At 53.2% G+C, this 140,852-nt stretch overlaps 1 protein-coding gene across 1 annotated transcript; it reads left to right on the top strand.

The window, feature by feature from the left end:
• Positions 1–70,141: 70,141 nt before the first annotated feature.
• On the top strand, positions 70,142–139,410 carry ZNF469 (zinc finger protein 469). The gene is made up of 5 exons (XM_054840825.1): positions 70,142–70,459; positions 89,398–89,446; positions 105,673–105,857; positions 120,400–120,469; positions 124,819–139,410. Exon 5 carries the CDS (start codon positions 125,008–125,010, stop codon positions 137,794–137,796), a length of 12,789 nt encoding a protein of 4,262 aa, XP_054696800.1. The 5' UTR covers positions 70,142–70,459; positions 89,398–89,446; positions 105,673–105,857; positions 120,400–120,469; positions 124,819–125,007; the 3' UTR covers positions 137,797–139,410.
• The last annotated feature ends 1,442 nt before the right edge of the window (positions 139,411–140,852 follow it).

Genomic DNA, 140,852 nt, shown 5'->3' with positions numbered 1-140,852 from the left:
TTGGTCCCGGGGAGCGTGGCGAAGGTGAGGATGCAGGGTTCCCACCCACTCCAGTCCTCAGAAGAAGTCTCTGATGCTGCTGACTCTCAGGGGTCTGCTTCTTCCTTCTCTTACCTTGCTCCCCCTCCCCTTCGCAGCGGACGAGTTGCCTGTTTGCTCGTCAGAGGCAAGCCCTGGCTTTCCACATCTGCTACTGTCAAGCAGTAAAGTAAGTTTTTTCCTTTAAGGATATTCTGGGAACCGACCATCTTATAGGAGTAAAGCATCCATAAATTTTACTTTTTCCTTTTTTTTTTTCCTCTGTTGACATCATGCAGTATCCCTGTATGCGTTCACGAATTCAAATTTGCTCGAGGAGCCTTCGCAAAGGCTCTGCGTTGGGTGTCCTGCAAAGCAGCAGCAATGTTATCAGCTGTGTTGCAATGCTTGTGGAAAACAAACCCAAAAATGCTGAGAACAGCCAAAGATGAAATTGGGCTTGGGAGGAATGACTTGGCAGGGTCAGGGTGCTGATGACCACTGTGTGCGTGTTGGAGAGCCATACCCCAGCTGCATACCGTGGGCTACAGAGATCCCACCATCACTGCACAGCATTTTCCATGGCTTCCTCTGTGCCAGAGCCTTGCAAACAACAAACTCAGGATGTTTAATTGCTGGTAATGGTAGCTGGCCTTCACGAGGGAGATCATCCCTTGTTTTAGCAGAGTGGCTTTTTAGATTTAGGGGGATCCAAGTCCATTTTCTGTTTTGGCCCATGTTTCCCCAGCGATTTTCCTCCTTTTCCTCTGCCTCTGCTGTGAAATGGAGACGCCAGCTCTGCCCTCCCTCCCACAGCTGAATGCATTCAAAGTTGTGAAGCTGTCAAACGCTTTGCCAGTGGGGCCATAAAAAACATAGGAGGAGGAGGAGAAGAAATAAAATGACCTGCTAGAGGTGCACTGGCAGGTCTAATTACGTGCAGGCGGTCAGCAGAGGCGGTCAGCTTCCTACCAGATCCTGCGGACGGATTAAGGATGTGCAAACCCTTTGGGGGAGCTATTGCCCCACATACCACCTCTGCGTCCAGCCCCCAACCCGCTGTTCTTCCCCCAAAACCCGATCTCAGGAGAAACCAAAGGGGTGCTGAGCGCCGCTATCAGGATGGTCCAGTTATGCCCTTCGCAGAGAGGGATGCAGCGGTGGGATCTGGCAGGAAGGATGGAAGAGGTTTTTCTGCAAAGCTCGACTTTCTGGCCGATGGTTGTGCACGGAACGGGAAACGTGTCGGACGTTGCTCAAGGCGGAATGGGCGGCGATGCTGGTCCCGTGTGTCCCTGCAGAAATCCAGGCTTGCTGTAAGCTCTCCTTTCTTTTGGGTTTCTCAAACCAAGCTAAAGGAAAGCAGGTCCAATTCACCAGTCTCCTCCTTCGCTCCGCTCATCTCAGGTTGCGATGGAGTTTTCTGTGCGCTTTTGTGAGTTCGTAAAACATACGAAATATCACTAATCCCTCGTTTCTGCTGCGGGTAGGTGAAGTGTAGCTTCCTCAGCAATACCTGCAACGGGATGTTTCCTCAAGGCTTGCCACCATCCGGGACCAGATGCACAAAGCGGGATGCAAACACCTAACCTCGTGTTGATGACGTTCAGCTCGCAGAGGTGCTGCAGCTCCTCCCTGGCAGCGCTCGCGGGCTCTCCCGGACGGCAATTCCTGTGCCCTGGAACAGCTGCAGGATATGTGATGGGGCAGGTCACTGGAGATATGAGGCTCGTGTCCGCCTCCAAAAGTGCTTAATATTTCCTCCTGTTCTGAGCGACTGATCCAACTGTGTGAGCTTGTGTGTGTGTGTTTGTGTGGGCTGGCGAGGGAGTTTCCTCTCCATATCCCCAGCTAAAGACCTCCAGTGTGTTCTCAGTAGTGGCATGTTTGTTTTCTCTTCTCCTCAAGTTTGAAATGGAGCGTGTGCTTGCCAGTGTCCAAATAGCATTTGGAAGTTACTGTCTTTAAAGCTCAGTTCCATTGAGGGTTTTTTTTTTCTTTTCTTTGGACTTGCAATTAGCCTCCTAGCCCAACAGCAATAAGGCATGTTTTGGATGGAAGCTCGCTGTGGCCAAGTTCTCAATATAGATTCTCCAGAAATGTATTTGTCCTACCACCTACGTTTTGGAGGACTCTGTTCCCAAAGGAAACTGTTACCTGGATGCTTTTCTGCTGTTCTCTCTTTTTTTTTTTCCTTTTTTTTTCCCTTTTCTCTCTTTTTTTTTTTTTTTTTTTTTGAAAGAGGAAAAAAGCCTCTTTCATCCTTCGGAGGCAGTTGAATTACAGGCACCCTCTAAACGCCCATCCGTCCTACAAAAGGTGCCAGAGGCAATTTCATCTTGGAAACAGCTTTTTCACTCAAAGGCTTGCAGCCGGCACCCTCCTCATGGCCCAGAAGATGCATCGCAGATGGGTTTGACACCATCTCCTGCTGTGTGCTCTTGTTGCTTCACCCAACACGCGCCTCCCAGACGCAGGGCGCTGGGTGAAGCCGTCACATCTCCCCCAGCACAGCTGGCTTTCCTCTTCTGCCTTCCTTCCTTTTTCTTTTCATTTGTTTTTGCCAGACCTATAAGCCAGGCCTGTTCCTTGGTGGGATAAGGGCACGTTGCTGTTTTAGGTTTCACCCCAGGGGTACCGTTATGGTCCTTGCCCTGAGATGTCAGCGTGCTTCCGTAGCTCTTCTTCCCTGTGCGCAAGAGGAACTGAGTATTCCTCTAATCCTATACGTGTGTTTCTGGCAATGTGGGAAACCTCCTTAGGTAGTAAAGCAGTTCCCCGAAAGCCTTCGGTCTGGAGAGCCTAAGGGAGATGATGCATAAAGCCTGCAGAGAGCTGCACAACGGGCACCTGATTTCCCCTTCCTCGCTTTGCTGCCTTTGTATTTGTCTTTCTGGTGCTGAGAACAAAGGCTGAGGTTTTCTGTTCGCACGTGTTATACCTGTTGGTTGGGGTTGGGGTTTATTTTTTGGTTTTTCTTTCCTTTTTTCTTGCTGTGAGCTAACTCTGGGATCTGAGCTGACCCAGTATCCCATGAAATACCATTGTGGAGCGCCAGTGCGCTGCTGGTTGGATGCAAGTCCAGCAGTTCCCTTCTGTTGGATCATGCTGGCTGCAGGGTGACGCTTGAGGACACGGCAAACTAGTGCACTATAAAAAGCAATTGCACCTTCATGTAAATCTTTTCTTTCAATGCACCCATGTAAAGCCGTGCGTCTTGGGCAGTCGGTGGCTGTAAGTGGGCTCTTGCTGTGCAAGAATCTGTGATTAAACCAGGAAATGTGTGTGTCTCGTTGCTCGTAGCTGCGGGCCATGCTTCTGTGAGCTTCGGTGTGGTGTGAGGGAGTTGAGTCCGAAAGGCTTGTCATGGGCATCAGGTGGGAAAGGTGGAACAAGGAGCAGAAAAGAACGGGAAGATTTTTGGGCTGAACAATTTCTACCTGTTGACAGCCAGGCAAAAGGAATTTGTGCTTTGAAAGACTCCTCTCAAGACCTGTGATCCTCTGTGGGAGGGATGGAGTGAAACTGTGTGCGAGGAGGAAGGTGGGAAGCAAAGGCAGGAGCAGGCAGGGAGAGCTGGAGTCCTGCGGGCAGTGCAGGCTGTGCAAAGGCAGCGTCCTGCTCCACGGGGAGCACACCAGGATGGAGGGCTGGGAAGGGAGGTGTCCTCTCCAGCTGGTCGTCTTCTGGAAGCGTCACTGTGTTTACAAAGCTTTTGAAAACATGCATGCGCCCGCGGCTTTGTAAAAAGCTGGATTTGAGTGCGTCGTTGAAAGATAAATGATACGGGACATGCAGTGTCAATAGGATAATTCAGCATTTTGCAATGTTTAGGAAGCGTATCAGGATCTGTCTTTCCTCGGGCCACAGTGCTGGTCCTGCTCCGCTCAGCTGTCTGCCTGCTTCCACGAAAAGAAATCAGTCCTGGCGTTTGCAAGCAGCTGCACTCTTCCTTGCTATTTTTACTTTGGATTAGGATTGTTTGCTTCAGAGGGAAGAGGTTTTGCATAAGGAACTCAGGATGTTCCCAGCTGTCTTCTTGCTTTGGAGCTCTCCTCTCATCCCTAGCCACGAGGAGAGCAGTACCATGAGGACAGGGCAAGGACCAAGGACTGTCTCTGATTCGCAGTGTAGGCGAGTGGTGGAGTTGTCTTAGGTACTTTAGCGTTCAAAACCTCTGTTAGGAGTTTTGGTACCACATTTTATTACAGGGAGATTTTTCTTAATGTCTAACACAGCTTCCCCAACAGAGCAGCAGGAATTCTCCTGCTCCAGCCGTTGAAAACTGAATTAGATACTTCACCGTGAACACACCTGCACTTGCAGCAATTAAAAATAAGGCAGTCTCTTCCATCCCAAAGGCTTTTGTTGCCTTCATCCTCCTCTTTAATGTCATTTAATCCAGTGATGGAAGACTGCAGAAAGTTGGAGGTAGGTGTGTACGGCACCTAAGCCTGACTCCACGATCCTGCTCCAAACCCTGTGGCTCGGGGCTGCCGGTGGATGGGCAGCTGAAGGCAACAACCTGCTTCAGCTGTAAGTTCGCGTCCACGTCCCGTGTTTCTCGCTGAATAAGGAGGAAAATGAGCATTTGACTCTACCCCAGGATTTTGGTGTGGTCCTCTTCCTAGAGTGAAAATGCTGCAGAAAATACGGGCAGCGTGTCATTCTGCTGTCAATACTGGGGGAGGGACCTCTCCAATGTGCATGACCGGTGGGGTCTGGAATGCTGGCGTGCTCCTCCTGCTAGTATAAGACCCTGCTTTTACATATATATGAGATACGTAAATAAAAAAGAGAGTCTGTCTCTTTTCACTCCATCTAACGCAACAGCCAAAGAAAGGAAAACTGAAAAGAAAACAGCTCTCAGCAGCATGGGCTGGAGCCCAGTCGGTTGTCAGACATTCTCCCTGCCAGAAAGATTTGGAGATCTCTGTACGAGAAAATGGTCTTTTAATTTTACACCAATATCTGCAGAGTACGGGATATGGAATTACAATTTCTGGTTGGGATGGTGTTACTAAAATAACAGCAATGTGGAAAGTGGGCTAATAAATTGAAAAAAAGAGCGTGAATGAATGCTGGTATTTGCATATCAGCAGAGGAGCAGTAGCCATAAGGACGGATGAAATTTGTCTCTGTGGCATACTTTGCTCCTAGAGCCGGGAAATAAATAGGCACGAATAGCCAAGGAAATGCATGCTTTTCTCGTGTGATTTTTAAAGCATATGCTACTGGAAGATGTGTAAAAAGGCTTTTACTCTAGCTGGAACTTCTCACATGGCTGTTTAGGGCCCTAAAATATTCTCGTCTGGAAATGGAAAAGTTTTTTGTTGGATTTATTATTATTTTTTTTTATTTTGTTGAAGATTTAATTAAAAGTCGGAGGGTTTTTTTCCTCCCTCCTCGAACAGCTCGGTCCTGGCTTCTCTGATGCTTTGCTTTACAATATCCCCCTCCGACTTCTCCTGACTTATTCCTGGTACTCTGGGTCTCTGACTCTGCCTATGTTTTCTGCATGTTTCAGAACCATAAACATGATTGATCACGTTTTTTAGCAAGCTGTTGAATTATTTATGGATCTGCTGGGATGCTTGAACTGCCAGCTACAGGCACGCAGCCAGCAGGGAAGGGGGCCAAATTGTGAAAGGGAAAGCCTTCGCGCACACCGAAATGAACTCTGAGAACGTAGGATGTGTGGTGCTTGGGTTAACGTCCTCCAAAAGGTCTCGAGCATCCCTCAAGAGCAGCGTCCCGCTCAGAAGCGTTCCTGTAATGCCGTGGAAATGCCAGCGGTGGAAGGGTCTGGCCTCGCGTCGTGGCGAAATGCCACGCGCCGTGCAATAAGATGGATTTAGTTCCTGACCTTTTAAATTCTAGAAAATGGTTCGTTGTCTGGGCTGAAGTGTTTTACAGCTGTTCTTTGTCCGCTGGGTGCCGCAGGTCAAGGCTGAGATGTCTGCTTAGGAGCCGAAACTTCAAATGTCAGGGTGACACGCAGAGGAGCGCGCGTTGGGCTGGAGGACAGCTGGGTCAGGGCTTGCGCATACGGGGGAACGTGGGGCTGGAAGAGGAGAGAACGCGGTGGGTGAGGCTGGAGGAAACCACACGTGGCCGGGTGGCTGGATGTGGGAGGTCTGGGCTTTGCCGAGAATCGGGCAGCGTGGACGGGAGCCTCTGGGCTGGAGGAACGTGAGGATGATGAAGGATCTGGACCACGTTGCTCCGGCAGGGCGGTGTGGGACACCCGGCAGAGCAGCTGGTCCTCCTCAGCCTGCCTCTCCCTTGCACGGTCAGCTCTTTGCTCTGAGTACGCTAACTTCACGTGCAGAAAGGAGAGGAATAGTAACGAAAGCTGTTAGCGATTAGCATAGTCGGTGGCCGGGCTTTCCAGAGCTGTTAAAAAGCCTTTAATTGTCCCTTTTTCTACTTCTGTTCCTCTTAGGACTCTCTGGCCTGGGGAGGAATAGCGTTAAAAAAATAAAAGCTTCTCATAAAACAAGAGGGAAATGGCTGTGTGATCTCAGCCTTGTGTGTGGAAGAGGAGGAGGAGGATGGCTAAGGGGAAATGGTGGTGGTGCTTTAGGAGGAGCAGACCGTTTGATTGCCGGTGAGGCTTTTTCCTTGGGTTCCCTCCCTCCGAATGAAAGATGCTTGGGTGGGTTTGAAGCTTCTGGATCTCCTGCCCTAATTAAGATTTATTAAGAGCAATTGCAAAAGAGATTAGGGCTGTCACTGGGCAGGATGCTTGACTAAAACAGAAAATGTTTGTTTTACTTGAAAATAATTTCTGGGTTTTTAAAAAAAAACACGTTTGAAGCATGTAAAATATATCTTGTTATTGGAGCTGAGTGTAGGGGGGGTTTTTTGGTTTTGGTTTTTTTTTTTTTTTTTCCTGGACTGAAGCAGTGTCCCCAGAGTAGGCACCTTAACAAAAAGGGAAAAAGCTCCCAGCAGCAACCTCTGCCTTGGCGGGGGCGGTGGGTCATCACTGTGGCTCGCTTGTTTTTTGCATCGTTGCCGTACCGGCCCCTGAATCGAGGCGTGTTGTCTGCACTCTCCTTTAGTTTCACCTGCTGCCTTAGATTTACCAGAGTTAACCTTTCGGCTAAGACTGTAAATGTCTGTAGTTTATGGGGAGAGTTATTAGGAACACGTGTCTTGTGTTTTCGTCGTGACAGTGTGACAAATTGGCCAGCGGGAATCAACCACTGCCCTCTGCTGCCGTCAGCCAGCTCCGCTCCCGTCGGCTCCAGGAGCTCGGGGCTGCAGCAGCCTAAAAGGGCTTCTGGAGCAGAACGGTATTCCTTCCTAATTTAATATTACAACAAATCCAAAGTTCCTTTTGCATGCAGCAAAATAACGGCAGGGAGAGGTGAGGCGTTCACAAATTAGTGTGGCTTTGCCCATGGAAGTCGATGCTGTTGCCTTCCGAAGGGGTGATGCGTTTAATAAGTGACGGTAGCCATCACACCTGACCAAGGATGGACAGGTTCTCACCATGGTGGAGTTTGAAAACACATGGCACCGTTGTCGGGTTGCTAATGTGGTCTCTTTAACGTGACAACCGATGGAGAGCGTGGGTATGTACTTTTCTTACACGCTTCACCACGTGAACCGCAGCAGTAGATGTCTGCTCTTACATGAGTAAACGTACAACGGAGGTGTTACTGGAGTTACCCCATTCTTCCCCACCTAGTTGTACCTTTAGTCGTTCTGATGCCGTTATCCACTTTGGAGTAGCTGCGTAGTTGTTAACGCTTGATTTTATTGCAGATGTACCCAGGAGTTGTGGTTGAGCCACCAGAGTTTTAAATATTGAACCAGAGAAAAGGGGGAGGGAGGATGACAGAGCCCCAAAAATGGAACGTATTCAGGTGCGCGTTGACCATTTGGGAGTAAGTGTTGTGCTGTGACAACCACAGCCTTTCCCGCTGTGGTGCGGAGGCCACCTCTGCCTCCTTGGCACCATCTCCTACACGTGGGCTTTTGCCGTCCTTCAGAAAGGGACCCAGCTATGCTGGTGGTACCTTCCTGGCTTCTGCTCTTGCCACGTGGTGTGGAGAGACACCACCATCTCCCTGCAAGGGAGAGCACAAAGTGGGGTAAGCGGACGTGCGACGATGTCCCTTCTCAGATGCAATGATGTTCCTTCTCAGACCGTGGCCCTTTGGAGAGGCAGTAATTCCAGGCTCTTTGCAAAGTCTTGCTCCATTTTCTCTGTCGTAATTACTTTAGAAAGTGAATCGAGCTCTCTCTGATGTTTCCAACGAGGGTGGAAGTTTGCAGCAGGATCCTCCTCCTGCCATGGGTGGGTGGGTGGATGGAGAACTGTGGAGATGGGCTGTTAATGAGTGGCCTTTTTTATGGGGGTTCAGTAAAATAGGTGCAGGTAGAGAACAGAAGATAAAGGCTCCTGGCATGTGAGCAGTTGTCACAGTGTGACACGTTCAGGAATATGATGTGGTGTGTTCCTCAGGACAAACAAAGCTGGAAAATTTTGTAAGATGGAAAGCAGAGAGAACTTATTTGGCTTATTTATATTTTGTAACTTCCATGTGCCTAATAAATGGAGGCCAGTTTTCCAAAAGCCTTACAGCAGATGTGTGTTCTAATCCTGAATCTCTGGGACTTGTCTGTTCTGCTTATAGGTGTGTAAGCTTGGTATTACAGGGCTGATTAAAATATTGTGCACATTTCTGAAAGAGTTGCAGCAGGTTTGCATTTTGAGAGCTTTGCCCACGGTTAGAATGATGTATTGTGCTGTCGTTAGGAATCCGACGGAAAAAGGATCATTATCTTCGGGGAAAAAAACAACCCTAAGCATTGAGGCATGGTCCTACAAATGCTAAGCAGATGTTTAACGAGGCCTAACCTGACTAATACTAAACTCATCGGGCCACTTTCGCAAGCGCGGTTACGCTGTGCCTCAAAGCTACGCGTGGTTACGGGATTTGGAAGCCCAGCAGAGAACTTGCCCCATATGGACCTCGGCAGGAGTTGGAGCCAAGGGCTAATAACTACAAAGATAAAGTACCTGGCATGGTGCGTCTCGGTGATGCGAAAAAGCTGGAGGCTGATAGAGTATGATGGGGGAGTATCACTCTATGCTTCTGGGTTTTATACTCTTCCCATGGCTCTTCGCCACCGTTGGACACAAATCCTGCGTTGAATGGGTCTTGGGTCCTGCTATGGCCACTCTGGTGCTCGGTCCGTAGAGCTTGCGTCACCCTTCTGCCTGTCTGCAACGCTGCGGGAGAGCTTCTCAAAGTCCCTAGCATCTGTCTTAGGAGGGAGGAGAGGCTTTTGATGCTGAAAAAGAGATTATTTTTTTTTTTTTTAATTTTTTTTCCCATTCTCCTCTCTTGTTTAAGGCAGCCTGACCGGCTTTGAGGGGGCTGTTTCCAGCTCTCTGCGTGCCCCTGGCCAGTGGAGCCCTGCTTCGGTAGGACTGGATGAAGTGGTTTAAGACTTGGCCCATTGTTTTCCCTGGGAATTCTGCCTGAGCAGTTTGTGAGTAAGGATGTAGGCATTTGTCCACAGGATGGCTGTAACCAACCAAGCAAACATCTTTTAAAAGTTAAAGGAAAATTCAGAGGTGACGTGCAAGGAGAGAATATTCTTGCTTTTTTTTTCCCCCCTTTCATTTTATGATGTAGGAAGGGTGGAAGTAGTTATTTTAGCTCTTCTTTCTTCTTCTTTCTTCTTTTCTCTTCTCTTTTCTCTTCTCTTTTCTCTTCTCTTTTCTCTTCTCTTTTCTCTTCTCTTTTTTCTTCTCTTTTCTCTTCTCTTTTCTCTTCTCTTTTCTCTTCTCTTTTCTCTTCTCTTTTCTCTTCTCTTTTCTCTTCTCTTTTCTCTTCTCTTTTCTCTTCTCTTTTCTCTTCTCTTTTCTCTTCTCTTTTCTCTTCTCTTTTCTCTTCTCTTTTCTCTAGTCTCTTTTCTCTAGTCTCTTCTCTTTTCTCTAGTTTCTTCTCTTTTCTCTTCTCTTTTCTCTTCTCTAGTTTCTTCTCTTTTTTCTTCTCTTTTTTCTTCTCTTTTTTCTTCTCTTTTTTCTTCTCTTTTTTCTTCTCTTTTTTCTTCTCTTTTTTCTTCTCTTTTTTCTTCTCTTTTTTCTTCTCTTTTTTTTATAGCAGAAATACCACTATTGGTTGTTGGTTTTGTTGGAGGTCATGTTGAAAAACTAGTAAACTTTAGGGAGAGCAGCTTTTTTCAATTCTCAGGTGGAGGTCAGTAGACATTTTGGAATTTGCTCCCAGATACGCTCTAAGGGACGGTGCCGAATGGGTGTTGAGAGAGTTATAAAACTCCTGCCTGCGCTGAACTCTTGCAGCGAGTCCATAGTCATCTGCAGAGTTCTGAGTTAGACCAAACCTGGGTAAAATGAGAATACGCAGAGGTGCGACCGGGCTCTAATATACTACACGAAGGGTGGGCACCAGTGGGGTTTGCAAGGGTAATTTTCGAGCAAAGCTCAGAGCCAGGAGCAAACGGACTCTGAGAATAACCTTAAAAAAATGAGTCTGAGAATGAAATCTTTAGGTACGGCTGCATTCCGGATATATTACAGCGATAAAAGTGCATTTTTTAGCTGAGCTCGCAAGCTGCCAACTGACATGATGCCAGTTCTAGATGCCTGCCATTAACCTTAAAACAGTCTCACATTGTTGGATTAATGAGTCACCCTTGTATCAACACAGAGACAAGCCAAGCATATTATTTCTTCTGAGGGAAATTACTGGAAAAGACAATTCCTCCTTTTTTAAATTCCCACTTTACCTCCAGGTTTGGCATCCAGTAGCCAGCTTTGACTTTCCTCTGCAGCAAGCTGTGGGGTTGGGCTGGGGTTGCGCGAGGGAAAGGGAACGAGACCAAACCTGGGTTGGGGACAAAATTTGCCTTCCTAAAATATCCTCTGATGTCACGGCTCCTGGGTGTGGAGCACAATCGGGTTTTTGGAAGAGGAAGAGGACAGACTGGGACTTCTGCTGGGAAGAAAATAAACAGAGAGGAGAAGTCTTCCATTGATTGGGTCTCCCGAGGAATTAGACAGGAATTTGCTTCATGTCCCTGCATATTTTTCTCCTTACCTCTAATAAGGTTGAGTTAGGAATTTTAAGCCTCTGGTTGCTTACCAAAAATCAGCCCTTTTTTTTTTTTTTTTTTTTTTTTTTGAGAAGCACAAGGACTAACCAGACTGAGGGCAGCAGTCCTAACAGGCGGTTGCCTATTGGAAACTCTGGGCAGCTTTAAAATCTGAGGACAGGTTTGGGGGAAAAAAAAAAAAAAAGAAAAAAAAATTCAAACCCGATGCTAGTTGGGGGCTGGCAGTGGTGACAGGGTAGGAAAACGTTGCACGTGCCCTGATTCACCTCTGCCACAGGACCGACCGCGGGTCCTGAGAGCAATAACCCCTTCCTCTTGCCCGAGGGAGCATCTACGGGACATCTTTTTGCTGGGAGAAAAGGATGGATGGATGGATGGATGGATGGAGGAAGGATGAAGTTTCCTTGCTGGGAGCGCGGTGCGAAGGGAAGGTTGTAGGATGTTCAGGGAAAGTTCCTCTTTCTCCTTCCTTTAGACCGCATTAAGTTTGTTTGTGTTCAGCCCGGTCTCTGCAACTCCCAGCATCTCGTTCCTAGAGGGTGTAATCACCTCTGTGCAATTCCGGGCGTCCTCCTGTGCGGTCCCACCGGTGCCTCTGGGTCTGTCTGCTCCCGGGTGCTTTAGGGGAACACGGAAACCCTCCACAACACACCTACTTGTACAGCTGTATCCTACGGGACGCATTTCTTCCTGCCCGCAGCTGGTGCATCTGTACGCTGCGCGCAAACGTCATCTTGATCTAATATTTGTTTGGAAAAAGCGTGTGTTTCTCTGTACTTCCAATAATGAACTCAGAGTGACTTCCCTCATGCATTCACCTTCGAAATATGCTCTCAACTTGAGCGCACGCTTCCCACCCATGTCTCTGCGAAGCAAAAGCAGTGCATTGCCCGTGAAACAAATGCAAACGGAAACCCCTTCCCACATGTCCGGAGCTGCCTGCGAGCACTCCGTCGTTAAGGCGCGCGTTGCGTGCGGTGAGGATTGCAGCTTCCTCCCTCTCATTTTTGAAGCAAAGATCACGGTGTATTCAGAGGAGGGTTGCAGAGGTTTCTGCGGTGAGATGTGCCCAGCCGGCATGCAGGTTCTGCCCCGCTGCGGCTTGGGGAGCCCATTTAGAGGCTGTCAGCGCTAGGTGACACCTTCACCGCTCAAAATCACGTGTAGCACATCACCGCTCCGGGTCCGGAAATGCCCTGGGCCGAGCACGCCTGCCCTGTGGGTCTCCTCAGGGTGCTCGCTGTGCTCTGGAGCAACCTCGGCTCCGACTCATGCATGGGGGCATCCACGTAGCAAAAACCAGTCCTGCTGGGAAACATCATCAGATGGTGCCAAAAGGGCCGACGACTCATTTCTCAGCCAAGGGTGGCCCCACAAAACCAGGGTGAGGAGGTGCTGGCAGGACGCCGTCTGCTTTGGCAGCATCCCTGCCCGAGGAGCATCTGTCCTGTGGGTTAGGAGAACGTCCTCTTCAGGGATGTGACCTGAGCGCTCGAACGCAAGCCTGCTGTCCGGGAAAGAAAACAGGGGAGGACGTTTCAGGGAAGCTGCTGCCTTGCTGGAACTGAGCTGGCTTGCCTGGTGTTCGGGCTGCTGGGTGTCTGAGCTAGGAGGGAAGCCGGGCTCGGCTGCTCATCTGTGCCAAGGGAGGGCGGGGAGCTGTACTGTATGTTAAAGCTATGTTAGTATTAGGAAGTTCCATAACAAATCATATTTTCTCTTGACCTTTCAGTTTCTGGAAATGTAGACACAATAAAACAAACGTGGAAGGCATGAGCTTATGCTGAAATATGAGGGTATAGCAGAGTGGAAAGTATAAAGCAAACAAGGAAGCAATTAAGTGCACAATGAAGGGAATTAACCAATATGCAATCCATTACGTATTTATTTATACTCAGAGGCATAACTAATAATAAACATAGGATTTCCACGAAGAAAACGGTCTCTGTTCCCTATTTTAAACAACCTTATGGCGTCGCGATGGTTGTAGATGGAGAAATTCCTTCTATCGCGTTCTCCCTTGCCCAGTTCTTCCCCGCAGCACGGTGTTTATAGCTTTGCTCTGGGTTTACAGAGCGCCTGGGAAGCTTCTGACGCAGCTCCTGTAGCATCCCAGAGCAGAGGCAGTTATTGCTTCAAAGAGCTTTCTTTGCCTGGAGCGTAGCAGGATGGAGTCCTGCTCCACGCCGGAGCTTCTGGGTACCGCCACACGAGAAATATTAAATAATCATCCTTGCGATCGTTGGCTGGGAGACAGGCGGACGGGGGGATTGACCTGGTTTTTGCCAAACCTCGTGGATGAGGTGTCGGTTTAGCCAAGAGCAGCTCACGGCGTGTTTTGGATCCCGTGGGCCTGACTTGGTGGAGGGAGTCAAGGGAGAAGAGAGTTTTTCTCTGGGCTATCTGCAAGTGGCTGATGTGAAAAACAGTATACGAGTCCAAGCCACCTCAGTGGGTCTACTCAAGCGCTTTAATGCTTGTCTTACGCTTACCGAATTGGACCTTTGGATAGGGAAGTGATTTTTGGAGGTAGTGAGTACCTGCAATGACTTTACCAAAAAATTTGGGCCATTCAGCAGCTCTGAAAATGAAGGCACTATTGAAGTGCTTGAAAATGCACGTGGAGACCAGGTGGACTTATCTGTGATAGTTTCTGTAAGCCGGTGAGATAACGTAGACCCTTGCAGTGCGTGAACCCTTCTCGTGGGTGCTCCTGACGTGAGCCAGAGTCCCTCTGCGCAAGCTCTGAGAGCCGAGCGTGCATCCGTCTGTCTTGCTGTAAAGGGTGGTGCACGTGTGGTTCTGCTTGGAACCCTCTCCCAGTCCTTATTTTACTCCCTCTGGGGTCACATAAAGTTGGTTTGAGACACTTCTCCCATTCATTGCTGCTATTTTGGCTGGCGTAGGACTGTGGGCACAGCCTCCGTGCGTGCTGTGATGGTGACCGTCACCCGGCGGGATGCCCCCTGGCAGCGCGGTGCCGTCAGCGTGGCACGGCAGCGGGCAGCAGGCTGGTGTTCCTGCAAGGAGCACAGCATCTGCGCATCCTCGTGCTGCTGCCAGCCCTGCGCAGGATGCTAGCGCGGTGCAGAATTTCCCTCTTACGGTTGGGTCTGGATATTATTATACAAAGCAAAATAAATTGCGATCCCTAATCTTGGCTTATTTATGGATCCGGCTTTAGCTGTTAAAACCCCTATTTCAGATGCGATTAGAGTTCCCTTTTGTCATGAAGGGTGTTGGCACCGGTCTGTCTCTTTGGGCGATTCTCTTGCGGCCCTGGTGCTTCTGGCTGCTTTGATGTGCGCGGCTGTGCAGGGCTTTGAGTCTCCTCCCTGATGGGCTGCCGTCTTCTCCAGGGGAAAGTGGACAGGCTGGGGTGACAAATGGTTTGCAAAGTTATTCCTTATGCTTCAGGATTGCCCACGATCCCTTTGGAGCTGTGCATGGTGTGACATTTACGTTGCTTATGAGAGTAATTAATTCATATGAAACTCGGGAGATGTAAAACGTTATGGAAGTGCTCACTAGTGCTGTTATTAATTCTTCATTATTTAAATTGTCGTTGTTTTGTCTCCTTTCTGTCTAAGGACAGGATTGTGATTTCCAGCTACGCGCAGCGATCTTGTGAGGAGCACAGTTAATGCAGCCTTGTGGTTGGTATCGTAAACACTCGATGTACTCAGGAACATATGGGGAGAGTATGGTGGAGGGTTTTTTCGCCTCATTTGCCAATTAGTAAAATGGCTCAGTAGATGTTGCTTGAATGTTTATGTTTTTTCTTCTCTGAGTTTAGACAAAGTATGGGAAACATCACGGTCCAGTTGCTTTTGAGCCATTATAAGGCAATGGAAATGAGGGGGGGATAAAAAGATCAAGTATATACAGCGCTACTTGTTCTAACATCTTCAGCTCTTCGTGCGATGAGCTGTGGCTGCTGCAGAGCACAAGTATCCAGGCGCTTCGGACTCTTATTTATTTACCTTCATAACGCTCTTCTCAGGCTGGGAGATGCTGCCGTTTTATGGATAGAGAGTGGAGACGTGGCAAAGAAAAAAAAATAGTATGTTGCTTAGCAAGTTGGTAATGGAGGAGGGATTCCAAGTCCCAAGTCAACTTCTTACCTCTCTGGACCTCTTCAACCCCTGGTCAACTCCTCCTGGGGTTCCCCTTGGCTGTGGGGGTACCCAGCATGTGCCTCATGCCTCTCTCCTACATGAAGATTTTGGTGCAGGCTTGTTGGGTCAGGTTCCCTGCCTGCTCCAGGCGGGTATGATTCTTCCTAGAGATGGACCAGAAGCTGTACCTTGAGCCACACATCCCTGAGCTTGAGACAAACCAAAGGCCAGACTTCACTGCTGAACCAAGTCCTTGGATCCTCATACCCCTGAACTTTGGGAAAATTCAGATTTGGAGCTGAATGTTGTGGTTTGGGCCCGTGTTGAATATTTACCTTCTGAGTCCCTGAAAACAAAAGCAGCATTTGATTTTCAAAGCAGTGGAGAACTCAAATTAATCTTCTGTTTCTTTTTCCTCTGTATAATGCCGCACAGCTTTCGCTGTGGTCAGTGGAAGTTGTGTCTGTAGCAAAGAGAGCAGAGACTCCTACCTCTAAATTATGCCTTGCCAGCAGGATGTTAGGATGCTTTGATTGCAAAGTTTGAATTGATAACGAGAATACGTAGCCAAGGTTTTGGTCTATAATGGCGCATAACTTACCCTGTGTGCACTTTGTCCCCCACTGCAGAGCACCGTTAATGAAGATCCTTGTGGCTGAACGCACGCCATATTCTGCACCCGGATCATGTCCGTTCAGCATTTTTATTTACTAATTTTAAAATCACAGCGTGTAATTTATCTGAGCACGAACGCAGTGGCGTGCAATAGAAGCATCTGTGTCTCAGGAAGCCTCCAAGAAGGAGCGACTGCACGGTATCAAAGAGGCAATGCAGTTGGGGGCTTGGGGGGAGATGCTGTTCCCTGGGTCCAGCTCTGATCTCTGGAGCTGTGTCCAAAAAGTCATAGCTTTATCTGCTCCCCCCCTGTTTGATTACATACGGGTCTGTTACAGCTCAGCTGGGCTTCTCTGAGAGCACCACAAACCACAAAATGATGTAGAGAAGTTAATACCCAGGTTTGGAGAACACGGAGCAGCTTGGGACGTTGGTAATGTGCTAGATGGAGTCTTTCATGGTCAGCATCCAGCCCACGACCAGAGAGCCCTGATGGTTGATGAGGGTTTGGTAACTTACGGAAACCGAGGTGGTGGATCTCAGTCGCCAACATGGCAGAAAAGACGCCCACGCAGCAAAACCTGCTATCACGAGTGGTGTAACTGGCAAACGTGCCGGTAACCTCAACAGAAAGGCTGAAACCCAACCCGCATTTCTGAAAGAATTTCTCCAGGAAAAGGGGTTGGAGAGGAAGCACATAATGCCAGTGTGAATCTGGAGCTTAGTTCAGATTTGCTTCAGTTATTAAAGGACTTTACTGCTGGATTTTTAATGTGCTTTATTTCAAAACTTTCAAAAGAAAGCTGTCATCTCCACCCAATCTCATTCAACCGGATGACAAGGGGTGTGCTTCAAAGAGAGACCATGGCCCGCATTCCTCGATGCATTGGCACTGAAGATTTTCCTTGGGAAGCCACAGCAAGCTGTTACCTGGCTAGAGAAAATTAGGAGAACGTGTGATATCAACATAGCAGAAGTGGGAGCAATTATTTAGCAGCTGGAAATGAAGAAGAGCCAATAGCAGGTGTTTTGTGCAGACAACTCCAGACTTTTTGGAGAAAGCCCTCCTCTTTTGGAGAAAGCGCTCCTGTTTTGGAGAAAGCGCTCCTCTTTTGAGAAAGCGCTCCTCCTTATCACGTGCTGATGGTGCACGTTTGTGATCCTTCCCCCTGGTAATTAAAACAGGGGTGGGTTTCCTTTGGAGGAGACTTTCTGGAGCCTCAGTGGAAGCTGCCACTGAGATGTCACAGCAGTGGAGTGTTGTCACCGCAGGGTGGGTCACGGCACTGCGAAGATGCACCCTTTGTGAGTGTGCAAGGGCTACCGGCGTGGCTGTGGCAACGGTCTGTAATTTTTCCGTGGCGGAGGCCAAGCGCGCGTCGAATTTGCACCTTTGGGCCTTGCCTGTCAGCAGCTGCTCCGCGCTGCTTTCCCCCGCGATCGGTTATTGTCTTCCTGATCTAAAGCAGACTCTGTTAAACGTCCAGCTTGTCCTCTGTGGGCATATGAGGTACACGTATTGCCCATTTGTTTTTGTGGCAATTATACTTTTTCTTTTTCTTTTTTTTTTTTTTTTTTTACATAATTATTTTTGATTGTCATTTTTTGACAGTTTCTTGGCTGGGTTATGCTGCAGCTGCCCTCATTAGGGGCTGTGCCAAACACAATCTTTTTGATATTGAATATTACTCGGTGGCTGCAGCCCCAGATGGCATGTGTAGTAGCAATCGAATCCAATTACATCTGTGTAATGCTTTTTAAATTGAAAGCCCGGTAGGAGAGAGATGCTGAGCTCCTCGCCATTTGAGTGACTTGACTAGGCTTTCTCCTAGGACTTGACGTCTCAGGAATCAGAAAAAAGAAGGGGCTGTCCTCTGTGTGGGTTAAACTGAAAGCAGAGTAACACCACATGGTTTTTATGTCCTGTTTCTCCATGCATTACGCCCACAGCCCCGTGCATTGCATAGGTGTGCAGTAGCATTGCGCCCATTTTGCAGGTAAGGAGAGGTGAGGCGGAGAGGGGTTAACAAGCTTGACTGAGGTCATAACCTAACAGACCAGCGGCAAAGCTGATGGTTGAATGTCCCTGTTGGGTGGCAGCTTGCTGGCACCAGGCTGACTCCAGCAGGTACCCCTCGTTGGACTCGATCAGTTCTCCCTCCTTGCCAACCCTCTCTAAATTTTCAGACAAAGGCGATATTTTGTTTTCTTCTCCTCTACTACGCTGTTGTATAGTCTTGTCTGGGCTATTAATAAACACCAAATGATCTCCAGCTAACGAATAAAACAATTATAGCTAAAAAGCCCCAGAGGGTGCTGAGAAGCTTTGGTGAGATGTGTTGGCCCTGGGTGATGGGGAAATGAGCACGCTTTGCTTGGGTTTACTTTGTTGTTGTCCAAAATGTGCATTTATTGAGACTTTTCAGGAATGTGACGTTGTCTGCAAAGCATGATTCATTGTTTAGGCAGTGGTGGTGAATATCTTCAGACATGTCTTGTCTTATGCACAGTGGATGTGGAGCATATTTTATTCCTTTCCTTTTTGCTGCGGATCTGAAGACTGCTATTGCGTCTTTCTCCGGCTGTCGTCTTTTCCTTCTGGCAAAAGCAACCTCAGTCCTTCCAGTCTTCCTTCGCTGGCCACATCCTTGCTCTCTGCTCTACATATTTTAAGGCTAGGAAAGTCTAAGAGGTGATTTATTATCCTGTACAGACAGAATTGCATCTCGTTACCTCCTTCTTGGAAGCATGGTTTTTCCACTTGTTGTCCTCGAGCTGTTGCACAACCACCGTAAGCCGATGCTGATGACAAACGCAGGGCGCACCGGGGGATGCGCTGGGGAACCGCTGCCGTGGGCAGCCTTTGGATACCCCACGCGGGGACTAGAGAAAGGGGTATTGGGGAAAAACAGAAGAAAATGGGCCTGAAGGATTAGCACTGGTTATTTCTGTAACGTGAGGATTTTGGAGAGTAGCTGGGGGTTTGCTGACACCGCGTGCCCCTGTAATGGCAAACGTCCTTTGGGAGCAGAGGAGGGGGAACCAGGGGAACAGAGGCACCAGGCTATTTGGGGGGTGCGCTGCTAAGCCTTATCCTAGCTAAGGCTAAGTCAAGCTAAGCCTTATCCTAGCAGCAGCGATGCCAGTTTCCACAGTCCCCTGCACGGGCTGGCGTCACAGTTACCAACTGGGACTGTCAGAAACGATTTATGAACTCAACCCAAACACTCGCAGGAACAAAAAATGCAATGGGAACCGGTACGGCCGCGGGCGAAAGGCAGGAAAGATGCTATGCGTCTGGCAAGCCCTGCTGCTTGTTTGCTCCTGCTTTGCATTAAGCTATTTGCTGCGACTTAAAAAAAACCAAACAAACAACTCTTCCTGCTGAGGCAAACGGAAAAGAGGTGGTTGGAAGGGGGTTTGTGTCTCGGAGCCAGCGCGTGCCATCAGGGAGCCGAGCATTTTGGGGACCACAGCACCGGGCGTGGGGGCAGCTCGTGGGCTCAGTCCCGGGGTCGTCGGCTCGGCCGTGGCAAAGCTGAGCTGCTGCAACGTGTTTTGTGTTAAATGTTCTTTTTCATCCCGTGCGGAAGACGTGGATGTGTATGAAGCTGATTGTGTGTACATGCTGGGTTTGTTTCTTTTTTTCATTTATATCACATTTTTTAGATGTTAAGGCTTTTGGATTTTGTAAGGGAGGCATTCTTATGGTGGTTGAAACCGCTTCTTCATTGGAAATTCTCCTAAATCTTACTCAAAAATGTATATGAAAGAATCTAATAGTTGGAAGTAAAACAAACCATTTTTAGCAAAGCAAGATGCATTTATAACATTTTTTAATTAGCTGAAAATTTTGGGGGAAATTGTTTCCAGTCACTGGACATTTTTGAGCGTATGATATCAAGAGGTTGTCAACAAATAGTAGCTCTTCTCTTGGTGCTGCAGTTGCATGGGGGATTTCCAGTCCCAAAGGTTTCAAATGCAATTCAGTCAAAGCTCTGAATTTCTGATGCTTGTTCTGTTTAATGTGAGGAGTTTCTGAAGCTCTGCCGCAATTGTTCTCCCATTAGCAATGAAACCCAACGTGCTCTCTGAAACAACCAAAACTGAGGATGTGGAATCATCCTTGGCGTACGGTGATGGTGGTTGTTGGCGGTGAGGAGCGTTGCAAGCCCAGGTCGAATTGAGGTTGTTCCCACCTCAAGTGACACCCTCCTGGCATTGCCAGGGACATTGGGCAGAGTCGTGAGGCAGAACTGAAGCAAATCCAGTTTGTAGATCACCCAAACGTGTCTTCGGGGAGGAGAATGAAGACCTGGGGGTCTTGCCTCCGTCTCTATCTGCAGTGGTACAACTGGTGGCGTCAGCACCCTGACACCCGTACCCGGCAGCAAGAACGCACTCCTCCAAACGCAGGATTTCATCCTTGCCTGCTGCTCAACACTAGCCAGGGATGTCCGGTGATAGCCAGAGGTTCCTACCCACGGAGCAGTGGTTTGGTAGGGCGGGCCATGGCTGCCAAGGGGTCTGCAAGCCAGGGGCTGAGCTGGAAGAGGTTTCGTGTTAGCAGTTGACCCTGTTCTGCTCTGCACTGAGATGGTCATGGGGAAAAATACCTCACCTGAGGCTCTTTGGGATGGTTGAACTCTGGTGCTTGCAAGGTGCAGAAGGGAGACTCACATGGGTGAGTCGGGGCAGCAAGCTGTGCCTTTTGGGCTGGTGCTGCTCCCCAGAAGCTCCCCGGTTGGTTTTTTGATGCCTCAGCAGTGGGGTAAGTGGGTAGGTGGGAGCTGTGCTTTGAGAAACCAGGAGCGTTTGCAGCCATCGGCTCCCTTCCCAGTACTGCTCTCCTGGACAAACTCAAGCTCATAAATCTCCTACTCAGCAGGGAGCATTTGTGCTATAAACTAATTAGGCAAGTGGTCAAATACCACAAACACCTTTGCCCTCATTAGAGACCAATAACGGTCCTGAGTAGGTGCTGAAATGCCTCATTAACAATGAGCAGGGCCTCCTCTCTGGGATAAGGGCTACAAAAACAAGCCAGCAGCCCAAGGATGTAAGAGGCCCTGACACTAATTTGGTGCGCTGCTAATGATTTAAATGTCAACTAGCTAGTCCAAGGCTATGTGGAAGTCCTGGGCTTGAGGGCCACAAGGCCAAGGCACGGAGATGGCGGAAGGTATTTGTATTTGCCATGGAAATGAGGAATTTGGCAGTTCTGTGTGATGAAGAGCTTCTCTCCCTCTTCTTCTCTTCATCTGCGCTGCCACTGTGTTGAGTCGGTGCCGTTCTCCTCCTTTTTCCAAAATCCTCTTCCCATCACTCTTTTTGGTTGCGCGCTCTTCCACATACGCTGCGTTGTCCTCAGAGGCCTCAGTGCTGCAACCCCGGGTTGTTTTAAAGGGTTTGGGTGGAAACCAGAGTCAGGGCGGACACCCTCCTCCAGTTGCTTCTCTTCTTTCTGCTGTTTTCCAGGGGGAAAAAAAAGTTTTTCGCGCCTGATGGTATCATCGCGGTGTCTGGAGGTGCCTCCTGAATGTGCGTCTGCATAAAAATAAACTGGGAAACATCTCCCAGACAAATTACCCTTTTCCATATTGCTAAAACAGAGCTGAAACTGGTTATTTTTTTTCTGCCCTTGTGGGCAGAAAAATGACTGCAGGCTTGTCTAGGTAATACCGGCTGGGAGATCAGAAACACCAGTTTCTGGACCCAGTTGCATCTCCTGCATTGCCTGTCTTCAGACTTCAGGAATAATTCAGACAGACATCGCTCAGATATGCCACGATACACAGTTCATCCTGCCTTGAGGCGGGGGACCAGATCTGCCTTTCTCAAACTTTTTAGTTGAATGACTGTGACATCATTTTTCAAAAAAAAAAATCCAAGATTTGCAGATTTGTCTAGTAGCCGTTGCCAGAAGGCAGTGCCCGTGCAAGTGGTTGCTTTTTAGAACCACCAAAAATGAAAGTCAATTTTGAATGTCTATTTGGTATTTGATTTTTTTTTTCCTCATGCTGTGTTTGCTTTTTTGCAGGAGCAGGACTGCATCTGCATGTGTATTTTTTTTTTTAATTTATTGGGTTTTTTTCAGTTGGCTTGCATGATACTGGTGGTATGTGGACCACCAGCCAGGAGCTGCTAGGCTGTATAATTTTTTGCTTGATCCTTTCATGCCCAATTTTGATATGACCTATAAAAAAAACCGGTGGTACTGAAGTGAGTTGGAGGTGCCTCCCACGATAGCATCTGTTTCCCACCACTGATTAGTCTTGTATTTGTGATACGCAACAAAGATGTTGCAACTAGTCTGGAGTTTAGATTTCTGGTATGTTAGTGTATGGCCAGGATGCGCAAGAAAGAGATAATGCAAAGCAGTGTCCAGCCAGTGAAAGGGAGACAGAGTAATTAAAAAAAAAAAAAAAATCTCAGAGTGATGGATTTTCTGTAATGATTACCAAGAGTGGCAAAGAAAATTAACTTTGCTTAAGCCAGGCAGAAATTCCTGATTCAGAAATTAGGCTAAGGCAGGTCCTCTAGGCCAAGTCTTCTGCCCAGACACGTCCTGCTGAATACGCTCACGGATTTCTCCAGCGGAGCAGAAAGCTCTAGCAGCATTCTTTGGATGCCATCCAGGGAGGGATGTGCAAAAGGGTCATTACTCTGCGCATGAGATTCCGTGTTTGCCCAGGTTGCGTGTCACTGGGAACGACGCAGAGCAAATGGCAAATTCCTTATAAAAGTGGTTTTGTGGAGGGATAAAATGTACAGCTGCGGCCACTTCCAGATGTGTGATGAGGAAGGACTTATCTCCCCCACCATCCCTCCTAGTCCAGTGCCTTTAAATACCATTCTCCAGCTCTAATGTTCACCCCCAAAGGCCCGTTAACACTTCCACACAGATGTGTTTGGGTGCTGATGGGTCCCTGATTCATTTGCTTTAAAAGCAAAAACTCGCTCGCAGCTGGTTGAAAAATCAAGGGAGACATTTTGTAGAAGTAATAATAACGTTCAATGAAGAAATCCCTGGTGGATTTTCTCAACCTTTGCTGCTTAATGAACCAACTGATTCAGCCTGTAGTGTTGAAATAATCCTTCCAAGGACGTGAGAGCAGTCCCATTAAGTCAGGGGAAAGATTTTACTGCAAAACTTTTGTTAATGAACCAAGATTTTGTTGTCAGAGGAAGAAATGGGGCTTTCTCTGACCTGGCTTTTAGGCGCAGGTGAGTTAATTTAGATTGCTTTCCCTGCATTTTAGGCTGACACCTAATCATCAATATAGCTCGCAATGTTTCTTTCTCTTCTTTTGTTATTAACCGAGGGACAATGGAGAGGTTTGTAGAGGGAAAATCCCCCGAGTCCTGTTTAATACAAAGACAACACCTCCTTCAGCTCAGGAAATCCCTGAGCTGCTTTTTTTTTTTTTGTTTTTTGTTTTGTTTTGAGGCTGGGGAAATATTCTGAGGAAAAAAAATCACAGCATGTTTATTGTATTCTTAAACCCTTCCCTAGGCATCTGCTTTTGGCCACTTTTAGTGACAAAACACTGAGCTAGGTGGACCTTGGAGAGCCATTATTAGTCTCTGTGTCACCAGATTGTTCCTAGGTCTTTTAATTGGTGTTGCAGAAGTGCTGAGGGACACTTGCACAGAGCGGGGGGTTTTGTCATCTTCATCACCCTGCTTTTCTTCCCACCCTTCCTCTGACAACCTCTTTGCTTTTAACTGGCTTTTCCTCTGACTGTGGTACCACTAGCCTTTCTGAAGAGGTCAGTCTTGGATGGGCTAAAGCTGTGCAGAGCCACTTTCCTGGGCTTTTATCTCCCACCCTCCTGAGCACTCCTGAGGATGCTCAAGCCTCCCGTGTTTGAGTGCTTTCCTCTTGGGTACCGCTGCTGCCAGAGCAGTGTCAGCTCCATCGTGCAGCACTGCAAACCTTCTTCTCCACATTTCCAGATGAAGGGTTTCCTATCTACGTGCCCTTTAATGTTGATGCTTCTCTCTCAAATGCAAGAAAAGGGACTTGGGTGAATAACAGTTACGTGTGGAAGGAACTGACTCGTACCAGGAACCCCACTGATTTGAATGACAAAGCCGAGATCTGCGTGAGGAAGCACTGATGGTATACATATTCAGGACCTTCACCGCAAATTCAGAAGCTTTGTGTCCACCTAGGACCCTCAGAATACACACAGATTTAGTCCACTATTGGCTAGAGATCCCCTCTCAAAATACAAATAGGGATCTCAGTTGAAAATCCTTCCCTTGTTGAATCCAAAGACAAATTTCCCCTTCCCTTAGGTGGGACCAGGATTTCCAACCCTGCAAAAGCCTATGTTTGCCTTCTGCCTGCCTTAGAGCAGCCAGGAGGTGAAGAAAGCTGGTCCATAGTGAACCAGACAAGCTGTAGGTGAAGCCTGTTAGCAGAGAGGCACTCAGAAGGAGACAGTGTTATCCTCTTTCCCATCAAAGCCATCTGGCTCTCAGTTGCCAAACCAGTGCCAAGCCCCAGTGACCTTTCAGACTCATCACTGTGCTTAGAAGATTTACAGTGGAAAAAAGCTACTTCTTGTGAGGAAACTCTTGCTCCTTCCTCCCAGGAGACCATCTAGCCGCAATGACTCATACGTTCATCATCCTGGCTTCCCGTAACTGTCCGACAGTGGCTACAACGCAAAGGCTTGGGGAGAATCCGTGCTTGCTTGCCTCTGAGATAGGGTGATGTAAGCTCCTGCTCTGGCTTCTCCCGGCTTTCTAGACTGTTCAAAGCTTTAGTCTCATCACTCCATCGCCCAGCAGGCCAGCCCTGGCTCAAGCACCGTCTTGCCTCCCCTGAAGTGATGACATTTTAAAAGGGCTTTGGAATGACGAAGGTCCCAGAGTCCAGGAGGAAATGGAGGTGAAGCTCACTGGCAGCTTGGGAAGGTCCCGAGTTTCCAGATCATCTGCCTAAGTCACTGTCTGCCTGTTTTCAGGCAGAGCTGCAAACCACATTTAGCGGTTGCAGCGGAGCCGCCGCGAAGATTTTCATTTCAAGTTGCCAAGATGTTCTCTACAAGGTACTGGTAGCCTGTAGAGTAACCCTTGGAGAAGGAATTCTGTTATTATGGGACAAATGGAAAAAGAAGTACCCTGAAGTCAGGAGGGAGGCTACTCCTGCTCAAGTCAAAGAGGAGCTGAAAAATAAACTGGAGAGACGGGTCCAAGCCCTGAAGTGGCATTCGGTTCAGATTTCAAACACCTCAAAAATCCATAAGTGGATTTGTACTTGAACCCCATTAAAAAGTTCAAGGTCTCTCAGAAAACTGGGGGTTGAGTTTGTGTTTTAAAGTTTCCTGCCTCCAACCGATTTAGACGTTCTCCGATCTGGGGCTTTGTTCATGTCTGTCGCCGATTGTGGAGCCGTGAACAAATAGGTCTGTTGAGGGAGCTGCGTTGGCTGGTCCGCGTGAGCCACTGCCTGCCTTCAAATAGACCAAGAGACTCAACGGAGTCTTGTGCTGAGGAACATGAGAGCAGCACCAAGGCATCTGACATGAGGTTGTTTGAATGTTCGTGGTTTTTTGTCTGTGGGACTCTTTGTGTCCTCCGCTTTCAAAATTCCCGACTGTTCCTCTGAACCCAAACCACATGGATTTTTTCCTGATGTCAGGTAGATGCAGTCAGATTTCTCCAGCTGCCAAGTGCAAGGTGAGATCCCAACAAGTATGCGGCAGGCTGTTTTGGAAAAGGGCTCCATCATCTCCAGAGCTCCCAAGGAAAAGTTAGTTACCCATAAACTCCCACAGCAGGCAAAACAGACTCAAACCAAAAGCCTTGATGTAAATCTAAACCATGATGTTCACTGGGGTGAAAACTGTCCTTTTATGCGAAGCAGCCTGGATCCGAGATGTGCGCGAAAGCCAAATCTGAAGTCAGTCTTAATGAAAACTTGCTGTGCTGTTGGATTGCTTCTTGGCCTTTCCCTCCATCCCTCTCCCTTGAACTTCTCCAGCGTGCAACCTCTGCTGGGATACTCGTAAGCTATAATCCTCCCTGCCATATTTCCAGGAGACCTGGGGCTACGAGGAGAAGACAACTCTCTGCCTTGGGTCAGTTCTTCATCTCTTAGCCCTCAGCGGGTGCCAGCAGCATCAGGAGGCTGCGAGCATTGGTGGGATGAGGAAAGTTGTCCATAATGTGCCTGAATTCATCTTGTTGCTCCTTCACAAGGCAAGCACACAGCACAGGCTACCTAGAAAGGAGGAATGGAAAATAAACAGACATTGTGGAATTTTATTTTTTTTTTTTTTTCCCCCCTGTGGGATGGGCGGCTGCCAGGCAGAGCTCCATTCTGCGGGACCGAGGACCGATCTATGCCCTTTTTGTTCCCACCGTTTTCAAAGGGTTTCCATTTAGGCTTTCAAGTGAACGGATGTGCTCCCGGGAGTGCGGCGCACAAGGAGCACTTCTCTGGGGCAGGGACACTGCGGTTCCAGGCTGGGTCGGGAGCGGTGCAGCCCTGTTTATTTGTCTGCCTCCCGCCAGGCGGGAGCTCACATTACAATGACAGGCAGGCAAAGAGAGTCCCAAGAAGGAGAAAAAAAATGGGCCAAAATCTCCCTTACCCCCATATCAGGTTTGAGGCTCCGAGCAGAGGAAAGGAAAAGCAGAGCACAGCTTTCCAAAGCAGCCGACGGATGTTGGGGGGATTTCAGAGGCTGATTTTACTCGAGGAGAATCGATTGTAGCATCTCAGCCGATGGCTGCCACAGATTTCCAGCTGCCCGTTGCAGGGTCGTGCTGCATGGGGTAGGAGCCCGAGGGGTCCAGCTGGGGACGGGTGCGTTGGCAGGCAGGGAGGTGTTTGCAGGAGGTGTTGATTATTATCTCCGGTTACTCCATCCCAGCAGAAATTTTGGGGCCTTTGGGGCTGAAAACTGTACCACCAGAGCACGTGGGAACAGAGCAGGGCTTTTCTTTCCCACCAAATCTCTTCTTGATTTATTATGCGCCTGCTCAGCAAGGAGGAATGCCAGCGCTGCAAGGATTGCGTTATCTGGGTCGTGCTGTTAATGAGGCCATCATGTTGATTAAGCATCAGCCTGGAACATTATTTCGGCAAGGTCCCTCTCTCCCTCTGCAGTGACTGACACTTCTCCCTGAATAGACAGACCAGAGAAAGTCCTCAAGACTCATTGTTTGGGATTAAAATAAATAGCGATGGAGGTGGGGCAGGGCTGGTGGCAGATGTGTGCAAAAGATTGCACAACTTCTGGCCGCTGAGGACGGAGCTGCCCGATTAAAACCAGCTACAGATGAGGATAGGGGCGGATGCATGAGAACGTTCATTAAGGATAATAAATAATTAGGCGTGAAATGCCTAGAAATGGCTCAAGTCAAGGGGTGTAGAGGGAGGAGAGGAGAAGGGATCCCGTTTAGCACAAGTTAAATCTGCAGGCTGCACTTTTTGGTATGAAGCTGGCAGCGCTGGCATAAAGAAAACAGGTGACTTGGGAAATTGTTTGATTTCCTTTCCTTCCCCTCCAGCTTTTTCCCCAGCGGCGATGATCTGCCAATACAGCTCTGAGTAAAAGTGACACATCTGGCAGTTTTACCCAGGAACTCCAGCCCAAATCTCTTTGCTTTGCTAACAACTCAAGATTTTGTCATATTCTGGGCCACCCGTGAACCTCAGAGAAGTTAGAAGTGCCAGCAAATCTGCCTATCTAGCTGTGCCAGCAGGATCTGGCAGCAGCGAAGGTGGTCACAAGCTGCAGCTTGTGATGGTCCCCACCACGTCCAGCCGATGGGCACGTGTTCAGTTGGATCCTTGCTGGCAGTCGTAACCTCCACGTTGTGTGAAGCCACGATGTTGAAGGTGGCTTCTGGGAAGGATGGAGGCAGACTTGTCGGGGATCAGGTCTGTACTTTTAGCTGCTCTTGGGAGTCCGTGGTGGGGCAGAGGGTGCATTAGCATCTCTGCAGATGCCCATCCCCGCTGCCTGGGAATCGTCCCTTCAATTCCCTCTTCTCCAAGAGTGATAAGAGCAGCTAAGCTTTCCTGGCAGCCGTGCCAGCCGTGCATCCCCATGGCATGCCTCTCCCTGCAGGAAGCAGCAAGCGTGGGTTTCTCTCTCGAGGGGACAGGGCAGGCTGTCTTCTGACAGGGAGTTTGAGACCCAGCACGTCAGCCTCTGGAGCCCAGCTGTGACTGGCTCTGGCTGCCCTGGAAAAGAATTTAATCTGACTCACTACGCGCTCCTAGTTTTGGTGATAATTGTGGTGCGCGAACTGTCCAGAAATGTATCTTTTATTCACAGGGGTGTGCATGGGCATGTATTTAGAAGAGAAATCAGGATGTTGGTCCCACAATGTGGTTTGCAGAAATAAGTCTCCTAAGAGGTCCGTGTTGCATTCAGAGAATTTCCACTTGGTTGGTTGATGGTAGGGTGGGCTGCTCCGTGGGACCAGCCCCAGGGGATGGTGACGTTGGGAAGGGAGCACATTTGCTGCCCAGGTTTTGTGCTGGGTTGGGGTGGGCATAAGGAAGCCAAGCTGAGGGTGCCTGTTTGGGGCTGAGGATGGGTCAGCAACTTGTGCTGAAGCCATCAGTGAGTCACTTGCTCTGCCTGAAACCAACAGCTTGGAAATCCTCCCTAAACTTCATCTCCTTGAAAGTACCAGATGTTGAAACCAGGCTGAGATTCTCAGGGCAAAAGAAACACGCTGTAAGCAGAGTTTGCTAAACACCAGCACCGTGAAATGTAGGAATGCCAGCAGGGAACGCAAACCCACACCTCGTGGAGTGGTAATATGCGTGGTGCACAGGAGGGAGATGCGAACACCACTCGGTTTTCAGGCTGCTGCTTCTTAAATCAGCTGGAGCAGATGCCTTCAGCATCCAAGAAGGGATGCTGCTGCTTCATGTGGCTTCTTCCATCTGAGCCTCTGTCAGCTGCAAGTTGAAGGGGAAAATTGAGTGGAAGAGGTTCAGGTGCTGGCAGCGTGTCCTCTGCTTGCAGACGTACAGCTGACATCTGCAGCTAACTCTCCGATCCTCCTAAAAGTCACCGCCACCCTAACCAGAACCCTGAAATACCTCTTCATTTTAAATGTTCCCCACCCCCAAACTATCTTCCTCGCCTGCGTTCACCAGTGGACAACTACAGCAATCAAAGAGGCTTTACGTTTTGTTGTTGTTTTTCAGTTTTGAGGGTTTGGGGTTTTGTTTTTTTCTAAAACCTATAAAGTCCCAAGGCAGCATGTGCGTTAGGAATTGCTGAACGAGGTAATTGCTTTGTGCAGTCCCTTGGAGGGGACTCATTTTTTTAAGTGGAAAGAGGAGTGTGTTGATTTGGTCACGTGCCAACCAGGAAATACCAAAAAGCTGAAGATGGACCCGTTACAAACAGGCTAACCAGCCTCAGATGTCCCTTCAATATTGGGATATGGAAGGTAATAGAGAGCACATGGGTCCTGTAAATGATGAGATTATTAACAAATACACAGAAATAAAGCCATTTGGCTGCCTTGGTGAAACACTGAAGCCACTAGTTTCAGCTGAAATCTCTTAATTGCCCCCGATTGCCCTGTAGCGGGTGTTTTTCCTGCATTCTGTCGAGATCTGAGGTTCCGTGTTGGGTTTTGCATCTCCTGTCAGCCACAGTTTAATCCTACACTTTTCTCCTGCGGAAGGGCCGGAGGAGAAGCTGGAACAGAGATGCTGATGCTCTGGGGTACGCGATGTCGGTAGGAGAAAGGATGCTGTGGGGAAAAAGCACAAAGCGGGAGAGGCAAGTGCCCTTCCGAAGCAGCAGGGCAGAGATGCGAGCTGTGCTTGCCTCCTTTCGCCTGCTTGACCCCTGTCCTGCTGCTGCCACTTCACTGCTTGAGCCTAAGAGGCTGGGGAGGAAGGAAATGAGTCGGAGTGGGAAGGACACTTGGGAAAACTCACAGTCCTCAAAGCAGGGAGCCCGGAGTCTGGTTTTTAATCCCTCCTTTGGCATCCCTGCAAGCGCCGACCCCCTTTGAGGAGGCTGCAGGGAGCTGCAGGTGCTCACACAGGTTGTAAAGCAATCAGGTCGTTCGTCTCTGTGCTGAAAGATGCATCAAGGAGCCCCTCTCTAGGCATCCAGCCTCGAAAATACTGGCCCAGGTTTTAATTCCTGTGTCTGGGCTTCCTTTCCTGGGGCTGGGACAAGGGCGTAGGCAGATGTCAACGCAGCATCTGTGCGTGCATACGTTTTCTCTTTAGGGGGAGGAGGAGAGAGAGCTGTGTCCAATACAAGGTGCCTTCAGCCACGAGGATGAGGAAAAGTCTCCTATCACGTTGCATGGGACGGAGGCAGCGTGAGCAGCGGCTCAGTGGCAGGGTGGGCAGGACGATGCCAACGTGGCGTTTTGGAGGTGTCTATGGGAAAAGGGGAGGCCAGCTGGACTTCACGTTGCCTACCCCATGGCATGGTGCTGAGAGTGTAGGGGGGCATTAAGTGGGGGCTAGAGGGGAGTCCTGCAGCCTCCTACACTTTGGGGAGGTCCACCCTCGAGCCGGAGTCGCGGGCAGTGCTCCTGGGCTCCGAGCACGGAGCAGGAGCCCTGCATGCCCTGAGCGTGGGAGGAAGCAACGGGCTGTGCAGTAGACGGTCTTCAAACCCTTTGTTCTGGTGCTTCAACATCACTGTTTGACCTCAAGCACTTGAGCTGGGAAGTTTTAAGCCATTTTTAGCTGCCTGGCTGCAAAGGGGAAGGGAGGGAGGAGGGAGAGAGAAATACCATGCGGTTAGCATTACATCCCCGACACAATAGGAACTTTTATTAGCAATTTTCCATTGTGTTTCAAATGGCAAAGATCATGGTTATATTTGCATGTTTCAGGCTGTCCTGGAGAATTAGCTTTCCTCTGCGATTGGGTAATAGTTTTCACATTGCATTAGCTTCAGCGTTTGGAGTGAGATCCAAAAGCTGCAGCTGAAGAGTGACGATTCTCCTGCCGTTGGAGACCTTGGTTCTTACCTGGTAGTTCAACCTAGGGAGAAGCAGGTTGTAAGAAGCTTGATCTCTTTGTGGGGCAGAGAAGGAGGAGGTGGCAGGTGGGCACTGCCTTTGCTCCGAGGGTATCGATTGCACTTCACAGGCCAATAAAAAGGCATGCGTTTCTGGCTAGAATAACAATAAGGACGTTTCTTTGCTTTAGGATAAGTCAGGATTTGACTAGATTTATGCTTGGCTCTGCAGAGGACATGCAGCTATTGACAGCCTGAAAGAAATTAGGCCAAGAAAACAAAACAGAAACAACTGGGAATCATTGCAGCTTTCAGTCTGCAGTATTGCTTCCAGGACCGTAGGACCCAGGCGCTTTGACTCTGGGCCACGGCCCTGTTGGGTTTGGTTTTTTTCCCCCCCCCCCCCTTTGAGATTTTGCACAGCGCTTTCTGCGGGGGAGTTCTGCTCTGCAGCCTGGATGAAGCTGTGATGTGCATCCTCCCTGTTGTGGGACCTGGAGCGTGGTCACCAAACCGCTGGCTGATGGCAGGATGGAAGCTCAAAGAGCTCTGCCTCTCCTTGCCTTCCCCTGCATGGCCAGCTATGGCTCAGGCACGACTGTGGGGCCAATGGTAAAAGCTGCTGCAACGCCGTAGCCCAGATCCCTGATCCTCCTCTCGCAGCTCTTCACAAGCTCTCTAGTCTCTGTGCAACACCGCTGTAACAGAAATCCCCAGTTAAAGCATCTTGCTAAAAGGTGGGGAGCTGTTGCTGCTGGTGGCACCCTGCTCCACTGAGCCTTGGTGCTTCTTCCCAAGAGGGACAAAAGGATGAGAATTTTTTTTTGCGTGCTTTTTAGAAACCAGCAAGTTAACCCAGTTGTCCTGAGATATATTGTTAAACTGATGTTGATCCCGGTCTATTTTCTCTTCTTCCCCTAGCAGACCTGCTCCTATTTTTAGAGACTACTCTTGAGTAATTTTAGGGTTGTGCCAAACACTGACAATGAAACCCCATGTGCTGCAGACAGGGTTTTCATCCTAAGGCTGAACTTCGTACCAGGGCTTTATGAAGGTGCTTGAGCTTCATTGGGCTTGGTGTAATACAAGAGCAGGTGCCGTACGAATAAGGTACCCTCCTTGCACTCCGCTTTGCTAGTCCCAAACTCCATCTCTGATGCCTAAGCCCAAGGGAAAAAGCATACGTGTACTGTACAGCATGAAGGTCAGACTGACGTTAGGGCTGCAGAGTGTCTGTTTGTCCATTCTGCTCACAGGCAAGGCCTTCATATTTTGTTACCATCTGGACAGCAAATGTGCCCTCCTACGGGAACTTAGTTTTGACCTTTGCTCGTTTTGTTTAAGAACGAATATAAGGCAAACGTGTAACATTTGCACCAGGGATCTCCTGTCAGCACCGCAGATAGGTCGGGAGAGCTGGCTTGGCTGTCTTGCTTGTGTCATGTGTTTATGATACACGTATATAAAGGCATATAGCTGAGTTTATTCTCTGTGTTTGGCTGAAGCCGGAGAAGACAGAACCTCTGTTTGAAGCGAGGGTATTTCTAATGTTACCATTTTAGATCTGTGATTATTAGTTTTAATGTGAACGGCGAGTCCCGCCATATGCCGCGAGCTCCACACAATGTGCTCCTTCACGGCGGCGGCATGGTCGTCATCGGGAGGCGAGCGTATCTGCCGCGGGTCCTTTGATTCATGGCACCTATCGCATGGATCACGACCATCGGTTAATCTGATCTCCTGCAGACCGTGAACACGTTGTTGCTTGTTTCATCAGCCGTTAGCACAGATGGGTTGTGGTGTTTGGTGATCTCTGATATTTGGGCTGTTCAGCCGGTGGGCTGGTGACCGTCAGTCTTGTGTAGCTCAAGCGTGACGGCGCAAGCTAGGATGAGTCCCTGTCCATAGCCATCGGCTGCATTTGGCTACCCAGAGCTGGAGCATGCCCTGCCTGCAGGCCTTTCTTCTTCTTTCCCTTTAGAAAGTGCTGACATCCAGCAAAAACCCAGCGTAACCTCTGTGAGCAGAGACTTGGAGCTCTTTTTTGGAGGAGAAGGAAAGGTCAGCCTTTCCTTTATCCAGTGAGCTGGTAGCTTGCCACCAAAACAGACTAGGGCAGCAGAGTTGAGTGCCCTAACTCAAAATGAAGAGGTTTAGTTGGTTAAACATCTGTCGAAGATGGGAGCTGTCCTGGGGTACCCCCACTGCGTTCACCCAGCTTTGTACGAGCTCACAGCAGCCCCGACTCCGTCCACATCAAGCATCCCCACAAGATGCTGCTACTCGCTTTATAGTCTTTAAATGGGTCTTGCCAAGATTAAATTGGAAAATAAACCCCCACGGCTCAGGCTTCAGCTGTTGAGATTATGAAGATTGATCAAATAGCACAATTAAATGTATTTATTAAATAAATGGGTGGTTTATCTTCTGCCTCGCACCCACAGGGCTGATGCTGAGCTGCCTCTCGCCGGCTTTAATGGGTTCCGCTGCGCAGACGTTAGCACGGGCGAGGGCTGAATCGAGCCTTTGCTTTGCACTATCGAGCTAGACCAGCCAGTTTCGGGTTTTTGGGTTGGTACATGGTTTCGTTTGCCCGTTTTCTCCGGCTGAAGAGCTGCCCAGCGCGGGTTCTTCCAGACAGGCCTGGGGGTGTTTCCATATGTGCCAAGAAAATTGGGCTTTGACAGTAAAACCAAAACAATACAACTTTGTGCCCCCGTCCCGTGTCCCTCCCAATAAATTAAAAAGCATTTCTCTCTCTTTTTTTTTTTTTTTTTTTCTCCTTTGTAACACAGCTTTGTTTTAAAATGCAAAGCCTGGTCTGCATCCCGCCCCGCTCTAGCACTGTCCCTTTAAAATCTGATTTTGGCAGCAGGTCCGGTGGCTGTGGCTCCTGTCCCGAGCAGATGGCTTTAGTTAGGACAGATTCGGTGGCAGGTCTCCGGGATGCCGAATCTCTGCCTCGTTTGCTCCCTTCTTCTGTCATCAATAAAACCATTGAGAGAATCTTTAATAAATAAACAAAAAAGCATTTTTCTACTGACAGTGGGATGGAAAATGACTCATAGGAAAACAGGGTATAAAGTACACTCTAGTATTAGGTATTACATGTGTCGAGTTTCTGTTTGGGGTCCAAGAATGCTGTGGTTTTTCTCTAAGGATTATGCCATTGTGGAATAATGTCATTGTGGAGTATTTGGTCAAGATGAGCTGATTGAGTCTGGTGGTTACTTACAAACATATATCTCTGTTTTTCAGCATTCGGAAAATCTGTGACAAGCAGTTTTCGGGAGGCTACGGGCAATTATTGCCATCACTGTTTCCAGCCCTGCCGAATGCCGTGAAAACTGCTGGAGTCATGCTTTCTCTCCTCCCTTCCTTTTCTTCATTCATGTAGGACCTACTGTTTTTTCTTGGGATCGGGTGCAAACAAACTGGGCAGGATCCTTTGCGCTGGCTTAGACCTACCAAAGGACTAATCCAGTCCTAGAGAGAGGTTGGGAGGAGCTCGCCTGACGTTAATGTGAATGAAGAGCAAAGTCTTTAAGGGATGGAGGAAAAGGGGTGAGAAATATTCTGCACAGAAACCACCGTGTTAAAGTTGGGGACCCCCAGCAGTGCCAGCGGGACTTGGGTGGTAGTCACCAAAAAGGCTTTTGGAGGAGAAACCTTAATCCGCTAAACCCTTGCTCCTCCTCTGCGGACGTTAACGGATGCACTGGGAGAAGGGACGTTTCAAGTGGCACTTGCACTTGTTCCAGCAAGTCATCTGCAGAGCTAAGGAGGCGCCTGAGGAGGGCTGATGCCCAGTTTCTCTTCCCTTCTACCCTGCGATCCTCGTTTTCAGCGCGGTAGTCCCTAGAAACACCGCCGTATCCATTCTTGCTAGGAGGTGGTAGGATATCGTGCTTTCTTCCCGTTATTCAAATGCGCTGATGATTAGTAAAGGGGGGGGAAAAAAAAAATCTTTTACAATTTGGTTTTCAGCCTCCCGGTAGAAAAAAATTGTGCGCCGTGATGATCTTAACTCTAGAAATTATAACTACGTGATCCTGTTAGCTGTTATCGTCACTTCTACCTCCCTGGTCTGCGCTGCACGGAGGTTTGACAGCTCGGGGTCAGCCCCAGGCAGCTCCTGCTTGAGCATGGTCGGAGAGCAAAAAGGAAGCGTCGAAGGATGAACTCGAACGGCAAGGGCTCGCGCTGCGGGCTCAATGAAATATTTATAGAGCACTATATACACAACTGCAGACAGGCTTTAAAAATGGGAAACACTTGAAGCAAAACGAGGGCCATTTGGATACAGAAGGCCTCATTTTCTAGCGTTTCCTAGCCAAAAAAAAAAAAAAAGCACATATACAAAGAGCCGTTTCTAGTTTTGCCCATCTGTCGCAATTTCTCTGGTTCACATGCGCTGCCTTCTTTTTGGTTTGTTTTCGGTGGTTTTTGTCAGTAAGGGATGGAGGGTATCAGGGAGGGTGTACGTGCGCGCGTACCTCGGTGGGGAGCGCTGCCCGCTGGCCGAAAGGAAAGCAGAGGTGTCCTGGCAGGAGAAGGTTTTGTCCCACAGCTTATTTTTGGGAAGGGCTGGGGTGGGTGTGTGCTGCAAATCCCCCCTGAAGCATGTATGAGCCTGCCTGGAGCAGTATGTGTGCGTGCTGAAGGAGTAGGTAAGGAGCTTTATTCTTCTTACCGTTGCAGTCTCTACCTACCTACTACATAGTCGAGACACCTGCATTAATATTAGCTCAATGCAAAATGTAAATAAATATAAGCGCACGGAGTGTGTTTAAAAGCATTATAAATGTATTATATATTATGTTAACACACAAATATAAACGCATATTGGTGGAAAAAGGAGTGAAGGGTCACCAGTTGAGCACATCTCTGGGGGCTTCCAGTGCCTGGATGAGGTCCTGAGGTTTCCAGGATGGGGCAACATCCAGACGGTTCAGGAATAACGTGGACCAGGAGCCAGCATCAGCTGGGGAAGGCCCTTCTAGCCGCATCACATCACAGCGATGGCATGTGCCATTCCTATGATGCAATTATTCTTCATAGGCTCGTTGACCTGAAACTAAACTCTTGGGAAAGCCGAGATTCGAGGCAGCCTTCGTCTGTCCGACTCTGAACAGGGAGAGACAGGGCTCCGGGGGAAGGGGCAGGCATGTGGGGGAAGCCGGCTTGCCCTTCCCGTGGATGTTTTTAGGGGATTAAGAGGGGAACGATCGCTCTCCAGGACTGTCTCAAGGTTTAAGAATTACCTGGAGGGCCTGCTGGAATCCATTTTTGGATGACTGGAGATTTTTTCCTATCCGCAGTGACAGAAAGCGAGTCCAGCGGTCTGGAAACGCTCCCCGAGCTGTCAGAAGAATGATGGTTGTTCTCTGCGGCTCGGTGGAAAGCTGACCCATGGCAGGCTGCGGCGAGAGCCGGGGGGCCGCTGGACCCCTCTGCCCATCGTCGTGGGCAGGTCTGCCATGGGGGAGGCTGGGGACACCCTACCACGGGAGGTGCATCAAGCTGATCTCTGGTTGCTCCACCATTTGGGTTTGGAGAGGAACGGGGGATGAGGAGGAAGCAGAGGGAGAGTCCTGATGTTTATTGATGCCTCTTCTGATCTCCTGGAAGTGCCCACATTTAGGGCTGGGAAGATGGTGCTGGAGAGGAACAGCCTTTCCTGCTCCAGCACTTACCGTGGTCTGGGTTCCCCCCACTTCATCTTCCCTGGCCAAGGGGAACTGCTCCTCCTGAGGACCTGGCTGGTAACTAGAAAAGCTGGAAGGTTCTTGGGTAAAGAACCAAAGTTTTGGGGGCTGCAAGGGGCCCTAACTCCATCCACAGCATCACCCCAGCTGGAGGAAGATGTGTAGCTTGATGGGAAGTCCTTCCCAGCCCCACACCTGGGGGGCAGACATTAGCACCACTCCTGCAAGTGACGTTTGCTCTGCTTTTCAGCTTTTTCTTCTAAAATTTCTTTGGTGCTTTCCCCAGTTGCTGTTTTTATTGCTAATATCCCTGGATAAAGTGATAAGTGAGAAAACAGAGGAGCAGTAACACAGACCTTTCTGTTTACTAACAGAATCTCTTAATTTGGGTTTTTTTTTTTTTCTTCCTGAAGGTGTCTGGCAGCAGATGAGGGGCTGAGACTAGAGCAGGAAAAGGAGCTCGACTTAACGCCGAGCCCATCCTAGACAGCGCTGCCCCTTGCTGGAGCGTGGACCTGGGCAAGCAACGGTAAGGAAATAGCCTCTTATTTCTCCTGAATTGGTAAATCACTGAACACAGGGCAGAATGTTTTCTCTGCTGTGCTCTCGTGCCCAGGGACTAGGGGCAGGACTTCGCTTGTGAGGTTTTGTTTGCTCGAAGGTACCCCAGACACCTCTGGCTGCTCCCCGATTCCTGCAGCCATAAAGGTCGCAGCATCCCTTCCCTATTTACGTACGTATAGGTTCTTAGGACACGACGCTACTTCCCGGGTGAGCCACGATTATACCGCACCTTCCAAAATAATTCCTCTGTGGAAACCCAGACGTTCAGCCTGTGAAAGCCAGCACTCAAATCCCACATTCGGGAAGCGGGGAATGCCTCGGGCTGCACGGAGGTCTTGGCCATGGAGGTTGTGTCCTCAAGGTCCCGCATGCATGGGACACACTCTCTGCCCTCCCTTTGTCTTCGGTGGTGATAAGATGCTGTTGCAGCCCAAAATCGGACCTAATTTTTTCTTATGCTGTATCTTTGCAAAACCAGCATCGCGGGCTGTGTGGTGTTTTCCAGATTCAGGACTTTACGACTGTTCTATCCCGCGGGGAAAGAAAAATGAGGGAAAAAGAAAAAAATCACTCTAGAAACTCAGCACCACCGAGCAGCCTTCCAGTAAGGGGTGCTCCTAAGCAACCCTACAATAATAAACGGAAGAAGGATGCCCGCAGCTCGTTAATGGAGGACCAGCATGTGCTGGTGCCTCTGACCCACTTGTATTCGAGCAGGTCTTGTGGGCAACCCTAAAAAACCCCACAAAACCAGTATGCGGATGGGAACAGGGTAAAAATGTCGTGAAAGAAAAACATATTTCCCTTTTCAGCTTCTAGGGAGTTGGAAATAATGCGGAAAAAGATGTTGTTAGTTAATACTGATGAATGATCCTCTGGCAGCACCATTAATCAAAGCTAATCATCGAAATGTTTTTGGGAGCGGAAATTTGTGTGCACTGGTTTTGATTCCTGTATAGAATAAATGGCTTTATCGGTTTCTTCTATGGAGTTTGAAAAGCATCCAGTGGCCTGCTGTTTTCTTGACCGTCTAATGACTCGGGGAAATCTAGAGGGCCCAGCAGAGGTTTTGCTGGCATTAAAAGCTTGAGGTAATACTTCTAAAAGCAGCTATAGGAGTCAGAGGCACATCCCCATTGACTCTGGGGGTGATTTTATTGGTGATTTTTAGCTCTGATTTTTATTTATTTACTTTTGCTGAGCATATGCATTTGCAGTCCAGGTATCTTTTTGTTGTAGACTTGCGATTCAGAGAGGATGATGTGTTTCTTCCCTTGCATTTCCAAGCGATCGCTCCACGAGCGATCCTTCCTAAAGGCGCTCCGCAGCAATTCTGCATCCATCCCCCCGACTAAATGCTGTGTTTGGATGCGTAAAGGGCCCTTGCTTATTCGTATCAGGAAAATTACTCTTCTGCTCACCCAGTTTCCAAAGATGTTTCTGTAGTGCAGGTGTGACGGAAAAGATTGGCTCAAGTGCTTTATTCAGCACGTGTCCCATTAAAACCAGTGGAACTCCCCATCCAGGAGACCGAAGAGTGATTCGAGGTCAAAAGCTCCAGATGACGAACCGGCCAATTCTGATTTTACGGGTCCCACAAGTTTTACGGACACTTTTGCACGCGGAGGACTGCCAGGTGAGTGCTGCAAATCACCACCACCGAGCCCGGCGTGAGGATCCCTCTGTGCAAAAGCTCACAACTGGTGCCCAGGACATCGGATTTAGGCAAAGGCTGAAAAGTTGCATCTGCTTTTAGTACGGGTTTTCTTGCAACGGCAAAATGAACGTGAAATTCATTAGCAAAAACTGAATCCTGGATCATCTGTTTCAAAAATGCGGACCCTTGCCAAGCTGATAGAAAGGAAAACCGGAGGAGTGTAAAAATTTATATCCCGTTTTATACCGCAGAGTTGCAAACGGTTGACGAGGACGCCCCGTGCGCCCAAGCCACCGCGCTTTGCAATTAGGGAAGCTAATTGCAATAGCGGGAGCTGAAACGCCAGGGTCAGCCAGCAGCCGAGGACCAGCCCGTGGCCATCGATAGTTATACCAACCACAGTCAACATGAAAATTTTTTATGGTGGTGTTGGGACTACGGTGCAGAAGAATAAGAAATCAGAGAAGGCAAACGCATATAAAGTGCCTTGGAAATCCCGCTGCCATTGCAGCATTACCTTCCCAACCCCTGCCCACGTCCTTCTGAAAGAGCCATTATGTATGTTATGTGTCAGCAAAGACTCGTATTTGTTTTTTTCTCTTTGTCTCACTGCTTCAGATAACTTTTTGCCATGCAATTCCTGATGTTTATTTTTTCTCCCTAAGAGCTGATAGCTAAATACATTCCCCATCTCAACACTTTGACTTTTGCTGTTTATTTAATGACCTTCACTCACTTCAGCATGATTAAGTTCATCTGCGTCTGGGTGTTTTGCTTAGCATTAAATTCTCTTTATTTTGAGAAGTTCATTTCCACACTGTGCTTTCTCCCAGTTGCCTTCCTGTAAGTGAGGAGAGTGGGTTTTGATCCAGATCTCCCCTCCTCCCCACTCCTGTTTTGCAATTTTTCCTTCCTGGCTTGTGACCGGCTTTCCAGTTCTGCCTCTCGGAGCGTGAAAATCCACCCTGGAACAAGATGATTTCTCCAGCAAAACCGAAACTTTCTGCCGCCGATGCTGCCACGGAGAAGGCGCTCGAGACCTGCGTCCCATCGTCACATCACCCGCTTGGGACATCCCCAAAATCCAGTGCTTTGCAGAACGTCCTTGCTGCCACCATCAAGAGATGGTGGTGGTGGGTCTCGTTGCACGTGCACCAAGGCAGGGTGCCGTCGCTTGGCCGCCGTCCGTCTGTCTTAGCAAACGGTGACTCAAAGCGTGCGGTGGCGTTCAGGATTTGTGCGTTGGGTGGGTTGGGCGGGGGGGTTTGTTCCCCCCCACTTTGCGGCGTGGTGTCCAGTCGAGGCCCCGCAGCCCACGGCTCGCGGCTGGGAAGGAGAGAGCGGGGCTCAGCCCTGCAACAGCAACCGAAACGCTCCACCTGGAGGTGAAAGCAAATTATAACGGGGGCTCGGTGGCCAGCTGGGATTTGTAGATCAGCAGCTGAACCAAAAAAAGCAAAGGGTGGGTATTTACGTTGTGTCGACCTGAAACCGAGGTAATATTGAGGAGGAGATTTCGTGATTTAAAAGAAAAGCGATGTGGAAGCATGCAAAGCCGTTCGGCATGACGGAAAGGCAGTGCACGGGAGGAGATGCTCCTGCGCCCGGCTGCATCTCTCCCAGCATCTATCTCCAGTCCTGCTGCCTCTGTCGTGGGGACACCACCGAGCTTTTTGGGGCCAGGAGCGAGGATTTGAACCCGGGAGGGCTCTCCCGCCCTGGGGCACAGGTTTCTTCTGAGCTCGGCGGCTGAAGCTTTTTTGCTCCTGCCTCTGCATCTCTGGGCAAGGCTCTCCTTTCCAGGGCACGAAGCATCTGCCTCCTCATCAACATATCTTAACCATTCCACCGAACTCCTGATGTTCACCATTCAACCTGCCCTCTCCAATAACTTGTGCTTTACAGAAACGGCATTTTTCAGTTATGAGCAGTTTACTGAAATGAAGTCACCCAGACTTATTAGAACTACAATTCCAAGAGCTCAGGACCTTGGGGAAAGTCGGGACTGTGTTTGAGGCACTATCGACGTATTTTGGAATAACAGCTCCCTGCTAGTGCCGATGAACGCTGAATTGAACGTGCCGCTGCTCTGATCCACCGGGCATTTCCACCGTTCCTGCAAACAGCAAAAAAACCCTCCACTGTCTGGGGATATTTTGGACATAAATATTGCTCCGAGGGAAATTAGTGCTGAATATATGTGGAAAATAACCAAAAAATATAGTCATATATCTTGCAAGACTTACAGGAAATTAGTGCAAGTGAATTACCCTAAACAAAATTACCCTGCCACAGAGCACATGTGTTCCAAGGAACAATTTGAAAATCATTTGAGAAGGCTTTTTTTCTTTGCAAAGCTAATGGACCTCATAATTTCGCACAGCCCTATTGGAAATAGGAAAGAACCTGCCTCGTCCAATTAAGCATTAGAAGTAGAGCAGCAACAGGGAGAAAGATTTCTATTAAAAAAAAAAAAAAAAAAAGATTTTTGTTCTCAAGCTCCACGAGATCCTGCTGAATTGGGAATTCTCTCCAACACAGCGATATTTGCTGGTACCAGAAAAATGCTGGTAGCTTCTTGCCAAGACTTGATTTAAAAATGCACCGCGTCGGGTCGAGGACCGAGGGCGGGCTGGGAGAGGTGCCGCCAGTGATGGGCAGCGCGGGGCGGCTCTTGCAGAAACCAAGGAACCCTTCTCCAAAATACGAGTAAAAGCACAGCGGCTCATTGAACATATTTAAGTATTTATTGCTGTCTCAGGAAGCAGGAAATTCCTACCACTATGGGGGAAGCACAGAGTTCAGTTGGACAAACGGGGAGGATAAAAGATGCTAGGAAAACGCGCTTGATCCTGATGGGATTCAGCAGCCTCTGGTTAAATGATTATTTTTCATCGCAAGGGCACGGCGTGGTTTTGGAGCAGAGAGATCTGATGGCTCGAAGCAAACTGGTCCAGCCGGTGGGTTTGGAGGTGTAAATGGCGATTCTGCCTGGTGCTGGGGGAGGACGATGCTTCCGCCCCCGAGCCCCCGGCTGCGGAGAGGCTGCGCTTTTTTCAAACGATGCTTTGGGTTATCGTAAAAATTGAGGAACTGGCTTCGGATAGGCTCGGGCTTTCAAGTTTATTAGCTGTGTTTTCAAGCTGGGCTCCAATTCCTTCTGCTGGAGCGCACGCTGCCGTCGGGCTTTATTCTCCTTGCCATCTCCTGCTGACCGTAATGAGCTGTCGGAGGGGAGGGAAGGAAAGGTCAAACTCCTTCAGCGTCAGGTGCGAACGGGGACGCGTGGAAAACAGATCCCTGTTATCGTAGCAACCGAAGCGCTGCCCTTGGCGAGACGGAGAACAGACCCGAAATAGCAGCGCGGGCGATGCAAACAGGGCGGGTTGCTGTGGCGATGGCAGGGCTCGGGTGCCCGGCGTGCGTCGGAGCCTCCTTACGCCTGCACGTGGGGTTAAGCTCTTCCAGCGGCTCCTATCTTGCTCTCCGGTACAGGGAAATCGTGCTGAAATTGTTTGCCGAAATCTCCGGTACAGGGAAATCGTGCTGAAATTGGTGCTGAAATTATTTGCTTTGCACTTTTCACCATAGAAACCATGATAGAGCTGCCTTTTTTTTTTTTTTTTTTTTTTTTTTTTTTTGAGAGCACTGAGAGAGGTCAGGCGACGCGTGCTGCTTTGCTTTGGGATAGGTGAGTTGCAGTGAGCGAGGAGCAGACACCGGGAGGTTGAACGCTTTGATGTTTGTTGAGATCCAGGTCCACCCATCCAGGGAGCGCGACGGGGCGGCTCTGACCATAGGGTTTTGAGTCACCTTAGGGCTTGTTCTAGCAGGAGAAGATGCCAACGCAAGCGCGAGTCAGTAGGGAATGCCGGGTGAGATAACGAGCACAGGTTTTACGTGGGGAAGGGAAAAGATGCTCTTTCTTTTAAAGGTAGCTGACTTGCCCTGCACAGGGCTCGGCTGCTGCTCGGGGGGGGGGGTAAAGGACCCGCACGTCCCCTTTTGTGGCGTTGGGTTTCCCGAGCGCCTTGCAGAGCCCCTTTGCATCCAGCGTCCGCAGAACGCAGACCGGTGATGTCCCTAAGCGTTTCACGTGGTGTGTCGGCCCTTCTCCCGCCGCCGTTTCTCCGCGAGGTTTGCTCTGGGTATCTCGGGATTTAACCAGGGCTCTCTGCGTCAGCGGAGCGAGGTGTTCCAAAAGGCTTCTGCGAAAGCCGAAGCCCCGGTTCGCGTGCTCGAGGACTTTGCTTTAACTCTTTAGCGTGGCATTTTCTCTCCTAGAAACAGAGAGGTGGGAAACCGTAAGAGCGAGCTAGGAAACGTACTCGGGCTTTCTCAGAATCCGGACACCAAATTGCTGATAAAGGAGGGAGATTTTAAAAATTCAAAAAACCATTAAGCAAGAACCATCTCTGCTCCGCACAGGCCTCTTCCCTTCCCTGGGCCCAGTTCCCAGCACGCTCCGTGTTGTTCTGTTCCTGGATGGGAAACAGCATAAAAAAAAAAAATGTTGATGTTTGTGATTTTCTGCCTGGGATTTGCTGTGTGCTGCCGGACGGTCGTTCTCAAGATCTGCTATCGAAAAGCCTAACGCCACGGTGATGGGGCAAGCATCGGTGGTCTCCAAGCTCCCCGCCCAAGCAGGGAGGAGATGCAGGTCCACCTCAAATACCAGAATTTGTGGTCGTTGCTTGGCAGAATCGCTGCTCATTTTTGGGGTCCCCAGCGTAGCTCTCCTCTACCCGGGAGCCCCCATCTCCCATCCCAGGGGACCCGGTGGCAGCCGGTGACGATGCTGGCAGCGCTTCAGACCCCGTGACAGCGCTGTGCCCGCCGTCAGGTGAGGTCTGTCAGCTCTGCCGTCGCAGGTAACGGTGATGACGGGCGAGATAGCAGCTACTCCTAACTGGCGGGTTATTTTTTCTCCCCGTGCAGTTCACTGGGAGGTCAATACACTCGAGGGGCTTTTTTTTTTTTGCCTTTTTTTTTTTTTTCCTGCCGTAGCGGGGAGTTTTCTGGCTCAGCCTGTCTTTGCTCCCGAGTGGTAACTCCTTAGCAAATGAAGCATGGATTCACCTGCCTTACCTTAGGCATCTGAAGCTCAGACACCTGAGCCTCTTCTAATCACCCCCTTAACAGCCATAGAAAGGCACCTGGCGTGTCCTAAAACAGGCGTCAACGGGGAGTTGCATCGGCACCCTGCTGAGGATGAGGGTTTATGTCTCCAAGTCCTTGTCCTCTTCCTCACATTACCCCAGAGCACATCTTCAGCTTTGCTCTGCCGCGACTACCAGGCTGATGCTCGGCAGAGGGTTTAACACGGCCCATCCTGACCCCCCGCTCCGAGGGATGGTGGGCGCTCGCCTGGGTGCTCCTGCGGCTGCTTCCTCGCCGAGGTCAAGGCATTGCAGCTCCGTGGGGCTGGAGGGGAAGGTCGGAGCTTGCTGCTCTGCCGCTAGACCGAGCCCAGGCAAGCCACGCGCCTTGAGACCGCAGGGTGGGAGATCTGGAAGGTCGCCACGGGAATGCCGTGTGCTCCGGTTTTCACGCGTTCGCCTGTATAGGTGTATCACCTCCTTTGGAAGCAGAGGCCACAGGTTTGCATACGTTCCGGCACCTTTTAAAGAGAGACCTTTGCGTAACCTGAATCCTTCTGAGCGGTAACGGGTGTTTTCTTGATGTGCAACAGCCGTCCGGAAAGCACGCAGAGCTGCTTTAAAACACCCAGACGCCTGTGCTGGTTTATGGCAGCCCTGCTGCAGCACCGTCAGGCTCCCGGTTAAGCTCCCAGTCGCTCCGAATCAGCTGCCGAAAGCCGGCAGAGGTTTTCATGTCGCTGCCGGTCGGGATGTCTGAGTACCCGGGGGAGGACTGACTGCGCCGACGTCCCTGCAGCGTCTCCCGCGTGCAGCAGCTGCACGGTTCAGCTCCGATTTCTCAGACATTAGGTGAGGTGACATCTCATCCCGCTTGCCTGCTCCTCCCCTGGGACATGTTGCCTTTTCCCTGCAGCCGGTCCTCTCTCGAAATGCAAATGCTCAGCCTCCAGCTCATCTTCTGCGCCCGTCCCAGTCTCCGTCGGACCCGAACGGGGTGGTCGTGCATGTGAGCTGCATGTGCACGATGAACCCGGCATGTGAACCAAAGGATGGGGGCGGTTTATGTAAAATAGGGAAAGCTGGCTAGACCAACCCAGGACATGTCCCTTCTCAGGGAGCTTATCTGGACGGGGAGTTCTCTGGCACCACAATGTGATGGTTGGATATGAAAAATTTTTGGCTGCAATAGAATTATTTGACTGTTGGATTGGGTGTGAGATGGACGATTATCCCCCCCACTCCCTCTCCAGTCTTCTCTCTTCTTCCCTAAAGAAAACCCTCTCCCAAACAAAGAACTTTGTTATGTCTCATTGTCTTCTCCGGCACTTGGAAATGCAAGTTTTTCCCATCTATCTTTTTGGCATCTGTTCACGCTCTCCAGGACTTTGTTGGTTTTGCACTGATTCTTGCTCTGAGACTTGACTTCAGGACCATGGGAAAGACTTTATGGCTGCGATGGGGCAGTGATACGTCTGAGGAGAGACACTGCTCACCCTGCAGACCCCGGGCTGCCTGAGGACCACGTAGGCGGTGAAGCCCATGTCGTCGCCTGTGGTGGGCTGCACCGTGCAAGGGTCTGACCCAGGCTGCCGGGAGCCTAGGGATGAGTGGGGAGGGAAGCCAAGGCATTTTATTTCTCTTTTTATTCTTCAGACGCATCAATCCATACTTTGCCATAGTACGTGGCCGTGAGTCACACGTGTCCTTCTCGTGGGAGAAGTGGGGGCAAAATCCTGGCTGGTTCTGGGCTGGAGCTTGGTTGTATCTGTGAAGAGGACTATCCGACATAGTTTCCAGCATTAGCAGATGATGCAGGAGGCCCCTGTCAATCCTGCATGAAGCATCTTTAGTCTAGGAACTGCGGTGGGTAAAAAATATCCCAAAGCAGAGCCCCGGTTGTGTGCGGGAGTTGTATGGGTGATGTTTTATGTGGCTGCAAGGAGACAACGTGGCACCTCCTTCAGGAGAGGCAAATGGGGCAAAATACCCCATTCCCTGCAGCCTTTCTGTCCAGCCAGAAGTCCTTTCTTTAAGCTGAACAGAAGGTAAGAGTTTCCACGAAGAGAGCAATATCCGTGCACAAAGCGCCGAGTGATGCTCGACACTCGTCCCGCCGTGCCCCGCTCCCGGCCGATGGCATCTGCGGCGCTACAAAGCTGCGGCGTTCGTCCCCACGCGGGCCTTGACAAAACGTGTGTTTCTACTTGACTCTGCCAGTTCGCTGTTGAGATTATTACCAATCTGGTACATTTTTTAAAGCAAATGAGGTTTCAAAACGCCTGTTGATAAGATCTTTCTTGCCCTCAGTGGAGTCATTAATTCAATATGCTGAAATACCATTTTAATTAGTTTGCATGACGGTCCCAAGAGCAATGAAATAATGCTCTTTATTGTGTGAGTATGTAGTGTGCTGTGCGTAATCCTGTTCTTTATCTCTTGTCTTCTGTTCTGTCTCACTGGCAAATATTAGTGCATCCTGTCTCCCAGTCATATCCTTGTGCGAGCATGCCAGCAATCTCCAGTTAAATACTCGACGATACGTTAAAGCAACATTATAGTTATTAATTGATTGCCAGAAAAATCAGAGTTAAAAGCTGCCTTTGATTGTTTACGTTGTAGCCAGGTATTACGATGACCCCCAAATTGTGGGAAGCATCGCTTCTCCTTAACCCCCATCTTCCTCCTCTCAGCCCTGGTAGTTGTTGCTGTGCTGGAGGAGGACCAAGAGTTGCCCAAGAAGAGCAGAGCCGTGGCTATGAGCACCTGGTCCGTGGCAGAGGCGGCTCCAAGGATGGAAACGGGTTAAAGGAATCACCCAAGGTCACTCGGGTGCTCTGCAGTGAGCATACAAGGTCTCTGCTCCATGCAGTGTGATCAGAGCACATTACTGTCCCAGCACCAGCTTTGCCTTAGAGGAGACCGGCGGCCGAGGGGGTGACCCAGGAGATGTCCGCGGTCACAGAGGGGACCTGCCGCTGCACTGCTGAAGCTTCTCCTGGGGACGGGTCTCATTTTGCATCCCCAGGTGGCCGTGGCATATTTCATGGGTGACGCCTCATTACCTTTCCCCCTCCTAATCTGATCTGTGCTGATGAATGCGATCTAAGTTCGTTACTGGAATTAGAGCAGCGCGTTGTCCTACGCTGATGTTGCCGAAGGAATTCACTAAGCTGTGAGGGTAACGGCAGATGGACATAAATCATCTTCACTGCTCGTTTGCTGCTCTGCTCAAGCAGAGGGATTTTGCTGGTAATGCCCTTGGTATGCATTTCTTTAAAGGTTATGTCATGTAATGGATGTCGCAGGGCTGTGGTGAAACTCCTCCGTCAGACCGAGTCCCACTACACTGAGCTCAGCATTTAAAGCTGCTTTTATTCCGATTTAGTTACAGCACCGTTCTCTCACCTCTTGGGCACGAACCAAAGGTCTCGTCCCCATCACGCAGCCCAGCTGCTGCAGACCTGCACGTCCAGGGCTCTCTCGGACTCCTGAAGCTGATCCATTGCGAATGGTGAAAATCGTGGTGATTTTGCAATTCACCGCTTGAAGGAGACGTGATAGATAAAGCAACCAGAGATCCAGGCTTTGCAAAGATTCTAAAGAAACCTCAGTGTTTTATTCTAGCTAACCCAAGAAACACATAGATTTAGACAAAATAATAAATGCCCAAGTACGTTTTCCTGCCTCTTTTTGTTTAATGCCTCTTGAAAGGTCTTTGAACACAAGTCCAAGCCCTCTAAATAATCCCAGATCCTCCCTCCTCCTGCTTTGATGCGCCTGAGCTCTCCTCCTGCACACAGAGCCCTTCTCACTTTCGCGTCTGGTTTCCAAAAATGACCGCCGAGAGATCTTCTCTTTCATAATCTTCCCATGCTTTACCAGATGATTCTTGCTCAGCCCCAACATACGACTCAGGCATCTCACCAGGTCTGTTGCTTCGTTATTTCAGCACTGGAATTCAGATTTAAAAAACGGTTTGCCTAAACGGTACCTGTGTTTCTGGCTGCTGAGCTTCCAGAGGCTCATCGGTGGAAAAAGGCGATGGGAAAAACAGATAAACTCCACATTCAAGAAGTTTTCAGTAATAAAACATAGACATAAAATGTTCTCAGTGGCCAAACAGAATTCACAGGTGGTGCATAGGCTCCCAAAACCATCACAAAAGGTCATCACGTTTCTCGTAAGCTAATCAAATTTTTCATGGAGTGTTGTAATAAGCTTGAAAACTTGTTGTATGAAAGCAAAGACGGAAGAAAAATCTTTAGTCTTAAAAATCGGTTGAGGGTGGAAAACCAATCTTATCTCTGCTCCGCTTGTGGTTGTCTTCTGTTTGTAGCCCAGAGACTTCTCTTACTGTCGCATTGCTCGCGTGCGATGACTTCCCATTGCGGGTAGAAAGACCTAGAGATCCTGCCTGAGGTGGATCACCTTCACATCTTGTAGGCCTGCGTACTCTTCTTACACATTGTAGAAAAGCCTTGGAGTTGATATTGCCTCTGCAATACTTCCAAATCAGGGGGGAGCTTCTAAAGCCGGTGCAGCTTTCAGTCTGTTGGAACAAATCATTTCAAAAGAGAACAAACCCGTAATGGCTGGTTGGACTTGCCGGCTTCTTTCTCGTAGAGTGTAGTTTGCAAACCGTAAGGAGGTTGGTTGTGACTAAAGAAATACAGTCCATCGGATAACGGTAAAAAAATGGAATCCTCTGAGCCGCTTCCAGGCCATTGCAGGGAAGAGGAAGGACCAGCGCAGTGCGAAGGATGCGTTCAACAACGTACGAGCAGATCCCTGTGGGGACGCAGCTCACGAGGAGCAGGTACCTCAGCTGTTGAAGCAGCAAGCCCCGGGCTTTGACTAGAGAGGTGACTCCCTGCGCAAGCTTGCACGACGTGCCACGGATGCCGAACCAGCGAGCGAGCTTTGCTGCTTCCGTGCATCACGTGGCGCGCGTTCGTCCCGGTCGGATGACAAGATTTATTTACAGGCAAGCCCTCACCCTAACACTGGCAATGTGCCTTACATTAAGAGTGAAATGTATAGTAGTTGTTTTCATCCTCCCTCAAACCAGTACAGATGGTTTTGCTTTCTGTTCCAGTCGTCTGGAAGGGGCGTGCGTGCCCATCACCCGAGCATGTGGGGGACGCAGATGCCGAGCAGCCCAGCTCTGCGGACGGCGGGGAAACGCACCCCAGCGTTTGGTCCGCTCGGTTTGGAGTGACCTCAAGGAAGGGTGTCTCCTCCTGACTGCCATCTCCTCCCCAGAAGAATTTATCCGGGCAGGTTTTGTCTCAGCATCCCTACGGATAACGTCGCTCGCCCCTTTGCAGATTACCCTGAGGTTTTATTTCCTTTTTTTTCCCCTCCTGCACACAGGATGTTCGTGGCTTTAATTCATGAGTCGTGTAGGAAGAGCCACAGACTCAGGACATCCTTTTTTAATAATACCCAATATCTTTTAAGGCATTACCTGCAACCTTGAGCAGACAGGTATTTTATTACCTACTTGCAAATTGATTACAGTTATTAGCTTTACCATGTATTGTAAAAATGAATAGTGGAATTTAACCCAATTGTGATAATATGGAGCAGCAAAGAAATCCAGTTATGTAATGTGGCCTGTTCCTAACCAGGGAGAGGGAACCCTCAAAATGTTATTTTTCCAGTAGGATGGCTGCTTTCTAATTAAGTTTATTAAGTAATATCAAAAGCACATGGAAGTGGAAATGCCATTGGTTCATCATGAAGCGATTAAGTTTGTTAGAAAGTGAGGAGCGCAGACAGTCGTTTCTCATCGCCAGTGCTGAAAAGATAATATCGACCCCGGCTTATCTGCGCATCTATCTAGTGCGTGGCTCCTCAGCAGCCCCGTTTGCTTGGCTTATACCTTCAAAGCCCTTCTGCCATTATCCTAGGGATTCTTTTTCTGCCAAAATGAGAAGTAATCCCAATATTCCCTTGGCCGAATCTGGGAAGATATTAGGAATTTGCCTGCGCGTGTTACGTTTTTACACTCTGTTATCCTGTGCGGATCTTTCCTTGAAGGATTTTGCTGCTTCAACAGTTCTGTTCATCTTGAACCTAATCTAGTACCTGCTCTAATCTAAACAATGCTTCTTATTTTAAACCTCTTCCTCCTTTCTGCTTAATCAGTCTTTGACGCCGCTTCTCATCATGTGCTTTAACTCCGGTTTTCCGTAACACACGTGAAAGGGTGCTCATCTTAGGCAGGTGGCTGGTTCCAGCGGCATCGGCCGTGGGGGGAGCCAGCAGCCCCCGGACACGGCAATTCCTCGTGCAAGAGCCAGGTCCTGGGGACTGATGCAGCCGGGGGCTTCCTCTAAGCCCAGCTCCCCGTCAGCCCCCCGAGGACCTGCCGAGGGTTGCATTGAGTTTTTGGTTTCTCGGCTGCCTGGTGCACGACGTGAGCTGTCGGCAAAACACCTCACCTTTCCTTCATACCGCAGCCTCCTGCTCTGACGCTTTGTCCCAGCAAACTTTTCAGATCAACAGCGAATTCCTGAAAGGAATTCCTCAAAGGTTTCCTCCGTGGGTGGTGATTGCAGAGGATTGCCGTAGTCCCAGGTGATCTTCTGGAGCTGAGGTCTGAGTCTTCGAGATGGCCAAAGCCAGAACCACGTAAGCAAACCGATAGCACCTCAGCATTTCTGGCCTGAGAAAGCTTTACTGCTGTGTGCATTAATGAGCTGTTTCCATGCCGCTAATTTGAGGAGGAAGAAGCGTGTGCTTGAAGGGAAAGCTTAGAGGATTGCCTGCTGTGCTGTGATTAAAGGTGGTGCACAATTAAACCAGAGCAGCTGCTAATTGCTGCTGTGCTGACGAGATAGTCATACACACCGCAGCCCACTCTGCTCGCTCGCGGCTCTTCCCCTCTTTCCACACCATCAGGTTATTTGCTTTCATCACTGTTGTGCCTTCATTTATTTGTTGTCTGTCTGATGACAACCTTTTAATTAAAAGGACCGCATCCCGAGGCCACACCGCGTCTCCCGGCGGCGGCGGCGGCTGCGGGCTTGGGGCTCGTGAAGCACGGAGTCATCGCTGGCTGCAGAAAGGCTCCAGGTCTTGGTGCAGAGGCAGCTCCCGTGAATATCTGTCTTTGCAATCAGGCTCTGAGTTTATTTATTTGTTGTAAGCAACGTCTCGCGGTCCAGAAGACTCTTGTTTCACAGTTGCCATTTGTCTTAATTGCTTCGTGTTTCCACACCTCTGCGTTACTGGCAGCGACCGCGTTTCCTCCAGAGCTTTCCTGCCTCTCAACGTCTTTCGAGGGAAGCTTCTGCCTTTTCTCTCGCACGGCCCCCGCTGCCTCTGTGCAAGCGTTCGTGGTTTCAGGCCTGTGAACCCTCCACCTTGTGCACAAACGCTTACTCCTGTCCCCCTGCGTTGCACCCCCAGCTCCCGGGAGGAGAGCGGGCAGGGAAGGGAGATGCACGCCTACTTGTGGTTATCTTAAGTGCTAAGAGTATGCAAAGCTACTAACGCATTTATTTCTGCACAGGTTTTGTTCAGGTATTATTTACGGTTGGTTTGCGGCTGCTATCGAAGGACAGGTTGTGGCTTTGGACCTGGCCACGTGTGCCGTGCCCGAAATCCGCTCGTGGCCACGGCTTGCCTGAACTGCCTGGCCAGGGACGTTTGTGTCCCACGCAGAAACTGCCCCGCACCTTCCTCAGCCACGAGCCCCCTCTGCAACTCCGCCGTGTCCGTGAAGTCAGTGCGGTGACTCATGTGATGTGTTTACATATTTAAGGATAGGAGTGAGCTTAAGCATCTGCTTAACTTCAGCTAAACGCTCAAGTATTCTCCTGGATGAGGCTTTAGGTTATGAATCCTGTTTTCTGTCCTCTGATCTGGTATGCCTGCCTTTCTTTCCCATTTCTGGGTTGCTTTTGTTCCAGGAAAACTTTCTAACTGCAGTCTCAGCTGGTGCTGCAGAGCAATACGCAGGGTCCTTGCCGTGAGGATTTTTGTGCTTGTCTCTACTTAAAAGAAGAGGCGGCAGGGAGGGGGAAATGGGAATAAAATGCAAATCAGATGATGCAAGTCTATAACCTGACCTGGGACGTCACCGCACAGACTATTTACTTCAGAGATTCACCCTTTGCCATGGCAACTCGGGGCCAAAGGCACATGCTGTACGAAGGAAAGTGCCCTGCTAAAGCCATTCACGTAGCCGGCAGGGTCTGGTTACAGCCCCTCGTCGGGCTGCTGCGCGCGCCCGGGCGGCGGGAGACTTTCCAGCCCCTCGGCTCTATACGTCTTTCCATAGGAAACTTTCCTCCAGGGCCCGGCATTTGTTCCGAGTTTTATGTGATTGCACAATCCAGGGGCTGCTCCTCCAGTTAATACAAGGGAGGATTTTTTAAATTTATTTATTGATTCACACCCCCCCACCCCCTTTTAAACAAACTGCTCTGGTTCAACGTCGCAGTCATCGCCAGCGGGGTTCCAGGCTATGGGGGTGTCTCTCCGTCCGTGGCCAGCGCGAGCGTCTTGCCGGGGGGGGGTGGGTGGGAGGAGGCGATGGAAGGGGGGGAGCATCGCTTTTGGAAGGGGAGGGGTGGCTTGTGCAGGGTGCTGCCCCTGGGGCCAAAGCGCTGGGTGCTGCTATACTGCAGGGAGCCAGCACCCAGGAAAGGAGCAAAAGCAGATTTGAGCGTGGGTGCGATGTTTGCAAAGGGTTAATCTCGCCCTAAGAGAGGCAGGGCAATATTATTGTTATATTATAGCACTTAAAGTCCGGTTTGGACCTGCCGACCTATAAACAATCAGCAATTTTTGCACCCTCCTCTCGCCTCTGCGGCCGAGCCAAGCACAGTGCCTCGCACGAAGCGATCGGTTGGTGTCGGAGACGCGTGCGATGCGCGAGATGCTGATGTTTCAGCGCTGCCTGTGGCTGCAGAAGCAGGTAGCAAATCTCTCCGTCCTGGCGCTCGCCCAGCGGGACCACGCTGATGATTAACGGGCTTGTAATGAGGATCTTCCCCTTCCCTCGACGCCCTCCTTCCAGAAGCGAGCTTTGGATCACGTCTCTTAGCATCCCGTCCCGAATCAGCGCTTCCTCCTGCACGCAGCCGAGGGCAGCTGGGGCGAGCTGTGCAGGCAGAGCGGGCAGCTGCCTGCTCCTGGGCACGGGAGGGCATTTAGCACCGAGCTCATCACACGCACGGGCACAGACCCCCAAACCAAGTGGCAATAATATATCCCGTAAAGGTAGAACTTCCCCGGGTCATGCCCGTCGGGTACGACTTTTGCTTCCGATGCTACATTTTATATTCAAGAGCCAATCTTTCTCAAATCTTTTTTTTGTTTGTTTTTGGGTGGGTTTTTTTTGTTTTTTAGTTAAAAAAAGACACTTGGCGGTGGCCGAAGCGCTGTTACTCATTTAGCTAAACAAAGCATGTGGCTGTTTGTGTAGCTATTATTCCTCTGGAAACGCTGGTTTGAGTTAATCACCCTGTGACTTCTATTGGATTCTGTGTTTATATATTTGCCAAAGCCTCTTTCTGGGCCTTTATGACATAATTTTGAAGTGTTGAAAAAATCAGCTTATTCTCTGCCTGCACGGGCTGATAGTTTGGAGCGGTTTTTTTTTCCCCCGTGAAGAAAATCCTCATAAACCACCTCATTCTTCAAGCGAAAAAACAGCTGGGGAAAAAAAAAAAAAAAAGAAAAAGAAAGAAAGAAAGAAAGAAAGGGAGCTTTTCTTGGCTGGGGAACGCAGTGGCAACATCCACCTCATTTGATAAGCCAGAGGGAGAAGCGAATAAACCGATGCCTGGTTTCCATTAGAGCTGTTTAGCAATGATGTGCCCAAAACCACCCGTGCAGGTCGTTTGGTGATTCAAGCTCCTTACGATGGGCAAGGTCGATACCTCAGCTTCTTCCTGGCCTTATTTTCTTCTGCATAAATAAAACATGCCCTGAAACGCTGTTGTTTGTACCCAAAGCGAACGCTGAGGTTTGCAGACCCGGCGGTGATGGGGAGCTGGATTTTTCTGCCAACCCGGAGCATCGCACCCGGGGCTCGGGTCAGCAAACCAAGAGCAAGCGGAATTAAAGAGATGCATTTGTCGGCACGGGCTTAAGCCCAAAGTTTAGGGGTTTGTAGTAAAAAAGGCTTTAGGAAAGCTAATAGGAAATCGAAATGTTTCCATTACTGCTTCATTTCCATTAAAATAGGTTTTCACCGTCCGTAGGCAGCTTTAGGGACGTGCACACAGCGGCTTTGGGCTGGCGTGCCAGAAAAAGAGAGTGAAAATGATGATTAGCATAGGTCAGCTATGGGAAAAACGTTGAGGAAAGCTTTTTACCATTTTGGAGCGTTTTCTGCTTTGCGGGATTTAAAATGCTTTTCCTTCTGTTTGGTGAAATTTACTTTTAAGGGGGATTTTTGACATTCCCCCCCCTTCTTTTGCCCTTTTTTGCAGTAGCAGGGGGGCTGGCAGGAGCATTCGAGGAACCTCCTTGCTTCCACAAGGTTTTCATATTTTGTTTTTCCACTATGTAACCTTTTAAAAATTCTTCTAACATTAGAAATATTACGATGTTTCATATTTCCTTGGCCAATCTGGACCCTTTCTGGAGTTCAAGCTGTTTCTTTGAAGCCACAAAAGGCTAAAATAAAACATAAAGAATTTGCTACCAGCGACGGTGGAAAACTCCCCCTCCTCCGGGATGTTCGCTGTCGGATTCAGTGGCAAAAAAGGGGGAGGAAAATAAAAAGGGGAGGAAAATAAGAAGACAGAATAACTCTACATTCGGGTCCCAATAAAACCACAGAGCATTAAGGCAACAGGAAAAATTAGAAAAGGTTTACAAGTGTTTCGAGAAAGGTCAGTCTTTACTGGGTTTCCTCCCAAGGTCTGAATTTCAAAGGCTTGACCAAGAAAAGGCAGGCAGAGAAGAAGGTTTCTGTCTGGCTTTGCTGAGCAAAAAGCAAAAGGTGAAGGCTGTAGCGTAGAAGTGGAGACAAATACTATGCATTTTTAATTTCCTGCAATTTTATTATTTTTATCTGTTATTGTCTGGAGATAGGAGCTGAAGCAAACGCTTTGTTCAGATGCGCGGTGGAGATGTTGGGATGTGGCTACGGCTGAGTTTCTCTATGCCCTGATTGGGGCCTGTCTCGAGACATCAATAAATAATTTGAATTAGTAATAAAATATACAGCCAGGCAAAGTTCAACCCAGTTGGGGTTTAATTTATTTATTGGAGAAAAAGAATGGGGAATTTCTGTTTCCTATCACCCCACCATGTATTTTGCCTTAATTTTTATATCAGAACTAGATATTTGTAGAGACTTTGAAAATGGAAGGAGAGTATGAGCAGCTCCAATTCCAAGAAACACTTCTTAGACGGGTCCGGGGCAGTTTTGGGGCGTCAGATGGCCTCAGAGAGACGGGATGCCAAAATCTTAGAGGACAAATAAAGGGGCTTTTTGGAAATACCCTCTTTGCAATGCTTTATTTTCCCTAGGAGAGGGGCAAGCTGCTCCCCTGGGAATTAGCATCTGCATCCATTATCATCTGTATGTGTGTCAGTAATTATCATCTCCGTACGTGGCCCTGCTCTTTCTGACGCCTCTTCTGCCTTTTCCATTTCTCCTATTTGCACATCCCGGCCGAGAGCAGCACTTTTGCTCCTATTTCTTAATTTCTATTTGCAACCCTGCATTGCCCATCAGCCCGGGTGGGCTTTCAGGGTACCGCTCCGTCCATCTCTGCTGGGATGCTGTCACTGGGATGCTGCTGGGCTGCAGCCATCACTGGGATGCTGCTGGGATGCAGTCACTGGGATGCTGCTGGGATGCAGTCACTGGGATGCTGCTGGGATGCAGTCACTGGGATGCTGCTGGGCTGCAGACATCACCAGCAGGACAAATTTGGCCCCACCAGTTTTTTGGTGCTATCTGAGCAGGCTGGCACATCCCACACACAGGCTGCCAAAGAGCTCAAAAACACCAACAAAGCCTTTGCACGGGAATGAAGGGGCTAAGAAGCCTTTTCCACATCTTAAATTGGGGGAAATGAGCTGCTGACCGACCCAGCGCGTTGCTGCGGGCTGCTTGGAGGGACGCAGATGAGATGAGGACGGTGGTTAGAGGCTGCTCCTCCTTTCTGAATGTCTTGGACCAGCACGTAGGTGAGATGTTTTCTATGCATTTGACATATGACACAGCATAAAAATACATTTTCTTGTGTCCAGACATCTTGGGATTTGCAAAACCCAGCGTAGGGAGCCCTCAGAAAGCTCCGGCGTGGGGCTGTACCTGCTCTCCCCACCCTGCTGAGTCAGCAGCTCCGTGGTCTCTGCCCCTTGATGGTGCTTTCCCCGACTCCCATCCTGCAGCTTCAGTTTTTACTGCCTCCCATTTGAGGGCAGCTTTGCTAAGCTTTTCAGGAAAGGAACGTTTTTCTGTTTCCATTGCTTAAATAAAAAACACGAACGAACGTGAGAATCACCAAAAAGCCAGTAGCGCCCCAGAGCGCTCCCCGGGTTGCTCCGGCTTGCAGCGCACTCCTGCAGAAGAGGTTTCTGCCGCCTTGTCCCTCTTCTAATACAGAATATTTTGTAGTTTGAGAACCTCTGGCATCTGGAAGAGGCATAAAACTATGGTCCGGCAGCTCTGCCCCGGAGCCTCGCCGCGGCGTTGCTTTCTCCCCGGTAGCAGCGTGCTGGTGTGACTTGTTCCAGGTTTCCCTTCAGCTCGAGCTCGGTTAAAAACAGACAGCGTGGTTCCTGGGGAGGGAAACGGATGATCCTTCGCGAGTGACATCCCCCTCCTCTCTCCGACACCTCGTAAATCCAGCGCCTGCTCTGAAGGCCGGTTGCGAGATGTTGGGGATGTCAGCTGTGGCAGCTCCATCACACCCAGTTTGGGATTATTGATGCTTTCCCCGTCCTCCGGCAGAAGCGCGTGCCAGTACATTCGTGGCATTCTGGATGCGTAACGGCATTGCCTTGGACGGTGGTTTAATTAGTTTCCAAAACGTTTTGTATACAAAAAGTGCTAAGGGCCAAATCTGCTCTTAATTACCTTGTTTTGATTTTCCTGGAGCTCGCTTAGGCTGTGACTTGCGGAGCTGAAGGAAGCTGGCGCTCCGCGTTGCTGAGGTTATCGTACATATCTAAGGGCGTACGGACGTTTTAACGTGCACACAAATGCGCACAACCTTCCTGGGGACAGCAGGACCCGGAGCTGAAGTGCCCAGGCCACGTCGTGGTGTGGCCACGCCACGCTTTGCTTTTATTCTCCTCTGAGATCCTGAGGTGGGGCCTGAAAGCAATTTCTTTGCTTTTCTCTTTGCCTTCCCGAGTCTTTTCCGGTAGCAGCTCCTCAGGTTCGGTGGTGATGTGATGGATGGAAAAAAAAGAAATAGCAGTTTAGGGTCAGGATCTGCAACGCCGCTTTGCCTGGCCCGGTCCCGACGGGGTTTTGTTCCTACTTTTATCTGAATTCTCAGCCAGTCCTGCGCGTTCTGTTCCTCCCCAGCCCGCGTGTATCCACACACGCTGACACCGTGCAGATGCTTTCAGGAGATAAGCTGGCATTTTTGGCGAGTTGTGGGTGGGGGTATTCGTGGAAAGCCTTCGCGTTTCAGGGTGGAACTGATACTGCTTGAAAATAGCTCTGGAAAATAGCTGCAATCTCAGCTTGAGACCCGATTTCAGTTGCACTGCTCCTCCAAACCACAGAAATCCACCCGGCATCTTCACTTTACATCAGCGGGGACTCCGCTGCTGCAGAGTGTGCACGCCCGCGCTCCTTCGCGGCTACGGGCATGCCGAGGGACGGCAAGGCTGGGACGCAGCCGCCGCGCTCCCGCGATCCCCTTCCTCCTCCCAGCAGGGGTCCGGCATCCCCAGTGCTCCCTACCCCAAATAACGCATCCATCTGGGGTACCAGCCGCCTCCCGAACCGACCCGGGAGCCCTGGGCACGGGGGAGGTTGGGGGGAGCCCGCGGCCGGGGCGTGCAGGGGCTTGCTGCGGGGGGGGAGGGAGGGGGCCGGCGGAAAGAGCAGGTATGGAGAGGCAAAGACACAAAGAGGCTTTTGGAGGTTTCCCAGGAAACGGCAATTCTGGAATTTCCTAATTTTGCTTTTGCAACTTTAATGCACCTTTAATAACGTCGGCGGTGTGTTTGCGTGGGTCCGTGCGGTCAATGGTTTGTAAAGCAGCATCAGTCTCTTGGGTTTTGGGGTTGTCCGAGGGTGGGAAGCCCTGAATGAACGCAAGTGGTGATGCAGCGGTTGCTGCTTTCAGATGTGTTCATGCAGAAACCTAGAAGTCAGAGGACTGAACCTACCAGCACTTTAAATGAAGGGTTTATGGGGGGAAATCCTGCCTCCTTTTGTAAAGGGGATCAGTTTGGAGATTACCATGAAAAAAGATCATCTGATTCAACTTGTTCTTGATCCCCCCAAATCAAATCAAATCACACGACCTAGTCTCACATCTCCCTGCTGGCCCGTGTCGCTGGGGCAAAGCCCCGATGACCCCGACGCGCATCGACGCCTGGCGCGATGCATCCCGTACGGAGCTCGGGGAGCCTCTGCGGGCAAAGCACAGCGCAGGGCGGTGGGGGAGAGGAGGCTCTCGCCTGCTAAAAATGTTTTCTGGAGGGCAAGTCCTGCGCAGGGCTGAGCCGGACCCTTTCGGTGACGCCGTCGCGGTTCATCCGTGCTTTGCCGTTGCGTTAGGTCCTGCCAAAGGCTGAGCTGGAGCTCATGCGCTTTCTGCTTTGCTTCTCACTGGCGCGCGCGTTCTGTTCTTTTTATGTTTTTTATTGTGAGCAATCATGATTTGCACATTAATATAATATCATGATGATAATCTGGCAGCGGGCAGAGCTGGACGAAGCGTAGGAAAGTTCCTTCATCTCCTGTTTCCATTTTTCTTGGAAGGGAGGGCAGCGCGAGAGGCGGCGGCCGAGGCACGACGGGCTCGAACCCACCGGCCAGATTTCTGGCCGAAGCGCTGGATCCAGCAGCCGAAAGCAGGGAAAGGGATTTATTCCCGATTGCAGGCTTTGGCACGGAGGCCGCGGTTGCGATAGGTGCTGGCTGGACTGCTCCGGAGGAGGATTCCCCTCCAGCCGCAGGTACAGCACCGGAGCGGCAGCTCGTCCCCGCCAGCGGCCAGATCCAGACCCAGGATGGGGAGAGGGACAGAGCAGAGGAATGAGCGCAGAGAGCAGCCCCCCGCCAGCGGCAATGCAGCCCCCCCCCAGCCTTGGCAGGGGTACCCTGAATCCTGCGATACTCGCTGGGTCCCTCGAAGCCCCAGCTGCCAGAGGCAGGGGATTCACGGAGGTTCATGGGTTCGTTTAGAATAAAAATGGTGTAACTGGAAACCGAAAAAAATGTTGTAGGAGCGAGGATAGAGACTAGAATAGACGGTCAAGTGGGTTTTTTCGGTCTAATTATTTTTAAGTCAGTATCGCTTTGCCTTTCGAAATCTGACTCAGGACTTTTGCGCACTTGAGGCTGGCAAGGCTGGCTGCGGTACAAAAATGTTTGCCTCCAAGAAAGCCTGGCAGAATGTGTGATTTCCAAAAAAACCCAAACAAAAAATCAAGCTGATCCCTTTATATTTTCTGTAGCTTTTACCGATCTGCTCCCACACGATCTGTCTCACTGCTTTGTATTGCCCGTCTAAGTACGTTACCGATCCGGATTGCCTCCTTGCAATTAAGCCGAGTTAAAATTTCTTCCTGACCTTGGGTTTATCAAGCTCCTTCTCTCAGGTTTGGCATGTGTCAGGCTGCTTAAAAAAAAAAAAAAAAAAAAAATCCCGCGTGCCACGACTCGTTGCCGAAGCCTTCGGGGCGCGGTGGGGGGAAGCTGGAGCAGGTGGGACTGGAAACAATGGTCGGAGCAGAAGATGCTCACGTGAAACCGCGGAGCCGCGGGCTGTTAGAAAATTCAGCGGTAGCAGACTGAAAAAGAAGGGGTTTGGCAGCCAGCCACCGTTGACAGACGCTCGCGAGCTCCGTGGAGGTACCTGCCCTTTCGGCTCAGCCTTTGCAGATTTTTCACCCGGGTGCTGATGAAGAGGCGACGTTGGCTTTCCGGGCTGCGTGCCCGGAGCACGCTCTGCCTCTCCGCTTCATCCTAGGAAACGCAGAAGCCCTTGCCTGGTCCACAGATGGGACGGGCATATGTCCTAGCAGACAAATATTTTTTTCCAAATATTTCCCAGGTGGTATTTCTGGTGGTGACTGGGATTGTTTTGCCCCCGGGGAAAAGGGGGGTGTCTGTGGGATTTTCCAGCTGCCTGCGGTCCATGCCCGTACGGAGATGCAGCCGACAGCAGCAGCGCCCCAAACAAGATGACAATCCGGAAGCGGTCGGATGCTCGGGTGGGATGAACGTCTCGTCTTTGTATGGTTCAAATAATCTTTATATCTGGAAAAAATAAAGCAAATTGAGGCGGTGCCCTGGGATTTGGCTGCTGCCTTGTTAAGACGGAGGAGTCGCTTTAGGTCTGCGGGTCCCTGGGCGCAACCGGGTCCTTACGGCGTGTGGCTTCTTGCGAGGGAGGAGGGCTTGGGGTGGGGGGGGGATATTTATTAGGAATAAATAACCAGGCAGCAGAGGATGCAAAATTGTCCCCAGCTTCCAATAGGACCTGGAGCCCATCTCAACCTGGCATTTTTTACAGGGACTTTGCCCTGCCTGGTGGGAGGTGTCCTCTCTTCACACGAGGGAATGGACCCCCCGTCTCCCACCCCACAAAACCCGCCGGGGTTTTCCCTTGAGGCCGTGCTAGGTGGGATTTGTAAGTGAAAACGCCTCATCTGACCAAACTTTAAATTTTCATTTCCTTTGTAAAATTAGAAAATAACTACGTTTTTATTAGAAATCAAATGTTCTGACCTAGCACCGTTCTCAAGTACCGAGTTTTCCCTCGGCAGCGTTGCTGTTGTATGTGTGAAAAGGGAGCAAAAATTCCAAACCAAACCTTTAAAAAATATCCCAGAAATGGCTTTTTTTGGCTAGCTTTCTCCCGCGAGCTCGGTCCAAGCTGGCAGGGAGGCGGGGAGGATCTGCTCGAGAAGTATGGATGTGGGCGAGCGCCGGAGCAAAGAGAAGGCCTGGAAAGTTTGGGTAGACTTGGAGGAAAGCAGCTTTTTGGGGTCACGTCTGGAGGGAGAAGCGACTTCCGCATGGGGCGCAAATGAATCTGAAGGCCCCTAAACTCAATGGGCCAAGACGCCACTTAAGAAATCATCAAATTCCTTTTGCCTTAGCGGTTAATAAGCCAATAAATAAACCCCTCTCCCTGCCATGGCCAGCAAGTGAAAACACACATCTTCGAAAGACACATTTTCTCCACTTTCTGCTGAAAGATTTCTATTTTACAGCTCGCGCCAGCCGCAAAAAATACTTTCTCCCCACCCCCCCTCCCATTTCCCCCTCCCTTGGTTTCTATTGCTTTGGAGGGCTACAATAGTCGAAGGCTTTTAAATGAAATTATACCACCAGCGGGAGAAGAGCCAAGCGGATTGTGCCAAGCTCTGTGCAAACAGCCCAGCAGACTTGAACTACTCCAGGCTGCATAATGGAAATCACCCATGTTGGCCGATAATCCGCGCATGATTCACGCTCTGGCAAAATGTGTTGTAACTGTAGGTGTCAGTTAAATTCAGGCCCTTAAAGCTATTTTAACACGCTCCTTTTTAATGTAATTTCCTTTGTTTTTAACGGGAGTATTCATTAAAAAGCTGCCAGAAAAAGAGGAAGGGGAGGGCTAGCACTGCTCTGGGGTTTTGAAAATGCTCAGAGGTGGCTTTGCTCCAAGGCCTGAGCCCATCCAGGGTCTATGAGATGGCAACACGATGCGCCGAGATGCGGGAATGATGCCTTGGCCAGAGCCAGCTCTGCAGCACCTGCCTGGATGGTGGCATTTTTCCACCCAGCTTATTTCCCAGGGCATCGTGATTATAAAGAGTTGCAACGGTGGTCAGTGCTGCGCTGATCTTTGCTGGGATGTAGGAGCCAGAAGAAATGGCTTTTCCCAAAGTATTGATGCTGGAGCCTTGCTCCGACACCCGTGGTGCTGTGAGTCGCTGAGTCCAGGAGGCAATTGGTTTAGTGTTATGGCTGGGCTTTGCAAAGCTGGGTCTACGTGGCATAGGGGTCCCTTTTATTTCAAAGAAAATGGATCCTGGAGGCCAGCGATGAAAATCGAGGTGTTCTTTATGGTATTTTTTTAAGATCACATCTCTCCGGCTGCCTGGAGGGTATTGTTATTGTGCCCGAATGCCAGGAGCTAAGACAAGGGAGACAGCTGATGGAGAAATCCCTGGGAAACAAACCAAAGGGAAAGGCGAGAGGCCTGAGAAATCCAGCCTGTCCCTTAACCGAGCAGCGCAAATGGAAGGGAAATTTCGGCCAGAACAGGTTTTGTAAAAGGGAGGAAGAAGGATGCAGCAGCGGGCTGCTGCACAGATCCTGCCCCGCTTCCCTGCACCGCTTCCCTCGAGGACCGAAGGGAAAAACATCCTAGAGTAACCGGAATATTTCGAAACATTTCAAATTCCCATTTGGGAACGGGAGCACCCTCAGTTTCCTTTGAAAAGGCCAGAACCCCACAATAATTGAGATGGATTGGGTCTGGATGAGGTACTGTGCTTACCCTGAAACAGGTTTTTCCCACAGCTTTTCAGCTCATCCAGCCTCAATTTTTTTTGCTCTGATCTAACCTAAGATTACCCCCAGCCCCTAGGTTCACTGGAATTTGCAGTGAACCAAAAAAAAAAAAAAAAAATTGCTTATTTTTCCAGATCCCACCTGAGCCTGGGATGATTTACTCGGTGTCGGGGTTAGCGAAGTGCCGAGCACTGGTTCTTGTGCTGGAAAAGTCACCTTTCTCCATGGGAATGGGGCTCCTCAGCAGGTACCTGCATGAACAGCAGATCTCCATTGGTTTATTAGGCTGTGCTGGTTTTGCCCAAGGATCAGCATCTCCCCAGCTGCTCCCGGGGCTTGTGCTGGGTCCCAGAGCTGCTCTTGCCATTCCGGGCTCCTGGAAATTTATCTGGCCGCAGGTGTTTGCAAACTCCCTTCGTTCCTGCTTGAGACTGCAAAAAAAAAAAAAAAAAAAAAATAGTTGTCGTATTGCTCCTCCTATCAAAAATATCAGTCCAGCCCTGTGCAAAACAAAATACACAGCTTTCCCAAGTGTCCCCCCATCACGGACTGGTGAACGTCCAGCCCACGTTCAGCCGCAGCCCTACAGCAACAAGCTGCTGTCTTAGGTGATGGAGAAAAACAAACCTGGCAAGGGAAGGGGGGAAAAAAGGGTTTTCCAGCTTCTAAAGGGTGATGAAAATCTGAAGAAAATTGTTCTGTGACTGCTGAAATACGTGCAATGTCGCGGGGTCTGGGAAAGGTGACTCGGTCTGGCTGGTTCTCAGTCAGATTGCTTTCCTTCCTTGGCCCCCAGTGAGGCATTTGGAGATGCTCGGGGCAGCGGCAGCGCTGAGAAGGGGCTGGATCCGTCCCTTCGTGGGGCTTGTTTACGTTCGTCTGGAGCGAAGCACTGCCTCTTCGCTTCTGAAGCAGTTTGGAAGCGTTTCCCATCGTGTCCTGTGCTTGCATGGTTTATGGCATCTGCATTTTTCCTGGTGACCCTCTGCACTGTCTCGGTGGCCTCTGCTCGTTCACTCGTCCCTCTCCCCTTGGCAGAAATGGTGTCAACAAAACTCGGCTCCCAAGAATGCAGCTTGACGGTTTTCTGCCCAGTTTTAGGGGCCGTTTCTCCCCCGCTGTCCCGAGTTACTGGATGTATGGATCAAGTCTTTGATGTTGACGGTTTTTCTGGCTCGTGCCTGCATTATAGCTGGAGACACATGCTGGCTATCAAGCGTTTCACAGGGAGGCTTGTTTTGGAAGCACAGTGGGGCTGCCTGGGAGACCCACTGCTCGCTGGGTCACGCTGATGTGAAGCTGGGGTCAGCAACTGGGGCTGCACCCCCCTATCAGGGCTCTGTCACATATGGTGAGAAGGGAGTCGCTGCCAGAAATGTTCCTCAAGAAGGTCTCTCTAGAGACAGGGAGGGGGAGGCTGGGCAGGAGGACCGTGCATCTGAAGGTCTGGTCTGGCCTCTGGAGCTCCTGTCTTTGGGACAGAGGTCCTGGGATACGTGGGAGCGTGTGGTGTGACGCTCCAACCCACTCTGCTCCAACGGCACCTCGTTGCTGGAGGAGCACGTCTCTGCTCAGATGCACATTTGGATTCTTGGTGGACTTCAGCAGGGGTTTTCTTGCAGAAGCAAAGCTCAGCGTCTCAGTGATGGGCTTCCTGTCCACATTCAAGGCTGTGGCTCCATCTGAACAAATCACTGTGACTGCTGTAGCCATGCTTTTGAAGGCAGCTCTGTGTCGCAAGAGCTCACCATGGCATTGTGTAGGAGGATCTTGCCCTCACTCAAAGCGTAGGAAGAACAGACGAGGGGTGGAGGCAGCAGAGCCAGACTCTTTCTGCTCTGGAATGACAGCATCAGTTGGTGGAGTTGAGAGGATGAGAACTGGGATGAACTTTCTACAAGAGGGTGGAGGAAAAGCTCTGGGGATGGTGGCAAGGATGGCTTTCTCCAAACAGCTGGGAGTCAGCAAGCTCTTGCACATGCCGTATTATCCCTGCTGGGCGAGTTCCAACTTTTTGTTCAGATTTAATTTCTGGCCTCAGAACATTAATGTGAAAATGCTTTTGTCTGACTCAGGCCACTTCAATACCGTCTCAAAACATCTCCCCACAACACAGAGGCCACTAAATGCCTCCTCCTCACTACAGAAGCCATGTGCACAGTGGCTGTCTGGTTTCTAGGAAGCCCGTTGCTTCCACGTCCCTTCTGCTTTGGCTTTTCGTCACCATTCTGCCTTTGGTACAGGCTGGAGCCCATCCATGGGATCTTGCTAGTCTATTGTTCGGCAACTTCATAAGCAGGTTTCAAAGCAGTCGCCTGTTGCTTTTGGGGCTGGCTCAGCGAGGGCTGTCCTCTCAGTACGCACTGAGGAGGCATTAGGAGAATCCCGGGAAATCAGCCCAGCGTGGCTGCTGAAAGTGTTAGAGCCCACTAACGGTGCCAGACGTGCCGTTTCTGCTCCTCTTGCTGTCGTGTACCTCCATCTCCCTTGCCATTTCACTCGCTCTGGGTTTGGGTTTTTTTCCCGCAAATGCTCAAGACTTTAAATAGCAAAGCCTAAATCGATGCAGTGCCGGCCAGCAGCTGGCAAGGAGCTTACCCCCATAACCAAGCCTGTGCCATGGGTGTCCCTGGCGTCTTGCCACCAGAAGCACTTTAGGAAGGGCAGAGCTGCTGGAGAGCCAACAAGGAGCCACACAAAGCCTATCAAACCTTCCCCACCCCGCCAAGTCTTTACCAGCTATAAAACGTGGAGGTGGGCGACAAGCAGCTCGCCGCTCCCTGTTTTATAGCTGGTAAAGACGTGGTGGGGTAGGGAAGGCTTGATAGTCACCAAGCATCCACACTTGACCTTTGCAGAGGCTGTAGAAGCACATCGACTATTAGTGGGTTCTTCTGGAGGAGGAGGTAGGATATTTTGGTCATGCGTGACGCTAAGCAAGGCGACTGGGGAAGCCTGGCACCAAAACTCTCCCGAGAAGCTTGCAGCAGCATGAGTAATGCCGCAGAAAGGAGAGCTCCAGGAATGACTAGACCATAAAGTCATTACAAGTGGCAAGTGGCTGCAGAGGAATTTGTTTGCTTTTGCCCTCCCGTGCCTGCCCCTCGCTGTCTGCTTGCTTCGGAGATAGGTCATGGGTCTTGTTGGGGCAGATGTTGTGTCCGGGAGGGACCCAGGATCCTTCGTTTCCCGCCTTGGTCAGAGATGAGCAGAAGCAACTCGGGCTCGTAGTTCCTCTGCAGCCAACTGCTTTGAACCTGCGGTCTCCAGGATCTGAAAGGAGACATAAGGAAACCAAGCTGTGCAATGTCTCCTGCAGCCGGGTAGGATTCATTCCATAAATTTTCATGTGGCGTGAGCCCTTCTTTAAATTGCTGCTCCGGGCACCATTGCAGAGCTCTGGGGGAGACTGGGGTATCCAGAAGAAGAGATGAGACTGAGCAGACGCCTCTGCAAGGTGGGCTCACCTCGTGGGGGGACCCAGGAAGACAGCGCAGCCTCCTCGAGGAAGGACAAATGACATCTGCTGCTGAAAGGAATGGACGTGCACCAAGACCCTGCTATTGCTGAAAAGGATTTCAGCCCCTGCAGACTTGCCCCGCTGCCCCCAACTGCTTGAGCTCACGCGCCTGCAAGAGAACAACCAGACGCTGCAGGCAGGAGCCCTTCACCCTCCCAGGTGTCCACTTGCCGGTTTGTGGAGCTATTTGCCCCAAATTGCGAGGCTGGGTTTTCACCCATGCCCTCTTTGGGAGGGGCGATGCTCCCAAGGTGGGAGACCCCAAGGCTTTTCCCTACCCCACTCTGGTTTGCAAGCACAACTGGGAGGTTGTGGACGCACGAAATTAGAGGCCAGTATCAAACATCTGGGTCTCATATCTCTGTTTACCGCAGACTCATTTAGAGCGACGTTCGTGGCATGTTAAGTCATTTGGCATCCTCCGTTAGCGCAGAAGATGCTTCCCTGCAGAAGAAAGTGGCGCTCTCCGATTTGCAGTGCTTGCATAGCGTGCGCCCCGCATCTCGCTTGGTCTTTGCATCTCTTTGGCTGCAAGGAGACATAAAAAAAAAGACAAGCTGTGTTGATTTCAGCATTGTGTGAAAGTATTTTCCCATCGTTCTCCGTTGAAAAGCATGATTTAATTAACATTTTTATATGTTTATTATTTAAGAAAGCATGTGCTGCTGCTGCATTATTTTTTTTTTTCTCTTCTCGGTTTTCCCAACTTGCTTTTCGTTAAGAAATAGTTGAGTTGTATTCCATGGTAGAGCCTGGAGGGGAAGGGAGGGATGGATGGATGGAGAGCCAACCTGCCTGATCTGGGGACCTGGCAAGGGCGTCAGCTTCGTGTGATTGGTGTCCATGCATGGAACAAGTCAGGAATAGTTGCTGGGCTTTAAGTTCACTCTTTGCTAATCCACGTTAGCTCTCAAACAAACACCAGACCTACTTTTTTTTTTTTTTTTTTTTTTTTTTTTGTGGTTACACTAGAGGTACGAGCTGGATGCGTGCGTGGGCTTTCTGCCCCTGGTTATGACCTGACACAGCTGGTTTAAGCAGCGATGCTTGGGGTTTATGGTTTCTAAATCGCCGTTTCTTGACATTAGGAAAGAAATTGTTGGGAGCTATGTGCTTTTAAAGGGAGGCCACCCGAACCCGTGAGAGAAATCAAGGTTATGGTGAAGATATATCTGACGTGGAGATCTCAGCAGAGCCCTCGCCGCTGCGAGAGGGGGATGTTTATGAGTTTGCAAGGTCTAAGGGAGACTGCCAGCATGGTCCCTGATGGGATGTCCCCACCTGCAGCAGAAGCTGGTGAGCAAACACCCTCCCATCCGCCCCGGTAGGATGAAATAAGGTGTCACCAGTGGCCATTTGCTGCTTGGCAGTAGAAGAGGATCTCGGGATGCCGGGAGATCTGTCCTAGCTCCTTGATCTCTTCTGAGCACAGCTTAACGTGATTTTTGAGGGCCCAGCAAACCCTGTTCAGGTTCCTGACTCGGTTCTCCCGGAGACCCCTTGGTCTGCGAGAAGGTCAGTGTATTTAGACAGGCAATTTGTGCCAAAAAGGCACAAAGCCGGGTACTGACGCCGAAGACCGAGTAATGTCTTTGGGTGACAGGTTGCAGGTCAGAATCGGGGCTGTTTAGGGCCACCTTTAACATCCGTTTCTCTCTGAAAGCCTCTGCCCGAGGAGGAGAGGGGAGGTGGTTGCGGCGAGCAACCCTCTGTTTCGGTGCGTTGCTGTCGTGTGACAGTCCCAGGCTGTGTTGTGGCCTTGATTAAAAAAAAAAAAAAAAAAAAGAAAAGAAAAGCCATTTTTAGTCCAAGCCCTTTAAGCACATGCTTAACCTCACACCAGTGCTGGAGGCTCCCCCACGCCAGTGCTGGAGACTTTACTCATCACGAAAGTAAACATGTGCTTTAGGGCTCTGAAAACAGATAAAAAAAAAAAAAAAATCCCGCCCTGAAGGAGAAGGATAAACATTGCTAAAATGTTATCGTTTGTGCAACTGCGCTCTGGGCGCTGGATACGACCACGACCGCAAGAGTTTCTTCCACGGCACGGGAAAGTGCCTGGGAGTTTCGCTGGGACCAGCTGGAGCAGGGAGCAGATTTGTTTAGCATCCTCTGCCCTTATCAGCATAAACAGACCCCCCATCTTTTTTGGGGGGGGGGCTCGGTGACTGGACAAAGACCAGCCCCCATCTCGGGGGCGATTGCAAGACGGGTGCTGGCTGCTCCTTGGTCCCGTCCGCCCGTGTGTCACCATCAACGAGATGGTTTTGGAAACCCCTCTCTCCTGATGTCCTCACCTTCTGCAGCTGCCCCCCTTTCCGCTGGGTCCCAAAATGGGTTGCAACGGGCTCTGGCTGGGTGGGCACCCAGTGGGTGCATCCCGGGGAGACCCCTGTCCTCCTGGAGCCCCCGCGGGACTTGTCCGGGTTAGTGCGTCAAACCTGTGCTTGGAGCTTGTCCCGCTGTCCTCCGAGAGACGCCACGGAAAGCTGGGGAAGGTATATATATATGTATATATATAATCAGAAAAAAATCATAGTGCTCTGAAGCCTGGACCTTACGGCTTTTGTCGAGGGGCCCTCGGCCTCTCGGAGTCTCTCTCTGGGGCTAAAGATAGCCGTGTCTGCAGCTGAGCTGTGAATCAGGAGTAAAAAATGTGGGTCACCTCCTGTGCGAAGAAATGAACGTTCGGAGACTCATCTGCTCCTGACCTCATTTTGCTGGGGATGAATCAGGCCTCCAGCCCGACGGACCCCACAGCTGCTCCCGCTACGGCAGCTTCGGCCGCGGCTCCCAAACCCCACAGCAGGCCTTTATTAAAGGCTTTTTGGGGCCAGTTTTCTCAGTTAGAGCAAACGGGTGTTACTTGGGTAAGAGCGTAGGCACGGCATTTTTTTTTTTTCCCCCAGGGGCTAGCGGTGGTGCTCAGAGCAGGGACCCAAATGGTTAAACGCGGTGTTCCCACCCCACGTGCGTGCACACGCGTGTGTGCACAACCGCGCGCCAGCACGGCCGGGTGGATTCACCGTGGCATCCGTGCGTGCGAGGACAGAGCGCCCGCCCGCACCAGTGCCGCGCAGGGTGAACACGGGCACGCGTCTGGGTGCGAACGCTGATGGGCGCGCGTGTGCGTGCACCGCAACGCCGTTGCCCGTGATCACGGGTACGACGCGCAGGTACGTGCAACCAGGTGCCGACGCACACGCCCCCCGGGGGAAACTGCACAGACACTTAACGCAGTCTCTCTTTTTTTTCAAAAAAAAATTTTTTTTTTCCCCTATCCCACTGTTGCAAAATCCACTCCCGTTTTTTTTTTCTTTGTTAAAGTAAAACCTGACATGGACTCCAAACCAGCCAGAGCAGAACGTGCCCGGCTGGCACCTGGCAGCCCTGAGCGGAGTCCCCGTCCCTGCCACGCGCTCCAGGTGTGCTCCCCGCCGAATTGCTGTATCCCTCTGTGCCTCGCTTTCCCCTTTCCTAACCCAGGGCTTAGGCAGCTTCGCTTCGCCTCCGCAAAATCAGCTCTGCTCCCAAAGCACCGAGCAGGAAGGTGAAAGCAGCGGGGGGGGGGGGCACTTCTGGAGGGCGGCATCGCCTGGGACCCGGCTGCCCCCCCCATCTGGAAGGGACATTTGATGCGGTGTCGCAGGTTAATAAGTGCGTGAACCGCTTCGCCCTCTGCCTTTAAATAAAACACTTACGGCGGGGGGAAATCTCGTCCCCGAAGGTGGAAGGGTGCTTTCCTCCTTGCATCCGCCTGCGCTAAAAGGTCCCGGCACGGCAGAGGAGCGTTTCGCCCTCGTTAAGTCGATTAAACCCGATCGTGCTCGGGGTGGTGACCCGCAAACCCCAGCAGCACGAGTCGCTTTTGGATGGAGGCGGGGGCCGGTGCACGCCGTGGCTCACGTTTCTGCTCCCGTTCGGGTTTTGTTGCCCCGCGGAGCTTCGTCTTTCAAAACCCTGGAGTCAGGAAATAGTTAAACGCTACAGTATTTTGATTAGCAGAGCCTTAAAGTCAGTAAAAAAGACAGTCAGAGAGAACTATCAGGAGCATGCTAATGAAGTGAAGTCATCAGCAGACACCAGAGAAGTATTCATGCCTGCTCCACGCTGGACGGGTATCGCAGGATCCCAGCAAGGCGCATGCAGGTGGAGCGGGGCTCGCAGGGACCCGGGGTTCGATCGTCCCGCTCGCTTCATTCCCCTCCCTTTGGATATTGCAACGCTTTCCCTGGGACTTTTTTTTCTTTTTTTTTTTTTTTTTTTTTTTTTGCTTCACTGGAGCTTAATGATATTTCCATATTCCCTCGGAGCTGCGGGAAGACTGGAGATAGTGCAGTGAGAGACTAGAAAGACAGCAAAGGGCAGCTCCCGGCTCCGCGGGAAAGGTGAGGGCATTCTCTTGGAAAATCCCTTGGGTTTCTCCGTATCGCCGGCGGCTGGGTTGTGGAAATGCCGGGGGGTGGGGAAAGGGGGACGTTTCTGGAAACGCAGCGGCGTTTTGTGCTCGCTTTGCAGCCAGAAAGTTTTCCCGAGTGGTGTTTGGGGATGGGGATGTCCCGGCGAGCCCTTGCCCAGCCCCTGCGGGACAGGTAGGGACCTCCCGGGAGAGCGGGGCAGGAAAGCTGCTCCTGGGGAACGGCGAGCAAAGCAGAACCCAGCTGCCTTTGGTCCTTACCCTCTAGTCCCCCTTTGAAAAATACGCGGGCAGTTTTAATAGCATTGAAAAAAATATTGGTCTCCTTTTCCGGGGCTTTGCAAAGAAACCGTGTGAAGGTTTGATCATCCTTTCTCTTCGCGCCTGTGCACGTTAGCGTTGGCGGCTCGCAGGCTCAGGTCCTACCTTTGCTGTAAAAAATGGCTTTTTTGGAATAATTCAGAAACTTAGGACGGAACAAAGTTTTAGTTAAGCAGTTGCCTTAAGGCTAAACCGAGTAACTCTTAGGCAGACAAATCCACGCTGGAGCTGATGACTCGACAGTGCTGTTTAATTTATAAAAAGTCACACCATGAAAACATGCATTTTTGTTTATCGTAAATGAAAGAAAAATATGCAGAAGAGGTTTTGCTCCTAACCAGACGCGATTAACCCGTTCAAGATGATGAGTTCCTGGGACTGTTCCTGGGATAAAATGAGCATATATCGCTTTACAGCGGTTAGAAATGAGCCGAAAACTCAACTACTGCATCGAGCTTAGCGCTCGTACAGGTCCTCAGCCTGTCTTCAGGTCTGTCCCTAAATTTTGCATTTTCTGCCTCACGGTAATTTTAATTTTCCTGTTGAAGAAGTGTCCAAGCTGGCGACGCTGCGAGTGTATTTCGAGGAAGACAGACACCCAGGTTCTGGGTTCCTGTGAACTCCCGCAATACCCTGCTCCGCATTGCAAATAATACATCCTTTAAAAAAAAAATTAAAAAAAAATCCCTTGATTTTATCCATATGGAGGTTAACGCGATATCAACATTAACTGAATTTTTTTGGGCCTAGGGACTCCCAGCGAGATTGGCGACACGATCACCTTTTTAATCCTACATCAGAAGCATCTTGTTCCCTCGTGTCCCGTTATAGCTAGGAAATTTTAATGAGAGTTACTCTAAAAGCAGCATCTCTCTGTTCAGCTGCATCCCAGCCCAAAGCAGACCCCTGCAAACCCCCGGCCCTGGGTGGTGGAGGGGGACAGGTAAGTGTGTGTGTCCCCCCCCCCCGTGCCCGTGGGACCGCCGTCCCGGGAGGATTTTCCCTTTGCAGGTGCTTTCTCTCTGCGCGTGGGAAATGCACCTTCACCCACGTGCATCGCACGCCGGGGTGGCATCTCAGCGAGCTCCTCACCACGGGCCCGGCTCTGCGTCCCTGCTGCACCTGGGGACATGGCACCACCTTCTTTTTTTTTTTTTTTTTCTGTTGCAAGCGCAGCTTTAATTAAATAAGAGAAAATTCAGGGAGGATTGCCTCCTTTCTCAACTCCCTCGCTCAGCTCCCCATCCCCAGCATCTTGTGTCCTGCCCGTGGTAGGTGCAAGCAGAGGACCCCCGGAAGGACCTTGGGCGCGGGCAGAGCTGGACGAGCCCCGGTGACCCTTGGCGAGGTCTCCTGGGTGCTGTGACCCCCTTCTGTGCAGCTTCCCCAAGCCCGACCTGCCGCTCCGAGCTCTCGGGGCGACCTTTCCTCAATACACCCCAAAGCATCTGAAACGGTGACACGGAGATTGCCCTCGCGTGCCCGCCCAGTCGAGCTGCCAGCAGGGCTTGTGACCGTACCGAGCCACCCAAGAAAAAGCTAAAATTGACAATTCCTCTTTTTTTTTTTTTTTTTTTTTTTTTTGAGGGGGGTAGGATTTGAGCTCCGTGCTCAGCAGCGGGTCCAGGTGCGGCCGTGCCATGCGGGTGGCAAAGCCTGGCCGTCGGGCTGGCTCCGGCTGCCTTCAAAGGGAGATGGGAGCGTGTTTCCGAACCTGGAATGCACCTCGTCCCACCGAGGACGTGGATTTTGTCAGTCTCCCGAGCCACATCTCAGCTCCGGTTGCACCATAACCGGCTGGTTGTGCCTCCAATGCAAATGAACCAGTAACTCGTTGAGTTGTTCCGATTTTTTTTGCTGCAGATTTTTGGGGATCGTAGCACTCAGAGACCCAAAAGTCAGCGAGCAGGAGCTGCCCACAGGTCCCATGGGCTTTAAACACCCTTGGATCCTCCGCCGTCCACTTTGGCTGGCTGTCCTTGGAGGAGAAAGGTGTTAAAGGGCCCGTGGCCCACTACTAAGCAACAGTTACCAACAACCTTAAGCAAATAAAATATGTGAGATTATGAAAACAGGGGAACTGCAGCTGATTCCCAGCATCTCTGCAGTGTGAGTCAGTAGTGCATGTCTGCTGCTCTCCGCTCGTTCCTAGATGACAGCATCCACACATCAAATCTGCCGGCCCTTGGAGATTAGACATCCCCGAATATTTATGACGGTTTCAAATAACGTGCATTTCTCTGGCTGCTAGATAGCATGAGCGAGAAACTGGGATTTACGGGTTTCTGTCCTTAAGGCTGGTGTGGGGTTTTGGTTGGGGTTTTTTTTTTTTTTTTTAAAATGCCTAGTTACGGGACGTTTCAGATGTTCTGTGCTATTTCTCTGGGCGTTTTGGGCTGCAGCTTTCACCCCAGAGCAGCTCGTTGCAGGTCGGGTCAAGCCTTGACCACGTACCAGCTACGAGAGAGGGGAATTCAGCTGGTGAAGGGAGGGTGCTATCCCAGCGGTGTTTGATGCCGGGTTTTTATGCAGATCCTCAAGATCTGAATTGCTCAGGGAATATTTCAGGGAAGACCCCCCACAGGGGCTGCCGGAGTGGTCCCGGAGAGATGCCTGGGCTCCATCCAAAGGCGGGAGACCGGGAATCACTTTGGGAGGTGCCCGTCCCGCCGCTGAGGTTCAAGAGAACACCAAGCGAGCACAAAGCTAACATTTACTCTGCAAACCTCTGAAAAAAAAAAAAAGTGGTTTTTATCCAGTGCACTGTTTCCAAGGCAGCTTTCCCGGGATGGCCACGCTGCTGGTGGAAGGGCTGCAAACCATCGCGAAGGCATTTTACACGTGCAGGTAGATTTACTTTGCTCTGAGCTGTTGCTCTCTGGCACTATATAAAAAACCGTGGAGGCAGCCTGTCTCCATGGGCAGACGTCCGTCTGTCCGAGCTCATTTGCAGAGATGTTCCCCGGCTGTCTTGGCAAGTTGTGCTCCCATAATCTGTCCGGGTTTGGGGACGGTTAAGTCTTGCTGCAAGGAAAAGTGCACGTGTTTGAGCCAGGCAGTGATTGCTGGGGCTGGGGTTGCCATCCCGTAGGCTGTGTCACAGGCTGAATTTTCAGCGATGCTGGTCGCTGTGCAAAGGTGAGGATGGGATTTGGGGTCGGTAGAGGGGACCTGTCTCCTGAGCTCTGCAGCGATTTGGTTATGACCTTAGATGAGTCCTGTCCCCACTGCAGGATGCATCTGTCGGGCTGCGTGTTGTGGGTTAATCAGCAAAATACAGGGCGTCGCGAGAGAGGCACTGAACAGGCAGACAGGGAAAGGTAATCCCTCTAAGAAGGGAAATGCAGCTGCTTTCCCCAACCTGCTTTTGAACACATCCTACAGCACAGAGCCCATCTCACCTCACCTGGGAATCGCTTTCTTCACCTGCAAATTGCCATCATTTTTCATCTTGCCGCTCTTCGCCGTGCCTGTGGATGCTGCCTCGCGTTTCCAGCCTCCACCACCCCAAGACCTGCTGAGCATCCCCTCGAATTTGTGGCTGCCCCTTCCGTGGCACGCTCACCTTGCTCTGAACAGGCGACGCTTGTTAAGAGGATGGAGCTCTTCATCCTGGTACCATCTGGAGCCCTTGTCCCCTTGCTCACCATCGTCTGGCATCGCCGGTGACCCACGAGCCCGGCTGGCTGCGGTGCCGAGAGCCGCGAGGGCTTTGCTAAGAACCGGCACCGGTCCGCGGGAACGTGGCGCTGCTCTGCGACTTGCTCGACGCGTCCTGGAGCGTGGGCATCTCCTGCGCAGCGGCACGGCAAGGGCAAGGCTCAAAGGAGCTTCTCCCCGAGCTTCCACCTTTCCTTCTGAAGGATGGGGAGTATGAGAGACAGGCTCCAGCGCAGGGACAGGGAGTCGCTTCAGAGAAGGACTCCGGTGACTTCAAATTTGCTTCTCTGGAAATGCAAAGCCCTTGGCAGCTTCTTCTTTCGTGGAGGTGTTTGGTGGCATCGCTCCAGGTGCTCCGGAGGGCAGGCGGCCAGGGTCACGGGGCAGGCGGTGGCCACAGGATGCTGCGCCAGCATCTACCCCAGCATTGCCACCTCCACCCCCATGGCCCCCGGTGGGGGGGGGACCCCCTGGTCCCTGTGCTGCATCCCGTGGGGACAGGCGCAAAGCAGTCCCTGTGCGCGCAGCATCCAGCACGCCGCAGGCGCTCGGTTCCCTCTGAGATGAGGAATCGCTCTGGCGAGGCGCCGTCCTGCCGGTGTCCTGCGAGAGAGACCCCCGGCCGCTGGCTCTGGGGGGCCGCGCCTGCCAGCGGCAGGTACAAGGAAGATAACGCCAACGACCCGGTTATATTCCCCGCTGCAAAGGATGGACTTTTTATCCCTTGCCTTGACTAAAAGAGAATGGAGAGAGCAGCTTTGGCTTGCTTTTATTTTATTTAAAGTGAAGGAGAAAGCTCGGGTTCATCACGGCACCTCTCTCGTTGGCTCTCGAAGGGCTCCTGGGGGGCACACGGGCCAGGGAGACTCCGAGCGTGGATTTCTGCCAGCGGCCGGCTTTTTGGGGCTGGAAACTGAAGTCCTGGAGTACAACATCGCCACCTGTTTGCCATAGGCGAACATACAGCGGGATAAATCCCGGCAGGATAAATCCCACCAGGATGAACCCCAGCAGGATGCACCCCATCGGGATACGCCCCATCGGGATACACCCCGTTGGGATACACCTCATCGGGATACACCCCATCAGGAGGCACTCCATCAAGGTGCTCTCCGTCAGGATACATCCCATCAGGATACATCCCATCAGGATGCACCCCATCAGGATACAGCCCATCGGGACACATCCCATCGGGACGCATCCCACCGAGCAGCCCCGCAGCGGTGCTCCTGGCTGCAGCATGCCCAGGCTGCACAGCCGAAACCAGGGCAAGGAGGGGATGGAAAGAGAGGAGCAAGTGCTGGTTTTTCTGCCGGAGCAGAGGAGCTCCCCAGCCCGTGGGCAGTACAGAGCGTGCTGCTGTGCCGGAACCACCTTTGCTGCTCCAGGCTGTTGGACCTTCTGCTTTCACATGTGCCCTTGCATGATTTCCCGGAGCCTTTCACTGCCAAGCTCGTAGTGTGCTTTTTTCCCCTCATCCACATCAAGAGGTTTAAACAGGTCTTTGGAGCCTGATTAAGTCAGCGAGACCAGGACGTTGCAGAGCTGCGTGTGATTGGGATGGCCTGCAAGCCGTTGGGAGCTGAGTGGGTACCCGTGCACTACCTTGCAGCCGATGTAGCTGCTGCATCCCCCTGGGAGGCTGCTGGAATATTTGCTCTGCGATGGCAGCTAGAAAATGTAGAGAGCTGGAGCGAGCAGGGGTCAGCTGCTGTTCAGGGGTTCACCCTGCTTCTCGCTCTCCCTTGAGCAAAATGCCTTTGAGGGCTTCACCTTCCCGAAATACCCACCAGGGACTGGCTGGGCAGGCAGCTGAATTGAGCCAAGGCGCACACTGCATCGCATCGGAGTTGGTCGGCCGTGAAATGCAGGGTCCGTTCCCCAAAACCAGTTGATTCTGCTGGAAAAGCATCTGTTCGGGAAGACGCCCTGGGGAAGAGCAGGCTGAGGGTTTGGGCAGGCTGGAGCAAGAGCTGGGGCTGAGCGTCAGGGCGCTGGGCTCACACATCTCACTGCATTGATTTTGGTGGATTTCCTTGGGTTTCGGTGGGTATTTAGGATATCTGGCGACAGGACTGTATTGGGTCTGGCAGAGATGGAGTTAATTTTCCCCGCGGCAGCCCTCGCAGTGCTGTGCTGTGTATTGGTAGCTAGCAAGACGTTGATAACACACCGTGTTTTGGCTGCTCCTGAGCAGTGCCGGCACACGTCAAGGCTGTCTCTCCAACGTTTCTGCCAGCGGGCTGGGGGTGGGCAAGATCTTGGGAGGGGACACGGCCAGGAGGAATGGGGAGCATTCGGTTTTTTTACAACATTTGTCTTCCGGAGCAACCACGACGCGTACTGAAGCCCTGCTTCCCGGGAAGTGACCGGCCATCGCCTGCTGATGGGAAGTAGAGAATAATCTTTTGCTTTTGCTTTGCTTCTGCACACGGCCTTTTGCTTTTGCTGTATTAAACTGCCTTCCTCTTGACCCACAAGTTTGGGATTGGGTTTTTTCCATCTTATTTTTCTCCCCTCCCTGTCCTGCTGAGGAGGGCAGCGATAGAGCGGCTGGGTGGGCACCTGAGGTCCAGCCGAGGTTAAACCACCACAAGGACGCACGCGTACGTTGGGTTTATCCTCCTTCGTCTTGATGCTAAAAGCTATTTCGTGCCTATAAAATGTATAGGGGCTATTGAAATCCTTTTCGTGCCTATACAATGCATAAGGGGCATTCATATACTTGGGAGAAATGTTCCTGCGCTCCCCCCGTTTCCATGAATAGCACGTGCACGGATTAAGCGTCAGGCTTTTGTTTGAGAGAAGCCTTCTAGGAAATGACTCAGCAAGACATTTGTATGTTTAAATTTGTCAGGATTTGAAATATTTAGATTCTGCTTATGACTATTGGCATTTAAGGGGAGGATCTTGAGTTGAAAGCCCTGGCTGCTGTTTGCAGTGCGTGCACACACTCGCACACACGTGTGCAGGCACACAAACCTCTTCTCCTTTGGAAAGTGCTAATGGGAACAAGCCAACGTAGATTGTTCCATTAATGGGGATTTATAGCACAAATCTGCTACTGTTTTGTCAAGACAAACAGGAATAAGTGGGCTTTCAGTGCTGGGAAAGCTGGCCCTGGGGCTGTGGGCTGTTTACTAGCAAAGGGCAGCTGCTCTGAAAGGGCTGCAGGGGAGCAGAGGGAATAAATGGCAAAAGACGGAGACAAGAAGAACCAGGATTTGGTGAAGGCAGAAGTGAGATCAGGGACGTGGACTCCAGTCCCTTACCTACAGCCCCTTGAGCACGTTTTCTCCCTGAAAGTTGTGGCTGGTGAGCTGGCTGCTCGTTTTCCCCTTTGTATTTCGAAAGCTGCCTTCTGCTCCAAAAGATGTGTCGGTGTTTATCAAAGCGTAAATAACGCTCAGTGCCTCGGCTGCCCTCGGCAGAGAGCTACCGTTGCCGTGGGTCCAGCTGCTGAGTGGTGGAGGTCCCTCTGCTCTGGGAGGTGGGGAGATGCTGGGCCATCCTGTTCCTCTTCAGAAACACGTGTAAAAAGGGTCTCAGCCTCTGGGGCTGGTGCGGGATAATCCAGGCTGGATGCCACGATGGCGGAGGACGTGAGCAGGTTGGGCTCATGAGAGGGCACGGACATGGTGAGATGTGTTTGGGGAGAGATGCCCCAAAGTGGGGTCTGGTGTGATGTGGGGCTGCAGGGTCCCAGTCTCCACCTTCGGCTTCCCGGGTGGTTTTTGTGTGGCTGAAACAACCGTGTCTTCATTCGTTTGACGTGACTTAGATTTGTTCTCTGTGGTTTTGAAACTTCTGAGGAGCGCTGGCCAAAGTCATGCTCTGGATTGCTCTCCCTACCTTTCTGCTAGGCTTGGGTCTGCGTGCCAGCAGAAATCAGGCATTTCTGGGCGAAGCTGCCATACTCCTGCCATGCCCCTTCCTCTTCCAACCACAAGGGTGAGAGACCTTTCTCCTCTTCCTAGAGAACATCATCTTTTTTTCCCCAACCCCCATGCTGCATTTTTATATATATATATATATATTTCTGCATCTCCCAGCCTTGTGAAGCATCTCAGGGGGTATCTGCGGCTGTAGGTGGACACAACACAACGCTGTCACCCTTCTGCCCTCCACGGGACACAGGTGGCCTCGGGAGCATGTGCTGGCAGCGCGGGTGACAGTTGGGGACAGGTCGGTGCCTGACCCGTGGCTGGGCTGGAGTCGGAGGTGTGAGGTTATTGGAAGGTGCTTGTTTGTGTTGAGCGTGAATACTGAATTGTTCTCCCCGCGCCGGTCGTTATTATGCAAAGCCAAGTCCTAAAAAAATATTGAATTTCCTCTCCCATAATTTTGAGGAAAAACACTTTTCCAGCATTAAGCAGCGATTGTGAGGTGTCCTTTCATCTCGACGCGCAGGGGAGCTGCCGAAGCACCTCGGGGTGAGACTGCAGCTCTCTGTGTCGAGCAGAGAGAGGCACCGGCGCTGGGAGCGGTGGCTGCAAACCAAGGCAGCAGCCTTGTCCTCCTCCTTGTCTTTTTATTACTTTTTTTTTAACACACACGCTGCTTGAAACTCTGTGAAAAGCTTCTTTTTATTCACGCGCTCGAGCAAAATTCAGGCTGTACTGCTGCATCTACGCTAAGACTTTAAAGGGTGAAAGGGAGCCGGGATGGAGAGGGGTGCTGGGGGAGAGCCTGAGTGGTGGTAGGAGAAAGTCGGCAAAGCTTCTGGCTGTGGTGGCATTGGAGGATGCAAAGGGACAAGACGTGGTGCCTCCTTTGTTATTCTTGTTCAATTCAAAACGTGAAAAAAGAAAAGAAAAAGGATTAAACTCCAGCCGGGTTTGTGGCCAGCTGGGAGGCAGGAACGGGCTCAGCGCTTCTCCTGCCTTTGCAGGTAACACCCAAAAGTTTCATTTTGAAACTATGAAACTGGAAAGTCCAAGACTAACTCAGCCGATTGCAAGTGGAAAATGAAAAATTACTCAGTCCCGTTGCAGTGTTGAGCACAGCCCATGAAAGAGCAAGGAGAACCGGGAGAAGCAGATGGGGTGACACCCTCTGGGCAGGTGACCGTCCGTGGTGGCAGGAGCTGGGTGCCAGGCTCCGGGACACCCCGCGGCTGTGCCCTGCGGAGGGTGCTGCCTGACCCCTGGATCATTCCAAGCTCTTCTTTTCCGAGGACGCTCTGAAACAGAGATCCACCTCAGGAATCCCATTGCACAGACGGAAATGCTGCTCTTTGCCGGGCTCACGCTCGCAGCGGTGATGCTCCTACCACCGTGCTGGAGGCAGATGGCCCACGTCCTACCTCTAGCAATGGGAACCCACATCCCAGCACCCTCCCACGACATGCCCAAGGGCTGATGCTGGTGGGACGGGGAAGGGAGCGGGGAGCCTGGGTCTGGCTGAGCTCCGTCCCGGCTGGATGCTCTGCAGCCCCTGTTCAACCCAAAAGGTAGAGGAAAGGGTTTAGCAACGTGCAGCTGCCCCCGAGATGCCTATTTCGGCGTAATCACAATCTTTCTGCTTCTAAACAGCTAGAAAATCGAGCCCTTGAGTTTCACATCTGCAAGGTCAAAACTTATCCCGGAGCCTGGGATAAAAGTGGTGTGTTTGTGCAGGGAGGGGGGAGGCAGCCCCGGAGCCGGGGACGGGAGGATGCACCGGCTGCCTCGGCCGCTCCCCAGGCACCGAGCTGGCACTTGCCTCCCGGATTGCATCGGAGAGGGAACATCACGCTTCTAGCAGGCATCGCACGTCTTTCCAAATCAAATACGAGCCTGCCCATGGCTCGGAGCTGTGGGGGAGCGGGGGGCAGTCCCAGGACAGAGCTGCAAAGCTGGCAGTGGGCGAGACAGGGCTGTGGGACCCGTGCCAGCCTGGTGCCACCCCGCAGCGGTCCCCTCCGGCTCAGCCCGTGCCACCAATTCCTCAGGGCGACGTTTCACTCCTGCCCATTGCCAGGTTTTGCTTGGTTTCTCACCCCTGGGCACAAGGTTGCAGTTTTTTGGCTCAGCAGGAGAAGAGGCAAGGCGAGCTTTGGTTGTTTTTATTAGAGTTAAAAAGGAAGCTTTAGAGCAGACGTTCCTACGCGTCCCGAGCCTAGTCCGCACGTCGCAGCCGTGCCAGCAAAATCCTCACGTCGGCCGACCAGCTCCCAGCTGCAGAGAGCCGCTGTCGCCCAGCGGTCCCGGCCCGGCCCCGTGCCACAGCCGGCGGAGCTCCGGCAGCTCTGGGGCTTTGCTGCTCTCGGGGCGTCTCTCCCCAGCCCAGCCGGAGGCACCGGGGCAGCTCTGGGTGCAAATACAAATATAAGAAATAAAGGTCCAAGTTTGACCTTGTGGTGTTCCTTTAGGATAAAGAGCAATGTATCCTCTGAGCCAAGACCCCGTGTAATGCTTCTGGGTTGAGCCTACAACACTTTGAGCTAACCCAACCTTGGGGTTCCCCCTTTGCCTTCACCAGCTCTTGGGGGGACATCACCTGGCTGGGGTACAGAACTGTTGTTCTGGTCCTGGCGCTGCCCTGGGTTGGTGCCTTCAGTCACCGCGAGCTGCTCCGAACGTCCGGTGACTTGGAAGGAGCAGCAGGAATGCGCTCCTATTTAATCTGGCTCTTGCTTTTGGAAGCAACACCCCCCCCCATAACTTCTGCATCGCACGCTTCCGTGCGCTGGGCTGAGGTTATTCTCACGGCCGTTGAAAATAGAGATGGTTGGTGTACCCCCAACCCTGCACCCAGGCAGGGTGACATCAGCCCCGACCCAGGTGTAAGGGAGATTTTGTTGGATGTTGTTGGTTGATAGAGGTATTCTGGAGCCAGCTTTCAACGATCTGGCAATTTTTGGCAGTGCAAATGCGCCTGTTCGCAGGGAAAGAAGAGGATGCGAAACCCGGCGGGGGGACGGCACGTGCCTCCTGTCCACATCTGGCCCCCTGGAAGCAATATCGCACCGCTGAGACTAGCGTCTGGTACGCGGGAGCTGCAGATGTTTAGCAAGGAGAAATGAGAAAAGGAGCCAGAAATGAACGTGACGGGGTGACGGCGTGGGGAGGGCGCCCAGCGGGGCCGGAGAAGCTGCCGTGGGGCAAAGCCCCATCCCCGCAGCCCCTCTCCTCCCTGGAACAACCCCGCTGTGTTCCCCGGGAGCCTCTTTTGCCGTTCAAAAGCTGCTGAAGCCCAAGGGACGGGCTTGCGCAAAGCCCCCTGAAAGCCGTGCCAGCGAGGGAACCTGGCCTGGTGGCCACAGCGCGTGGGGAGCGCAGGGGAGGCTCTGCGGTTTGCCACACAGCGTGGCAGGACTCTGGCCACCAGCCCCAGCTCCTTCCCTGGCCATGGACCCGCTCCCCTTTCCTCTCCCTGCCTCAGTTTCCCTGCTCCCACCCCACTTGGCTGACTGACGCCTGATCGCCTGCCACAGCAATGGTGCAAAAAAAAAAAAAAAGAAAAAAGAAAAAAAAAAAAGGAAAAGAGAGTTAGGCAACAAAACTGGGGGGTTTCTGCACATCTCGTGCAGCCTGGCAGTGCGCTGAGCTGGCGAAGCTGCTGCTCGCGGTGCGGGATGAAGGCTCGCTTTGGGATTCCTCACCCTGTTCCTGCAACCGCTCCGTCACCACCCCCCTGCGCCGGTGCCTGCAGTTTCACCGATTCCGAGTGGCTCGTGGGGAGCACGGCGGTGGTGGGGGCGGGGGGGACGGGACAGACAGACGGAACAAAGCCGCTGCGCAAACACAGGCCGTTATCCCAAATTCATTTATCCCGAGCTGGGATTTATCCCCCCTCCAGGGCATCGGCGCTGGGTTAGGTACCGGTGCAGCATCCCTTCTCCATCCTGTGGCCAAACACAGGTCCCCGGCCACGCTGCTCACCCGGGGCTGACAGTGACCTATTTACCTACGGCAGAACTTTCTGCTCCACTTATTTGACCCGGCACCTTTCTGTTTGCTTAAAGCCGGGAACGTTTCCTCTCGGCCAAGCTGGGCGCGCACGCAGGTATGTTTGCTCGAGAGACAGACCGCTGCTCTGTGCATCCCCAGCTCTCCGCCTCAGAGGAATTCGGACCCTTTCACTGCAATACCGTTGCAAAATTCACCCAAAAAAGCTTCCACGTTTTTCTTTGCCCCCTTCTCCCCATCCCTCTCAAGCTGCACGGTCGTCATCTCGGGGACAGGCAGTGCTGGGGAGTAGAAAGGTGACATTGTTCTGCCCTGGAAGGCCGTCAGCATCCCAACTCCCCGGCTCTGTAGCTGCCTCAGTCATGCATGTTTGCATATGTTAAAAATATTTAGTCCACTGCTAAAAAAAATATTATGCCCGAGATCTGGGGCCAGCTAAATATAATGCCATCTATGTGTCCGTGGCGCTGCGTGCCGGAGGCACAGAGGGGTACTATTTGCCTTCGGAGCGGTCCTCGGCTGCGAGCAGGGATGCTGGGAAGGATCCCGATGCTGATGTCTGCCAGAAATGCTTTTCTCCACCTTGGAGAGGGATTTGGGGCAAGGAAAGCTCTTTGCTGGGGTGTGGGTTGTTGCGGTGCAGCGTGCTGCTCGTGCCGGGGTGCTTCCCCGTGCCCGGGCAGCCTCGGCGGCTGCGGGCAGGGATGCACGGGGCAGGAGGAAAAAAAAAAAAGTCAAAAAAAAAAAAAAAAAAAAAGATGCTGGCCGTAAGAAAAAAGTCATAAAAATAAAAGAGCAGACTGGGCTAATTCCTGCAGCTCAGGCCTGAGCCGGGGATGGCCCCGCTCCCCCAAACCCTCTGGTGCATGGGGTGCTTTTGTGCCACGTCGGAGAGGACTGAGACCTGCCCAACTCATTTCACGCATGCCGCAGATCATACTGGGAGCAGGTTACGGCTCTTACCAACCTCGCCCAGGCTTTTTGCCCGTGGCCTGGAGGTCCCCAGCCCTGCTCGGGTTGGGGAGAAGCTTCCAGAGAAGTTTCATATAAATAATTTCAAGCCAGCTGAGGGTGTGGGAGGGAAAACATTTCCCCGTAGTAATCTCCCCCGATGAGGGGCAGGAGAAAAGAGTTTGTTCTGGCCGCAGGAGGAAGACAACGGGGAGCGAGGCCACAGGATTTTTGTGCAGAAGCATTAAGGAATCATTTCCTCTGCTTTTTTCCTTATATATTTATTTTTGGAGTGGGAAAAGGGGCTGGGGGGGGGGGGTAGGGAGGTGAAATAATCCCGAGCAGAGAGTGTGAAGGAATCTTTATACCCTGTCCTTTTTCTTTTTTGGCTTTTTTTTTTTTTTTTAATCCCCCCCCCCCCCCAGCAAGTGTTTTGAGAGGCAGGGGAGCAAGCGGCTCCGTACACTGCGGCCATTCATGGCTCGGCTGGGGGCGTGCGGGGCGCGTGGCTGGGTGGGAGCGCACCACGCCGGAGAGGAGAATAATTTGTTCACAATATAGAGCAGGGTAAAATAGGCCGGTTGTCTGAGCGGGGATGTAGCATAATGTATAGAAGTGCGAGCATCAATAAGTCTATTTATTAGCGGAGCCTTTTGCCGAGCAGGGCTGTGAATAAACTATACAGCTCGTACAAAAATGTAAATGTTAGTGATCCCTTAGAGACATAATTACAGGAAAAAATAAGGACAGTTTTTCAGCGTTTGGGAAGCCGGCCTCCTTCGTCCCCTTTCTAACTGCTGATACACGTATTATTGTCCCCCCGTGGGGTGTCTGCATCCAGCGTGGCGCGTCCCCCCCTTCTCTTGCAGCAACTCCATCCTCCTCCCTGCCCGCTAATTAAAGGAAAGTTGTGTCTCCACGTCCCACGAAACGTGTTCGCCGCCCGCTTTGGTGTGCAGAGCTCTTGAATTCCTCAAGCCTGTGTGCCACTGGCTCCTCTGGACCACAGTGAAAGGTTTCATTCATCCCTCCTCTGCTGCCTTCTAGAGTTACCACACCCTGGGCCTCTGCTCCGCAGCTCCTCTCTGTTTTCCTTTCATTAGCAGGATTCCCAGCTTGAATGGCTGCGAAGGGCTGGGAAGAGATGCTACAACCTATTAGCATAAGGGCTGTGCAAATACCTGCCCCGCGCGCGGTCCTGCCGTTTGCCGCGAGGTCTGCAGAGCAAGAAAGCCAAAATCTTTTGGGGGTTTGAGCTTGGGGTTTTTTTTTTTTTCATTTCCAAAGTGCTACTATAAAAGCAACTCTAAGCGCTGCCCCGACTGCCCCGTGCCTCAGTTTCCCTAAGCAGACCCCGTTTCCACCCAGCGCAGCGATGAGTTCGCAGCACTTTCTGCAAGCTGGCAGGGGAGCTGCAGGCAGGACGGGCACTGCCCACCCTGGGGACCCCGCAGAAGATGCTTTGAGAACTTCTGGTGCTTATTTGGCTTCAACCAAGCCATGGCAGCGCTCCGAGGGGGCTCCTCAGGACTGCAGCATAGTATACGTGCGTGTCTTAAGCACCATAGCTGAAGCCGTATGGGCTCGGCTGTCCTCGCACTAGCCTTGCCCTCCGTGCCCATGCGAGCGTGCGACGAGCGATGGACGTTGACCCCAGTCTTGGCAGCCCGTTCAAATCTTTTGTAGAAGGGAGATGGGCAGAAGAAACCCATCGCAGGCGCGGGATGGACGGGAGCGGGTCTGTCTAGGCAGAAAGCGGTTTTGGTCGATGTCAGCTTTTCTTTTGGGAGTCAAGCTATTCAGCAAGCCGTTACCAGAGCGAGATTAGAGGAGAGTGAGAAAATGAGTTTCTAGGAAATCCGTGCTGGGACGCGGAGGGTCACAGAAGGGTTACGATGAGGGAATTTGCTTTGGGAAGGAAGAGCAAGGCACCGCGGAGCAGCCGTTGGCTTTCGCCGTCCCCTCTGCCACCCTCCAGATGAGATCAGCCCGCAGCCCTGGCCCGGCTCTCCTACTGAGCTACCGCTTTTAGGGATGAGCCGGTGAAGCAAATTAACTTTCAATGAGTTTTTCACCGGAAAAGGGATGGGCTTTTCAACAGAAATTGATAGCAAAATGTTAGCTTTGCATTCACCGTCTATCACTCGCAGCGATGTTGAACCTTATTTGGGTTTTGGCCCTTTGCAATTATTCTGTTAGTAGTGGGGACTCATCCGGGGTGAATTTAAGTTTCCTGATCACTGATTTATATCTTCAGTTGCCATTCTTGGAGGCTTCGCAAGTAGCTTAGAATTCTAGGCGATTCATCGTGATTGATCAAAGGCCTCCGAGGCCAGGCAGGCTCTTCGGAGGTGCCATCCCTGGTTCTCACGGTGCTGCTGCCTTTGGGTCACTCCTTCCCTTCAGCTGATGCTGGTGGCTGTCTTCTCTCTGCGGAAGGGTGCAAATGTGAAGGGTTGTGGTGGGGACCCCAGGTGAGGAGCACCCAGGTAGAAAAGGGGGTTGGAGAGGTGCCGTCTCTTCGCTAGCGGTGGTGAGCCCTTCGGGTGCCCAGGACCCCATAGATGTTCCCCGTGGCTTGGCTTGGCTTGTCTCCCGCAAACCCAGATGTGGTGGGAACGGTGTTGGCTCCTTCTGTCCCACAGACATTGCGTCCCCTCAAATACGCTTTTAACGACAGTAACTGCTGCGGGCTGGGCGTTTGAAATCTGCCTTGCAAACCCCATTGGACTTGAAATCAAAAGCATTCGTGGCTACTCAACCTCCTCTTCCCGTTGAGCAGCCCACGCACTTTGCTGCTACCTGGCTGGATTGCCCAGTCTGGAGCCACCATTGAAAAATGTCCCGTGAGTCCTCGGAGCTGGGTCTGCGGCGTGGTTTTGCATTGGCACTCCGGATGGCGTTGGTGTAGGGACAATCTCCCTTACCTTGGTCTCTGATTTCTAGCCCGTAGCCACTTGGATTGTGGTTTTTGAGGAGCCTGAAATAAAGAACAAGCAGGCGGCAAAGGTGAGCGATGCTGCCTGCAGTGTTCCTGGCCGTGAATCAGCTTCTGGCTTGTCTCTGAGGTTGGGTCCTCAGCACCGTCCTTGGGACCATCTCACGCAAGTGCTTGGCCAGCCCGCGTGCTCCAAAGCTGTGCAGATCTGAGTTGTGGATTCAGATTGGGATCGGACATCCTCGATGCGCGCTATGGTCAGACCAAAGTCTGCTTTCAACCCGTCACTCGTGCAAACATGGGGTACGTGCTTGCAAGGGGGCTGGCGTGGTAAGGAATGTCCGGATGGAGCCGAGGAGCTACGAAGCCGGATCCTGACCCGGCTCATTGCAGCAGGTCACAGCAGTGGTCCTGCAAATTGCCTGGCCTGCAAGATGCTGAGAGCCTTTGGCTGAAAGGGAGCAAAGCATGGGAAAAAAAATCTTCTGTATGAACTAACACTGCATTATATCGATAATGGGTACTCTGGTAGCATTAACAAAAAGCATGCAGCCAGCTGTAGGTTGAAAACATCATTTTTCTGTATATAAGACAAGAATGGTTTTGAGCCCGCCTGATTTCTAGCAAAATTGCTTGTGAGTTAGATACCACGGAAGAAATCCAGCGCGATAAAGATCGGGGCGCTTGGATCCTGGTATGTAATGCATCAAATGCTGATGGGGTCGTCAACACCTGGGGGAAAAAGCCCACTATTCCTGGGTCAGAAAGGGCAGTCAGGCCTCCAAAATGATGGACTGGGTTTTCTTTTAATGCAGTCATATATGTATGTTTATTAGTGAAGTGCTTCATGCAGAAAGATGCACCTGGGTTTGATTTATGTTACATGAGAAATGTCTTGGCCAAGGCAAAAAGCAGAGAACTGGGGAGGGGGGGGGACCAAAATGAAATTTTTCTTTTATTGTGCATAATGAGATGTTTGCTCTGTGACAATTATATAAGTGGTTTCATGTTAGTGGGTTCAAAACAAATCTGTGAATGCAGCATGTATTTTAAAATTCATTGTTTTGCCTTGTGAATGAGTCTTCTAAGAAAAAAAATCCCTGACTGGGAGCCAGAGCCAGCTCACTGTTAGTCCGGGTTCAGTCCGTACGAGCTCCTTGGGCTTCGGGGATGTTCCTTTGGACTTACCTCATTAGCTAAAACGAGCTTTTTTTCCTCCTTCATCCCTCCTCCCGGATGCGCATGCTCTATTGGGGACCGCGTGTAATGTTTCGGGGTGATGTTTGCCAGGTGGATGCTGAAGACCGGCGCGTTGGTACCCTTCTTGCCGGAATACAGCATGCTCTGGATGCGCGGAAGTGACCTGCTACCCAGAGGATGGTTTTGGGGTGTTTTCCCCAAGGAAAGATCTGCTGCAAAAAGCCTCACTTGGGTTTCAAAAAGCAAAAGCCGAGCCCGTGCCGAAGCCTTAGCAGCACTGGGAGGGTGATGGGGGGAGCCGGGATGCTGGGCGCAAGCGGGCAGCACCAGGCAGCGCATCCCCGTCAGCCCGGACCGGTTCACCCGTGCGGAGCCAGGGACAGGCTTGGCGGGGCGGGCTGGAGGCAAGGCGGGCAAAAGGAGCGTTTTTCAGCCCCTTAATTCTGGTTTTCATCAAAATAGGTCTTTGCTGAAATTGCACAGGCCTTTGGAGAGCTTTTGATCGAAACTGGCGTATATTATTATATACCATGTTTCCATAGGGTATTGGACATCATGAGAGCAAAACCATGGACGGGAGGTTGTCCGTGCCACGCAAAAAAAAGCAGCACAGGGCACAGCCGTACCCCAGTGATGCCAAGAAATGTTTGTTCGCTTCTGGGGCTGAGAAAAAAAAAAAAAGAAAGAAAAAGATGTGAAACGTGAGCAATTCAAAACTTTATTGTAAATAATGTCAGGAGTTGGTGTAGCCCCGCTATTGCAGTCCGCAAAAGCCAGATTGACTTCTGAAAGGCAGTTTGCAGTCGTTACTGTTAATAAGCATGTGCTCTTCCAGGGGCTGCTCCGTTCGGAGCTGCTTGGATGGCATCCAGCCCAGGGGTTTTATTGCAATTCCACTTGATTGCCGAGATTAGATGACAACTCATTCTCTACGCTTAGGGAGCTTCAGAAACAATCGTCGCAACGTGAAAAATGTCAGTCGGTCTCGTGCTATGGAAAAGTCGTGTTGACCTCGGCGTGGGGTTTCAAATATTACACCCACTGCTGTCAGAGGAGAGCAGGGCAGATAATCCTCTTGGCCTTTTATCCTTACAAATTGGGAGAATGCTGCTTTTTTTTTTTTTTACCTTTTTTTGCTTTTTTTTTTTTCTTTTTTTTTTTTTTTTAACCACAAGACATGAGCAGACCTGATCATACATTGGGGGAAAAAGAGGCCAAATTCTCCTTCCACCGGCGGTGCTGCAGGCAGGAGCAGCCCAGCGCTTTGCCAGGGCAGGGCCTGATCCTGCTCTGCTGCAAAATCAGCCCCAGCTGCCTCGAAGGCAGCGGGGTGGCTCTGGATTTACTCCGGTGTAACTGGGAGCGGGCTGCTGGTGGGGAGGATGTGTGCCTTTGATATTGTAACCTAAAACTGGCAGCTTTCCCTGCTCTGGCAGGAGTTTAGAAACATTGCCATATGAGCTGGTTTTCCAGAGAGGCCTGAAAATGCAATCCATTATCTGATATTTTGTAGCAGCTTTTTTAATTAAGGCTTTGGCTAAAGGGCTGATTAAAGAGGTGTGTGGGTTTTTTGTCCTTAGGGACTTGGCACATCCCCTCGTCTGTCACCCTTCTGCAACTACGAGACTCACTTTTCCTCCCGTGTCATTTTCGGAGCGAAGCCTTTTTTTTTTTTTTTTTTTTTTTCTCCTTTCTATCCTTTTTTTTTTTTCCCCCCCCCTACCAGAGGTGCAGATAAATCATTATAGTCTCCGCTCAGCTTGTCTCCTTCTCCCGTAGCCCAACTTCTGTGCGCTACTGGCTGGTGCGGCGCGGAGGGGGCGTGAGCAGCGCGGCTCTGTGCCTGTGGTCAGTAATGAAGACTTCTCTTTTTATACACAGATTACGGAGGAACTGCACAGGGCCAGACGGCAGCTCTTAATTTCCCGACTTTTTTTAATTTTTCAGCCCTCGCCGAGGAGAATGCAGCCTTCCCCCCCGGCCGACTTATAATGAGGTGAGTAAACACCCTTTTGTCATTTAAGGCTTGCTCCCTGATGTCATGTAAATATTATTTTTGTTTGGTCGAAGGACGGGGAGGGGGGGGAAGGAGAATGTGCTGTTTGCCACATGTCAGTGTTGGGGGTTTCATACCTCCGCTCCAGTGATTTCCTAGGGTTTGTTCACCTCAGTAATCCGCCTTGCTGAAGGCTCCTGTGGTTTTGCTCTGCAAAGTCCCTTTAACACAACTTTTCTCCCCCCCCACCTTCCCCTTTCTTGCTCATTCAATGACTCAACGAGGTTTGTCAGAGTTAAAAAATGATGCTCCTTTGCTGCAAAGTAGTTGGGCTATTTGTGTCATCCTGGAACTTTCCAAGAAAAATCACTGCCACCCCCTTTCCCCCCACCCCAAGGCTAAAGCTGCCCCCGGTTTGCAGCGGGTGATGCCCGGGCACCCCCCCACCTCCTCCGGCCGGGGCTGGGGGCTGCTCCCGGTAACCCCCCCCCCCCCCCGGAGAACCGGGCTCCGCTTTCCTCCTGTCACGGGCTGCGATGATCCCACCTCTGCCGGGAAAGTGTCGCCTCTGCCCCGGCGGGGTGACCCCCGGGAGACAAAGAGTTAATCCAGCTCCCCCCCCCCCGCCCCCCCAACCCCGACTTCAGCTGCAAAAAATATGAAGTGAGGACAGATCTGCTCATCTGCTGAGCAGAGAAGTTGCCTTTGATGTCGGTCCTTCCTTTCCTCCTCCTTTTTTTTTTTTTTTTTCCCCCTCCTCCCCCCCCCCTTAACCCTTCTGCCGGTGCTCGCTGCCTCCCGGGTGCATTTACGGAGCCCCCCCCCCCTTCCTCCAGGAGTACCGTGTGCGTGGCGGAGGGTCGCGGACACGCAGGGACACCGTGGGGTGCTGCCATCTCCCCACCCATCTGCTCCCCCCCCCGATCCCCGGGCTGTGCATTCCCCCGGGAGCGCTCCCGCCGGCCCCGGGGCGGGGGGACACACACACACACAACCCCCCCCACGGCGGGGAGCGGTGGCCGGAGCAGGGGGGTCGCGATCGAGCTGTCACCTGGGGTGGCCGAGCCCGCTGCACTGTGTGTGTCTCCCCCCCACCCCCGGCGATGCAGAGGGCTGAGCCCCGTCGTGTTGCTGCTTTTTTTTTTTTTTTTTTTTTTGGGGGGGTGTGTGGGGGGGTGTTTAACCCCTTTTCTTCACCGGCGGAGAAAAGCGCTGCTGCCGCTTTAAGGCAGAAGTCCCTTTAAGCGACTTTCCATTTGCTGCTTTGGAGAGCTGAGAATTTGGTTTCCCAGATTTCCTTTGAATTGTGTGCAGTAGTCAGAGGGAGTTTAAAAACGAAACAAACAAACAAAAAAATCCCGCACGCTCGGGAAACCTTCAGCAGCAGCAAGACACGGGGAGAAAGGGAAAAAAGTGAGATTTAGGGGAAAAAAAAAGTCATCTGCTACCGTTTCCCTTCGCCTTCCAGCTCCCGTTCTCTTCTCCCTGCGCGGGGAGCAGAGGATCGGGGCAGTGGCTGTGGGGAAACCTCCCCACGGGACACGGAGGGGGGGGCCGGGAGATGGCTGCACCCCAGGGGTACCGGGGTGTCCGCACCCACCCGCACCGGGCACCGATGGGGTTAACAGCCCTCGCCAGCTGGGGACCATCATAAATTGCAGCCGTGCCCCACCAAATTAATTTGCACTTTCTTTTCCTAATGTTTGCTCTGGGAAGAACAAGAAGAAAAAAAAAAGGGGGGGGGGGAAAGGAGGAAAAAGAGGGGGAAAAAAGCCCCTAAATAAATAAGCAGCCTGGAAGGGGGCTGGGGGAAGGCTCTGTTTCCTCAATTAGCTGGGACTTGCCTTCTCTTGACGAACGGAAGGCAGTGTGTTTTAGCCTCTGGATTTGTGGAGCTTTCTCAAAGTGCCAAGTCTGGTTATACGGGGACTTTGGAGGGTTAGGTGGAGGAATCCGAGTCGCGCTCTGCTCCGTTAACTCCTTCGGGGCTGAGCGGCTTTGGAAACCTGGGCCTGGCAGGGCAAAACGAACCGGCAACCCCATCAGGAGGGAGGGGTTTGGTACCCGCGTGCTCGGGAGAGGTGGTTTCCCCAGCCGGGACCTCGCCGGGCTGGGGGGTACACCTGCGCAAGGTGCGCTGACGGAGAGATGCCGTGGGGACGGACGGACCTTGGGATGAGTTGAGCATATTTGTCATGGTTGTTAGCGGGCGACTGGCGAGATCGCGGTCAAAGAGCAACTTTTGGGGTTGTGCAGAAGGTCGGGACGTATCAGCGGCCCTCGTGCTTGGGAGGAGAGGATGAGGATGCGGTCGGCTTGCGGTGAGGTGCCGGCATCGCAGCGCGTCACACCTGCGCTGTATCATCCCGTACCCTGCGGCATCATTCTTGCAGTCAGCAAACGTCGTACAAGCAGTAATGGCAGGAATTGCTTTTGGCACCATAAAAATACAGTCATATTTGGGGATAAATGCAAAAACTGGCTACGCATCCCCACCAGCCAGCAACTTTGGAGAGAGTCATCCTCCCCAGGCTGGTGCAGGGAAGATGCTCTCCGGCAGAACAGTTACCTGCGTTGTAAGTCGGCCAGGGTACGTGGGGAAATGCCTTCGCCTGTACGGGGAAAAAGGCTCCTGGGCGTTTAAAACTCACACCCCAATCTGTTCTGTCCTTGGAAAGGAGGCCTTGGCCATGCACGGACGTGGGATGTCTCAATGTGGTTCCTGCTGACCTGCCGTGCCTTTGCCTGGAGACGTCGGTCCCCGTCACACCCCGTGCCAGCACGGCTGGTGCCGGCACCCCGTCAAGCCGCTGAGCCGTACGGGCAAGTGCAGGCAGCACAGGAGGGGCTCTCACCTGCCCGCGCCTGGCAGGGAAGCCTGCCCACCTCATAGTCACACTAAGGCTCCTTTACCCCTCATTCGAAGCATAAAGGGGCCTTAAAAAGGAAGCAAAAGTAACTTAAATTTAATTTACACTCACTTAGAGACCTCTTTACGTGGCTAGAGGAGCATAAAGGGGCCTTAATGTAGCTGGGAATCAGCCCCTGAAGGTATCTGCGCCTGACTGCTGGGCATTCATTTTGCAGAAGCTCACCTCAGGCTGCAATCCAGCTTTTAATTCCTCAACCCAGATCCGCTGACGTACGGGGAGCAACAGCATCGGCACTGGTGGGGTTAGGTCTCATTTACACGCGCGTAAGCGAAGTCAGAGTTGGGCTTCCAAGGAATAACTTGCGGGGAGCATAGTCTTGGCTTGCCAACACGTTTGTGCCAGCCTCGGTCTCTCCATCGTCCTCCTGGGATCAAGTGAAAGGATTTCCAGGTTTAAATTCCCACTCCGGCACGGGAAGGGACTCTCCTCTCCCTCCTGCCGAAGAGCAGAGCGCGGGGGAGGAGAGGCTGGATGACTCACGGAGGGGGGATGACGACGGTGTTCCTTGTCACTTAACTCCCTTGGACACAGCTTCCCGGGAAGTCTGAGCCTGCCCTCGCCTTTCTGTTATCGCAAACAAAGCAAAGATTGATGCGCTGTGCACTGCACGGGGGAAACCGCATCACAGCCGTGCACCCCGGGAGACACCGCAGAGTTGTTTGGAGTTTGCCTGGTCCCCTACAAATCCCAGCTGCTGGCTGGCTGGAGCCCCTGCGGCAAATCATTGCCGAGGCGCTGCTGGCTTTAAAGCCTTAACACCCCCGTGGCAGCTCCGGGGAAGGGCAGTGGTCCCCAAGCCATTGAGCAGCATCCCCCGTGCCACCAGGAATCCCCGTGCCACCCTGTCACGGGCTCTCTGCGTCCCGGAGGAGCTGGAAGAAGCAATGTCCAACCCCAGGTTTGGTGAACCTGAGCCAGGATTCGGGGAAAGCCGGCTCGTGCGGTTTGGCAGCGCGGCTGGGAGGGAAGATTTGAGACTCGTGCGGACTGCTCCTCTGCACCCCAGGCGCCTGGGGCACTCCTGCCCGCCCGCACGCGTGGCGTGAGTTTTCCAGGGTAACACCCATCGGGCGTGCGAGAGCCGGGGTCTCCCTTTGGAGCATCGCCTGAGGGTACTGGGATCCCGCGTCTCTGCTTACCCGTAGCCCTCAAAGGCCTTGGGGCAAAGACCCTGTGGACGAAGCCACAGGTGGAAGAGGCTGAAACCAAGAACTTGATGTAACTCAGAAAAGGACGGGGCATTTATTTCTAAGAAAATCATCCAGATTTATCACAACTCTGGTTCAGAAGGGAATATTCAACCTGGAGCTTTAGGGCTGTAGTCAGTGATGACCAGAGCCAGCACTCCCATGGGCAGGGTCCCGCTTGGGGCTGCCCACCCTTCCTTCACTATGGGATGCTCTCAGAGACACAGGGACAGACAAGACGGCCTGAGGTCTGACCCTTTCGCACCATTCCCGTGCTCGCAGGGTCGCTGGCAGCGGCCCTCTCCACCGCACAGCAGGATGCAGGAGTGTGCGTTTTGCTCTGCGAGGATGCACGTCCCTCCTTCCTCCAGGGTCCTGCAAACATAGGAACGAAATCCAGCGGGGAAGGACCAGCGCTCATGCTGTCCCCTGTGTTTTCTTTTGGTTTTTAATCTGTTTTTTTTAATCTTTGGTTTTAAACACATTTAATAGTCACCTGTTCCTGAGCTGGCAGGGCCGGCTGGCAGGGAGCGGGGTCAGGACCACGGCACACGAGTGCCGGGCGCTGGCAGGGCAGGTATTTGCGCTGCGTTTTGGCCTCCTTGCAAGCCCGGCTTCCCCCGTGCCAACCCTTGCTGCCTGCCCACCTGCCTTCCAGGCAGCGCTCTGAAATCTGCCCGGCACCGACTCCTTCTCCTCTCGTGGCTTTGCCCGCTGGCGAGGTCTTTTCCATCCCTGCGTTACCCGCCGGCTCTGTCCCTGTGCACGGGACGGGTTGCCGGAGCCCACGGGAAGGAGCTGGGCACGGTCGTGTCCCCAGGTGTGCAATGCACGGTGAAGTGCAGGACCCAAACCAGCTCATCGTCCCCGTGCATCGACAGAGATCTCCTTCGGAAGGCATGTGAAAAATGCAGCCGTGGGCGACCACCGGTGTCCCCTTAAAAAAAGAGCCCGATCTATTTTTGGTTTGGATCTGCTGCTTTTTAATTAAGGGGAACCGCCTGCCCCCTCCCCATGGCCGCGTGGAGCTGCCCGGACAAACGGGGTGGCAGGAATTATTTAACGCCCCTTCCTGTCAAGCTGTCATGTTTAATTAGCACCCTCCCGCCCCGGCCCAGGTTAAAACCAGGCTGCAATAACAGCGGGTGCTGGCCCGGGGCTTCCCGCCTAGCAACGCCTCCAAAATACCTCCCGGGGAGGGCAGTGTACGGGGACCCCCGCGTTCCTCCCGGCCTTGTTTCTTCTCAGCTGGACCGCGCGGTTGCATCGGGGCTGCCCGGATGAAGGACCGGCTGCAGGCTCAGAGCTGGAGATGCTCGGGAGCCCTGCAAGGGGGAAGGGCTGCTCTCCAGTCCCGTACGGCCGCGGGGGGATGATGAGCTAAAGCAGCTTCGCCCGCCGCATCTGAAACAGCCGCATCTGCGCAGCCAAGAGACGCAAACTGCTGCTACGGACGTCTCCTGCCAGCCCGGAGCTGTTGGGGCAATGCTGCCGCCTTCGTTTGGCACCGGCTGGCTGGTGGTGCCTCTCCGGGCGGTTCTAATGTCTCCCTGGATCGGGCATCCCCTCTCCCCGGCAGATGCAGAAAGTTGGCCGAAAGCATGGACCCTGGCAAGCCCGGGCTCTTCGGAGGAAGAGGAGGACGAGGCAGGCTGGGCTGTAGAGGATGAGGAGGAACCCTGTGCTCTCCTGGTACTTATCAGTGGCCAGGAAACGAATTTTTCTAATTGATAGCAATCCGCGGGATTTTACAGAGCGGAGGGAAGGCCGGTGGTCTCTCGGGCGTGCTGTGAAACCGGACAACATCCAGACCCGATGGACGGAGCGGAGCTGACCTGCCTTGGCCGGCTCCGGTCCAATAACTCGCTTGTGTTTGCATTTAATTACAAACGTTAAAAAAAGCCCTTTCTTTTCACAACAACAAAGCCTTGAACCACACTTCAAAGTTGGGTTTCTGGGACAGTTGCATACCTTTTAAAAATAGCCCTCTGAGCGGTGCCAAGTGCTAAATGGATTGCAGAGGGCAGGTCCCCCACGTGGGGCTTCAAACAAGCCAGCCAGCACTGCTGCCTGCTCGGCTGCTGCCTGCCGCTGCCGCCGCTCCCCCGAGACCCTCCCGAAGGGGTTCGGGGTGTTGCATGGAAAGCAGCTCTGCTTTCCTTCTCTTGGGCTTTTCTGCACGGGCATCGCAAACCGGGAGACGGCAAGGCTGCAGCTGCCAGGCAAAACCCTTGGAGGGTGTTTGGGAACGGCGTGGAAGCGCCCACCTGAGCTGATACGCCGGTTAGGAGGCAGCGATTTATCATCTGGGAAGTTAGAATTGGAATATCCGTGACAGGGAAAAGGCTGGAGGGGAAACTGAGGCAGCGCTGGTTCGGGTCAGGGTGTCGTCCCGCGCTGTGTCTCTCCACTGGGACCCTTCTGGCTTCTGAGGAGTCTCCCGGCCCTTCAGCCCAACCTTGGTCCTACTCGTGGTAAAGTGTCCCCAGAGCTGATGGCTGGGCCAGCTGTGGTTTAGGGTCTTTTTTACTCTAAAATGAGGAGTTTTTCTCCCCTGAACATTTTTCTAAGCGTCGACTGAGTTTATTTTGTCCCTTGCCCCTTGGCAACGCGGAAATGATAATATACAGAGTGGGAAAGAGGAGGTCTGTGGCAAAAAGAGCCCAGTTCTCACGGCGATTAACTGAGATAAAGACAAATCCACCCAGCAGCACTGACGTGTCCTGGCTTGGAGCATCTTCGTCCCTTAACCTCCCTCGGCAGCGCCGCTGCCGTGCTTGGGGAGGCAGGGGGCATTTATTTGCCGTGGGTTTTAGGCAGGGGCTGCCTCCCCAGAGCCTGGAGCCAGCCCAGAGAGGGCAGGTTGTCCAAAGTCAAGGTGGAAGCCTTGAAGAGGGGGTTTCCTACTGCGAGGAAGCAGAAAGCGCATCTCTGAGGAGCTGAGATGCGGGGCTGGGAGCTGAGGATTTGCTTCAAGCAAATTTGTTGCATTTTTCTGGGGTAGCATCTCTTCGCCTGCCTTACCTGATGGGCACCTGGGGGCTGTTGATGGAGATGAGGGCGTTTGACCCGTGCCATGAAACAAGGCATCACAGCTCTTCCCCCTTCGGCTTTCCCAGAGGCGGAACCAGGGAGGCTGAGATCCGGTGAGATGTCAGCAGCATCCCGCAGCATCCTCCGGTGCTTTGGGAATCGCTGTGTTCCGATGCTCCCACCCCGGGCTGCGTCCCGTGGCGTCACCCCCCCATCACCGCGGGGGGTGCTGCTCTTTTCCTCTGCGGAGAAATGCTGCCTGGGCTGGGGCTCCTCCGTAAAGCCCTGCAAACCCAGCAGAAGCAAATTGCTACCTACCGGAGACGAAACCCGGCTCCCAGGGCAAAGGAGACTGCGTTTAACTCCGGGAAAAGCTCTTCGTGTCAGAAGCGTGCTTTTCTTGGACTGCTCCGCTGTATTTATGCAGGCTGGTATGTGGGGAGTAATTAGAACCTCATCCCGAGTACTTGACGAGCGTGTTTTCCATTCTAGATGTTGACAGGTCAGGCTATCCGGCCGTCCCTCTGTGCCTAAAAATGTTGACGTTTTATCTTTGCTGAAACCAAAACAAGGGCCCGGGAAGTTCTTGGACCGGAGAAAGCGACGTTGCTTATTCACAGCCTGCCGGTGCCACGCGTGATGCTTCACACGCGTGTGAACACGCCGGGCTCCCTGTGCCCACACCTAACCCCGCCGGGGCGATGGGAGAAGCCGGTGCAGGCGTCGGTGCGGAGGAGCCGGGGCTGTCCCGGCTGCCGGGGGACTTGGGAGGAGGATGCTGGATGGAGAAGAGCAAGCAGGGCTGGGGGCGGGGGGGGTTGCCTGGATGAGGCTGGCCAGGAGCAAGGACAAGCTGCTCCCACCCCGAGCGGGGATTCGGGCACCTCGGAGCAGCCACCGGAGAGTCCACTCTGCTCCGAGTGGAAGCGGGGAGAGGAGGGTGCTTCAAACCTCCGGACCGTGGGTTTCACTAAAAACCTGGTGTGTAACCTGACGGGAGAGAGACGTGAGGGTGCTGAGGATGCGCTCGCTCTGATCTCCCTAAAGCACCTTGTAAAACCTGCAGGAAACACCCAGGAGGCGGCTTGGGCTGGAAAAGCTTGCGGAGCTGTTGGAGGAGGTTTTGGGGAGTTCACGCAGCCCCGAGCGGCTGAACTAAAACGACCTCATTTCAGGTGATTCGTGAGCTGATGCCGAAAGGAGAGCCCATCCAGAGCTGTCCCCTCTGCCCTCGCCCGCCACGGTCCCGGTGTCCCAGCCCACACCTCGGGTGTCCCTTCCCACCCCCCCGAAGCTGGAAGAGCCCCCGGAGGACACACCAGAAGGGCTGGGTTAGTTGCCCAGTGTGGGATGCCTGTTCTTCAGCAAACGAATTAATCAAGGGGAGGAGAAGGAGCACCCTGGGGTGGGAGCACCCCCAAACCCTGCCCGTGCATCCCGGCGACCCGGGGGGACGGGATGTGGGATGGAGGGGATGGGCTGGAAGGAGTTGGGCTGGCTGCAAGCGAGACCGGCGGCATTGCTCCCATCCCGCTGATCCCCGCGTTTCACAGCAGCCCCGCTCCTGTTTCAGGCCACCGCTCGCTGCCGGAGCATCGTGTCGGGGAAGGAGGGATATTTTCCTTCTCCACATTTGCCTTCCATGCAAACCAGCCCTACCGTGTAATGTTTCTCATTTCCTCTATACATTAATGAAGGCTCAAAGTGAAAAGCTGCACACTTAGGCTGACCTAACCCCGAGCTAAGCCAGCAGCCGGAGGGACACAATGAGCCGGCTGTTCGGACCTCGCTGGCACCGGCTCCTTGTCTGCTCCTAACACAATGGTGTTTTCCTTGGCCGGCGTTCAGAGGCGCGGGAGGGAGATGGTGACAGGGAGGATTCCCACGTCTCCCCGGCAAAACTGCCCGACCCCGTGGCGTTGTGCTGCCGGGATGTGCCGCGGAGCCCATCCTTGCCGGTGCGACCCTGCGGTGCTGGCTGTCTCCGAAGGGTGCAGGGAGGGGTGGGGGGGAAGACAGGCAGCGCGGCCGAACGCGGCACGAGGTGCTGCCGGCGGAGGAACCAGCGCCAGCATCGGTGTGCGCAGGGTCTCTGTGTCATCCGTCCCGTTGGCATTTTCTTGGAAATTTTTTAAAAAAATACTAAATTTAGTGGTGGAGCATTGCTCTTGAAATGGAAAACGTGGGCTTTTTTTGGTCCATTTGCTCAGCTGCCACTAATCACTGAATAGCTCCAGCGGCTCACACCTGCATTTTGGGGTAATAAACCCTTTCTCCATAATATTCCCCCCAGCTCTGTAGCAAGTGATGTGCTTCTCAATAGCGTTTCCACTAAGACGGGTGTTTTATTTCATATAAAGTCCTTCTGGATACCTCTCGGTGGCCTCTCCTCCCTCTGGGCCAGGGAACCATTCCCTTCCCATTTATCGAGCCACAGCGGAGGGGACCGCGGTGGGTGCACGTACGGCGCCGGGCGGATCTCGTAGGCGTTGCTTTTCCATCAGCTCAGCGCACGACGGGGGCACGGGCACAGCGAGAGGCAGGAACCCGTCGCGGGCTTGCGGAGCTCGTCACCGCGTCGGGCATCTGCCGTGTTAGTTCTATAAATTCAAGCCCTGTTCCACCTGCGCGCGCCGCGGCTGGGGGATCTCCTCCCGAGGAGGTAAAGGCTTTAATGAAAAGCTGCTCTAGCTGTCGGTGCGAGCGTTGGGGTCAAGCACCGGCTGTTCGTTGCCTTGGACTCTGCTCAGGGCGAGAGCAGGTGAGCTGCGATCCCGACCTCGCATTCCCCGGCTGCTCCGGCAGCAATGCTGCGTGCCGGGGAGCGGTGCCAGGTCCCCGCTCGTCGCCGTGCAAGGGGCACGGCTTCTCACCCCCGTGCTTCGTCAGCTTCTGGCTGGGAGTCTGAAGCCCTTTTCCTGCCAGCCTCTGCCTGCCTCAACTGCAAGCGAGGAATTGCGAGCGAGGAAACTGTGAGCAAGGAACTGCGAGCTAGGAATTGCGAGCAAGGAATTGCGAGCAAGGAATTGCAAGTGAGGAAATTGCGAGCGAGGAATTGCAAGCAAGGAATTGCAAGCTAGGAATTGCAAGCTAGGAATTGCAAGCTAGGAATTGCAAGTGAGGAAATTGCAAGCTAGGAACTGCGAGCTAGGAATTGCAAGCGAGGAATTGCGAGCAAGGAATTGCAAGCTAGGAATTGCAAGCAAGGTGGGTGTTTCCCAGAGCATCCTGGAGGGATCCCTTCCTTCAGCTCGCTGCTTTTCACTCCTCAGGATTTTTATTTTTTTTTCATTTGGAAGCAGCAGAAAGCGATGCTGCAGCTGCCTGCAGCTGCCGCACAGGTTGGCACAGCAGTAACCCACAGCGAATCTCCAACAGCAAAGCGCCGGGGTCACGCGTGAGCCAGAGCAGTGAGCCCGGGGCTTGTCACGGGGCTCCCACAGGAGCAAGGCGCGACGATGCCAAGAGCTTCGGGATGAGCTTTAAGCCTGGTTTTAGTGCAAAAAAGACGAGAATCCAGTTCAATCTGTCCAGCTGGTTGAAGAGCAGGCTAAAAGGGGACCCGCTACAGCCCGCAATACCCCCCCGGAGGGAAGGCACCGGGCGGCAGTGGCTCTCCCATCGCACGCGCTGCGGCATCGCTGGCTCCGCCGCCAAAGCTGCAGGCTGAGCGATTCAAGCAGGAAGGTTTTGAGAAGCGGGGATAATTAATTTTGGAAGAGATTACGAAAGCTGTGGTGAATTCTCTGTCACTTCGAGAGCCCAAAGCAGACTCTGGACGCTGGTGTAAAATATCTGCTTTCATTCAACCGCAAGCTCTCGGGGCGAGGCCAGAATCCCTCGGTGAGACTTTTCTGGCCAGCGCCGTGCTGGAAACCAGTGACTGGCTGATCAGAGGGAAGAGTAGTAATCTTAATTTATCACATACTTTTCATCCCAAAGCACTTCCACAGTCCGAGCGCTCTGCGCTGCCAGCTGTTTGCAGCAATCCTTTCAACTACCCGAGCTGAAACGTTTCCTGGGCTGTGACGCAGCGAGGGCTGTCGGGAGGCAGAGGCAGGTTGCTCTGAAAAATCTCTTTTTCCAGTAGAGAGAAATCCTTCCTGGGAGATGCACAAGCCAGACAGATGGAGCTCCCCGGACGGGAACGTCAGCCGGGGAGAGTTTCACAACCCCGAGTTCATGGCGAGGTCCTTGGGATGGTTACAGGGCTCGCACGGCGCGGATCCGGTCTGCATCCCGATGGATTTTGCAATATACCATCCCTCCCACGGCTGTCAGGGTGTCGCTGCCGGCAGCCCTGGCTCACGGGAGGAGAGAGACGGGAAATTTTGCAGCATCGAAAGCCAAACGCGCTTTGCACAAGCAGCCCCGAGACAGTGGCACCAGCGATGCAAGGGCTCAGCTTGCGGAGAATATTTCAATGCAGCCCTGCATCCCGGTCGGGATGGCTTCTCCGTGGGGCTGGATAAACCCTCCAGGCCAGGAATGGCACATCTGAGCATTACTCAGCGTCAGAAATCGAGGTCTTAGCCCTGTTCGCCCATGACAGGTCTAAGCTGGGACTTAGTTTCTGCGGCTCGGGTTAAACAGGAGCTGCACACCCCGATGCGTGCTGCGGGAGATGCACACCCTGATGCGTGCTGCAGGTGTGGGAGCTGCACACCCCAATGCGTGCTGCGGGAGCTGCACACCCCAATGCGTGCTGCGGGAGATGCACACCCCAATGCGTGCTGTGGGAGATGCACACCCCAATGCGTGCTGTGGGAGCTGCACACCCCAATGCGTGCTGCGGGAGCTGCACACCCCAATGCGTGCTGCGGGAGATGCACACCCCAATGCGTGCTGTGGGAGATGCACACCCCGATGTTGCTGCAGGAGATGCACCCCCTGATGGTACGGTCCTCTCTCCCTGCCGCTCCTCCCAGCCCCGATCCCACCCCACCACGGCTTCGGCCGCATCCAGCACCAGCCTCCTGACTTTGCAGCTTTCGAAGCGATTCCCCGGGCAGCCGCCCCCCGTTTCCTCCCAGGCCTCGCCGGGGACTTACATGAAAAGGTCATTTATAAAACCTGACGTTTTGTTTCATTGCAAATGCCCCGTCGAGGGCCGGGCTTGAACTCCGCTTTTATTCCACACGGCTCCTATTTATTTCTCGGATGGATTAGTAAATCGTGGCTGTCACTAAGCATTAGCCCGGCTGTTTCATCAGCTCTCCCTCTCGCAAGCTGACAGTTCATTAGAGCACGATACCCGTCAGGATGCTGCCACCGCCTCGCCCTCTGAGCACAGCTTTTCCTCCAGGCTCGGCCGTGCCTCACGCCCTCCCGACCGGCTGGAGAAATGCAAGCGGCGATGAGTTAAAACTAACAAAAATAAAAGGCTCCCCAGGTAACAACTCCTTATCCAGTTATCATTTCTAGCAAAGCCAATGGAAAGCATGGATTACGCGAAAGGGGGATGGTTATCAGCGGTTTTCAGGCGGAGGGAGGGTTGGTACGATTCGGGGTTTGTGCGTCGGGGGGGCCTGCACGGTAGCCCCCTCTGAAAGGTTTCGTGCCCTCTCTCAGTTCCTAAGTAAACCTCTCGTCCCCCTGTCAGCTTTGATTTGTAACCGTACTCGTGGCATCTGGTTTTCATATGAAGGGTGGAATACAGGGGATGCTGTCTGCTCGCTTCTGCCCAGAGCTATTCATCTGGGGCCGGCTAGCCAAAAAAAAAAAAAAAAAAAAAAAAAAAGTTCCTGAAAGGCACTAATCATTGCGGAGGCGGAGGGCAGAGAAAGGATCTGCTGTCCCTGCGTGCTGCAGGATGCGAAATGAGGGGCGGGAGGGTGAGGAGGAGCCGCAGCCCACCCGGATCCAGGCTCTGCTGCAGCCCCTGCCCGCGGGATCGTGAAGGCAGAGGAGAGGATGGGTTTGCAGAGGGGATCTCACCAATGACTGGCGGTATGTGCACATGGCACGTGCTTTTGTGGCACACCTGCCCCCCCGATTTGTCCCCAGCGTCCTTTCTCCGTGCTCCCAGCAGCATGGGGTGGCACAGGGTGGGTGTGAGCGTCCCAACACCCCCCGCAGTTGCACAAGGTTGCTGGTGCCAGGGGGTCTGCTCCAACCAGGCGGCACAAAGCCCACCGGTGCGGCACGGGGCTGGGGCAGCCCCCGGCGTGGGGCGTTTGCAGGCTTTTGCAAGGTCTTTGGGTGAAATAGGATTGTTTCAATGTGGTGTGCTCAGAGCCTGCTTTATGAAACGGCCGCTCTGCTTTTACCCTGGCTCTCAGCAAGGACGTTTGCAAAGCCGAGAAGAAAACCTCTGCCCAGAGTCAGCTCGGGGCACCAGCGATGCCCATGGCATCTTCTTGTGTGACTTGACTTGGACTTTTTATTGCACATGGCCATTTTGCTGCTGTTTCCTGGAACTTTGAGATTCCCAGCAGGCTGAGACAGTCACTGTCCTGCAAAATGCATTAGGAAATGCCAGGCTGGCCACGTGAGAGCCGCAGAGCAGGCAGCACCGTGCCCCTTCCCCTCAGTGCCCGTGCGGGACCAAGTGCTTTCGGAGGAGCCGTGGGCAGAGCTCCCCACGTGCTGCATTGTCCTGCAGGGATGAGGACATCCCGGGGTGACGCCTTGTTCTCCATCCGCACGTGGCGGTGGCTTTCGGGCATCCCCCAGCCCGGAGAGCCCAGCCTCACGCGGTGCCCCGGGTGAGGAACTCCCGGCCGGTGAGGTTTCCTCACTCTCACCTTATTATGGGAGCTGGAGGACGAGATGAGGCTGTTCTCCGGGGTGGCTTCCAGCAAAGTCCAGATCCCAGCGCCGGCATACCAGAGCGGTGATATCAAACCCAGCAGGGATCGGCCAACTGGGAACACTTAGAAGTGGGGAGGATTGCAAAGTCCACAGCCGTGCCTCTGGCTGGCACGGAAACGGCCTTAAAGAGAGGAATATCTGCCTCCAGCTGCAAGAGGCACCAGGGCACGGGATGCTCCCGAAGCCGAGACCCGCCGGGGACATCCCGCGCGGTGGGGTGCCCCTCTGTCCCCAGCTGCCTGCTCCATCCCGGGCCGTGCTTACAGCCTTCCCCTTCGGGATGGGAGAAGCCGGGAGCCATGTCCCCGGCACAGGGCAGAGCTGGGTGTACCTTGATGTGCAAGACTGGGTTCAAACGGCACCGGAGACCCGCTGCCACCCCGTCCCTCTGCTTGCAAACCACTTTCAAAGCCCGTAAAGCCATCAGAAGCACGCTTCAGCATCGTCTATAATTTTAATGCGATGGTCTCATTTTCCTAAACCAGCAGCTGATTTTCAGCAGCGAGGAATGCTCTAGAGGAAGCGATTTTATTTTCCCTTCGCTTGCTGGACTTCCTAGGATGCAGCCTTTGATCCAGACTCCTGATGTTATCAAGTAGGAAGCTGCAGCCCTTTGAAGTGGGCTTCACGTCGTGCTTTAAACTTCTGGGGATTTTAAACCTTCAGCATCGGGTGCAGCTTTGGTACGGATCGTCCTGACGTCAGGTCCGAGGGCTGTGGCCACCGAGGGATGTCCAAGGGCTCGGCTGGGACCGCTCGGCTTTGGGAGCTCGCAGAAGAGACGAGATGATAGTTTGCAGCCTGCTCGGGGAGATTTGGTGCCTCAGGGAGCCCAGGACTGTGGTCTGGGTAAGATTTGGGTGCTCCGCTGCTGTTTTGAACATCTGGCCCTGCTTCTGTGACCTGGGGCGGTGGAAACGGGTCATGTCCCGATTCCAGAAGAGCTGCACGGCGCGGACGTTGGGATGATGTTTTCAGGGTTGTGCTCATCTGGGTTGTTGTAAAATTCCTTTCTGCTTTGCTCCTGCAGCTGCCTCCCCAAAATTTCACCCCAAAAAGGCACCCTCACGTCTTGTTTCAGAGGTGCCGTGGATCTGGCTGGAAGCGACAGCACGAAGCTTTCCTGAAGCAGCAGCAAATGGGAATGGGATGGGACCGGCCTCGAGCAGCCCGTGCTGGGAGCTCTGCTCCCCTGTAGCAGATTAACAGGCACCTGCGTGCACTTGGTTCAATTTGCAAACGAGTCCCACATCGCTAACGAACAGCACCCATGAGCTGTGGGTCATGCAGCTGCCTCCCGGGACGTGGGGATGAATCAAGCTTGATTTGTGCAAAGCCTTAAGCTGGGCTTAAAGTGTAACTGTTATTGCCATTTATACACTTATATTTTTTTGATGGTCCAGGGTGCGTCGTGCTGGGGCGCAGCACAGAGCAGGAGGGGGGTTTCTGTCCCCCAAAACAGCCTGAATGTTAGCTGATACGATGCAGGTTCAGAGAACAGGGAGGAGGGATTTGAAAGTGTTTGCAGGTGTTTGCAGCAGCTCTTCCCCCAGCATGGGGCGGGGAGGGTGCTGGGTGTCGGGCTGCGGGCAGGTACCCCGAAGCGTGGCCAGGGATCCCGTGTCAGCCTGGTGAGCAGCCCTGGGGGAGGTGATGGGCTGGAGGGGAGGACTTGGGCACGGAGTTTGGTACAGGCAGCGGCAGAGACACCGAGAGCCCCCGTGGATCTGTCTTGAGCCTTTTCATCCTCGTTCCTCGTCACTCAATTAGAAAAGCAGGATAGGAATGGGGCTCAGAGATCGGTAGGCGGTAAGGCAGGGAGGAGGTGGCCGGCATCCCTCGGCACGGGGCACCTCTCGGGTTTTGGCAGCCGAAACACGCAGCCCTCCCCAGCCTGGCAGGGCCTGGCAGCACAGGCAGCAGGAGGGCAGACTGCAGGCAGAAGGGATGGCAGCACGTGTGGGGCGCTTGCTTTCCCCTTGCTGTCCCCTCAGTGGTGCTGGCTTTGGTAGGGGCAGCACCGCGGGGCTTTGGTGGGAGCCCCCTGCAAACCCCACCACAGCATCCCCCTCTTCCAAAATCCCCGCGCTGGCTTTCTGGAGCAGCTTCTCCATCGGAGCCTCTCCCAAAGAGCTCCCTACTTTGGACTGGATGCCCTGGGGTGGCAGGATGATGTCCCTGCAGCGGTGGCTTGGAGCCCATCTCCAACGTCCCCATGCAGCCTGTCCCCACTGAGCCGGGGTGCTCCCTTCTCCCGCAGATCCAGCGCCCGGTAAGCAGCCTGCCACCTTCGAGTAGCACGGGACAAGCGCGAGTGCAGGAGGATCTGCCCAGGACAATCGGGAATGGCCTCTCCAGCCTTTGGGATTTGCCACGCCAGGGAGCTGCACGCATCCAGAGCTCGCGAGGAGCCCAAGTAGGATCGAGGGAGTCCTCGGGTGCCAGGTAGGTGATGGGGACGCGGCCACCGTCTTTGGGCAGGAGACACAAAACGGGTGTCCAGAGCATGTCCACAGCTCGGTGCCAGCTCCAGGCACTGGTGGAGGATGCTCACAGCCTTGGGGTGAGGTGTGTGGGTCGGGCATCCTTGTACAGCGCCAAGCACCGTCCGTTGGTCCCGCTCCTTCCCAGGAGAGCAGCTGCTGCGGGTGCAGACTGCAAACGCCTCCTGTGCAAAGGCTGGAGGGGGTTCGGAGGAGAGATGTGGTCCGGATCCTGGTCCCTGGCATGGTAGACCCACAGCTGAGCGAGTGACGGGTGCCCCAGACTTCCAGAGCCACCGTACCTCCCTCGCCGGGGGCTGTCACGCCGCAGCCCACCGGAGGCGGCCGGTCATTTGCTTCCCATCAGCTCCGTCACTGAACGCGCTAACGAGGAGCTCACAGGAGGGGTGGCTGAGCAGCGGGCTCTGCCCCGATCGAGGTCCTGCTGAAGGCAGGAGGTCAACCCCAACGCCCGCCGGCCGCCGCTTCGTGCCGAGGTTGATGTCCCGTGCTGATGGCGGGTGATCCCGGTGCTGCCCCCTTGCTCGCCGGGGAAAATTCCCTCTGGTTTCCTGACGGTGTAAGGATGCCAGACACATGCATGAGCCCATGCCGCTTCTTCTTGCTTCTTAGCACCAAATCTAAACCCCACACATGGTTTTTCAGGCTGGAAAATCATTATTTTTCTCCCCCTCACAACCAGCATCCCCGGCTTCGCAGCGAAATCTGGGGCTAAACTTTTGTCCTGCAGACAGAAACAGCTTTAATTGTGCCCCCGTAAAGCAGCTCAAGCTCTTCCCTTGAGGAAGATGGAAAATAGGCCCTTAATGCCCTAAGAATTTTCCTCTCTTCCCCCACCCCATCTTCCCTTCCATCAACTTTTAAGCTCATCCAAAAACTGCAGCCCTCTGCTTCTATACATTGATGGCAGGACAGGGAGGCTGCAGCTTTGCCAGCAGCGCAGGATTTCCATTGAGTTATAAGTGGAAGCAAATGGTTTAAAAGGAAATTAAATTTACAGCTCTATAAAAAAATGCATTTTATTGCTTTGCCTGTCGTTCGGTAGAGGCAGGGAGATAAAGGAATGCTTTGCATTTGTCTCTTGCCTCGGAGGCCGGAGGAAACCCGCCGATCGTGCGATGGCCGGGTGGCCGGATTCGGCCCCGGCTCCGTGCAAGTCAATGGCAAAATCCCGGGAGGAGGATGCTCGGGGGCGATGCTCGCGGGGTGCTGTGAAGCAGGATGCCGCATGCTTTTAAATGTTGGCTGGATGAGGCCCCGAGTTTGGCTTGGAGGGCACATTCTGCCTTAAAAGATTAAACTGCCCCCCCCGCCCCGGCCCAAATCCCAGCCAACACACGCACAGCAACGCCTAAGGGCTCTTCTATGGGGAAACGTATAGCTCCTCTCTACAGCTTATTAATTAATGTCTTCCCCCGTCGTTACAGCACTGATTGGGGTGCTTAGAATCAATGGCAATAAAATAGCTGCACTGGACATCTGCAGTAAATTCCCCAACAGAAATGGGAGGGAGAGGAGGGGTCGGTGCCTGCCGATTAAAAGCAGAGCGGCGCAGGGCTGGCCAAGGAGCCGGGCTCGCCTGCGGGGTCTGTGGGTCTCTGCGGGTATCGTGCCGTGTCCCCCCGAGCTGGGAGGATGCCGCGGGGCAGGGGAAGACGAAGGCCGGTGGCTCGTGCCTGCAGGGAGCTGGGCACGGCCCGGCCCGCAGTGCAGATCCCTTGGGATTGTAGGAGCATCCCTGGCTTGGATGCAGGAGGAGCGATGGGGGGGCTCGGCTGGGCTCGGTTTGCGCAGCACAGTGCCGGCAGCCGCAGCTCCGGGGTTGCCCGTCACCGTCCTCCCAGGAACGATCCGTCCCAGAGCTCCCGGCTCGGAGGGGACCCAGCGGGAGCAGCTGGGGTGACATCTGTCCCCATTGCCACCTCGCTCGCTCGGGGCACGGGCCCAGGGATGCTCTGGCTGCGCCCCACGACCCCGTGTGAGGTGGGCGAAGGAGCTTCGCCTCTTCCAGCCCAGCCTGAGCTACAAAGCGAGTGTGCGGAGGCTCTTGGCCCTCCGGAGCAGGAACCTCCCCCGGCTCCAGCCCTCCCAGCTGTGTCAATAGAGGAGGAAGAAACAAAAGTGCTCTTTCTTCGCCTGTTGTTTTTGCAGAGGGGGACAGGCCGATGGCAGTTGTGCTGTGACACTGGGGACAGGCATGTGTTGGGCTCGGCCGAGCTCTCCGCAGCTTTCTGGGAAGCGTTCAACAGCGGGGTGCAATGAAAGGACTCTGGACGATCTGCTTATATCTGTATTTCCTTTTGCTGATCACCTTATTGAGAGCAGATCGTTAAAGGAAGGAAGGGAAAGGACTCTCCGGTCTTTCTCTGGAGCCAGGTTTTGAGCAGCATCCTTGCTGCCACCAAGGCCCAGGGTGGCTGCACGTCCCTGGGCTTTGCCGGGACATCTCTCCCTTCGTGGCTGTCCACGCAGTTCTCACCGTGTCCACGCTGCCGGCTGCACCCAGGCCCCCTGCTCTCCATCCCCACCTCCACGTCACCTCCCTCACAGGCTGCGTGTGCACCAGAGCCCGGGGTAAGGAGGGCTGAGGACATCGGGGGAACGAGACCGGGGTCTGACCCTCTACGCTCCCCCAATGCCTTCCAGCCAGCGATCCTGCAGGCAGCTTTTGAAGTGCTCTGCAAGACATCAGTGGCTCTCCGCGTTATCTCGCTAGAGCATCACACAGCGATGCTGCCGTTCCCTCCGTGCTCCCGAGCACGCAGAGCTCAGCGGTGCTTCGGAGCAGCAGCTCATCCCTGGAAAGCCTCCTCTGCACCCCCCCGGTGCTGCAGATCCCGGCGCCTCCCCATCGGTGCGGCTCCGAGACAAGCCCAGGTGCAGGCAGCAGCGGCCACAGCTGCCGGCCGACCCTCTGCCGCGTTTCCTCCCCGGCGTAGCTCTGCGGCAGCCTCTCCAGACCTGACATCAGCTGTGAAAACAAGAGGAGCCACCTTCCTGCGTGGTGCAGGAGATGTGTCCGGCTCCTCCGGCAAAGTCCCTGCCACCGCCGCGGCGCGGGGAGCAGAGCGCTCATCAGAGGATGCCCGGCCCCGTTTGCTAACTGCTGAACATTATAGACGTTTCTAGGATGGAAATGATGAAATGTGAGAGTTAAGTCACCGTGCACGGTCATTTTAAAGGGCCTTGCCCGTGAATGGCTGGGCAGAGGCTTGGAGGAGACCCCAGCCCTGGTGGGAACACAACGTTCCCCCAGTCTTTCTCCTCAGACCTGCTCCCACTTTCAGAACACTTTAAACTTGATATTTGAGTATTATCGTCCCTCCTTTCGGCAGTGCCATCAACCTGGAGCATCCCGCAGAAGATGCCAGACCCTGCTCGTGTTTTCCACCTCTGTCAGAGTCGCGTAGCCCCGGCCGGGCTGCCCACACCGGGGATGCGCTCCGGGTCTCCCCGTGCATCCCTCCTCCTGCTGCCGCAGCTGGATAAATCCACGGAAGCTTCTTGCAGCCGCGGGGCTGGTGAGCATCTCGGGGGACTTTGCTCCACCTTAAACCCTGGGATGTGGCAACGCCTGCGGGACCTGAGTTGGCTCTGCCCAAACCGGTGTGCACCTGCCTGTGTCAGACCGTTTTTCCTCAAGGACCTTCATTTTCTCCATAGACAAGGATGGAGTTGGTGGTGGCACCGCTCCCGCCGGGCACTGTGAAATCCCCAATGCAAAGCCAGCTCGCTGGCCGTGTACATCTGTCGCTTTTCCGTAGGGAGCCCAACTTGACACTCTGAGGATGAGTCACGCGGCGAGGAGATAAAACGAAGTCGAGCGGAGCTATTCTGATTCACGCTTTGCCTTGAAAAAGCAGCAGATTTATGCGCAGCGTCTGCAGGGGCAAGGCGATATAAATCAGCTGCTCTCCCATGTCGTCTCCATTGCTGCGGCCGGTTCCACGCATATATCCATTTTAATCGCCGGGCTGACAGGGAGGAATCGTTCCTGGCTGCTCCTGAGGCCAGCCGGTGTGCCTTGGGCAGGAGGAAGGGGAGTCCCAGCGAGAGGGGAACAGCGTCTGTTGCTCAAAGAAAGCATCTTGCATCAAGCAGCCACATATTTCGGTGGCTCCCTCCCCGGCTGGATGCTCTGGCCAGGTTTGCCCGCTGCTCTTGACCCAACGGGGCCGTACGTGTGTGACGGGTCACCTTTGGGGTGCCGAGCCTGCCGTCCCCGGAGCTGTCTGGCCACATGCGTCACCGCGGCAGTGATGCTCGGAGGATGCGTGAGCAGGGGGTGCCGGGGAGCGGCGTGCCTGGGTTTGCAGTGTGGCTCCTGACGCTCAGCTGGTTGTTGGCGACTGGAGCCAGGGAGACAAAAACAATACGCAATTGCACTGCAATTAAACGGCCTCCTAATTGTAGCGCTACATACGGCTCTTCCGCTGCTTTCTAAGTTTGGTGGCGTAATTACAGCAGCAGGGGAAAGGCAGCATCTGTGTTCCCACCGCGCCAAGCCCTGCCTTCCAGGGATTTTGGAGTTGACCGTATAAATCCTGGGCTGAAAGCTGGCATCCGATGAAAGGGAAAAGTAACCCCCAAGCTCTGCCTGCGCTTGGCCCTGGTGAGGCACGACGGGCAAAGTCCTCGCGTCCCCGCAGCCCTCGCCATGCTTGCTGGCCCTGTCCCGGGGCAGAGGCAGGCAGCACATTTTCCTCTTTGTAATGTATTTTTTGCCAACCAGCTTTAAAAAAAAAAAAAACCCAAAAAACAAAAACAAAGTCTTGCTCCAGGGTCAATCATTGTAAGTCTCAGTTTAGAAACACGCAGCGAGGAAGATTAAAGGGTGGCTCGGGGGAAGGCAGGCTGGGTGTCAGGACGCTGGGACGTACCAGGAGCGGCCGCGGGCGCGAGGGAGTTGTCCTCTCGCCGTGTCTCCATCTCCCCAGTTCGTCTCATTTTCGGGAGGACCCAGGATGGTGAACCCACTTCCCTCTGGCTGATCCCCGGCTTGTTATTGTAGGGTCGCTTGCGCAGGGTAGTTTGTTTGGGGAGCAGCCCCCCCCCAGCATCCCCACGCGCACGAGGGGCACCGACCGCCCCGGGGGGCAGGTTTGTTGCAGGCAGCGCTGCCTGCCCCGAGGAGACGGGCAGCGTGGGCACGGCGATGGCTAGCAGGGCACAGGCAGACTCCCAGACCTATATTTAATTTTTTTTTTTATATATATATATATTTTTTTTTTTTTTTTGTACTGTGGCTTTGAGGAATCCTGAGATAAATGCCACTTTCTGTGTTAAAAGGAGGACGTCTTGGAAGGCAGGGGAGGGAAGCTGAATCGCAGCCTGTGTTTTCGGTTGGAAACGTGTCTCGGGTCCCGAATGTTTTCCATCACACAGGCGGGTTTGTGTGGGTTCACCTGGGCAGGAAGCGGCGGGGTAAAGCGATACCCCACGGGGCGCGGGCGGCCCTTCTCCAACACCCCCTTTCCCTAAACCCGATAGCAGCCGGCAGCTGTTAATGAAATAAGCAGCCACTTTACGGCAGCTCTTGCACCATGTGTGAAAATTATTAGTTGCAAGGTTTTTGCTGGAAAAACCAAGGAAAAGGAGTGTGGCAGATGAGAGATGCATGAAGTTATTCGCTCCGCAGACCCATCCCCACGCCGGCACGAATATCCCACCCGGTTTCTCCCTGCAAATATCTCCTGCCTGCTCCCAGCAGCATTAAATCTCCAGGTGAAGGGGGAAAAAAAAAAAAAAAAACCCAAAACCCTCTTGGTCTGTGAATTCACTGTAAAACTATGCGGGGTTTAGTAATATTGCATTAGCACTGGTTCGGTCGTTGCTAAATAGCTGAGGGAAATAAATAGTTTCCGGTGTCCATCGCATTAGGTATTGTCTGGGATGCTTTCTGCGGGGAGGAAAAATAATCCTGGGATGAGCGTGACCCGTTGGATGGGGAGCGATGCCCCGACCCCTTTCCCTCTCCTGCCCACATCTGCCCACCACTGGGGTCTGGAGAGAAACCGCTAATGAGTGGGTTTCACCCGTTTTTCAGAAGCAAGATTTTTTTTTAAAAAAAAAATTGTCGCTGTTTGGAAGAATTCAGTTTTCCAGCCAGGATATAAAAATACACATTTTTTTCCAGACTCCCAGAGCATCAGGGTGGGGGTTTTGTTCTCGTTCCTCCTTCGGTGGCCGAAGATGAGGAAAGGGATGAGATGCATGGGAAAGCATGGAGCCCGGTCCCCGGCGATGCTGCCCGCCCCGGGGCAGGGGCAATGGCCAGATCCCCACCTCACTTCTCTGCTTTCCGGCCACTTCTGCCTTGCAGCATCACTTCACCGCTGCGATTCAGCCCCAGGAGCGGCTGCATCTGCGTTTTCCCTGCAGGAAGGGCAGCAGCGTCCTTTCCTCATACCTGGTCTCCCTGAGACGTCGTCTTAAAATCTCCCTGCTCTGCCTGAAAACCATACCCTGAAGCAGAAGGGAAATTCCCAGTCCTAAATTTGCATCGTACAAGCACGTGCTAAGGAGGGATGTTGCGCCGGACCGATACCTGGACCAGCGAAGCAGGGATGGGCTTGGACACCGAGAGCTTTTCCACCTCACATGGCATCAGTAAAAGGAAAATATTTGCAGGATGCCATTCTTCAGCCCTCTGAAATATCCTCTGCTAATTTTTTTTGACTGATGAAAGAAATACACGCCGGCACGAGGAAGGGGATTTTGTCGCTCGGCGTGTCTCTGGAGAAAACACGCCTCCCGAGCAAACAGAGCCTGGGCTTGTCCAGGCCATGAATATTGGCGTTATTCAACTGCACTCGCTCACGGATGGTGCCTGGTGAAAAAGAAAAGAAAAAAAAAAAAAGCCGAAGAAATAACACGGAGCCTTTCGCTGGGTTTTCTCCACCTTGGTATCGCCTGGCTTGTGCCCTCCCCTGCCGTGGCTGGGGCACAGGGATGTCCGCCCACATCTGCCACCCAGCAGCTGGACCAGCGGGAAGGGCCGCGTGTGCCTGGAAACCCATCGGCAAAATGCTTTTCATTACTCACCCTTTGAAGTTTCAGGCATGTGCCGGACTTGTGTTTGGCACCTGCAAACAAACCTGACCCGAGCGGCCGCCCGGCTTTGATGTTTCGTGGTGCGGGAGGGTCTCCGCGGCCACAGACTGCTGTCACCCTCCTGGAGAGGGGCCGGAGGGGACCCGGCACCCGGGAGGGACGACAGAAAGCATGGCTGGACTTTGATCCAGCTCCTCCTCACCCCACAAACCAGGGCTGCACCGGTGAGGCGTGCAAATCCCTCCCGCTTTTAATATCACCGATGCTTTGACACGTCCGCATCGCGTCGGCAGGCGGAGGACGGCCGAGCTGCTTGCCGTCCCGGGCACTGCCCGCTGCTGGCAGCCGGCCGCTGCTCCCCGGATGGGGATGGAACCCGCCCGACTGCCACCAGCATCTTCACGAAGCAGCCGATTGAAGTTCACCATGAATGTCCTTCTGTTCGCCAGCCTTTTTATAGCTCCGGGCGTTTTTCTTGGCCCTGAGTGGTTTTGCTCCCGTTGAGAACAGAGAGCATCTCTCAGTGCCGGCGTCCGCAGCCAGCCGGGGCGGGAGGGGGCTGCACCAGGGCAGCTCATTTTTCGGGGTCCTGCTGCCCGAAATACGACATTCCTGGCATGCCTGTGCCCCGGCGTGGGCTAAAAGCTCAGCACCGCGCAGCCAGTGTGTTTTGCAGCTCAGACAGGATAGAGCTTGGGGACCATCCTGGCGAGGAGCTGCGGTGATGCTGCAGTCTGAGCATCAAGCCCTTTCCTAAAGCCCTGATCCTCCGCTGCGGTTTCCCACGTGGCACATCCCTCCTGCCTCCAAAGGGCCATGGATCCCAGGGAAAGGCCGTGCAAGGCGCTGGAGGCGATGGCAAGCTTGGCTTCAGGCAGCAACCCCATCCAGAGGAAGCCAAACCGGGTCATTCTCCATCAAAATCACCATGGCCCCGCTCCCGCCGCCCGTGGGTGCAGCTCCCCGTGGTGATGTGGTACCCACGGATGCATCCCAACCCCACGGGTGGGAGAAGGAGCCTAAAAGGAGGGGACACAACACCCCAAAACTCCCGAGCTGCCCTCCCTGCTCTCTGGGATGCGATTCCCTCCTCGCAGGCGCTCTCCTTCCCCCAGACCCCTGAGCCGTCTGCTTCCCCTTCGGCGTGGGGAGGACGGGAAGGTGCTGACGCACGCCGCTGGCCGAGCAATGGGGAGATGCTCTGGAGCAGACACAAACCCAGGGCTGGGCAGCGAGGACCTGCTCCTGGTTGGTTTTTCTGTGGCCAAGCAGAGGACATCACTTACGGAAAGGAGTAAACAGGCAGTAAATTAAGGGGATGGTATTAAAACCCTCCCTTGCTGCAGGGGCTGGTGGGGTCCCCGCTCTCCAGCAGCAACGGGGAGGGATGCGGCCGTGGGGGGTTTGCAGCAGCGTCTGCGCCGCAGCTGCAGGTCGCAGACAGCGGAGGACGGCTGCACGGTGCCGGCTGCGAGCGCCGGAGCTCCCGTGGGAAGGGATGGAGCTGGCATCGCTCCTGCGAGCGGCCAGGATTTTGCAGGGACATCGCCGGTGCGTGCGCGAGCTCACAGAGGACGCAAGTCGGTCGTGCCAGCTCGTGGGGGCTGGCTGAGGAGGGGTACCCACGGCGTGGCAGCCGGAGGTCCCGCAGTCCCGGGCTGGCGTGTTTGGGTAGGCAGAGGGAAGGTGCGCTGGGAGATGGGCGACGCACACCGCGCTTTGCAGAGGCCGGGCTGCGCGCCCCCGGGGATCCCACTTGATCTGTGATGTGCCACTCACCCGGGTATGTGGGCTCAGCAGCCGAGCCAAGCAGCGGGGCTCTTGCGGGGACAGGCTGGGGTTAAAGCAAACCTTGCAGTGGACGCGGTCTGGGGTTCTTGTGCAGTCTGCAGGGGGGTTTCCAGCAAAGCCGTGCGTGGGGCTGCTCCCCCCTGTGCCCTGGGTGTAATCGGATCCGTCCCCCACCCAGCAAGCATTTGTATTCGGAGCAGTTTCTGAATGTTTTGCATTTGGGAGACACACGAGGAATGTCTGCTGGGGAGGGCGAATGGCGTGTGAACTGGCGAGGCGCTGCTGCCTGGCCCGGGTGGCATTTCGGGGACCTGAGCCCCTTCTCCAGGGCCGTCCCTGCTTGGGTCCTACTTCAAACCCCACATTTTTTCAGTGAAAAGAGAAACCACCATTTCTACCAACACCTTCCCGCTGCACGCTCCCACTGGGATCGGTCTCCCACGGAGCATCTCCTGGCCTCCACCTCGAGCCCTGAAATCGTAACCGAACGTTATTCGGAAGAAGGTTCCTGCTGGAGCAGCATCGCTGGGTCTCACCATCCCCAGCCTCCTCCTCCCTGAACCCCCCATCCAAAGTTGGTACCGCGCCAGACGCCCGCTTGCAGACACCTTTGCTTCCCTCTGCAGGAAATCTCCATAAATTGCAAGTCGGCCTCTATGCATCCCGTTATCCCCAGAGCTGGACCCCACCGGGGATGGAGCTGCTGCGGGAGGGGGGGGGTTGCCAAGTTCATGTCTGCACGACGTGGCCTGCCAGAGCCACTGGCTACTTTTATCTCCATCACTTGACTATTATACTTAATCAGGAAGGGGGGCTATTATAATATTTTTTTTAAATCCACTTTTCTTTTATACAGAGCAAATTATAATCACTTTTAATTGAAAAAAAAAGCTGATAATATTCTGAACCGAATTTCTGGAAGAGAATAATTAACAGTGCAATAAATCCCCAAAGGAAATGCTCATTAATCTTGTCTTTCAGAAGCAAATTTCAGAAGAGAGCTTATTTAAAACATTGCTAATAATTATAGGAAAGTTGACAGCTTAAAAGCCCCCAAATCTAGCAGGAGTCTCCTCCTATCAGATCATGCGGTAACTAGTTCGGGCTGGATGGGAGCATCGCTGCTCTCCGGGCTGGGATGGCTGCCGCGGCCGTCGGGTACCGCCAGGGATGGGGCCAGGGTGCGTTAACGGGGATGAGGGGTCTGCGTGACCGGGGGTGGGCTTGGAAGGGCTCCCGCTGAGGGTCATCCCTCCTGCCTGAGCTCGGGGAGAGGCACAGCGGGTGACGAGATCACCCGAACCGTGGGTGGGTGGGTGCTCTCAGAGCATCCATGCTGGGCTGCTGCCTGGTGCAGCGATGCTGCTCGTGCCGCCCGCGGTTCGTCTAAGCCCCGGCGTGAAATGCCGCTCTCTCTGTCTGCCAAAACCAAACCCGGCTGCGCCTGGGTCTCTGGGGCCGTCGCACCCTCTAAGGAAGAGCAGCTTGGGGAGGAATAATGGGATTTTGCTACTCTCGCAGAGACCAGCCTCCGCCGGGGAGGTGGCAGTCCGTCAGTCTGTCTGCTGGCGCTCGGCAAGACCGGAGTCCCTGGGCATCGGTGGGGACATAGAAGGGACGAGCGCTGCAGGAAAGCAGCCTTCCCCGGTTGCTCACCCGCGAACGGGGGGCTCATGGGACCCCCATGGGTGAGGGCTGGATTCGTGCATCCAGCCGACACAGGAGCAAAACCCCATTTGAAGTCCGTGACTGCGTTAATTGCAACGAGCCAATTAATTTCACTCAGAGATACGCACGTGCGTGTGCGTGTGTGTGTCTGCTCAAAGGCAGAACTGGCCAAATGAACGTGGGACAGATTCTGATCTGCTGTGCACCCCCCCCCCATCCCCGAGCAGCCGTGCCGCCGAGCGAAGGGGAGGAGAAGGATGCTGAAAGGACAAGGAGCTAAATGAGGCTTGGGTGAAAATGCCGGTGATGTGCTCATCGCTCTCGGGTTTCCTGTCCCCGTTTGACCAGGGAAGGCAGCTTGGAGCAGACCCAGGCTCTGCCGGGAGGAAGGAAATGTGATATAGACCTGGGAATGGTGTCATTGCCTTTGCTTTTTTGCTTTTTTCTTCCTTTTTTGGGGGGTTACGGAAGGCGAGGAGGGAAATGAGGAGCGGGGCCCTATCTCGGGAAAGCGGGACGAGGGGGATGCGGTGACGTGGGACGGCGGCGTGCCGCGCCATGGCGATGCCTGAGGGGGTCAGCCACGGCTGGGGACAGTCAAGGTGCTGCCGCTGGGTCCCCTTCCCCAAAATCCATCCTTAATCTGCATCTCGGGCAGCACGCAGAATCATTTCTCCCTTTCTTCCGCCAGCTCCCTTTCAGCATCCCATACGTAGGAGTATCAATGGACAAATTTTTGTTAACTTTAAAAGAAGAAGAAAAATCTTCCCTTTTGGCTTATGCAAATTCACTTCGCTTTGATAATGAATCTGCCCAGGTCACGCAGACCTGGGGAGATGGCAAGATTTCATCGCAGCAATATTTAATACCTCTCCAAGGCCCCAGTGAAAGAGAGCACTTAATCCCACACTTAATTTCATTTCTGTGCCTTAAAATACTGAGCGATGCGCTCATCTCGAAGCGAGGGCCTGCGCCCACTCAGGCACGCTGTGGTTCTCCAAATAAGCAGGACAGCGGCCAAATTTCGGCAAAAAACTTGAGCACGGGCCGCGGTCCATCCTGCTCTGTCCGTTTGTGCCCCGGCAGGATGCGGGCTGGTTGCCGGGGCACCCGCAGGGTGATGGGGGATGCGCCGGTACCCAGAGCCCTTCGCCTCCCCCCCCAGCACCCGGTGGGACACTGACCTGCTTTTATCCTTCCAACCTTCCGCGCTAATCACTCAAAATTATGTCTGAGGAGTTCATTTGGATTTTTTTTTTTTTTATTTTATTTTTTTGCCGTGCTCCTCCGGGCGTGTACCGCTCTGCCCCAGGCAGGTCCTGCCGCATCGGGGACCCCAGGGGTTCCTGCGGTCCCCTCCTGCCTGCACTTTGTCATCCGGAGCCATCATTTTCATTAGGCAGCTGCTCTGTACCTCGCTGCCCCACGCGCCTTTTATCTGCGTTCTGTTAAATGATCTCAAATATGTGATATGATAAAGACAAACAAACACCCGTTCAATTTAGTTCACCCTAATGCCAGACTCTACTTTTACCGAAGTAATTAAGATTAATGCAGTTGATAATTTAGGAAGTATTCTTAAATGTACCCTTCTGGCAGCATCTAACATGTAATTTTACCTTAGAAGATTTATCGGAGCACTTAGGTAACAGATAGTTCCTTAGCAAACAGGAGCATTTAGAAGGAAAATGAAAGATTAATATTTCTTAAATAAATGTCAAAATAAGTCATTCTTTATTACAGCCCTACAAAGATGTTGCTGTCAGGCCCAGCCCCTCTGCTGATTCCCGGGGGAGATTAAACCCGCCGCAGTCTCGGGGGCTCGGCGAGCAGGAAGGGAGAGGTCTCAGATGTCCGATGCCTCTGGGGTTTTTTTTTAGGGATGCGGACGCTTTGAAGGGCTCTGCTTGCCCGTGCCAAAACACAGCAGGAGCAGGCCGGCCCCTTGCTGGGGGGGTGGGCAGTTTGGGACCTGACCCTGACCTTGCTCCAACCCGTCCCCGTCCGCCCCGGCAGCCCCCAGCCCCGCTCGGCACATCCCAGCTGCCTTCCCCGCTCCGCCGTGGAGGAGAAGCTGAGCAGACCCCGGGGAGAGCCTCACCGCTCTCTATCGCCAGCCATCTAATCGCCTTTGGAAAACTCTCAGGTGCCGTCGGCCGCAGCTGGGGACAGGACCGGAGTGAGTGGCCGTAGCTGGCACCCAGCTCCCACGACTGCCTGGCCGGGGAATTACGGGATTCGCTTTGCCAGGTCACCCTGATCCATCCATCCCTTTCCACGCGGACATCGGGGTGACCTCCAGCCGTACCCTGTGTCTTCTCCTCTCCCCCCACCCCAGGCACCTCCCCTCTGCCATCTCCTGTGGGGCATCCCATCCGCCAGACATGCAACCTCCTCTCGCAGCGCCTCTGGGTTGGGCGGCACGAGGATTCGGGAGGGACCCCGGGCACGGCGCCGAGACGCCGACTTGCAACACCCCCACATCTCGCGGGGTGCCGAGGGAGCTGCCAGGCTCGGCCGTGCCCGCCCAGGGACCTGCCCTCCTCCACTATTTTGCAGTATAAGCTGAAGAAGGATTAGGACTGTTTGCAAAATCTGGATCCCGAGCGAAAGTTGGATTCTCACCAGCTTGGAAATTCAAACCTGTTCAGGTCCAGAAAATCAATTTTGGATCATCAGCAGCAAGAAACAAACTTTCTGAATAACCTTCCAACTTCTTCTTGGGCCAGAAAAATCTGCTGGAAACCACTTCTCGCAGTGCTCCTTGGCCCAACACGGCCAGACCAGACCATCCAGGAGCGTGCGTGTGTGTACATGCCCCCAGCATCTTTCCCAGCGCCTCTTACAGGGTCCTTTTCCAGGTGTCCGGTCCTTCCTGCTGCGCTTTCTGCCCAAGGGATGCTCCAGCCTCCCCCCAGAGAAAAAAACCTCTGTCCATCCCCAGACCTGCCCCTTTGGTCCTGGGCGGTGCGGTCCCCATCCCAGCCTCCCTCCTCGGGGACAAGCAGGGACCAGGACTGGCAAGGGAGGTGTCACGTCCCTCCTGGTGAGATGCTCCCACCCGCTGCGTCGTGCCTGGGCAGGAACCGGACCCCCTCGTCCTGCTTTGCTCTTTATTTGACCGGGAAGTGGGTTAACATCAGAGCAGGGTTTGATGTGTCTGGATGTGACCCGCACGCTCCTGGGGAGCAGCAACCATGGGTTGACTCCAGGCTGGACCTGGGGCTGGCAGGGAGGTGACAGCGGTCCCTTAAAATCCCCCCGCCTTTCCCAAACTTGGGAAGACGCGCCCTTTTCCCAACTCACTCCCAAGGTGTAACGTAGCCAAGTGCTGTTCCAGGAGCGTGGCCTGATCCGGCGCGGTGCGGGATGGAGATGGGCAGGAGATGGGCTTTTCCTCACCGCCTGCCCGCTCGCGGCTGGGCATCGCGGGGACCGGCACGTCATGGCCCCGGTGGGGGGGCACCGAGGGTCGGGGATGGCATGGGGGGCACCTGGGCTGGGTGCAGGGTGCCGCAGGCTGGCCGGTACCCTGAGCGGGGCTGGGGCTTGGCCTTTGATCATCCTCAGTCTCTCCTTCCTCCTCCTCCTCCAACTGGTGAGGCCGTCTCCTGCCTCTCAGGGCCGCATCCTGACCCTGGTTACACTGAGCCCCTGCAAGGCTTCAGGTCTGCAGGACCCCAACGGGCGGACGCGGTGGCTGGGATGCAAGGGATGGAGCTGGGATGCAGGAGAGGGGGAGGCGAGACCCCATCTCCATCCGTGCCTCAGTTTCCTCACTCCCACAGCACCCTCTGAGCACACACCCAGCCCAAACCATCCACCCACGGGGACCCGGCTGGGGGTGGCCATGACGGAGCGTTTTGGGGTGGAAACCCCTCCTTTTGGCGGCTGAATGATCCCCACGCGCCGCGGTGCCGGCAGCCAAGCCAAACACGGATTCCTGACATATTTTTCTCTTTCCTTTGCAGCCAAGAAATCCATATTTCATGGGAGGTGAAAGTGAGTCCCGGCAGTAGCTGAGCGGCGGAGGGTGCCAAGGTACGGGCCAGCTGACAGCACAGGGTCGGATGCTATTTTTGGGAGCCAGACGCTCTCCTCCTCATCCCCAACAGGCTCAGGGGATGCCCCCGGCCCCCCCCACTCCCCGAGCTCCGGCTGCAGGGATGCTCAGGGACCTCCCCGGCTGCTTTTCTGGCCCCACAGCAACCCGGCTGCGAGGGGAAGAAAGTTTAAAGAGGCGCCGGGCTTTGAGAAGGGGCCAGTTCACAAGGGAAGGGATTTTTCACAGCCCCTGCCTGGATAGGACCGACCTGCCTGGGTAGGATGTAAATCCTTTAGGCAGTGGTTAAATGCCCAATTTGGGGGTCAAAAACCCAAAGCGTGTTCAGAGTCACCCCCACGTCTCATGGAGCCGGTGAAAACCTGCAGAACCAGGGGATTTCATTTCGGGACCCCCACATGCCCCCTGCCCATCTCCCTCCCACCAGTCGCAGCAAAGGGCATTTGCCTGGGTGATGCCACCCAGCTGGCATCTTGATTTTTTTTTTTTTTTCCTTCCACCCACTCCCACGCCCGTCCCTGAGCCGCCGTTGCCGAAACCGCAGTGCCTCCGGCCGCGATACCCACCCAGATAACAGCAGCCCCATCCCGGGACGGTTGTTTATTCACCTTGCAGGAGCAGCCTGCGTGCTCGCCCGTGCCAAACCCCCACCGGAACCACAGCCCCGGGACCCCCACCCCGACCGGAGCCCCTTACACCCAGCCCTGAACATCTCCCGGCCCCATTGGGGCTTCGCTGGACCGGGCACCGTACATACGAATAGCAGGAACAGTCCCTGCCTTGCTAATCTCAATAGACGATACAAAGAGCAGATAGAGGAGGGGAAGCATTATCGAGCCTGATTTACAGATGGAGGGCTGAGTCACCGTGATTAACTGACTTACCCAAGGTCATGCGAGGGAGAGGCCGAGCCGAACGCTGAACCCGGCTCTCCCAAGTCCCCCAGCGAGGCCATCGCTCCGCTCCCCGCCACGGGGAAGGAGATTTTTCCTTCCGCTTGGGGCGATGCTCGGCTGAGCCCGGGCAGGAGCTGGGCAGTGGGGCTGAACTTGCCTCCCCCGCCGTTTCAGCCCTTTCTTCGTGCTTTGCTTCAGCAGCTGGTGGGGTTTTCTTGTTGGGTGTTGGGTTGGTTTTTTTTTTTTTTTTTTTTGCTGTTCAACAACCGTTTTGTTGCCTTGCCGCTGTTTCCTCCAGAGCGGGGGGAGATGCTTCACCTGCTGATGCCCTGCCCGCAGTGGGGACGTGGTGGTCCCCTCTGCCTTCATGGTGTGGTCCCCATACGGTGTCCTGGCTGAGATGCAAAGTGTCAGCATCCTGCTGGTGGGACCCACAGCTCTCTCAGGGCTGGCGGTGACGCAGTACCCTGGGACGTGCGTGCCCGGACAGCCCCGCAGGGAAGTGCTGAGGTGCTCGGGGAGCACGGGCAGCCCCGGGGGACCCTCGGCTCTGTCCCTCGAGCACAGCTGGTTTTTGGGGTGCAAGGAGTGGAGCCGCTTGGCTCCGGGTGCCGGAGAGCCGGGGTGGTGAATCACAACCCGTCTGGCACGTTGGGGCTCCCGGCAGGATGGGACCTGCCCCACGGAGCGGCAGGCTGGGCTCTGCCTTACCAGCCAGGCTCCTGCCGGCACTGCTGGGCTTGTCCCTGTGTCCCCGAGCCACAGCGGGGCTGCAGGAGGCTGTGGGTGACCCCAGTGTCGGCTCCAGGGACGGGAGAAAGGGCTGAGCACCCGGCAGGGCACACGATTGCAGGTGGGGAGAGCTCTCCCTGCCGCCAGGCAGCCTGTTGATAAATATTGCATGCTTTTTTGTAAAGCGTAACCTTCCTTTGCTCCCGTCACATCCCTTCCCACCTCCTCTTCCAGTAGCTGAAACATAAAAACCCAAGAAGTGATGCCAGCAGTAACCCAAAGAGGAGCCCGGTCCCAGGGACAGGCTAAGGAGCAGGCCGAGAGCCCAGGGGGGAAAAAAAAAAAAAAAAAATTGTCCCTATTTTCATTTTATTGTGGGTTTCTCATCCCGCAAGGGGCAAGCTATGGTTGGGCTGGATCCACAAACCCTCCGGTGATGGATGCAGGCAGCTGCCTGGGGAATATCACTTTAAATCAACACGCCCAGCCCTCCTTATCGAACGCCCCATCGGGAGCAGCACCGGCTGAGCCTCACCGAGAGGCCCCAGATTTCTGCGCCGTGCAGCTCCCAGGGCTGCCGTGCCATCACACCCCACCACTGGGTTTGCAGACGGTGATGCACCGTGGCCGCAGCCAGCGGGACGGACCCCCTCGCAGGGACAGGGGACCCCCAAGCCCCTGGTGGAGACAAGCAGCTGGGTTTTGGGGAACAAAGCCCTAATTTACACCTTGGATAGCCTCATGCGCCGTCTATCACTTGCATGGGATAAATTCGTGCCCATCTCCTGCCCAGGCTCTGCCGCCGTCGCCGGGCATCCCAGCACGGCACATGGATCCCCTTCATCAGCGGGACAGTCCCGCGTGCCACCGGCTCTGCTTGCCCCATCCCCATCGCTCTGCCAGTGCAGGGAGCACAGCGTTTGTTTCTCCTGGCGCTCAGCACTAATGCACCAGCAAACTCCAGCCCTTGCCGTGCAAATCCTGCAGCTTTTCGGATACACAAACAAGCCTTTCCTTAAGGGGGGGGAAAAAAAAAAAAAAAAAAAAAGGGGCTCCTTTATGTGGCTGAAAGAGCACGACTGTGATAATGTAGCAAGCGCTGGCCTTGGGTATTTTATCTTGGCAAGGAGCCTTTGCAAATTTAAACAGCAGCAAACAGGCTTCGCAGTTGTGGCTGGAAGCGGCATAAGTGGTGCATTGTTTTGCAAGCAAAACCCTTGCGTGCCAAAGGGCCGCGTGTGAGCTTTGGCCGGTGCGCGGGGGGCAAGCACGATAGGGTTCGGCCATATCAGCCCGGGATTCATTTCACTTAGTGAGGTGTGAAATTGTGGAGGAATTCGAGCCCAGCAGCTCAAATCAGAGAGGGGACCCCAGGGAGCCCCCCCTGAGCTGCCTTCGCCTCCCTGCAAGGGCTCGCAGCATCTTTGCAGATGGAGCAGTGGGGATGCAGCCGTGCCTCTGCTATCTATCTATCTATCTATATATATATTCATCATAATATTACTGCGTATGTGCTGTAGCAGCGTCGCGGAGCACTGGGTGCTCACCCCGGCCGCTGTGTGCGTGCAAAGCACCAACCGTGAACTGAGAGACGACCCGTGCACACTGCAGAGACCCCAGCGAGATGCAGGTCATTCCCCTGCGCTTGCAGAAATTCTCATTTTCTGCTCAGAGCGCTGCTGGGCAGGGATGGCGAGGCTGTGCGGTGCGGGGTGGACCCCGAATGGGGTTGGGGAGTTGTAAGAATTGCGCCCAAGAGAAGACTAATAAGCTGAATTTCATGGTTATTTGCAGCCAGGTCACCCCCTCGCCAGCTCCCAGCAGCATCGAGCCTTTGCCCCCTGCAGCAGACAGTAAAGAGGCGTTTCTAGCGAGGGAGGAGAAAGAAACCCTTTCTGTTTCCAACGGACTTTTAACAAGAGACTCTTTAAAAAAGGGGTTTACTCTGCTTTTTAATATAGCCTGTGTCTGGGGCTAAAATCCTGGTGGTACCTTTTAAAAGGCTGGACTTGATTTGTGCTTCGTGTCTAATGCCCTGAGGTCCCGTATTGTAAAATCAGCCGGTAAATTCGGGACTTGGTTTTTATTCTTTCACCTACTTAACAGCACCTAAAATTGCGAGGGCACTTTGTGGGTTAAAGGCGGGGGCAGCAGAAGCTCAAGTCCTTTCTCCGGGGGTTTCAGAGCAATGGTTTGGTGGAGGGGCGGCGAGGTCGAAAGGATGCGCTGGGAGGGGGGGATCGAGGTGGAGCAAAAGCCCTTTGCTGCACAGCCCAACCCTCCGGCCGTGGGAGCAGGAACACAGGGACACAGGGATATGGGGACACGGGGATATGGGGACACGGGGACACGTCCCTGCCCAGGACGCCTCTCCCGACAGCCCTTCCCGCTAATCCGTAGGTGGAGCTCTTCTGTCATCTTTTTCTGCTTATGTTGCTGAGAAGTAACCCAGAAATAGCTTCCCCGGGAGGGAAAAAGTGCCTCCCTCAGCAGTTTTGCCAAAGGTGAAATGCTCCGAGCACCCTTTGAAGAACCAAAAGCTGGAGGGCTTCGCCCCGGTGCTGCTCGCGGTGGGGGGGGGGGGGGTTGCGCTGTCTCTTCCTCCATCCCCCTCCCCACTGCAGCACCAAGAAAAGGGACCAAAATGTCTCCCCTCCCTCCCGCTGACAGCCGCCCTTTCTCTCTTTTCTCCTCTCCAGGTCTGAAACGATGCGGCAGAGCCCCGCCGGCGCTCGGGACCCCACGCCACCCCGGCCCCGGGGAGCCACTGCCCCTCTCACCGCCCCGGTGCCCATCAGCGGAGGACCATGCCCGTGACGGAGGGACGGCAGCTCGCAGCGGGACGGGAAAACGGGGCTTTCTAGCCTTTACCCCCCCACCTCGGTATCATGACTGGAGAGACCCAGCATGCTTACACCATCGGCGATACTGAGGCCGGCCGCAAAGACCCCGACAAGGACTTTGGCTTTGAAGGCTGCGGGGAGAAGGATGGGAAGGCGCTCGGCGGGGAGGGCACGTCCCCTTTCCCCGGCCCCAAGGACAAGGAGCCCCACAGCCAGCGGGAAGCCGTGATCCGGCCGCAGCAAGCGGGGAAGATCGACTTCAAGTCCCTCCACCACAAACCCAAGTTCGGCAATGACGGCACCTGGGGAGAGGTCAAGGGCAGCCCCCAGTCCCCCCCCGGCAAGGGTCGAGCCCGCGAGCGCAGCCGGCGCTCGGGGAAGGGTGAGCGGGGCAACCATCAGCTTTACCGGCTCAGCATCGCCGGCGCCCGGCCGAACCCCACCATCGGCATCGCCTACCCCCAGCAGAAGGTGACCCCCCCGAAGAAGCCAGAGGCAAATCACGGCCCCGTAGCCGGCAGCTACCGCTTCCACGTGCCCAGCATCCCCCAGCGCGAGGCCGAGCTCCAGCAAGAAGACATCGGCTTCGGCCGCTGCTTCCCCGATGCCGCCGCCAGCCGTACCTCCGCCAACTATACCTCACAGCCTGCTCCCCGCCACGGCCCCAAAGGGCAGCCCCCCGCCACCGGCATCCCCCTCAAGAGCCCCGGCACCAATGGGCAGCTACATTATTTAGAGTTTCAGGCGAATGGGGCTGACTCCTGGCCTTCCCCGGAGAAGAGTTTTGCTGGTGCTAGCTACGGGATCCCGGTGCAGAAGCCCGGCTCTTTCCCCGAGGGTGGCAAAGCCGGTGCCCACAGTCTGGGGGCTTTGCCGTGCCAATACCCCTTCCAGCTGCTGCACGACTCGGGGAAGGAGCCATACCGCAGCGATGCGGGGAGCCAGGAGTACCTGGACGTGGGGCTCGCCGCCGGCCAGCTTGCTCACGGCGCCTTCGCCTTCCACTCATCCTCCAGAGAGTGGCACGAGGAGGCACTGAGCGGCGGCTCCTACGAGACCGTGTCCCCTGAGGGCAGGCTCTATGGCTTGCCGCCGCCGCCGCCGTTCCTGCACCCGCCGCCGGCCCCACACCACGGCCCGTTGCCGTGCTGCAAGGGCAGGAGCGAGCATCCCGTCGACCCCAATGGTGCTCTCCCGTCATCTGGTGCTATCGACCAAAACCCAAGCACTTTCCAAGAAAACCAAGCTGTTTTTCCGTCTAGTTTACACTCGCCTAGTATGCCAAAGCCAGTCGGTAAGAGGCAAGCCTCAGCGAAAGACAGTGTCCCCAGCCCGCGGCTGCTGGTCCAGAGCAGCCCTCTGAGAAGGAACATGCCACCGAACTCTCTCTCCCAAGTGCACTTTCAGAGCAAAGCCTATTGCAGTTCCCCCGCGGGCAGCACCAGCGCAGGATCCGTGCCTTTCGAGACAAGCATTCCCACTACGGCACCCACCCACCCCAGGCTTGTGCAAGCTTGGGAAGGTGCCGCTAAGGCGTTTTCTCCCATGGACCAGAATTCAGCACCTTATTCAAACCCTGTTGGAAACCAGTTCTCATTTGAGTGCCAGTCTGGCCCCGAGCAGAGGCAGCACAGGCAGAAAAATTCCAGGATGCCTTGGCAGCAAATACACATCACTTCTGCAATGCCCGGTCAAAACAGGCTAGAGCTGTCGAGACAGATCACCAGCCAGAAGCTCCCCTTCCCCCTGGGCACGTCGGAGTGGCAGGGGAGCGGGAAAGCCCAGAAAGGGCCCTCCCTAAATAACTCTCCAGGCTATCATGGCAAAAAGCTCTTGTCAGGAGAGAGCCTCGGCGTCCAGAGGGGAGACCCCAACTCGACGGGCGCTTTCTCTTTCGAAAGTGGGAAGGAGCCGGGGTCTCCTGCCTGCGATTCGAGAAGCAAAGCCCTTTTCTACGGCATGGGTCAAGCAGGTCCTCCTCCTCCCTCCAGGAGCTCGTCGGGCTCAGCGCTGGTCCTACCGCCGTCAGCCTTGGTGGCTGCCTCCCCTTGCGAGTCCCCGCTGCCGTCCCCTGTCCCCAACCCCACCTGCGGCAGCACCTGCTCGTCACTCTCCCCCATGTCCAGCAGCCCACTCAACCCCAGCTTTGAAGACAGCCAGATGTCCGGAGCGCTGACCCCCTCTCCCTTCTTCCAGCACCCCTGCCATCCCAAGGACGGCAACAAAACTTTCCACCCCTCCGATGTCCTGAGCTCCAGCTCACTTCATTACCACCCCACAGACTCGGTCAAGTCCTTCCACTTCCCTCCTGACGCCCTGAAAGATGACAACCTCCTGAAATGCGCCCCAGCAAGCCCCTTCCACAAACCCAGCGTGGATGTGGCCAAAGGATGCTCGGATGGGCTGGATGGGGAGCAGCCACCGCCGCCATACTCCTCCCATCACTTGCTGGCCAACTCACTCAGCAGCGCCAGCCTGGATCAGTTGGACGTGCTCCTGACCTGCAAGCAGTGTGACCAGAACTACAGCAACCTCTCCTCCTTCCTGCAGCACCGCCAGTTCTGCGCCTCCCATCCCGCTCCCCAGGGAGAGGGCAAGGATGCTCCCCGGGCAGCCGAGGGGCGGAAAGCCCTCCCCCAGGAGCCCCACAAGCCCCCCAGCCTGGGGCTCTCTCCGGACCCCCAGGCGCATTTGTTGGCGTTAAACAAGAGCGATGACTTCTTGCTGGATGGGGAAAGCAAAAGCGAGGGCAAGGAAGATGCTCTGAAGGGTGGCCTCTTCAACGGCCTCGCCGCCAGCTCCCTGCCGCTCACCGCCTCGGACCTGGACATCGACGACGCCAAGCTGGACAGCCTGATCACCGAAGCCCTCAACGGCCTGGGGTACCAGTCAGATAACCCGGAGATCGACAGCAGCTTCATAGACGTGTTTGCTGACGAGGAGCTGACTGGCATGAAGGCGGCCAGCGGTGGGGTGTCCCACAAGGTGAAGGAAGCCCTGGCCTCGGAGAGCAAATCGAAGCAGGCAGCAGCAGAGGAGAAGGCAACGGGCCAGCCCAAGGCCGGTAATTCTTATGAGGATGGCCACCCAGGTGAGGAGCAGGCGAAGAGAGGATCAGGAAAGCATCACCTTCATAAAGGGAGGGCGGCACGGAGGTTGGCAGCCCAGGAGACAGATCACGGGGCAGCGGGAGTGGAGAGGATGGCCAAGCTGCAGGTGGGCAGGAAGAACAGCATCCCACCAGCCACCACCTCCTCCAAGTCCACCTCCGGCCAAAAGCATCCCAGGAAGCTCAGCCAGGAGCCTCCGACGAAGAGCGACGTGGGGCCAGACGTTGCCACCAAGAGCTCCAAGCCACCCCGGTTTTCCATGAAGGAGATGAAGAAGCGGAAGCCCCGAAGCGGGACGTGGAGCAAGGAGCTCATTCACAAGATTGTGCAGCAGAAGAACAAGCTCCACAAACTGCAGGTGAAGAGCAGCAAGCAGGCACAGTTCCCCCAGGTCGCTGAGAGGCTGATGCCGGCTGCCAAGGAGGGCAGGTTTCGGGAGTATGACTATGTCTCTGACTCAGATAATGATGGAGCAGAGTGTAGCAAGCTCCGGGGACGGAAAAAGCAAGGCACGGGATTCATTGGGAGGACCAAGCACAGCTTTAGCAAGAAACGCACAGGAAAAAGTGAGAGAGCCAAGGAGAAAGATCCAGTCTGGAACTACAGCCGGAAAAGGGACAGTCAGAAAGGGGAGGCACAGGAGCATGGGGGTGTCCCAAGCCAGGAGGATGGCAAGAAAGAGGATTGTGCCACCAGAGTCCGAAGACGGAGCAGCCAGTCATCTACCGGCAGCAACCACAGCGATGGCGTGCCCAGCGAGATGGGCACCAGCCTGCCCCGCGCTGATGGGGCCGGCTCGGGCAGCGAGCAGGGAGGCATGCAGAGGAGAAGGCGCTCGGGCAGCCCCACACGTGTGCCAAGGATACCGCTCAGCCTTGCCGAGGATGGGAACCCAAAGAAAAGCCCGAAGAGCAAAGAGGACTTTCCCAGGGGGAGCAGGCGGTTTGGCTCAGCCAAACCTTTGGTAGCAGGCTCCAGGACCCGTCCGAGTACTCAACCAGAAGTTGCTGTGATGGACTGTGCAAAGGAGGAGCCGTTTCCAGAGCCCCAGGACAGGCAGCCGCCCAGCGTGGCCGCCTCGGGCAGGAGCCCCGTCAGGGTCTCCTGTAAGGAGGGGGCAGAAGAGCCCAAAGGAGCAGCGAAGCGCACGGGTGAGGCGGGAGAACCCACCCTGGAGGCTCAGGACTCACCCGAGCTGACCATGGTCAACCAGAAGCATCAGTTTGCTCCTTTTGCAGGCGACGCGATGAAGTACCATGCAGAAGAGCTAATTGCTCCATCCCACAGCGGTAATGAAGCTAGTCCTGGCAATGTGAGTGCTGCCTACTCGGAAGCGGGCATCAAATACTTGAAGGCACATGGGCTCTGTGACGGTCAGAAGGATTATGCCACGCCGGTCGCCCCGTACGGAGGAGATGCAGTGGGGATGATGCTCACTGCCAAGGCGCCCAATCCATACGTCAACAGCGACAACGCGTTTTTTGATCCCAAAGGCCTTCCTGGTCACTACGATGACAACCTCTTCTCAAAGCCCCCAGCCTTGGGCTCCTCGCACATGGATGACATGTACTTATGCCGGGATGACATCAACGCCGGCTCCTTCGAGCAGAAGCATGCCAGCATCTCCCCTTACGCCGCAGAAACGCCGCAGGGCAAGGTCTCCTCCCCTCTCAGCTTCGATTCCTCTTCAATATTTGGAGAGCTTCCCGTCACTGAGTTTGATCCGCCGCTGTACGAGAGCGTTTCTGCGAGCAAGGATGGTTATGTGACAACGTTCACCTGTCCTGGCAATCCCCCCAGCAAGCCGCTGCCATTTGAGCAACCGTATCCGCCGTTCATGCCGGAGAAAGACTGGTCCCTTATGGAGGAGGTGGCTCCGATGCTGCCAGAAGACATGACTCAGTTCCACAGCCTTTCAGTGGAGAAGCCACTAGCCAAGAAATTCCCCGAGGAAGGACCTGTCCCCACCAGCCAACTCTCCCTGCCACTGCCGGACAGGATAACAGATTATAACGTGACTTTTATGAACAACATATCAGATGACGAGCTGGAGATCAAGCGATTGGTCACAGAGCTGGAAAGTCAACTGCAAACCAGCAAGCTGGATAACGAGGCATCCGTTGCCCTTCAGAAACCCGAGCAACACGTTGCTGCCCATCTGCGAGGACAGGCGGCCGAGCAATTCCCACCATTGCCAGGTGAGCAAGAAACGGGCCATGAGAAAGGACTGTTTTTGGCAGATGAGCTGGGCAGTTCAAGCCTCTGCATCAGGGAGAGGTTGGGAGGAGAGAAGCCGGCCATCACGAGCACCCGTGGGGACTATGAGAGACCCAGGGAGCCCTGGCCCTGCCCTGTGGAGCTGGGCTCGCTGGAGGTACGGATGTGCACGCCAGCCCCGCTCACCGCGGACCGTTTCTGCTCCAAAGACAGCGGCGAGCAGCTCCAGGAAACTGTGGGTGCTGAGGAAAGCGACCTCGGAAAGATGGAAAATGGGTCTTCCTCCAAAAGTCTACCTGGCTCGTGCACGCCAGACCAAACAGAGGCTCCCGTCTACGCCGACCCCATGACAAAAAGCCCTTCTGTTGTCACCAACTCCATGTTCCCCAAGACCCTGGAGGCAGCAGAAGTGTCCAAAGATCCCCTGCCGTCCCTGCCATGCCAGCACGGTGCCGAGAGCTTCTCTTTGCCAGGGAAAGCAGATGAAAGCTTCACTGATGCTGCAGAGCTGGAGAACTTTGATGCCCATCTTCCAAACCGTAAACCTGAATTTGGCTTTCAGCAGGGTCCCACCCCAGCCTTGGATCTCACCTTTTCACCTCACATCAAAGAGGTCTCAGATACAGAAGAAAGACCCTTAAGCAAGCCTGAGTCACCCAAAATGGTGAAAAGCACCGTGGACTTCAAAGGGGATGGTGGTGGGTCTGCGTTGATGGAAGAAATGGAGGAGAGGAAGAGCCCCACCACCCATCCAGCCCCTGGACCCAGCGACAAAGCCATCAAGCAAAAAGTACTGCTGTTCGAGATGCTGAGTCTGCCCAAGGAGAGCAGCTGCAGCTCCCAAGAGACGTTGGCATCCCAGGAGACAGCTGCCAACCCACTGCAGCAGCTCCAACTCTTCGTTGCCCGAACAGTGAAGAGCAATGAGGAAGAGCTGTTGATGCCGTGCTTCCCCATGCTGCTTGCTCCCAGCCACCCCTCTACCACCGCTCGTGTCCAGCCAGAGCAGAAAGAGGAGAGCAGCGGTGCCTTGGAAGGGGAAAATCGGACATACTGCCCTGCCCAAGGGGAGGGGAATGTCCCCATTGGAGGCAACGTGGAGAATATTGCTGCCCCAGCAAAAGAGGCTGCGCTTTTCTCTGGTGGACGTGAGCAGCTGGAGTCATTCGGTGCCATGGGCTCTTACCATGCAAAACAATCCATGTTTGCAAAGCCAGAGCTGCAAAATAATGTAATGGAGCTGCAGCACTTAGCAAATGAACATGCAGAGCCGAATGACATTAATATCCGTGCAGATGGTGTTTCCCAAGAGCATAATGACCTCTCGCCACTCAAAAACACAGCGGTGACCCCACTGCCAGGGCAAGGGAAGAAAGCTGATCAGCTCGTGGAAGAACAGGAGCAAGATAAAAACAAAGCAACCTTGGCATTTAAAAAACATGAGCAATCCCATTTAAGCTGTAGTTTGCTCGAGAAAGAAACGCTGGGCAGCGCAGCAGCAGAGAGGCTGGAAAGGAATCAGGTGGGGCAGGAGGCACAGCCCCTGCACAGTGCTCCCACAAGTCCCACCAGCCCCCCCGGTCCCTCCAAGGAGGATCTCTACCAGAATCACCCCTTGGTGCCAGAGATGAAAGCCAGCGCAGTCAGTGCAAAGGTTCCCAGAGAAGGAAATGGCAAGAAGTCGTCCCCCAATGGCCGTCATTACATGGGCGAATCTCCAGCCAGCTTGCCCTTGCCGACCAATTTTTCTCACCCCAAATGCTTGCAAAGCGGTGGGGCCGAGGGAGGAGAGGTCTCTGGCTTCAGCACTCAGGTCTCAGATGAGAAGAAATATGGCACGTCCCTGCTTAACGCGTCGAGTTCATTCATCATGAAGAGCTGTCCTCCTGAGGCCAACAGCCATCGCATCCATCATCCCACCGTGGGCCCAGTAGAGCAAGGGACGTGGAAAAGGGCACCCACCTTCCCTCCCTCGCTGCATCACTGCAGGGCTGCACCAATGGAGGTGGTTGAGGGTGGTCAACATCACCTCCCTGATGGTGTTTTGGGCAACTACGGCTCACCTGAAAGAGAAGGGACGGTGAGACCCTGTGCTCTGCTGCACGCTGATGGTCTGGTGAGCTCTGCCTTGGAGATGAATGGTCCCCAGAAACCACATGGGAAGGACTGCTCTCTTCCCTGCTCACCACCTTTCAACCAAAAGGGTGTTGGGAAAGAGGTACCTGAAAGCAGCGGTGCGGTGCTGTCAAGCTCGCATTTTCAAGAAACCCAAGCAGGCACTGTCACAGATATGGTCGTTAACTCCATTCCTTCAGAAACCCAAGATTATCCAACCCAGCCCACAGCAGATCTTCTGCCGATCAGAGAAAGAGAGGTAAACCTCGATCAAGAGAACAAGCTTGAAAACTGCTCTGATGATGGAAATAAGCATCAAAGTGAACCAGAGGCTTTGTCCAATGGTTTTGTTGTTCAACAGGTGCCAGCTGCTGTCAGTAGAGGTGTTACATGGATTGGAGATCTTGGTCCTGCTGAATTAAATGGCCATGAGTTTTCAGAGGCAGCAGAGGTGAGACTTGGTCTTTCCAAAACCACAGAGAGTGGAGGAAAGAGTTTAAGAGGGGAGAAACCCAAAAGCCCTGGGGCTGGAGAAGCTGGGAGTTGTGTGTTAAGCAATGTGGGCCAAGGAGAGGGCAACACGTGCAAGAGTACTCCAAACCGTTCCCAAAATGAACTTCACAAAGAGAAGAAGCCAAATGGGCTCCCGGTGACCTGTGACATTTGTTCAGCTTCTTTCCGGTCCAAGCCTGGCCTGACCAGGCACAAAGCTGTCAAGCACCAGGTGAAGAACAGTGGCGTACCACAGCCCAGCAAGACTCCCAGGTCCACTTTGATTCCTGCAGACAAGACATCAAAAGCAGCCCAAAAGGTGCCCAGGAGGAGCCCGAAGACTTCGGTCAAAGAGAAAACCTGCAGCTCACAGATGCCAACCACCAATGTTGACCACATCCCCAAGAAAATATGCCCAGACCTGGAGAAAGAGCCCAGCACGCAGATGCAAGAAGTGGTCAGCAGAGTGCTCAGTGACCTCAGCGTCATCTCCTTCGAGATGTCCCAGGAGCTGCACCGCACAAGTGTTCTGCAGAGGGAGATGAAGACAAAGGGACCACGCTCAGAGACAAGGGGAGCAGGTGAAGTGGCGGCTGGGAAGCTGGACCCAGGACGGCAAGCCAAGAAGGGAGAAAAGGGCAGAAGGAGCCAAACCAAAGATCCTGGAGAGGTGAACAGTAATTCTGAAAAGAAGCTGAACAGGAAAGTGAGACGAAGGAAAGCAAAGGTATTTCCCAGCAGAAATGAGCCCGATGGTCTGTGTGAGCTGGAGAAAAATGCAGGTCCTCCCCCTGCTGTCCTCAGCTCCAGCCTGCCCAGGATCATGGAGGGCTTGCGTGAGCCAGGTGGTTGCATCTCCACAGAGGAACAAAATAGGTCTGACTCATCCCAGCACTCTCAAAAAGCTAAACAGTCCCCTTGTGCAGCTGAGCTCGCAGAGGACCTGGGTGACAGGATGGTGTCTTCAAAGGAGACAGCCAGCAAGGAGTCAGTAACAGGCACAGTCACCTGTCCCAGGGAGGTGGAAGATCCAAAGGGAGTGGAAGACACACAGGCTTGCAAAACGTGGGTTAGCGGGTTTGTGAAGCAAGTGGAGAAGGGATTGGGCAAGGTAGGCAAAGAGCAGCATCGTGGTGCTGATGGCGCGGAGAAGATGGATGCAGAGACAGGAGACAGTCCTGCAGCAGGTAGCAGCACTGGGAACCAGAATGGTGCTCCAGAGGGTCCCATGGCTCCTGCTGAAGAAAGTCTGCCGCTGGAGACGTGTGATTCAGAAACCACCCAAAAGGCTCCTGGACAAGGCGCTCTGCAGACTGCGCCGGGTACCAGCCCTCCTCCTGCAGAGCCAAAGCAATGGGCGAAGTCAGACATGCCACTGGGCAGAGACCACGGCATGGAGAGCGCAGCCATCTCAGACCTCCAGAGCTTGTTTGATGATGACTCCACGTTCTCCCAGCTGTTCCCCCGCGATGACCAGTTCATCCGGAGAAAGTGCACACGGGTCTATGGGAAGCGCAGCAAGAAACCCAAGCCCGTCAACGAGGTCAACCTCCGTCCAGCAGGTGCCATCGACCTCTTCACAATCCGATTAGCTTCTGACCTCAATGAAACCAGCTCTTTCTGTGTCACCAGGGAGGACCCTTGCGAATATGAAACCATCTCTGTCGATGATGCCTTAATGCTAAACATGTGTCACGGCAGCAAGGCGAAGAGCGGAGATGCTGCTCCCAGCGGATCTAAAAGCATTGCACTGAGGTTGGACTGCGAGAAGACTGACCAAGGGAAGGAGGACATTGACCTGGAAGACAACATGCTAACCTTCTTGTGCCAAAACAGCCAAGTGGACAACGTCCCCAGCTTGAACATCTGGGGGAGCCTGGAGAAGGAGGGAGAAAGCCTCTCTGCTGAGGACATGTTTGAGCCTTTAATGGACCTTGAGGATGAGCACTCACTCAGAGAAGCAAGCTCTGAGCTCCCCGACCTGGCGGAGGAGCCCTACAATGGCAAGGCTAACGAAGATTCAGACTCTCCCGAATTTCATACCATCGACATCGAGATGCTGAACGCAAAGCTGAAAATGAGAGACATGTGCTTCTTCGGCCCTTGCGAAGATCTTCCTGGCCATGAGGAGGACAATGCTGTGAGTTTCAAGCCCAAGCCAGGCCAGCACAGCAAGCACAGAAGTAAGCTAGAAGATGGGAAGCTGGGGAAAAACCGCAATGAGATAACCATCAAGGCGAAAGACAAGCAGTACAAATGCAAAGTCTGCTTCCAGTGGTTCCTGACGTTAGGGGAGCTGGACTTCCACAAGCTCTCCCATAACCCTTCCCCTCCACCTACCTGCTACATGTGTGTCCAGCGCAAATTCAGCTCCCGGGAGCAGCTGAGGGACCATCTGAAGGAGAAGCATGCCAAAAACAAAGCCGGTCTGTGGGCTTGCGGGATGTGCCTAAAGGAGATCTCCGACGTCTGGATGTACAACGAGCATCTCCGGGAGCATGCCACCCAGTTTGCTCGCAAGGGGCAAGCACAGAAGTCCGTGATGGGCCTGCCAGCCTGCTTCGGTGAGGACAACGCCGCTGTCACCCACTTCCTCAACACCATCATGTATCGGAAGTCCAGCAGGTCGTCCCGGCACGCCGACCCCAGCAGCAAGCATGCGGTTAGCAGAGAGAGCAAGAGCCCCAAGGAGCTGCCCCTCGAGCAGGAGGCCAAGGTGATGAAAGACCCCTTGGAAGGCAACGTCAAGGTGAAACCACCAGCACCCAGCTCCTCTAAAGCATCCGCCAGTTCATCTCCAGAGCATACGGCAAAAAGCGAAGGGACCTCGAAATCTGTCCCCATGCACCCAGACTGCAAGGATCCTTCCAGGGACTGTCATCACTGTGGCAAACAGTTTCCCAAACCCTTCAAGCTCCAGCGGCACTTAGTCGTGCACAGTTTACAGAAGATTTACTTGTGCCACAAGTGTCCGATGTTCTACCAGGAGACCAAAGAGCTTCGAAACCACCTCAGCCAGGAGCACGGGATAGTTGAGGAGCAGGAGATCAAGCACACCACCCTGTACGCCTGTGAGCTCTGCGCAGATGTCATGCACGTTATCAAGAAGTCCTTCATCTGCAGCATGTGCAACTACACCTTCTCCAAGAAAGAGCAGTATGATCGGCACATGGAGAAGCACCTGGCGGGAAGCAACAAGACTTTCAAATTCAGAGGGGTCATGAGGCCTGGCGTTGCCTCCAGGGAGGGCAGGGAGAAGGTAAAAGAAGACGGCTCTCTCCGGGAGGGCATGCCACCGAGCAAGAAGAGGAAGGTTGCTCACCACAGCAGCTCACTCCCATGCGGCTCACCTGTCCACCTGGACCACACTAGTGACCTTCAGCTGGTAGAGGCTGCCAGCCCCAGCCTGCAGGCTCCCCCTGACTCCTTCCCTACAGCACCTGGTGACCCGGGAGCGCCCCAACCCTCCGTGAAGACAGAAGACCTGGTGGGTGACTTCTCCGACCTCCTGGCAGAGATGGAGAAATCCCAGTTTGACACCCTGCCTCCACCACCCTGCCTCTCCCCATCTTTGCCGCCGGCAGCGGCGAGCAGCCCAGAGTTTGGCCATATCACTGCCCTGTCTATCGAGGAGCTGGAGAAAGGAGCGTTTGATGGGAAACCACTTCCTTTCTTGGACTCACCCGAGTTTACCATTGACCTTGCTGGCTTGGCTTGTAACCAGGCCACAGACCAAAAACTTTCTCCTCCACACCTCACTGAGAAACGTGGCTACGCCGATAGCCATAAAAGAACAAGCATAGGCAACAAAGATGAGTATATAGTGTGTGTGCTGGAAAATCCCAATGCAGCCACCGATGCTGTGGATGGGATTCCATTTCTCCAGCTCGCCAAGAAGGTCTCAGAACTTCCTTCCCCACAGGCAGAGATTCCATCGGCCAAGGAGACCCACAGGACACTGTGGGGCAACCCCAGTGCCAGCGATGCCTCTTCTTGGGAAGGTGCATCTAAGACCACATCTCCGGAGGCTGCCCACCACCCCCTGCCCCTGAAGGACAAGACAGGTTCACCCACGCTGAACAGGGCTGCCAAAGATTCGGTCCCGCAGAAGAAGACCACGGGTAGCCAGCCCAGCAGCGAGGCTGCTCCTGGCACGGACAGTCCCGGCGGCAGCGCTGAGGAGGGTCAGCAGCCCATCTCAGGGAGGGAGAAAGCCATGCCCGAGGCCAAGGACAGCAGTGCTAATGCCAAGGACCAAGGCATCAACCCAAGCAAATCCACCGGCCACCAGCCCAGAGGCGAGGCGGCCAGCAACGCCGTGAGACACGGGCACGTGGAGCCGAGCAAAGCCGCCGGCAAGCTTCACCCCAAGAGGCGGAAAGAGCACAAGTCCTTGAGCCACCGGAGCAGCTCCGGCTCCCGAGAGAACATGGAAGGAGATGGGAAAAAGAAAAAAGCCCGAACGCCGTGCCCAGGGAGGAGCGACAGCACCAGCGAGCTCAAACGCGCTGGCTGGAGCAACGCCGAAGCATCTGCCCTCTCCCCCGGGAGGAGGGAGACGCACTGCAACAAAGTGGTACCCAAGCCCAAAACGGGCACCCACCTGAAGAAGATGGTCCTGGACACTTACAATCAGAAGAAGGGAGAGCTCCGTCACGCCAACGGGGACCTGAAACGCAGGAAGGCCATTCTGGGGAAGAGCCTCCATCAAGTGTTGGCCAAGGGGCCGGCACCGTCCCCGCGCGGTTCCTTGCACAGCCCGCGTGCCGCCCGGGGTGCCAAGCCGGCCGGCTCGGCCAGCTACCGCACCGCCGAGTCCCAGAACAACCTGCTAAGCCAACTCTTTGGGCAAAAATTAACTAGCTTTAAAATTCCTTTAAGAAGAGATACTTCAGAGTAATTTATGGAAGTGACTTATGATGATCCTCAGCTGCTTTCATGGGGTTTGCAAGGGAAAAATTATCAAAGCATTAAATTCGTTTGTGTAGCATGATTTCTCTGTCTAGCTTAAATGAACTTGCACTGCAGCCTCTGTGAAATAGTTTGCTTTGTGTCTACTAATCTACTTTAATTCACCTGATTTATCATGCAAATGCTAGAACTTTGATGTTGCTGATGATTTTCATGAACTGAAATTGTAATCGCTTTGGGCAGACTGAATCGTCGAGAGCAATTGCTTTATTGCAGAAGTGCTGAGGTTATAAGGATACTTGCAAATCTCAGACCCTTTTGAGACTGTGTCTGTGTTATCTTTGTACAAAGTACTTGAAGAGATGAACTTCATTCCATAGACGTCTTATTCATAAGGTGCAGTACACTGTAGAAAGCAAATTTTCTTTTTTAAAGATTTTGCACAAATAATCCCGTACAATTCATCTAATTGGGAGTTGGCCTAAGAGATGATACAATTAAAAAAAAAAAAAAAAAAGGGAAAAAAATTAAATTAAGAATCGAGTGTCCTATATTTTGACAGCCATCCCTATGAATTTGTTTCTACATCGTCAAGAGAATAACGAACCGGCTCTGGGGCTGCCGGGGCTGTCGGAGCCCTTCAGAGGATGCTGCCACTCTTTGACCACTGTAGACGATGTAACCGGAGGAGAGCCGCCACCGCGAGCAAACTGCACCTTGACACTTGTGACAAACTCTGATTTTTTTTAGGGGTTTTATTATTTTTTTGTGCGTGCGTGCGTGTGTGTGTGTGCGTGTTTTCTTTTCGTTTGTGGCGGGGAGGTTTTTGGTGGGTTTTTTTTTTTTTTTTTTTGCGCAATGTCAAAACTGTGCCAATTTACCACACCGAACCGGCACCGTCCGAGTGCCCTCAACGGTATCACTTCTAAACTATCTTACTGTATTGAGTTAGTGGCTATATAGGTATCCGCTTTTTACTATGCAGTTACTGGTGCTATTCTTCTTTTGTAATGTGAATACAGACTTCCTTGATTGAAAAACAAAAGGGAACCATTAGGAAGAAGCCGTTACCTGTAAAAGAAAAGGAAGCAGGAAAAAAAAAAAAGAAAAAAAAAAATCTTTAAAAATCCAACTTTAGGGGAAAAAAAAAAATCCTGTATGCTGGTACTCCATAGTGTCGAAAAGGTTACGTCACGTTAAACGAGCACGTTATACAACCGAACTTTTGAACCGGAAAGAAATCTCAGGTGCAAACGAGGACATAGAAGATAACTAAATATTATTGAAATACTCCCAAGTCAAGGAGGTGAAGTAATGCACTGATGTGATATGAACAGTCAGAGTACTTTGCGTCTGTCCTGCAATTATTTTTTGTTTTGTTTTAGATTTAAAAGGAAAAAAAAGAGGCTTTATTCTGTTAATATGTATCTTTACAATTCTTTGTATTGTATAAAAATATTGTAGGTAATTTACCTTGGGTGCAATGTGTTCTGTCAAAAGTTTTTATTTTGATATTTTGTCAGAGAAGCAGAGAGAGAGCAGGAAACGCCGTTTTATGATGTTGTATGTGTGCTTTTAAAGTGCCTCTTTAATATTGTTAAATAAAGTATGAGATGAAAATATGGGGTGGTACTGTAAAATCATACATAATTAATCTTTTCAAATATATTCCAATATTTTCACAGAAATTCCCTGTCTGTGTGATGTTTGTGGGATGATCCTCCCTGGCTGTGTCCCGTGCCCCGCGGTCCCCTCCTCCCGCGCACATCTCTAACCAAACGGTGATAATTTCTAATTGACAGTTGGACGCTCTGTACGCCGTCCTGGTGTCCTCTGTAAAGTGGCTGCGGGAGGACGTTGGTGCCGCTGCCATCATCTTGCAGTCATTTGCAAAGGACCGGAGCTTCTTGGTGGTGAGGATGCTCATACATCTCCACTTCCCCACTGCATCTTGCCCAAGTGCTACTCATGGCATGAGTGTCTTGTCCCGGGGGTTGGAAAAAAAGCCCAACGTGATGGTGATAGTGATGGCCCAGTTTGGTCATCACCAATTGGTGACGGTGATGGCCCAGTGTGGTCATCACCAGTTGGTGATGGCGATGTTGATGGCCCAGTTTGGTCATCACCAATTGATGATGGTGATGGTGATGGTCCAGTTTGATCATCACCAGCTGATGATGGTGATGGCCCAGTTTGGCCATCGCCAGTTGGTGATGGCAATGTTGATGGCCCAGTTTGGTCATCACCAATTGATGACGGTGACGGCCCAGTTTGGCCATCGCCAGTTGGTAATGGCGATGTTGATGGCCCAGTTTGATCATCACCAGCTGATGATGCTGATGGCCCAGTTTGGCCATCACCAATTTGTCCTCAAGCTGACCTCTGCCAAGACAGCGCTGAGGTCTGAAGGTAGGAGGCTGACACAAAGCCGGGCATATTATATTCTTTAATTACTGTTGCAATCATAACATTTAAACGCTGTCAATGAGAGATAGCTCCTAACCGCAGGCTAGAATCCTTGCCACTTGGGGCTTGTAACTAAAACTGCAGGATTAATTTGATTAATTGATAGAATTATTTTCCAAACTACTCTTTTGTTTATGGAGGCTTAAAATGCTTGCCGCCTGCACCCTCCTGGTGTGTTGCAGAGTGGAGATAAAGTGGCTGAAAATAATTAGTATGGCTTAATTTAGGGAAAAAAATAACCTCAAAAGAATTTTGCAGAAAATTTAAGGCAGCACATTTTACTTTGTTTTGGCAGGAAATATTATGGAGCTGGAAATGGGATTTTTATGTTTTCCTCCCACTGTATTTCACCAGGGCTGCAAACCTACAGGGCAGAGGAGTATTTCATGCCTGGTTGTTACTGTAGCTCTCCCGCACCTCCAGATTCAGAACCCCGGGCACCTGGCAATGAAGTTCCCCGGAGCCACGGGGTTTGCTGCAGGGGAGGGGACGCGTCCCGGGGCCCTGGGCAGGGTGCGGGGACACCGACCTAGAGCAGCACCCACGTCCCCACGGGCCACGAGCAGCGCTCGCCTCGGT

The sequence above is a fragment of the Grus americana genome, chromosome 13, assembly GCF_028858705.1.
Source record: "Grus americana isolate bGruAme1 chromosome 13, bGruAme1.mat, whole genome shotgun sequence".
Classification (NCBI taxonomy): Eukaryota; Metazoa; Chordata; class Aves; order Gruiformes; family Gruidae; genus Grus; species Grus americana.
This window is presented reverse-complemented; position numbering and strand designations above follow the sequence as displayed.

What these genes read in the sequence shown, in the direction of transcription:
- ZNF469 (XM_054840825.1), top strand. Translation starts at nt 125,008, where the DNA reads ATGACTGGAGAGACCCAGCATGCTTACACCATCGGCGATACTGAGGCC.